General features: G+C 36.1%; 1 protein-coding gene across 2 annotated transcripts; it reads left to right on the top strand.

The window, feature by feature from the left end:
- The first annotated feature begins 8,549 nt into the window (after nt 1-8,549).
- LOC149554410 (uncharacterized) lies at nt 8,550-91,988 on the top strand. 2 transcript variants are annotated; one of them, XM_089828473.1, is made up of 6 exons: nt 8,550-8,930; nt 10,106-10,234; nt 61,323-61,444; nt 90,110-90,237; nt 90,387-91,178; nt 91,275-91,988. In XM_089828473.1, exons 2-6 carry the CDS (start codon nt 10,131-10,133, stop codon nt 91,473-91,475), a joined length of 1,347 nt encoding a protein of 448 aa, XP_089684599.1. In that variant the 5' UTR covers nt 8,550-8,930; nt 10,106-10,130; the 3' UTR covers nt 91,476-91,988. The 2 variants fall into 2 exon arrangements, with proteins under 2 accessions (XP_089684599.1, XP_089684598.1); XM_089828472.1 differs by having other exon boundaries at nt 8,554-8,930; nt 10,005-10,234.
- The last annotated feature ends 52,191 nt before the right edge of the window (nt 91,989-144,179 follow it).

A 144,179-nucleotide genomic window follows, 5' to 3' on the forward strand; every position in this document is an offset into this window, starting at 1 on the left:
ATTAAATTAATTAATAATTAATGAATATAGATAAATAAAGAGTTTTATTATTATTTATTAATTTAAATATTAATGCACTTAAATATAGTTAATTTTTAATTAATGAAATTATTGTTAATTTTATTAATTATTAATGATTGATAATTATTGAGATATTAATATAGTTATTTATGTAATTATTAATTAGTTTAATTAATTATAAATTAATTAAGTTTAATTGATAATTAAGTCATTCGATGGAGTTTTAATTTATTTAATTATTGATAATACCAATTTTAATAAAATTGTAAATTATTTTATTTGAAAATCGATATGTAATATTTAATAATTTAAATAAATAATTACCTTTGATTATTTTTTAAAAATGATTAAAAATCAAATAAGGGTGACTATGCAATCATTCAAATATAAGAATGTTAATTGTAAGGGTTAACTGTGAAACTTATTTACTTGAAACATATATTAATTTGGAAACTTAAACCTTACTTTAACTCAACTATGTGTTTTCAAACTCAAACCAAACTATAAGATTGCTTTGTTTTTTGTGTACTATCTATGTTTTGGGGTTAACCTAGCTTTGACCAGTCTTAGGTTGTTACCAGAGGTTCAGGGTGTTATGTGTTTGTAATGTCATGCTGATGTTTTAATCTTGATCTTTTTAACCCAACCATGGTAATGTGTTTGGTATGCTCTATGATGTGTGTTGATCTATTGATTGTTATTGCTTTGCAGTGTTCTTGTGTGACGCTGAGGTGAATGTATGACCTTCTTGACTTAACCATCTTTAGTCTTTGATCAGTTATATTTGGATTGCTTTCCAGTCAGTTTTATATGTAATGATCCCATCTTTTAGCTTTCACGTTCTCCAAAGTCTGAGTGGAGGATAAGAAGAAATTAAATTAATTTCTTATAAAGCCATTCAATTAAAGATTAAAAGGTGACTTTGTATTTAATTAATTTAATTATTTACAAGGGAGTAGCTTCTAGGGTATGTATTAATTATTGGAAGGACGGAAGCCTCTTGTGATTTAATTAATTATTGCCAAGCAGGAATTTCTAGAGAATGCATTAATTATTGGAAGGAGGAAGCTTCTAGCTGTTGCAATTAATTAATGTTTTAGTTCCTTCCAGAAGGATGAAGAAAAGGATAAATAGGGCTGAAAGTCTCATTGTTGATCATGGGATGATTATGACTTGCATTTGATAAGAGCTTGGATGTGTGAATCACACTCCCTTCTTTTGGAAATAGAGGACGTTCATTCTCTGTTGTAACATTCTAGATGTCATTCCCTTAGGTTTTGGCCTTTGGAATACATTTATTTGTAATTGATTGCAGCATTCTTAGTATTAATATAATTTCAGCCTTGGTTAAGCTTTTGGGCATTCCTGGGTGTCCATTACAATGGTATCAGAGCTACTAGTCCTGCCATCCTGTGGAGTTCTTATAGAGAATTTGGAACAGTGAGATAAAGGGAAAAGAGTTTGACAAAATGTATACCAGTCCAGATCAAGAAACTGTAATGTTCAGGATACTAAATATATTACAAGAGGGGCAGCGGATGCAACAGAAGCATAACAGGCGAATGGATAGACAAATGGATATGATGTTGCAGCTTATGGCTAGACAGATGGGCATCAATATCGACAATTTGTATGTTGCTCTAGTGCAGAAAGAAGTTGTTTCCTCAGGTGGGATCGAGACACATATAGAGCCACCTAGCTATGATGCTGGTGATATGGAGTCCATCGATGTGGGATTAGAAGAATGCAAAGATATTATCATATTAGCAGCCACTTCTATGTTAGTTGAACCATCCAATGAGGAGTTTGACATTATACATGTGGGTGTAGATGTGTGCTCTGATGATAGTACACTTGTTATTGCTAATGAGGTGAGCAATATAGTGATAGAGTCTTATTATACTATCGATCAACAAAGTGTTAATGTTCACTCTTGGGATAGTACTATGTTCAACATGGATGCAACATTGTCTTATGACAATATGATGTTTGAGGCTGATGTTGATCATTCACCTGAGTGGAGTTGGGCTCAGTTTTCACCATCTACAAAGATTCAGTTTTATGTTGCAGTAGTTGGGAGGAAGAGGTTTCATAGATCTTCTATGGAACCATCTTCTGGTGACATCCAGACTTATACTTCATCAACACAAGTTTTGGGAGCTAACTTGCAAGACATGTGGTTGGTCTTAATGCTGTTCATTTGCAGTTTGTTTAATGTCCATATGGATATCACATATTACTTCAATTGGGATCCAGGTGGAGGTTGAAGTGATTATGTTACTTAATTGCTTAAGGACAAGCAATTTCAAAGAGGGCAGATTTGTAATGTTCTCATCTTTTAGCTTTCACGTTCTCCAAAGTCTAAGTGGAGGATAATAAGAAATTAAATTAATTTCTTATAAAGTCATTCAATTAAAGATTAAAAGGTGACTTTGTATTTAATTAATTTAATTATTTACAAGGGAGTAGCTTCTAGGGTATGTATTAATTATTGGAAGGATGGAAGCCTCTCGTGATTTAATTAATTATTGCCAGGGAGGAATTTCTAGAGAACACATTAATTATTGAAAGGAGGAAGCTTCTAGCTCTTGCAATTAATTAATGTTTTAGTTCCTTCCAGAAGGATGAAGAAAAGGATAAATAGGGCTGAAAGTCTCATTGTTGATCATGGCATGATTATGACTTGCATTTGATAAGAGCTTGGATGTGTGAATCACACTCCCTTCTTTTGGTAATAGAGGACGTCCACATCTCTTTGTAATTGATTGCAGCATTCTCAGCATTAATATAATTTTAGCCTTGGTTCAGCTTTTGGGCATTCTTGGGTGTCCATTACATTATAGGACTGAGGTGTTTGTATGATTTGTTTTGGTGATGTCATGCTATGACATATTTGACTTAACCATTTTGAGTCTTCGATCAATATTTTTTGGATGCTTTCTAGTTGCTCGTAGAGAATTGATGTGTTATTGTGATTTATCTTTTGATGCTTTCTAGTCACTTGTACAGGAGTCAGGTGATTTTATATGATTATTTGATTTATATTTGTGCTTTTATGAGCCTAGGGTAGGTAATCTATATATAATGTCGGGAAGTGGCTTGCAATGGGGGTTGGGGCCCTAAGTGGTTTCCAGGGAAACCCATTGTAAGTTGTTTAATAAGTGAAAACACTACACTAAATGAGAATAAAATGAACCTAATAGGAGTCTCTCTATGTTCTCACCCATGCCTAGAGTGCTAGTATAGACTAGGATGGGAGTAGAGAGAACACTTGGTTGCGACCTTGCATTTGTAGTATGCCTTGTTAGTATGAGAAGATACTAGTGGTTGAATAGGGATCACTAGGGGGTCAGGAACGTGAGAGATTGCTAGGGTAACTCTAGCGTGATTCATGCAATGACACTTGCCTGCTTACATAGTAGGTTTCATACATGTCTTGGTGTGCCTCTGGGAATTGGATGTCGATCTATCTTAGAACCTTTGAGTTAGATTGCTTTTAGGATTTCCTAGACTTAGAGAGTTTTTTTTTATATTGGTTTGATATCTTGTTTGGGACTTGAGACTATCTTCTTAGCATAGTGGGAGTGGGCCATTTAGGTTCCACACGGTCAGGTGGTAGTGCTTTTTACTCTTACCATTGAGATTTGTCTATAGTCACCGTGGTTGGAGCATTCTTTGTCTGCATTTCCTTTCATTCTATCTATGTATCATTATGATGGATGGTTATAACTTATGATGAATATTTATATCTTTATGGTGGATGCTTTCATTTATTTTATTGTACTTGTATCATGGATTTGAGGAGGATGATGTATTTCTAGTTTTACACATGTATATTCTTTTAGCCTTTCATACCTTGTGACATGTACAGTGGATGATTGAGCATTTCAAATTTCATTTGCCAAGAGGCATTCAGAACAAACATATATTATTTACATGGACTTTGGACATTTTAATTATTCTTTCATATGGATGTGGTATTTGATGGACTTAGTATTTGATTAAATTTAAATGTGACCCAACGTCTTGGGATCCTTAAGGAATGTAACCTATTATATATGCTTATGGATGATTGTATATTATTGTTTCTGCTACTTTATGTTTGATGTGTATGTTATTCTTTCTTGTTAAAAAAAAAAGTTTGGCAAACTTAGTAAACTTTAGGTTAATTCTTTTGGATCCCTTGGTGGGGCGTTACACTATGCAATGTATTTCACCTAGTGCCCAAAGTTTCAATAGACTATCATTTTCATATCCAATCCTCGAGCTTTCTTAAAACATTTCCCCCCATTTCTATGGATATTCCTTAGCAACCCAAACAACTTTCTAGATATTCTAACTAACCTTTGTCTATCATACATCTTCTTTTCCACTCATCAATATACAATACCCTTGCTTTGCTAGACACTAGGGGTAATTCTTGCTTTGTAAGTACCACAAAGACCTTAAAAAAATATTCCAAAAAATCAAATATGATGCTAAAAAATTCAAAAAATCAAATATGGTCTTGAAAAATCCAAACAAATAAAATACAATCCTGAAAAATACCTAAATAATCGAACACAATCTTTGAAAAATCAAAAAAAAAAGAAGAAATACAAATATGAAAAAATCCCTAAAAATCATAAAAAGTCCTGAAAAAATACTAAAAATCAAATACAAACATGAAAATAACACTAAAAATCAGAAAATGTCCCATCTTTTATTGATTTATTTTGCTTTTGTCCCATGCTTGTGGAGTGTTTTTCAAAATATTTTGGGGCACGCATGCCATTAGCTTCAAAATGGATGAAATCGTTCCATGTTGGCAACGTGTTTGTTTTATGCAAAAGGCTTGCATTTTTGCTCTAGCTCTATATGCCACGATGCATTACATTCCATTTTTCATAACAAAATAAGGCTCTTATGATATGAGATGCATCTTTGAAAGAAAGATTCCTCATTTACTAACTCTTCTTAGTCTCATTTCCTTCTTCTACTGATATTTTCTTACATAAATCTTTCTCATCATTTTTGCTCTTTTCAAAAAATTATCCTCAAGTCAATTTCTTGTCCATTTTTTTGATGGGGTATCCTACCTCCTCCTTTCAATTTCACTGAGGCATGGCCTTTTACTATTATTCTTTGACATAATGCTCAGAATTGCATTGAATCAAAGAGGGGCAATATGTAGACACTCAAAAATGGTTTGCGCCTACTCTTTCATCACCTTTAAATCCTAACCTGTCTTGTTTTCTTAATTCACCAACTTTGATCTTTTGGCCAACTTTCATTCATACTTGTTTCACAATGTTCTATGAATACTTTTTGGCATTTTTCATCATCTGTAACCATTTTTAGTTAATTCTAGATCATCTTTGAATCAATTCATATCTAATCTAGAGCTTTTAAAACCTTTCAAACCATTTCAATGTCATCAAAATCACTTGAAATCAAACCTAATAAATTGTCATCATTGATCCTTTAGGCATTGTTACATCCTTTAGTGCCAACAATCACTAATTCATGTCATGTGTCCTTGACATGTCATCATTTTATCAATTTGATCTTTGGCATTATCATGTCCCTCATTGCCTTGTCATTATTTGTCATCAATTTGATCACTTACATTGTTAAGTCCTTCAATGTCTGATCATGTCCTTATTTAATCAATTTAATAATGTTGATTAAATCTATCAATGTTAGTATGATCAATCCTATTAATCAATTTTAATCAAGCTATGGTATTTACAATGTTCATTAAATGTCATATTTTGTCAATCCTTGTCATCTGTCCTTGACAGATCATCATTTTGTGTCAATTAATCTAGCATAATTTATTTTATTAATTCGATCAAGTCCTTGATCCTTTCCAATGTCATTGCATTTATCGACATTTTCATTACAATCCTTCAATAGGGTTATCTTGCATTTATTTCATCATTTTGGCCAATCAATTTATTAATTTTCTCCATAGGAGTGAATAAACTATTGTTTACTCCTATGCCTTGATCATTTAATATAATCTCCTCTTAATAATTATTCTTCTTTACCAATCTTTCACAATTAACTAATCTTTATTAATTCATTATTCTCATTTCTATAAGATAATGAGATTATTTCCTTAATTCATTTTTTCTATTTTCCATGAATTTTGGGAATTCATTGAATTTTTTCTAATTCCTAATTCCTAATTCCTAATTCCCATTTGAGGGGGAATTAGGAGTTTTTAAATTAAAAAATCCTAACTCTTAGACATGCCCACTAATTGTGCTCCCACTTCTCTATTTTCTAGCTTCCACTCTTACACCTTCTTTTTCAAACTCTTATACCTCTTGAAAAGGAGTACAAGGTAGTCCCATATGCTATCACCATATGTCAACCCAAAAACTATGACTGGTATGGAGGACTATAAAAGACACTTTACTTTTTACATTTCCATTCCTTTTCTTACACCTTCCTTTTTATTTTCCACTTCTTCTACCAAATGTTTTTCTATATTTTCTACCCATATCTCTTACAATTTGTCATAATGTGACATTTTATACCAAAATTTCTTATTTAAACCTTTTAATCATGGAAATTTTCCAATTTGCACAACTTAACTATGACAAATTTCTAATTGCACAATTTGCTTTCTAATTTTGCATTTTGGCTCTCAAATCCTATAAATTGAGCCTCTTTTTACTTTGTTTTTGTTAACCACATTCTTCTAATATTCTAGCTATCTTGTCAATTTGTAATCATCATATCATTACCATTTGCTTTCAAATTGTAGGTATATCTTGCCAAGATCAAGAGCTACATCAACATCAACACTATTATGAAAAAGAAAGGAGAGCATAGGAGCTAAACTTGAAGGGGTTTTAATTGTTTAGTTCTCTTTTCCTATAAGTTGTTTTTATGTTTAGACTATAATTGTTGTTTACATAAGTTTTATGAGATTTGTGATCCTCTAATTTATACATTCTTACTCTTTTTCTAATCCCACAATATTATATTACATATGACCAAAATCTTAGGGTCTGTTTGGCTGCAGGGATATAAATATGGGAATATGAATACTTATTCTCAAATAGAAAATAGGGTTACATATTCCTATTCTTGTTTGGTTCACCTAAAATTTGATGCGAAATTCACAAACTCAAAAATTTATGTTTTCTAAAATAAAAAAAATTGGAATAGGAATACGTATTGCTATTCCACCTATTTAGGTAGAATAACAAATCCTCATTTTTAGGTCAAAATTGAAATACGTATTCCAATTTTATTCCTATTTCAATTCCAATTTGGTGCATCCAAACAGAGAATTCAAAATTTTAAGAATATACATATGTCTATTCCACTTGTATTCCATTGCCAAACACACCCTTATAATATTGTATAAAAGAAGACAACCAAGAACGAGGAGCACATCAAATTTAGGCATTTCTGCCAATAGTAGTATGATCAGCCAGCGAAATTTAAGAAATACCACAACATCATCGAGACGAATTTATATCCAAATCTTGATATCCAGTCATGGATCTTAGGCCCCGTTTGGTTGCTGGCATAGGAATAGAAAATTAGAATAGAAAAATGGAATGGGAATGGAAATGAGGAATGGGAATAGAAATAGGCAATTCCAATCATGTTTGGTGCACTTGGAATTCAACTTGGAATATGCTAATCTATTGTTTGGTTGTACAAAAATAGAATAGTAATAAGGTTAAGTTTTGTATTTTTAAAAACATTTTTCCTAAATTTTTTTTTAATTTATTATTTTTTTAGTTAATTCATTTTCATTTTCATTTTTTTAAAACAAATAGATATAATTTAAAAAATGTTATTAAAAAAAATTTAACAAAAAAAATTCAAAAAGTAAAAGTAAAAAAAAAAATTCAAAAAAAAAAAAAATTAGAAAAAAAAAATAATCGAAAAAAAAAAATTAAAAAAAAAAAATTAATTAATTTTTTTTTTAATGAAAAATCGGAATGGGAATGGAAATGGCCTATTCCAATAACAGATATTTTTTGGCATAGACATATGCTCATTTTAGGGGCAAAATTGGAATGTCTTCCTATTCCCAATTTGGATTGAGCTTTACCAAACAGCGAATATAAAACACATTCTAATTCGTTTTCCTATTGGTTGGCCTAGTGGTGGAGAACTTGTACTCTTGAAAGAGAGGTCGCAAGTTCAAATCCCGCTGGGGGGTAGGGTTATGTACGCCTCGTTTGTAGCACCAAGTGTCTCTCGAAAAAGAGTATGAGATAGTCCCATATCACTGTCACCATATGTAAACCCAAAAACTATGGCATAGTGTCGTGCACTATAAAACCCACTTACTTACTTACTTCCACTCATATTCCAGCAACCCAACGAGGCCTTAAAGCCAAAAAGCTATCCTCCGTGTGAACGAGACCACTTCCACTTATGAAAGCATTTCACGCTCCGAAAGTAATTACTGCATCTTTCATGGATAAAATATTTAAGAATAGAGGTAGTGCAAGTAAAGGAAAACAGTACCAAGCTCAATATTGGTATACAACCGTTCTACTTATCAATACAACCGTTCTATTAAATTAAATCAAAATTTTAACTAAGGAGGGCAAGACCTTAATTTTAAATTAATTAACATCCAGATTCATAGCCCGTGCGCTCCACGAGACCTCTGCGAAATAAAAAGAAAACTCCTCGTGTCCAACGTTGGATGCGCGTGCTTTCAGCCTTCCGAGTAGCATATTCGTCAAATATTTTCGAGAATTTACGTGCACCTGTCATTGTCGGAGTCACTTTTAATAGGAAAAATCCGAAAAAAAAAAATTTCTTCCGTAAATTTGAGCAGAGATCAGCAAATCTGAAACGGTCGTCGATTCAGCTTTCGATTGAGCTATTCAGCCTTCGGATCGGATAATAGAGGCTTAAATTCGTCTTCTTTGCATAGCCAGGTATGTCAGAACGTGCGCAAGTTTCAATTCTATTAAAAATTAGCAGATGGTGTATAAGACTTTTTAAAAATGGAATTTTTGACCCCAGAAAACACCAAGAATCGATAAATAGCTGAAGAAGAATATATTACAGGCCAATCTAGCAAGAAATTTTATTCAATTATGTAAATTTTGAGTTAGAAATACATGAATAGGCGAGGAAGTTGTAAAGCTGCGGTAAATATTGAGAAGAGATGGAGCTTTTTAGCTAAGAAACAATTTGGGGTTTAAAAAACAGTAAGAGCCGTGTGCTTTTTTAAGAAATTGCTTGGCATTTAATAAAAAAATGGAGACTTCACAAAACGAATAACAGCTTAGGGTTTGAAGAAAGTGAAGGTTATAATTAATGAGACGAGTATAGCAAAGGCGCTGCAAATGTTAATGAAAAATTAGATATTTTAGTTAAGAAACGATAGAGTAAGCGTAGAAAAGGGTAAACTTTGTGCTTATTTGTGAACAAAGGGTGATGTAGACACAAACGTTTCAGACAAACGTTTCAGAAAGTGGAGTTATAGTGGAGAAACAGAGCAGGGGAAATAAACGGTGAAGTGTATGTGTGTTTACTAGAAAGAAATATGTTTGCAGCTTCATAGAAAAAGTGTACATTTTGGCCAACGAACAACAGATTAGGGGATAAAAAAAAGGAAAATTTATTCTTAGGAAGAAATATTTTTTAAATAATGGCGAAGTGAAGTAAAAATGGAGATTTTAGGGATGGAACGATATGTATGGGTTACGAAAAGTAAATGCTGTGTTTTCAGCGTTCCACAATAGATAATAAAATGAATACAACAGGAGAAGAGCAAAACAAGTACTAATCCAGGTTTCTGTATCAAATATCAGGATTAAACGCTGTATTTCAATTTGCACTTATGGGATATAGTACTAATTTCTAGAAGTCTCTCTATTAACGATTAGGATTAAACCTATGATTTTACCTCGTAGCCATGTGGCACAGTGTTTGTTTCTTGGTGAAATTTCTGTAATTGGGTTCTTTCTTGGCACGGTCTTATAATTTGACTGTTCTTTTGGCAGAAAATTGAAAAACTAGCAATGCTAGAATGAGCAGAAGTTTTTAAGAATGACCCTTTTGCTGCTATTCCAGTTTTAATTGCTCTAAAATTTGGCTTCAACAGCTGAGCAATGGGACTGTAGAACTGTATGCGAGTCAAATTCAATAAAAATATGCTACCAGGGTTCCACCAGTCCGAACTTTGTCAGTCTTCAGGCGAGTTGCATCAATTGCAGGGCCAGCCAGAGGCAAGGTGAGTTATTTGTTAATGAAGATCTAAATTCCGTGTCAATATTATTGTTCAGAATGCTTGACTTGAATTCGGGTTTATTCCACAGCAGAGATTTTTTTCTATACTCTGAGTATACTCTGAATTGTATTTTAACCAAGGGTTAGGGCTTCTGTTTTGCTGAATTTTTTTCTACATATGGCTTCTCTAAAGTTTGCTCCCTCTTCTTAGGTCCTTTTGGTTCCCAATTGTTATGTTTGATTGGTGAACTTTTGCTTGGCTGGAGAGGAACAAAGTCATAAATGCTTCCTGAATTACCTCTAGATCATAGCTCAGCCAGTGCCTGCTTATTTTAGGTTTTGGTATATTATTTTTAGTTGATTTTTTTATCAGTTGTGAATTGCTACTGTAACTCTCTGTACTTGTTAAGTTCCATTGACCTACTTTTTATCTTTGTGAGCAATAATTTAATCTCATCTCTGCATTCTTGTACTGTTCAAGACAAAAACTCAACTCTACTTTCTTTAAGTAACTACTATTGTGTCTTGCAACATAATTCTAGTGTGTTAGAGTAGTGGGATGAGTATGAGATAAATCAAGTACTATACGATCCCTTTCATATTCCATGTATAGATTTCTGAATCTCTGTAACTTTTTTCTTCTCCTTCTTTCTCCTTTATCATTCACAATCTGTCTGAGTCTGTTTGTCACTAATTTCAACTTTTTGGATACTGTAATGTCCCTATTTGGGATATTACTAAATTTTACCCTAGAGCCAAAATTCCAATTAGAAATAAGAAATGTAGTACATTTAAGAATATAATTTAACCAATTCAAATGCCTTGTATAAGAAAAATCCTGGTCTTGCGCACAATATTAGAAGAAAAATCCTGGTCTTGCACACAATATTAGTCACTGGAAATTGACATTACTACTCATTAGAAAACATAATGACAGCCATAAAGGCCTTTGTCAAAGTAGATTCCTATAAAAGTCTTTAGCGTCTTCCTCCTTTCACAACCTACAATGTCATAACTTATCATATTTGGCCACCCAAACATTTGTGTTTCATTTTTTCCTCATTCTTCATTTATAAAATGCTCCATAACTGTTGTACCAACTTCTTGTAATGCTGGTCAAGACTTCCAATATGACCCCATGTTACATGCCTTTTGTGTCATAGAATTTGTCATATGTAACCTTTGAGATTACCTTCCAGTTACACATACTACAAGATTCTGACTCACAGACAAACCATGCCATTTAAAATTAGGATGCTTACATCCTCATGAAAAGAAGATGAAACTCACTAAAAAGATTAAGTGTACTAAGCCTCCAGTTGGGACGCCAGGTCTCCACAAAAAGACGAAACTACAAGAAGATGAAACAGAAAGTGCATACAAAATGTATTAGAATGAACATGAGGAATGCAAGGTCAAGACACCTTTTCTCATCATTCTCCCTTTTATTGCAAACATTGCATGAGCAAAAGGGAAGCTTAACAAACTTGAAATTTACCTGCTAGGGGCTGAGAGGCCTGTAGATTCACTGCATCAGTTGAGCTTCTTTCTAATTACAAGATCTTGTTAAAGAATCTGCAACATTCATCAATTTTTTAACCTTCTCCAACATCACCCTCCCATTTTCTACCATGTTACAAACAAAATGGTACTTGACATCAATATGCCTTGTCCATACGTGTAAAGTTGGGTTCTTTGCCTAACATATGACACTCTTAACCATCACAAAGAATTGCAACAGTCCTTGTATCTAGCTGAATATCATGAAGTTATAAACACAATATCTTAAGCCAAATAGCTTATTTTCAAGCAGCACTGTACAATACAAGGTTTTAACTGCCATATTTTTGTACCTGCATATTGCATGAAGAACTTGAGAGTGGATTTGTTGAGTGTTGGTGGTGTTTTATGTGTAAAAAGAAAGATTTGCCATGAAAATGGTGGTTGTGAGTTGTTACTCCTTTTGAGCATCTGTGTTATTTGTTGCAAAGTGTTTGGATGCCATGGAGTGGCACAATTGTGAAGAATATGTTGAAGGTTTTGGTTTCTTAGCCTATGATTATTATTGAGCATTGACATTTTGAGCAGCAAAGAGCAAGTGAGATGGACTATTAAGGTCTTTTGAAGGCCACATGTGAAAAAGAGGTGTCTTCACTTTGAGGATGTGAAATATGTTGTCATAGAGTTCTTTTATTGTGGTTTAGTGAGAGCTTTGTGTAGGAACATGGTTGTGACAAGTTATGTTTAGTTTGAAGATGGTGATCACGATTCCATGAGATGCTAGCTCCTAAATGTGTGGTTGGATTTTTGGCATAACATGGATGTGCTTGTGAATTTGTTATGGAGATGTTGGTGTTTTTACCATCAAAAGCTTTTGGTAAGTTGTAAGTTCTAGTTTTATTTGAGACTTGGTCATGTGGGATCTTTGGTTTTGAGGATGTTTATTACGATGCCATGGGAAGATCTAATCACATTCAATAGGATTTTTGACATTAATGTGGATTTGTCTATTTGACATGCGATCTCGTGGTATAATGGTTGTTTACTGTTCTTAACGCGCCTTGGATCTTCCATGGATGTCTCGGCATAATTTAGTTGCTTTTGTGCAAATTTGTTAATCACAGATAGGTGATCCTTTATTATGAAGATGCTAGTCGTGGAGCCAAAAGGGAGTTCTTGGGGTTGCATTTGATCATGTACCAGAGGCATTGGTTATGATTTGGAGTTAATCTTTTAGTCTTGAACACAATGATTATTTACTTTGTGGAGTGGTGTTCTTTAATAATCTGATGTTGTAGTTGGTGTTTGACTGGCTTTAGAAAATTGATTCAGTACTGGTTTTTATCAGACATGTTAAGGTGAGGTTGGGGATCTACTCGCTATTTGAGATAGATTAATGGAATGGGATGGACCACTGTCACGTGCCTTGATTGATTAGCACCCCAAGCTATAAATGCTAGTTGGTGAGCTTCTAATGTAACTTAGTCTATATTGATGAACAATGTTAAGAAATTTGTGATATTACTATCATGATTCAATTGTGTAGTTGAGTAGTGGTTCACATAACCCATCTCTCATGAGAATGAATGGAACACTTAACACACATTGGATCTAGGCGATGCTGACGGAGGCAAAGCACAGAGACTTCTTGGGAGGTCACCCCTCCTAGTACTACTCCAGCTCAAGCACGCTTAACTACGAAGTTTCCTCCATAATTAAATGCACTTTGCTTGCAACCTCATTTGCAAAACCTTCACCGAGTGTTGTGCCTTAGGAGCTGTTCATTAAAAAGCCCCTTAAGCTCATCAATTGATAAGTAGGAGATATTTTTTACAGCAAGTCAAATTGTGATATTACTATTAGGATTCAACTGTGTAGTTTTTTGAGTCAAACTCATTGACCCTAGGCTGCTGTTAGGAGCTTGCAGATGCCTAGCATGAGCCCTTGATTCTATAAATTAGAACCTCTTGCTATGGCCGTGATTAAAGAAGATTGGAACAACATGCTGTTGCTAGAAGAATATAACATAGGCATGGAAATAATAATAGAGAGTTGGATTGGTTGGCTGTTGCTCAAGAAATAAATCATAGGTATAGAACAAATTACAGAGATGGAAGCAAATCACAGTTATAGCTAGCTTATTGCAAAGTATAGAGAATGGTTTGTTGTCTCTAATGCATGCATGATTTACAAGATATAATCTACGGGAAGGAGTTACAAGAAAGATAATTGAAAAGGTGGCGAAACATAAATTACATTCTTGGTTTGAATATTCAAGGGTCACAAATAAAAGGTCGATAATAACAAAGGCCAATGGGTGCAAAACAAATGGAGATAATAAATTGCTTCTAATGCTCTAGTATAATGACACAATCTGTATTTACAATGTATGTACACATATACATATGTATACATAGTACTCTAAATATATATGTTTCTGTGCATTCGTCATATTTTAAGTAAACGTATACATTCATGTACTTACATTTGAATATATGCATATACACGTATATATGTATGTACATGTACAAGTACATGTAAGTACCATGGTATCATTATACTAGAACATGTTTGACATAACATGGAAGTCTTGAAGTCGACTCAAAATCATAAAGGTACCAATTGTTCTTAATTCATTTATTTTATTATCTTATTAAGTATGTTGACCTAGTTAGCTCATGGTGATCACTGCGTATACTCTTGTTTGCCTAGTCCGTTTTCCCTTTAGGACTCATACATGTTAGCTCAATGGTAGGTTGGTGCCCTCATGCCCAATTCCCTCTCTGGCAATGCTTCTCCCCTTCATCACATTCTTGCAAAATGAAATTTACCATGGTAATAACATATTCCAAACCATTTAATCAAAATCAAATAATTATTTAGCTAAATCATTTTCCATTCATATAACATCATAACAAAAACCAGTATTTTCAATTCACATGAATTGTAACGAATAACCAACACTTCAATCTCACATGAAACCATAATGAATAACCTAAACTTCACCTCCACATGAAACCCAAATGAATAACAAATTTAACCAACTCAATTTCGCTTGAAGTCTTGACGGCTATATATAATTATTTATAGTTAGGCAAAATAGGGGTTGTAACATACACTCCTTGTGTTGCATCGTCCTCAATGAACTTTGCAATTTGAAAAAAAATACTTGAAATACAAGATATATAGCAGCATGAAATCATCACATTTCAATTTGAATAACAATTTATTCATTTTAATCCATAGTTCAAGTTAGGAAAAAGATGTGGAAATTTTTGGAAGATTTCATCATAATCTTCCCAAGTGGCATTCTCTTCAGCATATTGGTCCCACTAGAGCTTGCATTGAGTGATATGTTGATGTCATAAGTGGAGCTTATGCACCTCGAGTATTCTGAGTGGTTCTATTTCCACCACCCCTAGATTTCGCACTTGCAAAAGATTCCAATCAATAACATGTTCACAACTATCTATATTTTTCTTAAGATAAGATATGTGAAACACATTATGCATTCTGGAAAGGGTTGGAGGTAGGTCAATTCTGTAAGCCACAAGATTTATGACTTCCCAACACCTTAAAGGGTCCCACATATCTCGGGGCTAACTTGTCATTTCTACCAAACTTGATGGTACTTTTATGGGGTTTAACTTTTAGGAGAACCTTTTTAACCCACTGAAAATTCTCTAGGAGCCCACTGAAAATTCTCTAGGAGCCCTTGCATCTACATAACTTTTTTGCTGGTTATTTGCCTTCTTCAACCTCTAACGGATTAGAACTACTTGTTCCTCCATCTCTAGAAGCATCTCAGGTCCAACAATAATTCGATCCTCAATCTTGTTCCAACTTATAGGGGTTTTGAACTTGCGCTTGTACAGAGCTTCGAAAGGTGCCATCTTAATAACAGACTCATACGAGTTGTTGCAAGAAAATTCAACTAGGGGAAGATATATTTTGCATTGATATTGCTGATCCATGCAATACACTCTTAAGAGATCTAAGTTTACACTTTCTGTCTGGTCGTCGGTTTCTAGGTGGTAGGTTGAATTGAGATTCAATTTCGTCCCCAAGGTAGAAAATAGAGTGCACCAAAATCTAGATGTTATCCTAGCATCTTTGTCTGATATGATCTTTTCTAAAACTTTACGAAGTTTGAAAATCTCTTTTACGAACTTATGGGCAATCTCTAGCGCCCCATCGGTTAAGTTCCCTGGAATAAAATGTGCTACCTTTGGGTATTGTTCCACTACTACAAAGACGGTATTATGCTTGTTTCTGGTCATAGGTAACCCTTGGATAAAATCCATAGTGGTTATTTTCCATTTCTATTTTGGAATTTCATTTGGGTGTAATAGCTCAGCTGGGTATCGGTGTTCAACCTTGACCCTTCGACACTCGAGACAACCTGCCACATACTTAGTTGTTTCCTTCTTCATGCCTTTCCAAAAATACAATGGTTTGATGCCAGCCAACATTTTAGTTCCTCCAGGGTGCCTTGAGTAAGGAGCGGCATGGATTTCACCCAAAATCACTTTCTGAATTTCTGAGTCCTTAGGTATGTACATCTTGCCTTTATACCTTAGAAGTCCATCCATTTCAAATTGATATACTTCGTATCTAATATCTTGAGGATCCCTCTGGAGTGCTTGACGTATGATGTAGGAGCATTGTGGGTCAATGAGCAATCTTGCATCACCCAAAAATATTTCTAGTTTTCTGTACTTGTTCACTATTTGCGGTGTAGCCATTGCTACCTTGAGTTTTGTGCTGTGCGTAGTTGACATCTTGTTGAGGATCTATTTTCAGTCCTTGCCGTAAGAGCACAAATGTTGTGTCATATTTCGCGAGTTTTGTGCCGTTCTTTCCAATCTTTGCTTCTTGTTGTTTTCATTTAGCGAGGTGTGTTATTTCTTTTGGCGCGGTTTCCTATGATGACATGGCATCTTGTGCAGTTGGGAGCTGACTCCTAGATTGTGTTTGGACCTACTTTCAATTGATGCCCATTACCTGGGTTATGGTTTGCATCTCAAAGACGACCTATAATTATAGTTAAATGCATGATTGGCCGATTTGTGTTCTAGTTGGCTATATAAGAACTTGGATTTGATGTAGGAGAGTAGCATAAGGAGTAGGAGGTAGTATGATTAGTAGAAGATAGATAAAGATTGCGAGCTAGGAATCTAATATTATAATTCTTTGTATAAGGCCACAACCCGGAAGGCCTCACAATTGGGCATGTTGGTCACTATTTATCATGTGTAATTGATCAGTAAATCCATGAATTTTATGGTCTCTTTGCTGCAATTTTGTGTTTGGCTTTCGTGTGTACTCTTGGCAGGTTGTTAGTAGGTTTAAGTTGAGTTTATTCCACTTACTCCTCTTACCATCCCTTGCGTTAGGTGTTATCAGAGTTTGAGGTTCTTTCTTGTGAGTTGGATCCTGGAGAGCCTTAATTGGATTGGTTGTAGGGTGGTAGATCTAAAATCTGAACTATAACTTGTAGAAGGTTACAATCTTGCATGAACTATTGTCAAAATGGCTCTGTTGGTCCCCAAAACTGTAGATTAGAATCCTACGAGCCTTGCTTGCTCCATGCTGGGATATCTAATCGGTTGTGGCCAACTTGACAGGATCAATCAATTTGATTTAGATCCTTTGTGCTTTTGGCTTTGCAAAACCAAGGTCGGTGCATCTAAACCTGGTTAACAAACTTGGATCCAAGATGTTTATAGTAGATAGATTCAATGCAAAAATAGTTTCCCAAAATGGCAAGAGGTTAAGGAAACTTTTAGATTGCTAATAGTGAGTATTAATCTCCGAAAATATGATTACTTTAATAAATTTGTGGATGCTGAAAGAAGATTAAAAGTGAATTATTAAAACAAATAGATATCAAACCATTAAAAGAAAAAGGTTAGAATGTTGCCAGCATATAGATTGAAAATTATAAGTGAGTTAATGATCAGTGCTGAAATTCAAAAGGGTGATAGAGTCAAAACTATATGTTTTCACATACAACTCTATGATATTATGTATATTAAATCTATAAACAATTTAGTTATCAGGATGCGTCAAATTATTTTGTATTTATGCATATTTAAACTAGTCTATGATGTTTTAACCCTTAAAGGGACAAAATAGATACAAATAAGGAAACAATTACAATGTTTCACAATATTTGTATTTGTTAGGTTTAAATAACAACGAACAATTTGATTCACTTATCCTAATAACAAATTATTAATAGAAAATAAAAATGATTACAAAGGAAGAACTATATAGTGATTTAACTCTAAAGCAAATAAAAAATCTTACTGATTATATTGTAGAGAAATTCGTATTGAAGACACTCAAATGTTGATGCTCCACTCAACACAATTTTATCTCATACAATGTCAAAATATATGCCCAATAGATCGCTATCGAAGAGCTTAGTTCAACTTCAATCTTTTCAAGGAAGGAATTTAAATATCATATAAGTTTTAGGAAATTGCAGAGAGTTTTTTAAGAGATAATGAATGGTGGTCTTTGTTCGATTTTTCATTACACATTTATAGAGGATCAAAAGGTATCGGTTACCTTTCCAAACCTTGCACCTCTTCATTAAAACTAACCAGTTTTTAAATATGATTTTAATTATATCGAATCATAACCAGCGGTTTAAGTACTACTTCGATATATTTCTTCATCGACATGTATCTATAATATATATCCTGTGCGTCCACCGTTTGAATACTTATTTATCAATTCATGATGTGTGTGTTCGGTTTGCCATGGTGCTTTGCAGAATCGAATGCGATCCTCTAGACAAATAAGAACTCCATTCTCACGCATATTCCCTCCAGACTGGCATCTGAGATTTGTTTTCTCTATTGCTTTTCCCATCACGCCCGCTGGCTTTTGTATTTCATGGGTTGAGCATCATCCGGGAGAATGTCCTCGCCGCACATAATGAAGTATTCAGGATAAGTGAAAGTCTTAATCCTCCACGTACATAGTCCAGACCTGCAGAACACATGATGCATCGTTAGATGTATATCATCAAACAATTACTAATGGCTTTGTGAAAGATGGGTGCTGAATTCTCCATGATCGAGAATATTGTATCAGGATCTCCCAGATTTCACTCTCTCTTCACTCGGATACTTCCCTGTGTCAGATTGGACTAATATGTTATCGCTGTAGATGCTTGTTTGGATTATGCTCTTATTAACATGAGCGAAAGTCAAACAAATGTTGCTCCATATCCTTTCTTGATTTTGCGGGCTACCTCCTGTATGCTTTCAAAATCTGATTATCCATTCTCAGCTATCTATTAGATATCTGTGTGAAAGCTTGAACATTCTTGTCGGTATCCATCTGCCTCAGTCTAATACACATGTGCGTATGTAAAAACATCTACTCTGTTTTGAGTCCAATCCCCTCACTCTATGCTTTAGATGATACCCACATTTCAGTTTTAAAATTGTTATCTTGATGCTGGCAGAATAGAACTCAGTTTCATCTTTGTTACTTTACAACATTCTAATTGCAGATATTTCCATCATACACAAATATTGACTAGAATGCTGGGTAATCACATAGAATTCTGGAGCTTTCAGTATGCTTGTTACTCCTTTATCAGATATGATCATCATAAGAATCTTCTACAGGTAGTTGCTTAATATCAGATATGTACAGGATGGTGTTGTATGATGCTTTGACTTATTCATAGTTACAACGTAACATTTTCTACTGTGACAGATCTGGAAAACATAATTTTCTACATCCTTATAAATACGAATGATGAAATACTGAGGTATATACATGCTGCCCAAGTGTTTGCCTCTGGGGATATCACTAAATGTTATATTTCAACTCTTCTCCATCTTATCATAAAAGGATGTGATAGAGATATTTGGTGTTCTTTGTGTGCTTATTCTGTTCATCAAACTTCTGTATATCTGCATAGGATGACTCACAGTAGTCACTTAGTTATATTTGACAGCAGCATGTGTATTGCAGATAGGAGTGCATAATTTCCATTGTTTTTGGTATATTGGATTTCGAACATGGCCAATAGCATCGTGGTACACTACTTTTTGAAAAATACTAGAATTTTGGGCTCCATCAGGTTCGAGGCAGAGGAAATGCAGACAATGCTATAATGGACATGTTGAGGCAGATTGCAACGAGACTTGAAGCTGTTGACACAACCTAGAGAAGAGGTGTAAATCTGGAGGATGTTAGTGATGATGAAGAAGTAACACCTAATCCTAACCTTGAACTTGAGGTGGAACAAGATAAGGAAAGACCTCTTAGAGTTTTGGCTAGAGCCAACTCTAGCCCTGCTGTTGAAGTTGCTTGCTATGATGGAATACTTGAGACTAATGCTGTATTGGATTGGATCTCCGAGATGGATAAGTACTTTGAGTATGAAAGTACTCTTGATAACAAAAAGGCAAAGATAGCAGTCACAAAGTTGAAGGGTCATGCTTCACTTTGGTAGGGTCACTTGCAGATTGAAAGACATAAAAGAGGAAAAGAAAAGATCAAGACTTTGGGCAAAGATGATTTTCAAAATGAAGATGAAGTTTCTTCTTGCAGATTACCAAGTTAACCTGTTGAGAAGAATGCAGAATCTAAGACAAAAAGACAGGAGTGTGAAGGAATAATTAGAGGAATTTTACAAGTTGGATATCAGACTTGGACATGTGAATGATGAAGATGAAAAGGTAGCTAGATACGTGAATAGTTTGAGAACATCAATTCAAGATGAGATCCATTATGTCAAGATGGATAATGTGGAAGAAATATATCAATATGCCTTGAAAGCTGAAGAAAGGTTGGCGAAGAAACATTATCAAAGACAAAAAGGTAGAGATGGTAGTTTTCAAAGAGGCAAAGACAGAACCTATGGGGAAGGTAGCAGATCTGACAATGCAATGTAAGATAAAGGAAAGACAGAATGAAAAGAACCTGCTGGGAAAAGAGGTAATTACACTAGAGGTAGCTATACTAGTTACTCTAGGAATAATAATGGTGGTAAGAGAGAAGATTGATCTTTGTTTAAAGGCACTTGTTTCAAGTGTGGAGAGGAAGGACATAGAGCTTTTGGATGCAATAATTCTGGTAAAAAGATTTGAGGAAGCAATAGAAATACTTTGGCTTGTGAAGAAGTTGTTGAAACACCTAATGAACTTGGGCATCTTAAGAACCTAATGATAAGAAGAGTTTTGTGGAATGAGGAAGTTGATGAAGAACCTATTTTTAGAAGTTTGTTCAAGTTTACGTGTAAGATCGCTTGAAAATGATGCAAGGTAATTATTGATAGTGGAAGTTCTGATAATTTGGCATTTGAGGAACTGGTTAACAAGTTGTAGTTGCAAAGGTTGAGACATCCTAAGCCTTATCATGGTGCTTGGATCGAGAAGGAGCATAAATTACTTGTAAGTGAATAATGCCTTGTTAAGTTGAAAATTGGGAATTATCATGAAGAAGTCTTGTGTTATATTATGCTTATGGATTGTTGTCATATTCTTTTGAGTAGACCTTGGCAGTATGATAGACAAGCTTTGCATGATGGTATATTGAATTAGTATACTATTTGGGTTGATGGGAAGAAGCAAATTTTGTTACCTTCGGTAGAAAAGCCTGATGAGAATCAGCGTACCACAGAGAGTATGTTTGGTTGAAGGAAATTAGTTTGTTAAAGATGTAAAGGAGTAGAATGTTTGTTTTGCTTTGATTTCTTGAAAGAGTAAGAAACAAAATGAACTTGAGCATGCACTAGAGGTTGAATCTTTGTTGGCGAAGTTTCAAGACGTTATTTCTGATAATGTACTTGATGGTTTATCTCCTGTAAGAAGTTAGTCGTTGTATAGATTTGATACCTGGAGCTAGTTTGCCTAATAAATCACTACATAGATTGACACTTGCTGAAAAGGTCGAATTGAATAGACAAGTACACGAATTGCTTGAAAAAGGTCTGATTAGAGAAAGTTTAAGTCCTTGTGCTGTACCTGTTGTATTAACACCTAAGAAGAATGAAGAATGAAGAATGTGCACTGATTCTAGAGCTATTAATAAGATCATAGTGAAGTATAGGTTTCCTTTGCCTAGGATAGATGACATAATGGATTATTTGAGTGGAGCAAAGAATTTTACAATGATTGATTTAAAAAGTGGCTATCATTAGATTAGAATTAGAGAAGGGGATGAATGGAAAACTGCTTTTAAGATTAATGAAGGTTTGTATGAATGGTTAGTTATGCCTTTTGATTTAACTAATGTACCTAGTACTTTCATGAGGTTGATGAATGAAGTTTTGAAGAAATTTGTGGGTAAATTTGTGATTGTATATCTTGATGACATTCTGATATTCAGTAAGACTAAAGAAGAACACCTTGAGCATATCAGAGAAGTATTGTAGAGATTGAAGGAAGAGAAGTGCTGATTAACTTGAAGAAATGCTCTTTCATGAAGTAGGAAATTGTGTATCTTGGTTTTGTAATTGCAGTTGATGGTTTGAAGATCGATCCTGAAAAGGTAAAAGTTATTCTTGACTGGCTTACACTTGAGAATGTTGAAGATCGATCATTTTAAGGGTTGACGAGTTTTTATAGAAAGTTTATAAGGAATTTCTGATTTTCAGTTCAATATGCAATGCTATGAGAGGTGACAAAAAGGATTTAAGTGGGCACATGGAGCGCATAAGAGTTTTGAAACATTGAATCAAAGAGTAGTAGAATTGCCTACACTTGCTTTGCCTGATTTCAACAAAGTTTTTCAAGTTGATTGTGATGCTAGTGGAAGTGTCATTGGAGCTGTTTTGAGTTAAGAAGGAAGAGCTGTAGTGTTCTATAGTGAGAAGTTGAATAATGCTAAGAAAAGATATTCAGTTTATGATTAGGAATTCTATGCTATTGTTCAAGCTTTGAAGAAGTGGCTACATTATTTGATGCCTAAAGATTTTGTGCTGTACATTGACTATAAAGCTTTACAATATTAAGGAAGTTAGAACAAGTTAAATCAAAGACATATGAAGTGGGTTGAGTACTTGTAGAATTTTTCCTTTGTATTGAAACATAAAAGTGGACAATCAAATAAGGTTGTTGATGCTTTGAGTAGAAGAAAGATTTTGCTAACAAAAATGAGAGTTAATGTACTTGGTTTTGATGATTTGAAGCATTTTTATGAAACTGATCCTGATTTTGTAGAACCTTGGAGGGCTTGTAAGAACTAGTTGATGAGTGAGCAGAATAAGTGGATTGATAATTTCATTCAGGAAGACAAGTTGTTTAAAGGAACTCAATTATGCATACCTAGAGGGTCTATGAGAGATACTATCATGAAGGAGAAACATTGTGGAGGACTTGCTGAACATTTTGGAATTGACAAAATAGTGAAGTGTATTTTTGATAGGTACTTTTGGCCTCAAAGTTATAAGGATGTATACAAGATGGTTAGAAGTTGAAGAATTTTTCAAACAACAAAGGGAGTTAGTTAGAATTTGGGATTTTATTCACCATTGCCTCTACCTAATTAACCTTGGGAAGATATCACTATGGACTTTGTTCTTGGTTCGCTTAGAACTTAGAGAGGCAATGATTCTATTCTGGTAGTTGTTGACAAATTTTAAAAAATGGCTCATTTTATACCTTGTAAGAAGACATCTAATGCAATACATGTGGCTGAACTATTCATCAAGGAGATAGTGAGATTGCATGGGTTACCTAGAACTATTGTTTTAGATAGAGACACCAAGTTTACTGGTCATTTTGGAGAAGACTTTGGAGGAAGATGGATACTGAATTGAAGTTTAGTTCTACATTTCATCCGCAGACTGATGGACAAATTGAGGTTGTGAATACAAGTTTGGGTAACTTGTTGGGATGTTTGGTTGGGAATAAGCTTGATAATTGGGATTTGATTTTGGCATAAACAAAGTTCGCATATAACAATTCTATGAATAGAAGCTCTAAGAAGACACCTTTTGAGATCGTTAATGGATTGAACCCTAAAAGAACTACTGAACTAAGGGATTTGACTACTGGGATAAAGAGAAGTGTTGAAGGAGAGGAATTTGCAGATTTCATGAAGACTTTTCATGAGGAAGTGAGAGAGAATCTAGAGGATAGTAACGTTGGATATAAACAAAGAGCAAATAAAGGGAGAAGACAAATATTTTGAGGGTGGAGATAAAGTGATGGTTCATTTGAAGAAGAACAAATTTCCAGCCGGTAGCTATAGTAAGCTAAAGAGGGAGAAATTTGGTCCTTGTAAAATCTCAAGGAAGTTTGATAGTGGTAATGCTTTTGAAGTTGAATTACCCGGAGACATGGACATTTCACCAATATTCAATATTTCAGACATCTTTCAATACTTTGAAGTAGATAGGGAATTAAAAGATAACCTAGATTATCCTAAGAAGAAGGCTGAAATCAGTGAGAAGGTTTTGGATAGCAGAATAAGCAAGAGTACTAGAGGAAAAGACTACATGGAATACCTTGTTCAGTGGAAAGATAAACTAGATGAAGATAGTTCATGGATAACACAAGCTGAGTTAGATCTTTATGATTTAGGTCAAAGTATCGGAGTTGTTTGATGTGTACATCAGTTCTTTACTTACCGCATGTGTCTGATGCAAGAGCATCTTGGGTCAATGAGCAATTTTGCATGATCTTAAAATATTTCTTGTTTTTTTGTACTTGTTTGCTGTTTGTAGTGTAGCCATTGCTACCTTGAGTTTTTTGCTGTGCATAGTTGACATCTTGTTGAGGACCTATTTTCGGTCATCACCCTAAGAGCGCAAATGTTGATGTGTCATATTTTGCGAGTTCTGTGTTCTTAAAGTTTTTGCTTCCTGCCGTTCTCACCCAGCAAGATGTGTTATTTCTTTTGGTACAGTTTCCTATGATGATGTGGCGTCATGCATAGTTGGGAGCCGACTCCTATATTGTGTTTAGACCTACCTTCAAGAGCGTGTGAACAATTGATGCCCATTACTTGGGTTTTGGTTTACATCTCCAAGACTAGATCTATATTTGTAACTAAATGCCCGACTGGATGACTTGTGGTCTAGCTAGCTATATAAGAACTTGGATTTGATGCAGGAGAGTAGCCTAAGGAGTAGGAGGTGGTATGATTAGTAGAAGGAAGCAAATTTTCATTTTCAAAGATCTCTTAGCAAGAGATGGCCTCAACACATGGGGTAATTTGCAAATAGATACACTGAGGGCGGCCATTCCAAGGTAGAAAATTAAATGACTCTTTCTTTGTGCAAGCCCCCAAGGTAATCACCCGCTGCCCCTGAATTGTGCTCCTCACATAGAAGTAATCACCAGGAAGAGAGTCTACATTGCTTTGTCTTCCATTGCAAAACATAGAAACATTTACTCGTTCACTTAACGAGTGAATAGTTGATTAGGATAGATAATGATTGCGAGCTTAGAATCTAATGTTATAATTCTTTGTGTAAGGCTACAACCTGGAAGGCCTCACAGCTGGGCATGTTGGTCGTTGTTTGTCATGTGTAATCAATCAATAAATTAGTGAATTCTATGGTCTTTTTGTTGCAATTCTGTTTTTGGCTTCTGTGTGTACTCTTGGTAGGGTGTTAGTAGGTTTAAGTTGAGTTTATTTCGCTTACACCTCCTACCATCCCTTGTGTAAACGTACTTCATTATAGAACCCATCTCTTGTTATACATTGAAGAATTTGCTCTCCGAGTCCACTATTTATTGCTATAATAGCCGAAATATGTCTTTGCCTACTCTAGGTGTTAGCTACCTTGTTTTCCTTACCCTTGATATAATGATCTCAACATCATAATCTGCTAAGAACTCTAACCATCTCCTTTGGTGAGCGTTAAGATTAGGTTGAGTGAATGTGTACTTCAAGCCATGATGGCCAGATTTGAGTTTAAACGGTTCCCAATAAGGTAGTGTCAACACATTAGTAGGGCATGAGCGATAACTGCTAATTCCGAGTCATGTGGTGCATAATTTTGTTCATAGTTCTTCAACTTCCTAGATTTGTATGCAATGACTTAATCTTCTTGCATCAAAACACCCCCCAGTCCTCTTGACGCATTTGTAATGACCACAAAGTGACCCTTAGGGTCTGGTACTCTAAGTATTGGTGCGGTAGTCAACTTCTGTTATAAATACTCAAATGGTGTTTGACATTTTCTAGACCAAATAAACTTCTTCCCCTTCGTTTGCAACTTAGTGATGGGATGTGCTATCCGGGAGAAGTCTAATGAATTTTCTGTAAAAACTGGCTAAACCCATGAAGCTTATGACCTCTAACACATTCCTAGGTATCAACCATTCTTTGATTGCCTTGATCTTGGTGGGGTTTATTGCAATTCTTTTTGCTGAGATAATATGTCCTAGATACTAGATTTACTTTTGATAAAAAGAGCACTTAGATAACTTTCCATACAACTTATGCTCACACAGTCTCTGTAAAACTATCTCGAGGCATTTTTGGTGCTCATTTTGAGAGTAGATAAGAATATCATCAATGAAAACCAACACAAACTCGTCTAAATTATCGTGGAATATGCTATTCATGAGACTCATAAAAACTACAGGGGCGTTCGTCAGTGTGAAAGGTAGAATTGTGAATTCATAATGTCCATAATGGGTTCTAAAGGCAGTTTTATGAATATCTTCCTCTTTAATTTGAAGTTGATGGTAACCTGATCTAAGATCAATCTTTGAAAACACTGTTGCTCCTCTCATTTGATCAAACATATCATCTATTTGAGGAAGTGGATATCTAGTTTAAATTGTGACCTTGTTAAACATTTTATAGTCTATGCACAACCTCACAGTACCATCCTTTTCCTTAACAAAAAGAACAGGGGCTCCCCAAGGTGAAACACTAGTTCGGATGAGCTTCTTATCCAATAACTCATGTAACTATTCTTGCAATTCCATGAGTTCGGTAGTGATCATTCTATATGGCACTCTTGATATAGGTTTTGCTCCAAGTACCAAGTCTATGGTAAAATCAAATACTCTAGATGGGGGTAAGCTAGACAATTCTTCTGGAAATACATCCCGATAGTTCCTAAGATAAGGGTATCTTTCTTGAAAGGATTCTTTCACTCTTTCCTTAATCTCCCTATTAATAATGTAAACATTTTGATACATGTCTTCTTATAGTTCCCTCAGATCTTCAAAATTTTATAGCAAAGATTTCACATCCCTTTCTTCTACATCTTGTAAGTTGCGTAGCTAACATCTGACGTGGTTTTACTTCATGCAATATTCCTTGAATGTTCATAGGGTTTCCTTGGTCATCCAGGCATTCTACTATCTTTGCAAGACAATCTACCTTTGCTTTATGCACTATCAATAGATAATTCCTGCTCAGTTCTACGAGGGGGTGAGGAGTGGGTGTCCTCCTATCCTTGCCCAAGTTGGGCTGCTAAATCATTTACCCTTTTCTCTATGTTTCCATTTTGGTTTGAGTGTCTCATAAGACTTGGACAAGCAGGTCCATGGAGTTTTGAGAGTTAGCCTCAATGGATACCTTATTTTCTATGTGGTCATTGTCTCCATTGCTTGACATAGTGTATTTTTTGTTTTTCCTGAAATATACAGTTGGCTCATTTATCAATATTATGTTTACATACATTATTTCAAAGAAAGAAGATACAATAGTAATTGTTTGCCAAAAAAGAGAAAATGGATTTAGTACAAAATTGCCATTGTTTTCAATATGCAAGATAGAAATGCTTTTGCTTGTTGCAATTTCAACAATACTTATTTACAAAATTCTCCCTCTTTTGAGTGTACAAATAGATAATTCAACATAAATACTTTAAGGAAATTGGACACCCTATTCCAAGGTATCCTGTCTGTTTCCTTCCTTGGGCTTATCTTGCCCTTTACAAGGTACATGATAAATCATAAGGGAATTAGTCTGTTTGGAATTCCAAGTTTGAATAAGTTGTGTTCTCATAGTTGCCTTCCTAGAAGGAGTCCATTTGACTCTTTCCTTCTTGGTCCGGAGCAAGGCATGGGCTAGAGTCTCATCACCCTTAAGTACGGAATAATAGGAGTAATCAAATTTTGACATGTTCTTTATCGAAAAGAAGAATACATGATGGCAAGGTTCCTTTTGAGGAGTAATTCGGGTTTTCATGCTTTCCTATTTTAACATTACATTTTCAGTCTCTGTGAAAACAATGATGTGCCCAAGGTTCAGTGTTGAACTCAGAGCTTTGATACCATATGTGACAAGTTATTTTTCCTACCTTAAATAACAATTAATAAATTATTGATTATGCTACTTTCGATATTCACATGCATGAGAGACAGTTATACTAGCTATTTTGCATATTCATATGAAAGAGATTAACGGTTATAACAAGTTATTATTTTCTTTTATCAATAGAATGAAGGAAAATATAATTTAATCTACTTAATTAATTGTTTGAAACATGAGAAAGATTGTAGCATTACTAACTAACTAAACATAATTTCAACTGAACTTGATAATCATAAAAAAGTTAAATACCCAATATACAAAGGAAACATGGGTGTAGATCTGTTCTATGTTGAGAAAGTCATGGCATTAGGTGGAGAGCAGAAGCATTGTTAGAGACTTAACCTCCTAACCATTGACCCAAAGTATCCCCACACAATCTCAATTGAGAAAGGCCCTCCGTGCACGGGATTAGGCATGGGACACCCTTTTCCTGCCATTGAGCATCTTGGTGAGTGTCAACTTCATAGTTGCCTAGGCAATGATCTTCTTTCAACAACCTATCCATCCGATTGCAAGCTATCCTAGCCTCTAGTAACCATAGCAACATTATAAGCCATTAAACCTACCTTGGCCAAAGATTTACATGGACACTATGTGCCTAATCACCCACTGGTCGACTTAACAACAGGACTTACACCTTTTGTCCACCACGAGTTAACTCAATTTAATATTTTTGCTTACATTCATTTACCATTTAATTTGTAATTGATTTTCCATCTTTTGACTTGCAAGTTATACCCATAATTCATCTATTATCTGCCTACATCTCAACCTTGCTAGTCATCCTTGATGAAACCCGGTGTGGCTGTAAATGATTCTTGATTAAACTTTGTTTTACTACAAACAAGATATCTCTACCCAAACATTTCATAATCAATATCATTAATTCTCTGATAGTGCCTTTTCTTATCTCAGAGGCATAATTGGTATTCCTTTCCAATTGTTTTAAGTTATGAGAAAAAAGAATATCATGATAGTGTACATTAGATAAACTGATTGATTGCATGTTCAAAGCAATTATACCGGTTAACTTTTAACCATAGTTACACTGTTGTGGGGGACAGGGGGTGGAATAGGGAGACAAGTTTTTGGGATGGTGGGACAGAGGGGCCTTAATTTAAGGACAACAAGGGGTCGATGACAAGGGGTAGGGGGTTGTATATTATATACATATGGTACTCGAAATGATAGTTATGAAAAGATGTATTTCAATATAAGATATAAATATGTAAAAGAGTAAATAATTGAACATTGCATTGAAATGGAACATCAAACATTGAACATAAATAGTCAAATCAGCAAATAGTCAACATCAGGACGTCCCCCATCCTCAGTGGAGGTGGCAAAATCTGGTGGTGTCGCTAGGGCATGTGGGGCAAAAAGAGGGGGGGGAGGGAATGCGTCTCCGTGTTACAATGCTTTTAAAGCAAACAAATCAATCAACCATGGATTCTAGTTTGTTTGGCTTTTCCTCAGTATAAAAATTCAATCATGCTACATGCCTAATATTACAAACTTTTCAATCGTATTAAAATGAGAAAAGAGGAGTGCAAATAGATGCATGACCTGGCTTATAAAGCAAATGGATGTCACCCCAGGCTACTTTTAGGAGCTCGTAGACGTCTGGGACTGCTCCTTGATTGTAAAAAATGAAAAATTTGTATACATTTGTATCTATATTTACATATATTTGTATATGTATGTACAGATATATACGTATACATAGTATTTTAAATATACATATTTTTGCATATACATAATATATTAAGTAAATGTATACATTAATGTACTCATATTTGAATATACACATATACATATATATGTATGTACAATTACAAGTACGTGTAAGTACCATAGCATCATTATGCTAGAACATGTCTGACATAACACGGAAGTCTTGAAGTCGACTAAAAATCATAAAGGTAACAATTGTTCTTAATTTGTTTATTTTATTATCTTACTAAGTATGTTGACCTAGTTAGCTCATGGTGATCATTGGGTATACTCATGTTTGCCTAGTCCATTTTCCCTTGGCGATGGTGGTTTAGGATGCATTTCTACTAGCTCAATAGTAGGTTGGTGCCCTCATGCCCAATTCCATCTCCGACAACGCTTCCCCCGTTCGTCACGTTCTTGCAAAAAGGAATTTACCATGGTAATAACATATTCCAAATCAAAATCAAATAATTATTTAGCTAAACCATTTTCCATTCATATAACATCATAACGATAACCAATATTTCTAATTTTCATGAATCATAACGAATAACCAACACTTCAATCTCACATGAAACCATAACAAACAACGAACACTTCATCTTCACATGAAACCCAAAATGAATAACAAATTTAACCAGCCAACTCAATTTCGCTTGAAGTCTTAACGACTATATAGAATTGTTTATAATTAAGCAAAATAGGGGATGTAATGTAGATTCTCATTAAAACATGTTATGTCAACATAACAGTATTCACTATAGTGCATAAAATTAAAGTCATACAATCATACACATGACTTCCACCATGCCTACTCACAAAGGGTGGTCCACCATACTTGCTCGTAGATTGTGAAATGAGGGCTTTCACCTTAGACTTCTCCTAGTGAAGAATGCATTTCCACCATGTCTACTTGTAGAGGGTGTATCTACCATACCTACTTAAACTTCTCTCGCAGAGAAGAACTCATTAACAAGGGATTTCACCTCAAACTTCTTTCACAAAAAAACTCATTAATAAGGGATTTTACCTCGAACTTCTCTCGCAAAAACTCATTAACAGGGGATTTCACCTCAAACTTCTCCTTCACAGAGAGCTCATTACCAACATGTATAAGAGTGCCGAGATTCTCTATCAACAGGGACAACTTTGATCACCACAATAAGATAGCTGATTCCAGTTTGACCAAAGAGGTAGCTTTAATAGTGACACTATCACATAAGCTCGGAAAGAATTAGACATCTCTCTCTATCACATAACGTCCCTATGAAGCTGAATAGTCTTCCTCTTAATATCATTTCTAGTATAAAATCTTCCTTTTTTAATGAAGATACATATCATCGGTCCTATGACTGCAACAAACATTCACATGTTCATTTTCACAGTTTGCATGACTTCACACGTAATCTCTCATCACCCCATTGCTTCTCAATAGAATCAACCTATTATAAAGAGAAAAATAGAGATCAATGCTAAAATCATACATTATTCTCAGTAATATAGCAAAAATTAATGATCTATAAGGTTTTTTAAATAATTAGTATTTATATAATGATCATAGCATTGCCTCAAATCTGCAATGTACAACTCACTATTGAAAATTGTTTGCATAAATACATCATTTTTTTGAATCGAAATGCCTCCAACTTTTGCTTCCTTCACCTACCTCTTGTTATGGTAAATTGATGTTGTCGTAGTTGTATTAAACAAAGGAGATGAAAGCTCCTTATATAGATTTAGAAAAAACGATGTTTCTAAAAGAAAGAATCGCGAGCTAAAGGCATAAATAGAAACTACTAAATAAACTGAAGACTAACTAAGATGATCATTATAGAAACATTACAAAATTTTAATACCCTCCCTTAATGGTTATTGTCTAACTGTTGTCGTTTGGTCACAAAAACATTTTGCTGCTGTTGAGACCTTCCTTGGATCTGCAAAATGGTAATGACCAAGAAGCCAAAATTTGCCCATAAAAGAATAGAGAAGGGTGCCCCATTCTTCAGAATGCTTTGCAACAAGAGAGAAGAGCCTGCCATTAATCCTCCTAGAATCAACAAAATATTTGAGTAGAAATCATCACAAAATATCCAACCTGATGTTGGATAACGAAGCTGCTCTTCTCTGGAGACAGAGACAAACACTGAAAACAACTAGCACAATGTTGAGGAAAAAATGGCAAACCCTCCAAACTTTGCAGATGAGTATGATGCCCTAAAACAAACTACAAAAGCCATGATTTTTGAGGAGAAAAATCAACGAAAACCCAAAACATTTTTTGAGGTGAAAAATTGATCAAAACCCAACATGATTTTTGAGGTGAAAAATCAGTCAAACCTAGACAATACGAAGCTTTGTTTTTGAGGAAAAATGGTAAAGCCCAATAGATAATTTTTGAGGAACAAATTATAAACCCACCAAGGAATCCCACTCAACTTTGTGAATTACAAAATTAGAAATTTTAAAGGGAAAAATTATAGAAACCCATCAGAATTTTTTACCTTTGTGAATTACAGAATCATAAATTTTAAAGGGAAAAATTATAGAAACCCATCATAATTTTTTAAGGTAAAAAATTCTGAAAACCCATCATAATTTTTTAAGGGCGGCAAAACACGAGATTTTGTAGGGTAAACCAGCACATGCAAGTACATGCAACTCTTAAAAATTAGAGACTTTTGCTGCAACCAAGAAATCGCAGGATCAAAACCCTTAATCAAGCTGCGATATTCAGCAAAAATCCTTGAAGACGAACCACAAAAGTTTCATAAAATACCTCTACCGATTTTTATTTCTAAAAATTGAAAAGAAAATTTCTAGAAAAAAACCTAGATCAAAAGAGGCTCAGATTTTTCTTAAAAAATCCGCTAAATCTTATGAAATCCCATCTACCTGCTCTTATACCATGTTATGATAAATCAATGTTGTAGTTGTATTAAACAAAGGAGAAGAAAGTTCCTTATATAGATTTACAAAGACGATGTTTCTAAAAGAAACAATTGTGAATTAAAGACAAAAATAGAAACTACTAAATAAACTGAAGGCTAAGATGACCATTAAAGAAACATCAGACTATTTTAATACCTCCTCTATTAAATTTTGAACTAGATGAAATATAAATGTATTGAACTGACACACAAGGCACAAAATAACAAAAAACAACGACAACTTAACCTAAAAAAAACTCCACTCGATGCTGAAAAACCCAGCCTGAAAAGTTGAATCCTTTATTGACTTCTGCAACAAAAATAAACTTCTTGCTGTGATTGAATTCTCTGATCTTTCAATCAACCAGCATTTAATCCCATGAATACAAGATAAAGAAAAATAATTGTATCTCCCAGATACAAATGCAACAACAGGATTTGAAAAGTTATAGATCAAATACAACCATTATGCAAAAAATGTTCTTTCAGATAACAATCTCAGAGCCTTGTTTCACTAAAAAAAGTAGACCAACAAAAAAGCCAAAATTGAATATTATTACACAGGACTTTTAGAAAACATGGCTTTAAAAAAATTTCGTTACATAACATAATGACCAATATTGCGTGTCTATGATTGACACTACAGGAATTCGAAGAGTCTCCACTTTGGGCAATGAAGAGACAATGGTTAAAGAAGTAAATGATGACGTCAGTGCTCTTATGAAAGAAACCATGTCAAATATCAAACATGAGCCATATCATCGCATATTTGGCGCTATGTCACATTAGCTAGACAGTGAGCAAGGAAAAGATAAAGTATAAAAAATAAGCAGCTCTCCAATATGGTATAGATGAATGCTGTAATCACCCAAAAAATATGGAAGGAGCGTGATGAAGTTGCAGCTTGAACATGACACAAAAGACACAACACTAGCACGAACCTAGAGACAAATGATAGCAACAGAAACATAAATAGAAGAATGCAGAACTTCTCTCAATCAGAATCAGAAACAATAACATCTCCACAGCCATTGTGCAAAACAGAGAAAACATAATACATCAAGAATGAAGGAGCTCAATTGCAACTCTCTCAACTTTAACACTTGTGCAATCTGCGTCAGATATACGAACTAGAGAGAGGAAAAAACATTCTTAAATGCTGTTATCAAATCTGGCTCAAGTACCATGTTAATGTTTTGTCCAGAAATAATGATAAGCAACAATAAAGAAAAAGGGGAATAAAATAGGCACAAAAGACACAACAACTTATCTTGGGAAAACCCTTCAACTCGAAGGGAAAACCTAGCCTGTAATGTCCCTTCTCCTGGTTTGAGTGTTTGATGCTTAAACTTGTAACAATTGTTAATATATGGAAAAGATAGCATAAACATATATGAGTACAAAAAAATTATTGACAATTAACAAGTTAAACAAGGGACGCAATGCGTCACAGTTCCTGCCATATGCTACAAAGGAGCTTGGAGGAGATTGTAACACAAAAAAAAAAATGTGAATGTGTGCTACTTATCTAGTGATTAGAACACTTGCAGCAGCGAAATTGGATAGGGCGAAGCTTTTTATAAAACATATCAGAACAATAGCAATATAAAGAGGTTGAAAAATATGAATTCTATCATATTCAATGATTTTCTTTGCAATTTGATTTGACAAAACTCCAAACTATCAATCACATGTCAATAACAAAATGCCTGCATTGCTTATGTAGGTATGAAATCTATGACAGAAGGAGAGAAGAAAAGGGAAAAGGAAAAAGTAATTGAAAACACACAGAAATGAAAAATTACAAATTACATTATATACACTGTTTTCTTATGCAAACCACATATTTTAGCATTGATTACAATTTCTGGGACATTCGTGTAAGATTTTTAATGTGGATCTTCAGCAGAAGAGTTTGTATGATATGATCTCATGAATAGTTCAGTGATTCTAATTGATACTAGATCTCATGAATAGTTTGGTGATACTGTTGGCAAAAGATTTTTCTGCTGTGTTCAATGGGCTGAAATAACGAAATGTAACCAGTAAACCGAAGTCAGAAACTTAGAACTCTCTAGTGAACAAATAAAAAATGAGTTGAGCTGGTTTCTTGCATCTTACCATGGCTAAATTGAACCTAGTAGATTTTGATTATAGTTCAAATTTCAGAAACTACTTGATCTCAATCTGTTGTCAGTGGGAGCCAGCTCTTGAGGAGTTGTCCAGGCATTTGGCAGTTATGTACTAAATAATCATGTTCTAGCGTTTTGTTGTTTACATTTAGCGTGACAGTCTTGTTGAAGTTGTCCGGTGGTGATTTGTCTAGGCCCTATACATTACAGGGCAGTTTGCTGCAATTTAAGAGTAAACAACTTATTTTCATCAGTCATTTCAGCTGGAATCACTTTAATTGGTTGCATACTGTATGTAGGGGTTAGGGAAAATGAAATCTACCGTCAGATACCAAATCCAATAAAGCACAAATATCTGCTCATTGCTTTCAATTCATATCATTTTAATTTTTAACTGACCTGTACAGATGCAGGATAATATCTCTGGAGAAATTCTGAACATCTGTATATTGGATGTCCTAATCTTTTTATGCCATAAATGGATTTATGTTCTTAAAATTCTGTATGCATAAATTCTTTAAGGTATATATAGTTTTTGGCCTTAAATTGAATAAAGACTATCGACTGGCTTATGATATGTCCGCTAATAAGAAAGTCCACAGACTGCCGTATCAAAATTAAGTTCAATGTATTAGGCTAAGCCTGTATACTTGCCCACAGAAAATTTTTGCTAGCCTATTTCGCTAGAAATATTGATATCGAGCTCCGAATTATTCATTACTTATAACTTCTATGGTTGTTATTTGGGGTACGCTACAATTGATTAGGGGTTTTCCACCACTACGCCAGTTTCGATTCAGGTTAAGGGATTCCCCGTATAACACCCCGGCCAACAAAAACAGGTTTAACTAACCTCTTTTTCAGAATTTATTTAAAAAAAATTATAATAGCATATCTGTAAAACACGATTCAATTTCAAAGGTTTGCCAACATTTAAAGCCAGCCCACTGCAGCAATTAAACAACGATTCACAGGGCAAACATACATTATGCTTAAAAATGAGAAACGAATGATAGCTCTCAAGTCGTCTTTGATAGATCATAATGATAAACTCGAAAATTACATATGAACCAAAAGATTTTAAAGTAGAATTCGCCACATAACTTCACTACTAACAAGAAGAAGAAATCATCCATACATATTGTCAAATTTTATCCATGCATATCATCAAAAACTTTACCTATTTCTGTAGCCGCTCGCACAGAAGCCAGGCTTCTTCTGGTAGAAACACTGAACTGACTTCTCACCGGGTTTGCAGTGATACGTACATTTTTCCAGTCCCTTTCCTTGCGGTGTCGAGTGCAGAGAAATAACTGAACACAAATGCAGTGAATCAACTAAGCACAAAAACAGAGATCTTTGGAATGTAAAAGCTTGAGATAAATGCCTAGTGTGTCGGTGAAAGAGGAAGATAAAGGCAAGCATTTATGAGCATATAATTAATTCTGGACAGCTAAGATAAATGCAGAGATCAAAGTGGGACAGATAAGCACTGGATATGGTCGGGTATGGTCGGCGGCAATTTATTGCAACAATTTTCATCCGATTTTGGTTTGGAAAAACAAATTTTCTCCTTGCCTAAATTGAGTGCAGCCAATGAAATGTGAGATAAATGCTATTAATAAATATTTGGAAAATGGTTATTGAAAATAAACATTAAAATAGGCTTAAGAAATGAAAAAATACATTGATGCCATTGGTCAAATTAATAAAACTAATCGCACCTACATGAATGCATTAGTATTCCTGCCTATGGGCAGGAACTAATAATTATTAAATCATCTAAATACTAATTCCCATACTAAACCCACCTAATCTTTAGAAGGAGTCTATACTCAGATTTACCCAACCCTTTGATGAGAATAACACTCAGGTAACCATCATGTTAAGATAACCTTCTAAGGCCTTTGGGATATCTATTAATGAGTGAACTCATCAACAACACTTACTTGGTAGAGATCCCACCTCTAACCAATTCTCGTCTCTAACATATCCGTATGATTAACTACTACAATCAATATATATATATATAGTTTCTAAGAGTCTCTCTACAAATTTCTTTGGGTTCCAATTTGGAATCCTAACATTTAATCAAGAATGCCCTCTAATCTCTGAGCTCTCTTAGGGGAAACTTGACATTTTAACGAATTCCCTCTATGAAGTACTTACTTGGTCTCTATGAGATCTGCATAGTTCTCATCTCATATATGGTTATCAGTCCTGGATTGATAATTTCCTCTATTGCATAATTACATTTATCGCTGAAATATGAATAAATAAAGTACACCTCTAGTTCTTTGATCTGGAATTGTATTCTCTGAATAATATTACTCTGTTTATTGCCTTCACTTATTAAGAATTTTTTGAAAGTCTGCACTATATCTCTGTGACAATTATAAAATTTTCACTGATTTATTCCTTTTTGTATTTGGTATCTTCACTGTCTTAATACTCAGTGGCTAGGATGTAATATTTTAATCTGCATGTGTTCAATGTTTAATATCTTTATTGATCTTTATTATGATTCTCATCCTCTTATTTATTTATGCACTCTCTGCTTTCGCTGCATCTTCTATACAAGAGTGAATTGTCACCTTAGAGATCACTGTTATTATAAGCTTAGACCTCTTATACTGCCATGTAACTTGTTATTATCTCCAGTCCCAATCGTTCCTTGATCTCCGTTGGCTTATATTTCTTGTTTGTGTCTTATTTGCTGTCTCTTAGTTGTTTCCTTCCATTAAATATAATTAATTTTTTTGGATATCAATTACTGTGAACATGCCTTAGTGGAGCCCCTTCTTTTTATTTGTTGTCCAATGGGGATATATTTTTTCGATCCACGAGGCCCTCCTTGCTTCCCATACACTATACTTCAAATCAAACTTATATATTTATATCTCCTAAAGTCCCCTCCCTTATATGAGGAGTTATCATATTTAAAGTGGAGCATACTAGTTGGCTACAAATAACTACTTTAATAAAGAATAACCAAACTAATAATTCTTGTTTATGGACTATTGGTTAGCGTAATCTTATAGTTGATATTAATTATTGTTTTTCCTGATAAGAACTGTATTCTTTCTTAAATAACTACTTTAATAAAGAATAACCAAACTAATAGTTCTTGTTTATGGACTATTGGTTAGCATAATCTTATAGTTGATATTAATCATTGTTTTTCGTGATAAGAATTGTATTCTTTCTTACTACATTGTCAACCACCACAGTTTTTTTGACTTGTTGTTCGCATTACAGATTTTAGCTTTGATAATTTCTTATTGTGGTTGCTAGGTATGCGGCATTCTTTCATGTCTGTCAATGTTCCTTATCAATTCCAAGATTCTATATATATCAAGCATCATTATTATTTGAGGACTGTGCAGTGACAATATTGTGTATACCCAATTCTCTTGACTCTGAATACGAGTAACAACTAATAATTCTCAAGGACATTTCTCCATATCCTTTTCTCATCCACAGTTAATGATTGGTCACCTAGAATAGTCAGTTCTTTGTTTAGTTATCGATCCAAACTCCCTTGACCATCATTGATATCTTTAGGGCTCACTAATAACCTAATTATCATAGTATTATCTCCTTGTTTATCGGCAAGATATTTTGTAAGTTGATATCTTGTAATTAATCGACTCTTGGGAGGTTGAAAATTGTAGTGTTTTTGACCATGTAATTTCTTCCATTTAATACTCCATGTAAATTGATACTATCTCTATGCCCATAACAAGTGTTAAGAGTAGACATGCTGCCTGTAATGGTATTAGCGATGTAGAAATAAGTCATTATCGTACTCAATGTTGATCATGCTACATTATATAATTGTTGGTCATGAGATAGTTGATAATTACATTCGGTCTTTTTATATGAGAATGACTGGGGTAGCTGTATGTGAATGGTCTTTCATTTTCTTTAAAGTGAGGGCTATTTATCTATTATTAGTCCCCGCCTATATATAATAGGCAGGGAACTAATGTTTTCATTATCCCCTTCAATTAATTTTACACTGAACAAAGATTTTCAAAGTCTAATGTTTGGCTGGATTTATTTATAAAATCAATTTATAAAGAATAATTACTAATTTTTTATTGGCTAGAGTCAATTTTGGTGGGGTTTAATTTCATTTTTCAATATGAAAAAAACAAAAAAAAAAACATTTAAGTAAAGAATGGAGATAACCATGAATTTATTACGTTGTCAGTCCTTATGTCAGCAATAGGCAGAGTCATGCGTTCTTAATTGCGTGGGCCCAAAAATAACCTTTTGTGTACAACAGGAAACTTGAGTGCATACTTCCTTATGAGACTAGTCACCCAATCGATGAGGTGAAAATATAAAAATTTTATAGACAAAAATATTAAAGTTCATTATTATTTTTTTTTAAAGAATTTTTTAAATAAAATTACATATAATTTCTTATATACATAAAATTAAAAATAATAATTATAAATTATATTCAATAAATTTTTAGTAGTTTTTTTTGTTAGTAAGTATGGTGTAAAATTCTAATTAAATAATTTAAATGCAATTCTTAAAATATGAATATAATATATATTTCTAAATTTTATAATATATTTAAACAATTTTTTTATATATATATTATATATAACTTAATTTTTTTCGAGCAATATCTATATATATGCAATCATTAAAATATTCATTGTTGTAGGCAAGAGCCTACAACACAACGGTAACTTGTGAGCCTCTCATGTGGGAGATCTTGGGTTTGAATTCACTTAACACTTAAAAATAATTAATTATAACAAATAATAGTAATTAATCTAGGCTTCGACCGTTTACGGATCCAAAAATAAGTAAAATTATTCATTGTTGTACTATTTACTATGTCATTATTTACCTATACGCTTTGTAAAAAATTAATATGATCGAATCTATGAAAATAGTTACCAATTTATATAAATCTTTTCATGAGATCTATCTTACATTTTAGATAAAAGGCAGGGACTTTAGCTCTGCCAGAGCTCTTCTTATTATTGTGATATGTTATATTTATCTTGTACTTATCCCCTAATAATATTGAATTTCATATTATTTATCGATTAAATCCTTTTTGGTGTTATTAGTATTTATTATTCAATCTTAATTATTACAAAATCTTATTTTGGGATAGGGGATATTACACAGCCATACCAGAAAAATATCTCTTTTATTAATAATGTTTAAGTACAATGCTTTCCACTTGGTATGGTGCATAATCACACAAAACACTCATGTACTTATATTTTGAGAGACCCTTCATATCACAACCAAAGGTCTCTTCAATTTTCAAATACAAGTCTTCATATTTCCAAACGCACGACTATTTGCATGACATGTGTCTTCATATAATATTATCTCAATATCAACATAAATATCTTCTCCAGCTGTTGACACAAGACAGAGGTATTATCTCAATAGCAAAATCAGAGATAAAGATCTCTATTGCAGCTACAATCTTTAACAACTTTAATACCCTCCCTTAATTATCATTCAATAAAGTACCCTGTAGAATACTTGACATAATCTGTAGGTCATCTGGCCACAAAAGGATAGAAGACTTACTTCTTTTTAGAATGCTCTGCAACATGAGCCTGCTGTTGAGACTCTCAGTGGTTGGATATCTGATCAAACAATTGCTTTCTACAAAACCTCCTCATATGAGCAAGAACAAGAATGCCGAGTGCCTTCCAACATTATGTTATCCCTCTGGTTATCCAAAGACAGGTAAACTGAGATTTAAAAAAGCTTCAAAAAAGATCAATATTTGCTGATAAAAGATCATTAGAAAATATTTGAAACCATCAAAAGCAGCTGTTACAAAATAGCACCAGTGGTCAAGATGTCAAAACCAAGAGTTGAAATCAGACATTTCTGTGAAAAAATTGTCAAAAGCTCTCCATTGCTTTGGGAAAAACAACATTACTGTTACACAAACACATCAGTATTCTTGCAGGAATGTTGTTCAACCAAAAAATCTTAGGTGTGGCCCAAAACATATTTCAAGAAGCCACACTTTTTAATTAGAAAACTGGCCAAACATTTTGTTGCAGACAGAAAGCCACAATTTTATGAAAAAATCGTTAAAAACCTGTTTCGTGGAAAACAGTAAAAACCAACAATTTTGTTGTAAATTGTCAAAATAAAAAAAGAGAGCAAATTCTGGGCAATAAACATCACAATTTTTTGTAAAAACTGTCAAAACCCTAGTCATTTAGAGAATCCTTTCAGACCTAAAAGGAAATCTGCAGAAACCATAATTTTTGTTCAAAAATTTGCAAAAAACTTGAAATATTCAAGTCCCATGATTTTTTTGCCAAAAAACATTTGTTTGTAAACCTTTGCTCTTAAAAAAAATGAATTTTATAGGAGAAGAAAACCGATTCAAAAACCTCCTATTAAAGAATCCCCAATTTTTGTTGAAGCAAGAAGTGGATAAAAAAATATTTGAAAATCTTCTAAAAATTTCATCATAAAAAGTTTAAAAAAACCCCCAAATTTTATTCTATAAAAAAAATCTGCCCAAAGACTCCATGATTTTCATTTTAAAAACAATTGAGCAAAAAATAAGATAAATTTATTAACATCCAACAAGAGACCACAAGCAGGTGTAAAGGACTGAAAGGCGTACAACAAGGCCGCAACCAGCAGCAGGACCACAAAACGATATCTGCGGCAAGAACAAAGACAAGAAAGCTAAAGAAAGAGAAAGAGAACACTAAGAACTTTTCACAGACGAGAAGTAACCCAGAATAAAAGGGTATGATCTGGGGCAAGGGTGAGCCCTGGGCATCTCAAGACAAAAAACTTCTAGAAATTTCACTGAATTTTTTTGGTAAATGGACCATGTTTTAAATTAAAACTTGCTAAAAGGGAGCCTATGCTTTGATACCATGAAATGATTATCAATTATTAGAAAACAAAGTAGAGGAAGATTCCTTATATAAGTAATTGCAGAGGATCTTTCCATAACAGAAACGTTTGAGAATTAAAGACAAAAATGGAAATTACTAAAACTGATAGTGTGACGCACAGAATAGAAAGATACTAAGTAAAAATGACTTAAATGACGATTATAAGCTAAATGGTACATGATTACTTTAATACGCACATTAGGTCACTACTAGATTTGTAAGGTGCTTGGTGTCTCTCCTATTTGTAATTAAATGGCATGCTTCATCAACATTCACAACTTATGATTGACCATAAACATGACCAAATTATGAGCTTTATGATAATAGAGGGGATCAAATAACAAGACATTCTAAGGTGTAGTTTCATCGGGAAGAGCATGGAATCTATGTATATTGTTCTTTACACCAATAATTTGAGTTTCTTAAAATATCCTTTTGTTATGATTCACCTATTGGCACTTTTGCACCTTCAAAATAATTAAAATAATATTGTAATATTTAGTATAATGGTCACATAAGTAACTTCCTTTTAAGTCAGTTTTAACTTTCTCTTCTTTAAGTTGTTTAGTTAGTTTAGTGACTTTCTGTTACGTTTTTAGTTCTTGATCATTTCCATTATGGAAAGATTATCTTTTAATTGCTTATTAAGGAGTATTCTCTCCTTTGTTTAATATTGAGTATTGTTGGTAAACACATTGTCCTTTTGATTTAGCTCTTAAATGCCCAAATTTAGCAACATCTGGTTACAACAGTTGGAAAGTTGTTCAGAAATAACTAACTTCCCTCTGAATTCCTAGGTACAGCTTCCTATTGTATTGTGATTTGCAATGAATTATGTTTGTTTCTAAATCTAAAACGGGGTGTGTTCTTAACCCGAGAATAGGAGAGGTAAACCAAGCTAGGCCTGGACAAGAACTAACTTAGGCAAGAGTTGGTATTCTAAGATTAATTAAGTCTATGAATTCACACATCTCATGAACCCACAAGGCTTAACAATTCGATAATGCATGCGAACTGAAACTAAACTGATATCAGCAGGAAACTAACTACAGAGACTGAAAGACTAATCTGAAAGAAAAGACAAAAGTGATTTCTCTTGAACCTCTGATAACAATACTATTATCTTCAGTATGCTGCATCAAAACAAGGGAGTGAAATTTTGTTCATTCCTTGATTAAATTCAGACAGAAGAGAAAACATGAAACTAACATAAAACAGAATGGAACGGAAAATAATTGACACAAAATACCATTCAGTTGTCTTTGCAACATCAAGTATTTCACACCAAAAATTAGCCAACCCTTTATTAATCTTTCAATTCAGTACATATAGTATTCCTAGATGACCGTTACAAAGGAATTTAAATCGGTTCATCTTCTTAAAAATGACAAATGGCAAGGAGCCAATTTGTCCATTGCGATCATTACATCAAAAAAATTGAAAAGGGTGGAATATGAATCACTTCGCCTTCTTTCCCTTCTCTGACTTTGCCTTATAGGCCTTGGCGGCGACAATGATTGGAATTAATTGCTTATGCCTATGAACATGTACATTGGTGTATCTTAAGAGCCATTTAAAATGCTCCCTGGCTAAATCTTTGACAACATTTAATCGATCTTGTATCTCCTCCATGGCCACGTGTACACACCCACCAAGTTTTTGGAGCTCAGAAACTTTGTTTTGATGGTCAGAAGATATTCCTGTCAAACTATCTATGTAATTGGAGAAGTTTGTTTGCATGACAGCTACTCCAATGATTCCCTTTCTTTGTCCACTAGTCTGGGAATCCATATGTAGACCTCTTAGGAGTTCAAAGTCTCTATCTTGATCCTTTTTCACTTTAGCTTTTATTTTCTCAAGTCCCTTCTCTGCCGCCATGATCATCTCAGTCTTGAATTGCATGCTTTGGAACCACTCAACTAAAGGTTCATCTCCTTTAGGCAAGATCTTTGCTTCCATAGCCTCCTTAACTTTCATATGGATAATCATTTTTAATAAAGAGACACAATCTTCACTCTTAACTTTCTCTGCTGCTAGGGTAGCTCTATTTGCTGAAATGTTATCCTTCTCTGTTTCAAGCCTCAATATCGCATTGCCAATCTGTTCTATAATGGCGAGTCCCTCTAACTTGATTTTCCCGATCCACTCTCTACCAATTTGCCCGAAATGTTTATCTTCTTGGAGCTGAGAGATGAGTGCTTGGACATTGGTAGCAGTAGGATCACTAGTGATTGACATTCTAGAGATGCTTGCCAAAGGGGTGACCAACTGGCTGATGAAGCCATTAAGTTCATGGATTTCCGCCTTCATTCTGACTTTTGATAACTTAAGACTTTCAAGCTATCCCTCTATTACTTCATTTGTTCACTTTCATAAGCCAAGTCATGTCTGACCTCATCGAGATCCACAAAGTATAGGGCAAAATCATCTGCAGACATATCTTCGATTCTTCCTTCTTTAGTGGGCTTTGCAATTTCCATTGTCAAGTGCCCCGTTTTAGGATCTTGTCTAAGAATGGACAAGGCCTTTTGCTTTTTAACTTTGCTCAGTGCTGATCCAGATCGAATAGCCAGAGATAAGGTATCTTTGTTAGGAGCTTCTTCATCTCTCCTCTTCCTTTTTCTGTCCAAAGTGTCCTCCAGCCATGAATCTGTGTTGATCATCTTGGAAGCAGTCTCAAGAGCATCTATACTAAACATCTTTCTCTTGATCAGAGTGAGTGTTTTTGGGGCCGAAGAGAAAGGATTCTTAGGGGCCTGTGAGATGAGCTTTGAAGTATCCAGACCTTTCTTTGCTTCTGAAGTTTTCTTTGCCACCTCATCAGATTCAGTTGACTCACTCTCACTGCTTCCACCATCTCCTAAGTCCACTACTTGCACTTGGGGACTACTCGGAAGGAGAAGTGCAACACTTACAAATGGAATTGGACTGCTATGAGGCGAGAGATGAGTGATTGCACCATCCTTTAATTCCTCCACCTTCTTCTTAGCCTCTGTTGGAGTTCCGATCACTGGAAGGGAGCCGTCTTTACAAGTTTTAGCTAGGGGAATGCTTTTGTCAGGAGGTTGATTGCCTTCGTCTCATGGTTGAGCTGATCTTTGGGTAATGGCCAAGGTTGCACCTGATGTGCCACCTTGAGAGGAAGAAGCCACTGTAGCCTTTCGGGAGGGTTGAGCAGATGTGCTTTTACTTCGACTCTTTTTGGCTATGGTCCATTCGACCCGTTATCCGGTCCTTTTGTAGATTTGGGCCATCATTATATCTAGCTCTTCCCTAGAATCTTCATAAGGCTTTGAGCTTATTGGAGTGCCTCTCAGCTTAGGTAAGTATTGCTATACATGTTCTGACCATCATCCTCCACTTCTTCACATCAATATTGACTTTGCACATCTTCACCTGATCAACTGTTAGTTTGGAATAAGCGCAATCATGACTCTCGAACTCATCTTTGCAATCGGCTCAGTAGTCCTCAATGGTGGTAATGTGCTTGATTACATTTTCGATTTGCAAAACATCCCTTGCGTACCCATTCGGATCGAACATAGGTCTCAAGACTTTGTACATATCCAATTTATACTTCATTTCAAACACCCTCAACATGTTCTTGGCATCCGAACGAGTGTCACCACTGAAAGCTCCCGCCTTCATGGGAAATTCATACCCTTTCTTCTTCAGACTCTTGCTCAACACGTTCACTTGAATAGCTTGTTGCACGATCTTGATCAACACGATCATGTCACTGGGGTATCTTGGTAGTTTCAAGGGGAAACCATTGAAAGCTGCAAGACGCAAATAAGAAAAGGATGAGAGTTGGATGAAATAACTCCCAAATTGGCTGATGGCTGCCATGGCTTCGAGGTTGAATCTCCTCCCTAGACATCCTTGTATCTCCATGCAAATCCTTATAGTGAATGCATCATTAACTTTTACATGTTTTGCATAGCTATTTTCCAACTGTAAGCATGGATAAAACTTGTAAGATTTTACATCATCAGGAAAATTGTCCACTTTTGGGAGGCCTGGCCATAGTTGTAATGAGGCCAACATATAGATGAGGAAAGAGGACATATAGAATGTATTGTAGAACTTTGTGGCAAGGAGAGCATTGGACAGAATTTCGCTTACCTCATGAGCCCAATCAATATATTGGGAGTAAGAGCAAATGACTTGCACTAAAAAGAAATATTGCTCAACGAAATTCAAAGCTTCTACCTCACCTTTCAATCTATGTAGAAGGACCAAGATATCAATGATCTTTGGTTTGAGGTTGGCTCTAAACAAGGTCTTAGGAACCTTACACTTGGCACTCTGTGGTTTTTGGAACCATGTCTGCATGATTTCTTTCGTCCAAATCATCTTCTTTGCAAAGAACTTGGAAACGACTCCTCTGAAGGTCAAGTCTGAGAATTCCTCTCGTTCTGGTACTCGCAAGCAATTCACCATAGTTTGCTTGTCAATTGAAATCAACACTGTGTTATCTGGTAGTACAATTTGCCTTGACTCTGGGTTGTAATGGTGTATGCATTTGTAGATCAACTTAGGGGCCTAGATTGCAACCGGAAAACCAGTTGCCTCGACCAACCCACATCCTTGGAGCTTTTTAGTGATGGGATAAATCCGCTCAAACTAAACTCTCTTTTGAAAATCCTCCATGTCGTAGAAACGAAGAGAGGTATCTATGAAATTCTGCAATTGGGATCTGATTCCATTCAACCCGTTGAAACCCGCGAATCTAGTTGCCATTGTTTTGAGAATGAGAATTGAATGAAGAAAGTGAGGAACGGCTAATGCAACAGATATTGGCCTTTTGAAAAAGTTATGCACATTAATAGAATAGCAGTTGGAAGAAAGAGCGGTAGGTATTCGACTGCTTATGTTCCCATATATATAGGAACCTTGATTCATCCATTGATCTTTAGAATTCATGCTACATGAATGAATTGAAGAAGAGATCTGTTGAAGTAGTAAATGCAAGGGTTTAACAGATATCTAGGGGTCTTTTCACTATTCCGTTTGCTCAACGGTAACTTACTTTCCCCCCATAACTTACTTTCCTGTTTTCCTTTAAGTTTCAGAAAGTTTCCAATAGAGTACTCTGTGGGAAGATATCCGCCGAGTTGAATTCTGATCATTAACTCTTTTCCATAAGGATTAGATTCTTTCTATTATCATCTTGAGACATTTTATGCACAAATTGCGGACCCAACCTAATTGCCAGCTCAATTTTCTTTGGAATTCGGGAAGTTATCTTCATGGGTTGAAAACTTGCCGAGAAGAGGACGATTCCCATTTGTTCGCCAATGCTACCTTTCTTAATTGAACTTTTAGACCATTGTCCTTTTTGAGATTGGAAATGTCTAAGTGAGGTGCGAAGATGCTATAGGAGCCCACTTAAAGTTTCTTTTCACTTTAAACTACCTTTTCGGAAAACCAATTTCATGGGTTGAAAACCCTCCGAGGAGAAGTTCGTTCTATGTTTTCCGCCAGAGATGATTATGAGAGCTATGATGAATCTTAAAATTTTCTGAAGTCATAATCGCAAAGTAAGCATTGATTCACCACAGATATCTTGCCATTTTCATGTTTTAGACCTGTGTGTCATTTAGGGCCTTTGTGGGAAATAATCTTCATGGGTTGGAAACCCACCGAGAAGACAATTTCCGAATTTCCGCAAGCTTTTGTTTCTTTTAAAAAGTGGTAGGCCGAAAGCAGACATAACTTGCAATTGATCACTGCATGAGTAACACGAATCTCCATCGGACCAGGTACTAACCTACCTGTAAGATCACTTCGACAAAATGAAAAACCACCCGGCTAAGAAATGGGAAGAAGGGGAAAAGGAGAAATTCGATGGAGATTCATTCCACCTAAGAGGGATTAGACCTAGACTCAACCACAACTAAGAACTCACTTATCTCACTATAACACAAATATCCACTTTTGCTACTCGGTCAGAGGATGAATGTGGCGCAACAAGTATCACTCGATTTTCATTTTCTGGTATCAGATCTGGTTCAGGTTTTTTGGCAGATTTAAAAAAAATAAAAATTTGTGTTCATCCTGAATTTATTTCAGAAGTTTTTCAGCTGGTTTTTTTAATTAAAAAAATTGTGGAAAAAAAGTTTGAAGGTGAAGAAAAATTGAAATTCATTTTCAAATTTGTAGAATTGTAGAAGGGTTTTTGAAAATCGTGTCTAGCTTAGGGAGCAAAATCATGGATTTTTCCAAATCATTTTTGTGGGGGTTTGTGTTCAAGTTCTGCTGTTTTTTTAGGGTTTCTTAGCCGTTCAATTTTCTTCAAGCCTGTGTTTTTCATTTTGGGTGTCGCTGTTTTGTGGACCATGTGGAGCCTGCGATGTCTTGTTCTCTCTTGGACCTGCATTTAAATTTTATTCTTTTGCAAATCTAGCATTTTTTACCCCCCTTTCTCAAATGACTCCTCTCAAGACAACAAGAAAAAGTATCCACATGTAGGGTGCTGCATTTGTTGCATCTAAAGGTAAAAGTTCAAATAATTTTTTTTTTGAAGGATAATAGATTTCATTTTCTTTTGAGTCTTCCTATTATCAATAAAAGTAACTTAAGATTAAACACAGAAAATGAGAGGATTACGTCATAATTTCGTGTGGTCTGTTTATGATACGTTTCTTTGTGCACACAGCTCTATTTATTTGAAGCTCTTTTTCTCTTACGTCATCCAATGGTGGATGTTCTTCACTGTCCTCATGGATGGTTTTCAGTGGATCAGGTTTGTGGTTTTGGGTATTCTGTAAATAATTGAATTAGTTATGATAAAATATTAGTATTTTGGAATGACCTTTAAAGGAAATATGAAATGAAAAATAAATGAAAGCATCTATAAAGAAGCTATAGTTAAAAAATCTAATTTCTACTTTTTTGCTAGTTAAATTGAGGGCTAAGAGTCATCACTTGTTATTTGAAGAAACAAATTCCAAAAGACTGGTTTCCATTTATATGGAAGACTGCATAAAACTCCCAAATTTAAATCTTGTGAGATAAATGAAATACCAAAAATTGTGTTGTGACTTTTTCACACATCGCCTCATTGCAAATGTGGACCTGTCTTTTGCTTGGTGGTTTTGTTGTTTAGGGTTAGCTTTAGTTTTAATCATAATTGTTTTGGCTTTTAAGTTCTCCTTGTAGGAAGTGAGCAATTCTTCTTTGCAAAATTGAAAGTTGCCAAGCAAGTTGCTAGGGAAATTGTCAAAGTGGCGATGAAATGTTAAGGGAGAAAGTTTTTTCTGCCAATGAGGAATGTCTCTTTGGTTTTGAAAATCAACATGAAGAAGTTGTGAAGGTGGAAGGGAGCAAGCAAGATGAAGCATTTTGGGAATATGAATCATCACAATTCGTTCAAACTAGAAACGTTAAAGTGGAATTTGAGAGCCAATTGGCTAAGGCAAGGTAAGGGGGAAATCCTTAAATCGTTAGTGAGAAATGAAAAAGAGTTTGGATCTCATTTTTGCTCATTCCAGCTAAAATTGCAAAACCCACTGGCCTTTCATCAGCATTTCGGTCTAAAATGTGGAAATCTGGCTTACTAAAGATACCATTTCCAGCTAAAATTGTGAGATCTGCGCGGCCTTTGGGATAAATTCTCCAGCTAAAAATGCAATTTCCTCTCTCCCTTGATGCCCATTTTTCACTCTAGAGGTAAAATTCCGACCTTGAGCGTTATGATTTCCACCTAAAACCAGAATTTCCGTCCTAGAGGTATGGATCAAATTTCAAGTTTGAAGCATGCTAAAGGAGGTTTCAAAGTAAGTGATGAAAGGTTAGTGAAAATCTAAGGAAACAAATATTCAATCCAAAATACAAAAAATTGAAATCAAGATGGCAATTTTGAAGCCATAATATGATTTCCACTTAAATTTGCAATTTCCGACCTTCCATTTCCAAGTAGAATGTGAATTTCTGATCTAAGAGTAATCCCATTTCCAGCTAAAAACGCGATCTCCACCATTGGGGTAAGTTTGAAATTCAAGGTTTTAAAAATGCAAGGGTGAAGAAAATAAGGTTCAAGTGATGAAAATGAATAAAAATCAAGGAGATTCAATCAAAGAAATCAGGGAAATGCAACATTTTGAAGTTCAGAGGTGAAATTTTTAAGTGTTAAGGCTTATTTCCACTGGAACACGTAAGTTCTGACCTAGCAAGAGATCACTTCCTGCTGAATTTTTAAATTTCACTCAGCCTACAATTCATTTTCTAGCTAAAATCATAAAATCCTACTTGCCCTTAAGGAGACTTTCATCTAAAATCACAAAGTCTGCCGAGCATTACATTGAGAAATTTCCACCTAAATGGAGATTTTCTGCCCAAGGGGTAAACACAAGACGAGTTACAAGTTGCATCAATAAGGTTGGCTATGAGCAGATGGAGTGAGGATTAAGTTTCAAGCATAAACAAGGTAAAGGTTGGCGTTGCACTCCAAGACCCTCAGTGGAGTGGCATAAATGAAAGGATTACAATCAAAATTCCACACAATTCAAAGCAAATCAAAAGCAGAATGGAATTAAGTGTGAGCAAGATCAGATCAAGACAGCCTGGAAAAATCCAGATTTGAGAGTGGAGAGTTAAAACAGGAAGTGCAAAAATGTTCAAGGATAGGGTGCAAATTTGAGGCAAGACTTGAACAAACTTATCCCCACCAAGGCGAAGTTAAGGAAAATTGGAAGTGAAGTCAATCATAATCAATGTGAATTTCCAGTAAGGATGAAGCACTCAGATTTAATTGTCAAGAAGATGAATCAAGGAGTAGATCTAAGATGTCAATTTGCAAAGTGAATTTTCCAGTTAAATCAAAGGTGATTGCATTTCAAGTCAATGATTTTAATTAGAATTATATCTTCAAGGGAGATTTTTTTAACTGAAACTCAAGTTGCATTCAGGTTTTAAAATGCAAATTTCAGAAGTCGGGTCAGAAATTTCCTAAGACTAATCGTTGCAAGAAATGCATGAAGTGATAGCAAAATGCGGAGATATCTACAACATTTTGTTTCCTTTCATAATCTCAATTGAAAGGTAGAAGCATGTTTTCACGATCATTTTCTTATAAAACATTTTTTATTTGAATTCAAATGTCTTCTCTTTCTTTGCAATGTACACTAAGATGATGATCAAGGAAGGAGGGAGAGATTTCACAAATCTTATACAAGGAGGAGAGGACATCAATATGTTCGAGAAAATCATCTCAAGGATCAAGCTAGAAACAAAAGATGGCAAGGAGCCAAAATACTTCACATGTGGAAGACGCTACATAATCCTTGGACAAGAATCAACATGAAGATGATTGCAACATTCAAATGAACATGGAGGCAATTACAACATGAAGGATTCAATAGGACATTTCAAGACAAAGGAGAACTTCAAACGACTTATCAAATAAGCAAAGAAGATCAAGGCTAAGGTCAAAAGTGGAAATAGAGATGCAAGTCCAATGGTCCATCACAACAACCACATGATGAAAATCAAAGATAAAGATGTTCAAGATGAAGAATATGATGAAGACAATTTCAAGTTCAAAGAAAGTCAAGGGAAGAGATCATTTAGAGGCTAGAATCATCATCAAAATCAAATGTACAAGGGATTTCAAGACATATAGTTTCAAAAGAGCTAATCAAGTTTGGAAATGTTGAGTATCAAGAGATACTACTTAGAAGGCAAAGGAAGATTTCAAGATAAGCAGATGGTGTGGCATCCACCCATTTTTGATCAATCAAAGGAAACCACATCACCATCATTTCTAGATGCATCAAATTTGCCATCAAGCATAAGGGATACATGCTTCTAGAAGCAAGATTTTTATAATACTATGTGGTATGGAATTTTCCTATTTTCTCATGAAGGATGCCTTAGTTTTCATTGGCCAACATTAAATTTTAATGATTGTAGGTGGCAGTTATAGTAAACCCTAATTAGGATCACTCTGAATTTTCTTGGGTGTTAATCTCGACAATATGAGCCATTGGTTGTACTTGAGATCCCAATATAAACGCTTACACGTTTCTCTTGGAGAAACTTTTGTGAAATTGTTGCTGAAATTTTGCCAAAACAATTGCAAATTCATTGAATTTTGGTGAAGACTTGTGTTATTTTGGGTGCAAGCATAGTTTCCTATTTCTCACTTAAAATTTGTTTGTGCGGAGTAGTGAAATGAATGATATTGTTGTTGGTTGATGGTGAAGCCTCTTATGTTTATACCAGTTGTAATTTTTCAATCGCATGTTGCAACAAATGGTTAGTTTGAACTTATTTCAAAGTTTAACTTCAATTAATTCATACTTATTGATTCGCATGTCTTATGGCGTCGATAAGTGATTTGAAACTCATTCACATATCTTTAGAAGATTTTCATCAAATTTGCATAGTTCTACTTGGCGAAATAAATTTTGGTTTGGGTTTCACTTAATAGTGTCTTGCATAGGTACAAGTAGATTAAATTCCTAATCTCCTTTTGCATTTTATTTCAAAATCATTGTGAGGAGTTGAAAAGCTCACATTGCATAATCATTCGTCATTAACTGAGTTGTATCCAACATAAAGTTGTTGATGCACATTATAAACCTTGTGGTTGCCATGTTCAATCACACATTTGTTACATTGTTTAGCATTTGAAATTTCCTTGTTCAAGAGAGGATATGATAGCTAGAATTTTATTTTGCATGTTGGAGTGGTCACAAAACTCACATCAACAAATAGGGTAGCCATTTTTAACATTAGGATGAAGAAACATCTAGTATCTTCTTTTCAGAAACTTTTAATGCTTTCGGCCATGGGTGTGTTCTTCTCTATTTGCATTATGATACAAGCATCACAAGCTTTTATAGAACAATTATAAAGAGAAGGAAGCACCAAATTTTTGGCATTTGGTTGGCTTGAAGATATATCTAATATATATGGGCACTACTCTCCAGCGGGGTAGCTCATATCAACCTTTAACTGAAGGAGAAGGTTCCTACAAAAAATTTGATGGAAGGAGAAATGTTTTGAATGATTTTGTGACATGGAGCGATGAACCTGAAAAAGGATGTATAGAATCAGGACTTGTAGAATCCAAAGATCCCCTCGAAAGATTGTTTTCATTATTGTCTGATACATCAATTGGTGTTGTAGTTCAAACCCTTCCCATCAAGCAGTGTGCTTTGGAGGGGTTCTTTGAGATGCTGAACGAGAGGTTTTTGGACAATTTGCAGTAAAATTTCTTCAAATTCTACTAGGAATCAGATTGAGATAATACCTTCTTTAAATGCTTGTTGTTGATGATCTTCTATAACCAGACTTGAATGACGTGATACCAATAATATAAATATTATTTTGGAATTGTTTTATATTTGCAAGTATTCATCTAGGTCAGTATTGTTAAAGGAGCAGACTATGTTATCTTGTGTGTCCTTTATCTACAACCACACTCTATATAAATATACAACCAAAGGGCATGTCCCTAAAAGAGACATGTCCCTATCTAGGTCGGCCTTGAATAGTTTCCTTGAAATCAGTGTCCAAAGGAGAAAACCTTTAGTTAGTGTTTAACTTAACTAATTTGACTAAGTTTAGACTTATCAAAATTATCTAAAGGAGACGCTGATTTCAACAAAGACAAGACAAACATTTATATAGCCCATCATTAGTAGGGCAATGAATTCATATTCAAATTTGTATGATCTGTACCATTAGACCAGCATGATTATGAAGTTACAAAACTAACACTCCGTCTTAACTTGATAATCATACTGAGAGATAACATATCTAGCATCATCAATTAAGATGAGTAAACATAGACTGATACTCTATATCTATCTGAATCTTCTAAGCATGTGGTGTCATGAACACATGATACTATGTCATATTACTATAGCTGTGATATGACTTATCGCTCATACTAGTGATAATGATATTGCGTGGAATGCAATATATAGGATAAAATCTGAAAAATTCTTCCTTTATCCGAGTTGTGACTTATAGGTACTGGCAGGCCTATATCACAATATGATCTTGAGTTAAGATCTACCAGTGCATAGGATAAAGTCCAAAGAATGATTAAATTCTTCCTTTATCCAAGTTGTGACTTATAGGCATAGAAATGTCTATATCACAATGTGATCTTGAACTCCTCTAGATCTGACAATAGTTCTCTACTGTTCATCACATTATCTAAGAGATCGTCATCTCTCATAATGTCTTTTATACAAGTGTTCATTATCTTAGAGATTGTCACCTCTTAAATAATGAATACAAATGGTGAAACCTATATCAGTCAGACAATAAAAATTGTTTTATTAATAATTTAAAGAATACAAATGTTTTATAATTCAACCATACCAAGTCTTTTCATGAAGTGATCTATCTTCACTCAAGAGAGAGGTTTGATAAGAGTATCTGCTATCTGATCTGTAGTGCAAATGTACTCTAATTTTATAGTGTTTCTATCTACGATATCTCTTACATAATGGTAAGGAATTTCAATATGCCTTGACCTGTCATGAAAAATTGGATTCACACAAAGCTTGATGGAACTCTGATTATCACAATGAATAATAGTAGGATTCATGGGTCGACCAAATAATCCCACAAGTAACTTTCTGAGCCAAATTGCTTCTCGAGAGGCCATTGCTGTGGCAATGTATTCAGCTTATGTGGAACTTTGTGCTATTGATGCCTGCTTTCTGCATATCCAAGATATCATCGCTGAGCCTAAACTGAAGTGCTTTCAGTAACACTTCTAGCCTAATCTGAGTCTCTGTACCCATGTAAGTCCAAGTGAACTTTCTCATACTTGAGCCCAAGATTAAGAGTGCCTTGTAGGTATCTCATGATGTGTTTAACTACAACTAGGTGAATCTCTTTTGGCTCACACATAAACTGACTTAAGCCATTAACAACATAGCAAATATCAGTTTTTGTATTTACCAAGTACATAAGAGACCCAATCATCTGTCTGTAAAGAGTAGAATCTATGGAGGATGATTTTACAACTGCTTCCTTAAGTTTGTGTAGATTAGTTTCCATTGAGAAGACATAGGTCTGCAGTTCCACATTCTAAAGCTCTTCAAGATGTCTAATGTATACTCACCTTGATTAAGTATAATGTTGTTAGAATTCTGCCATACTTCCAATCTTAGGAAGTAATGAAGGAGTTCTAAATCTTTCATCTCAAATTCTCTGATTAGATCTTTCTTGCATTCATCTATAAGATGATCGTCACTTGTTATTAATAAATCATCAACATACAGTATCAAAATTACCATATCATCCTTATCCCTTTTATAAAATAGGTTTGGATCAGCTTCATTCTTGGAGAATCCTAAGCTGGTGAGATGCTTATCAATTCTTTCATAACATGCCCGTGTAGCCTGTTTAAGCCCATAGAGAGCTTTCTTGAGCCTGCAAACAAAAACTTTCGGGTTCTGAGTTTCATATCCTTCAGGTTGCTCCAAATATACCTCTTCTATAATCTTTCCATTCAGAAATGTTGTTTTTACATCCATTTGATGTACTTTTCATCCCTTCGATGCTGCAATAGCTAGTACTGCTCTTATAGAGGTGTATTTGGCAACAGGAGCAAAGGTTTATTCGTAATCAATTCCCTCTTTTTGAGAGAATCACCTGGCTACGAAGAAACAACGGATTTTCCTTCAAGTCTTGAAACAATTTTCCAAACATCATTCTTAATAATGGATTGGTATTCTTCCGTCATGGCATCCTTCTAAGCTGAATGTTTAATAGCATCTGAAACATTGGTTGGTTTTGATTTAGATAAATCACTGATGTTTGTTGCATAACTAGAAAATCTTTTGGGTCTTTTGCTTTCTCTGAAGGTTCCATATGGTGCAACGAAGTTTTGTGCTTCCTCTACTATCTTAATGGCCCAAAGTGGTTATCTCTTTGGATTTTAATTTTCCTCAAGATTTAGATTTTGAATTTCATCATCAATTTTTTCAATGTTCTCCCTTTGAAACTTAGATTCGGTATTTTCTTTAGAACTAGGTAAGGGAGAGGGTTCTCTAGAACTTAGGGCTCTTTTGAATGCTAAATCTTCTTCAAATATTACATCCCTACTAAGTTCAATGTTTTTTTGACCAAGTATGAAAATCCTAAATGCTTTAGATGTTTCACTATACCTAACAAAAATACCTTTCCTCCTGGAGGTTTCTAACTTAGTTCTCTTTTCTTTTGGAACATTTATATATACTGGGCACCCAAATATCCAAAGATGGCTTATATTAGGTTTAACCTTAGTAAAGACTTCTTCAGGAGTTTTATCTCTAAGGTAGGAGTGAGGACTTCTATTTTGTATATATACAACAGTACAAGAGGTTTCTGCCCAAAGATAATAGTCTAAATTTTGATCAAATATCATAGTGCTTGTTGCTTCTATAATTGTTCTATTCTTCCTTTCTGCTACCCCATTTTGTTGCGGGTTATAAGGAACAATATATTCCCTCTTAATTCCTACTTTACAAATCTCTTTAAACAAATATGAAATATATTCCCCTCCACTATTAGTCCTAGGAGTTCTAATTTTATGTCTTGATAAGTTTTCAGTTAAGGTTTTGAATTCTTTAATTCTCTTAAGGATTTTTTTTGATTGTTTACACTTTAAGAAGTAAATCGAAGTTTTCCTAGAGAAGTCATCTATAAAAAGTATATAGTACCAGAATCTTACAAGAGAAGGAACAAACATAGGTCCACATTAATCTGAGTGGATTAATTCCAAAACATTGTTAGTTTTCCTTGTGCTATCATGAAATGGACTTTTTGTGTTCTTACCTAGAGCGCATCCTTTGCATATGCTTGAGTGATCTTTATTCAACTTAGGTAAACCAGTTACCATCTTCTCCATAGTTGATAAGGTTTTGAAATTTAGATGTCCTAGCCTTGTATGCCATATTTTGTTTATATTAGTAGCTTCATGAATTAAGGCTTGAATAGGTTGACAAGGTTCTGTATTTAATTTATACAAGTATCCCTTTCTTTGACCAATCAACTTTGATTTCTTAAATGAAGAGTTCTTAGGCCAGATCATTACTTTCCCATCAATGAATGCAACATTATGTGCATCATCTTTAAGTGCTGTAATCGAGATTAGATTCCTTTTTATTCTTGGTATATAGAGTACTCCTCTGAGATGGAGAGAACTCAGATTAATTCCAAAACATTGTTAGTTTTCCTAGTGCTATCATGAAATGGACTTTTTGTGTTCTTACCTAGAGCGCATCCTTTGCATATGCTTGAGTGATCTTTATTCAACTTAGGTAAACCAGTTACCATCTTCTCCATAGTTGATAAGGTTTTGAAATTTAGATGTCCTAGCCTTCTGTGCCATATTTTGTTTATAGCAGTAGCTTCATGAATTAAGGCTTGAATAGGTTGACAAGGTTTTGTATTTAATTTATACAAGTATCCCTTTCTTTGACCAATCAACTTTGATTTCTTAAATGAAGAGTTCTTAGGCCAGATCATTACTTTACCATCAATGAATGCAACATTATGTGCATCATTTTCAAGTGCTGTAACCGAGATTAGATTCCTTTTTATTCTTGGTATATAGAGTACTCCTCTGAGATGTAGAGAACTTAGATTAATTCCAAAACATTGTTAGTTTTCCTAGTGCTGTCATGAAATGGACTTTTTGTGTTCTTACCCAAAGCGCATCCTTTGCATATGCTTGAGTGATCTTTATTCAACTTAGGTAAACCATTTACCATCTTCTCCATAGTTGATAAGGTTTTCAAATTTAGATGTCCTAACCTTCTGAGCCATATTTTGTTTATATCAGTAGCTTCATGAATTAAGGCTTGAATAGGTTGATAAGGTTATGTATTTAATTTATACAAGTATCCCTTTCTTTGACCAATCAACTTTGATTTCTTAAATGAAGAGTTCTTAGGCCAGATCATTACTTTACCGTCAGTGAATGCAACATTATGTCCATCATCTTCAAGTGCTGTAACTGAGATTAGATTCCTTTTTATTCTTGGTATATAGAGTACTCCTCTGAGATGTAGAGAACTACCCGACTTCAGTTTCAAGGTGCAATTCCCAATTCCTTTGACTGAATGAGTGGAATTATCACCTACGATAACTTTGCCATCAACTTCTTTAGATATAGAGTCCAGTTCTTTTTTGTATCCTATAATGTGTCGAGATGATCTGCTATCAATTACCCATGCTTTGCTTGATACTTCATTTGATAGTGCAAAATACAATACACAATTCTTAGGATCATAGTTATCTTCTTTCCTCGTAATGTTTGTACAATTTACTTGCTGCTTCATATTCTCAAGGCAATTAGATCTATAGTGTCCAAACTTTTTGCATTTCAAGCATTTTATTTTGGATATACCTTTCTTAGGTTTGTCATTTCTTTGATTACCCTTTTCCTTCTTGAAGTGCTTCTTCTTACCTTTAGAGGAATTTGTATTGAAAACATGAAGTTCTTCATCTTCAATTTTCAATCTTCCTCTTTTCTTAAGTTTCATAGATTCTTCTTGCAGGCAATCTCCTTTAAGTCTATTGAAGTCTGGAAGATTGTCTCTAGCACTTACTCCTTGTGAGAAAGTTTCCCCTGAATCGGGTAATGCATCTATAGCCATAAGTGTTAGTTCCTTGTCTTCAATTATGGTTCTTATACTTGCAAGTTCGTCTCTTAGACTAGCCACCCTTAGAAAGTAAGAGTTCATAGATTCTTTTTTTTTTAATTTGTATATGATTTAGTTGCCTTTTTAGTGCAAGGATTTTAGTCACATTGTTAACCTCATATGCATTTAATAATGCATCCATCATATGAAATGCTGTTTGATGTTTCATTAGCATAGGTGCTATTTCATTCTTTACTCCATCTAATATGATTTGCATGGCTTTCTTGTTTCTTTTACTCCAGATAATTTTATTAAGTTTAACAACAGGTTGCTTGGATGCTGAATCAACAAACTGTTTCACATCATTGCCTTCAAGAATTATCATCATTCTGAAATTCCAAGCAACGAAGTGTTCTTTCCCATCAAACCTGTCCTCGTGTCTGATTGTGCTTGCCATTGAGGATAGAAGGATGTTGCTAGAGTTGCAGAGCCTAGGTTTGACTACCAGAGCTTTGATACCATGTAACATTTCTGCAAATTATACTAGGAATCAGATTGAGATAATACCTTTTTTAAATGCTTGATGTTGATGATCTTCTATAACCAGACTTGAATGAAGTGATACCAATAATATAAATATTATTTTGGAATTGTTTTATACCTGCAAGTATTCGTCTAGGGCAGTATTGTTAAAGGAGCAGACTATGTTATCTTGTGTTTCCTTTATCTACAACCACACCCTATATAAATATGCAACCAAAGGGCATGTCCCTAAAAGAGACATGTCCCTATCTAGGTCGGCCCTGAATAGTTTCCTTGAAATTGGTGTCCAAAAGAGAAGACCTTTAGTTAGTGTTTAACTTAACTAATTTGACCAAGGTTAGATTTATCAAAATTATCCAAGGGAGATGCCGATTTCAACTAAGACAAGACAAATATTTATATAGCCTATCATTAGCAGGGCAATGAATTCATACTCAGATCTGTACGATCTGTACCATCAGACCAGCATGATTATGAAGTTACAGAATTAACATTTGCTACAAGGTGGTCTGTTGCATAGCATGATCTGCATCTGAAGGCTATTCCTTTGTATTCCAGTTGATTCCAAACACTATAGCCATCTTTTGAACAGATATCTTTCAACAATTTCTTGGATAATCAAAATCAACACCAGCAAGAATTCTAGCAACGTTCGAGTGCCTTACCATTTGATTCAGATCAAGAACTGGAATTAGATTACTCAAATATTTTTCAATAGCGAAGAGGCAAAGAATTTCCAATAGTGGAGAGGCATTGGAAGGCCAAATCTGGTGATGAAGATTCAGGAGCCTTACCTTAATTGAAGAGAGGAAAGTTTTCATAAGAGGGTTAAAATCAAGAAGCCAAGGTTTCAAACCCAAGAAAGATTTATCCCAATACCCCAGGCCTCTCTTGAGCATGGCTTACCTATTGGAACTCATGCTTGCATCCTACCAGAAACCGACCTTTAGCACATGGGCAAATAATAAAACTTTCTTCTCAGAAGACTTCTAATGAATTGTCTACCATTCATTGTACCTAGCCAAACTAAGCCAATAATTTTGGAATTTTCAGAGTGTTGCATCCTTTAACCATTCTTCCTCCTCAAACATCTTGTCCCTAAAAACCACTATCTCAACATGCTCTGCAGAGAACTCTTTTTCTGCTGCAGGTGCGAATTTTAATTCAAGCTTTACCTGTACAAGATTCATGAAAGTGCTAGGAGAAGAGCTGCCTATACCACCAGGAATCTGAACCAATGGATCTGTTAGTGCTTGTGGTTGAGACTGTAAGGGATCAAGCTCAATCCTTATATCAAAGAAAGGATCCTGAAGAGGCCAGTGAGTAAGAGAAGCAGAGATAGCCACTGGAAAATTCCAAAACCCTAACATTGAGTACTGTGTGAACCAGAAAAGACCTTATCTTTGATGCCAAAAGATTTGGAAGCAGATGACGGGTTGGCAGCCGCACAAGAACAAGAGAGTGGAGGACAGGGGTGCTATGAGAAGCTGGTGATTCTTCGTTTCATTTGAAAAAATGGAAAAAAATATTTTTTTAGGATATTATTATTTTCGTTACATTTATGTTTTCCAATTCTATTTTCTAGTGTAGCACTGATCTAGCATGCAAACTAACAATATTCAAGAGTCTAAAGGTCTATTATAGATTCAAATTTAAGGATAAGACTCATGCCAGTTCTCAAATTATGAATATTCTGCATATTTATTCTTGGCAAATGTGATCACAAGGTTTAAACAGATGACTTCATCTACAACCTGTCATACTAAATGTAATGTTCTTCGGTATTCCTACTCTCATTAGATTGTAATGTGCTTCATAATTACAAGGATAAGTATCATTATGAAAATGAATTAGCCTTTTGTCCAGGCCAGAAGCCTCCCAAGTTATCATCTATTGCGTTCCATTCCCCTCAAGTGGAAGAGTTATATTTAAAAGCTATTCCTCACCAACAATTGCTGAATATGGATAAGATGAAAATTGGTCCACTGTGACACTGACTTATCCTTTTTAGTATTTTACTGATTGTGCTCTACTTTAGGAGCATTTGGAGTCAAAAGTTTGAAGTGTCAAAAGGACTGAAAAGCACAATAATAGATCACAGAAAAATCTACAAATAAACCGTGTCCTCAAACTGTTGATATTGTTTCCTTGAGTAATTTGCTTTAGATTTTTTACTTATTTATTAACTCCTGATTGACTAATGTTACTCATTTTTTGGGACTTTCCTCACAGGTTTGCTCAAGCAATTTGTTTTCTTGTTCAAATATCTTCCTTCGATTCTACTACATTTATGCTATGTTCATTGTTTATTTAAACTGCAGTATTTCTGCCATAGTTTCAATTTTGAAAATTTGGATAAGAATATAACAAGACCAAAATGAGGCTGAATGTTCTCAGCTTAATGAAGTCTGTATGCACATGCAAAAATTGACAATGTGTCTGTTGAATTATAATGATTTTTAATGTCTTTTTTTGGGATTCCAGGAATAAAAGATTGGGGAATGCAAAGGATCCAATCGCCGCAAGGAAAGTCCAGAAGGCAGATCGAGAGAAATTAAGAAGAGACCGCCTAAATGAGCAGTTTGCAGAGTTGGGAACTGCACTTGGTAAGACGATATGTGCTTTCTTCATAGTCATATGCTATCTGTTTGAGAGGGTTGTCAAGATGCAAAAACACAATGGCTAATGGAAAAAATGCCCTATCTATTTGACCATTATCTAAGTTACACTAAAGAAATAGACGATAGAACCTAGCAAATGAAGGCTGCACCCAGTTTTTGAAATTTTGAAACTATTAATAAGAAAGGTGCATATCTTACTGCAACCTAATCTCAGATTAGTTTTTCCTTTCACTTGGGGTCTGTTTTATCTTGAACTAGAATTTGTATGCAATTAAAATGTGTACCACATTTATTGCATTTGTTTTACTATCTATTGATTGTTTTGCTCGGTAAACCCCCAAAGAGGAAAATTACATTAATAAAAGAGCATAATTACATAGCTTTAATTACATCAGAACAGCATAGCTTTAGTTACATCAGAACAGTATATGTCATTCTTCAGTGAAAGAAAGAAGAGAAAAAACCACTAAAACATCTGCATTACAGAGCCCCCAAAACCTGGTAAGTACTGAAGTTGTTTTCCCTTTTCGAAATACCCTCTGCAAAACCCTTGGAACAGGGACGAAGCATTTAAAACAACCAAAAAATGACTATGTTTGTTAAATCACCCGCAAACCATGAGTAGCCAACATCAAACACCTTCAAAGAAGTCACCATCCAGCACGATGTTGGCAAAGCAGAATAACCAGTCCAGATCTTAAATCTTGCCAGTGGTTTTAATTCTCCCGAGAACATCACAACCCACCCTGGTCCATTTTACCATCTATTGTGGTCTTTACTCTTTATGAAAACTAATATACAGCTTATCTGTGTCCAGGAAAATGTTCATAACCTGAAATATTTAAAAATGAAATGAAAGATAAATCAAATCAAGGTTCTTTAATGATGAAAATGGAAACCTCAAGTTAAACTAAAAATAGTGACATTCATTATAAGTGTAGATAAGAAATACATGAATGCAATAATAAAAAAATAAAAAAAGTGAAAAATCATATAGATTAGATAAGATAAGATAATAATATTAATGTCCAACGAAAAACCACAAGGGTTTTTGGGACTGAGCATACAAACAAAAGAGCCGGCAACCACTGGAGCACCAAACGGTGACTGAAAAGAAACAAAAACAAGACACAAGACCAAGAAAAACAAGGTAAGGACTAAGAATATGCCAGAATCCTATGAATAATAAGATTATTAAAGTTCCTGCTGTTGTTGGTCCTAAGAATGTGCTTTCTTCTCATTCAAGGTAACAAATATCTGGTAATGGGCATTGTAGCTTGTCAACATGCTTCTAAGGCCTCAGACAATATGCACCATTTTGTGGCTGAGGAAACAGTGTAGCAAGCCTTAGGTAAATCCAAAATAGCACACCTTTTATTTTGTTCTACATGAGTGTTGAACAACCCCCAAAGCACACTTCTACAGGTTGTAAATAGGAAGTGCATATTGTTTAGATTAGGTTAGTTTTTGTTTGTATGGAGCTTTGCCTTCCAATTTAATGAGTGGTTCTACAACACCTCTTTCATTTTGTGTTGATATGAAAGGTGCAAATTAAGATGTTAAACAAATGTGTGTGAAGCTTATCACTTATGTAGTTTATTTGTAGCCCTCACAGTTATACTTTATGCATTTCTTTATAAAAACAATCCATTTTCTTGTCTCTTTTGTGGAGACTAGAAGAATTGGCCGAAATTTCCATGGGAGTGTTGGATATGTGCTCACTTCTACTTAGGTTCATTTTCTACGTTATGGTTTTATATGTCTTGTTTATACACTTACTGCATCTTAAGTTACTAAGGGTGGCTAGGTGGTTTCTTGTTGGTTGCACCACCTTGTGCTATGAATTTTTGGGGAGTAAAATTTTATTGAGGGAATGTGATGAGATGGCTTTCTACCCATGTTTTCATCTTATTTAATTTCTTCTTAATTTTTGCTTCTACTTCTGTTGATTTTGTGCATGCTCTTTTTATAAGTGGAATCAGAGCAGGAAAATAGAGGGAGATGGAGTTTGTGTCCGCTAAAACATTTTCAGTGTAGAAGGTCTGAATCTGTTGGTTCACAAATTGCTAATCTGTCTAGTCTGCAAACTTGCTATTGAGTTGGGTTCAAGCCAGTTTGCCATTTGGAGGAGTTGGTCGTACATGTCCATAGCCTACACATCGGCACAAGTTGTTTTGTATGTTTTCTTCATGTGCATTAAGTAGCACATTCCTTCCCACATTGCTACAATCGCTCTTGGAGGTGTCAATTGACTACATTTTATAGGAGTAATTTTTTTTTTTTGGTTGCTTGTGTAACATCAGAAAAACAAAACATTGCAGATCTTGTACACCTATTTGCCATCTACCTTTTTTAAAGCCCCTGATTGACAGCTTACAAGTAATATTTTTAATGTAGTTGTTTTGGAGTAAAATCATGTGGAGATCTTTGCTAAGTTAGCAATGGAACAAGGTCAGCTTGCCACTATCACCATTGAATGGTCATTGTTTCCAAACAATTGTTTATTGTCATTTGAAATTTAATCATTATTGGTGATGGAAGAGACAAGTTCAACTGATTATTTTTTCTCTATTTAGTTCTGTTGCTTTATATTGTTGAATGCAGTGGATTGAGTTGGCATGCTCAATGATAACAGGTTGAAACATTTTTCATTTCTTTTTTCAAGTTAAGACAGTGTGGCATAGTTTGTTGCTTGAAGATTGTAACAAAGGGAGGCAAGTTTGTTTACTTGCTATTCTACTTTGCAAGAATGTTAGAGTAAACAGAAATGTAGATTTAGAAAACATAAGCATATGATTCACATATTCAGAAGATGTATCTTTATTTCCAAATAATAATTTTGCAATCAGTACATAATATCAGAGAGCTGTCTCGACTATAAACTGTTAAGTGAAAGGATCTTTACAAATGTAATAACACTCAAGAATATTTTTGTGTGGTCCAAGTGCAGATCCAAATGCATATATATAGGAGTAGAAGAGACATGTCTTTATGTTAATCAATATTGGTTATGGTAAGTTAATTTCCATTAGACATTATATAATTGATGATTAATCAAATGCAATAATGCTTAACCAATAACCATTGGGGATTAACTTTGGATCAATTCAATTTGACTGAAGCTACAACATTAACACTCCCTCTTAGCCAGGGAGGATTGTTATAGAACACATGGCTCTCTAGCATATAAAGAGATATCATCTCAATATGATGATACTTTTGGAATGACATATCTAAGAATATCAACATATACCCATCAAATCAGACATAATCCAACTGATGGTATTTCATCAACACTCCCTCTTAGCAAGGGAGGATTTAAACAACACAAACATCTCACACAATGGTGACGTGATTTTGAACAATTGTATCAATCTCACATTCTTGAGATAGGAGCACTAGCATCAACACTAGGATGCCTATCGACAAGAATATTATATCTTAGAAAGATATGAGTTATTTGATATCTAACACACTCTGTAGTCTATTAGATAACAACCTTGATCTCACAGACATCAAAGTAGTCTCCATTATGACAAGTGTCACGATCTCCCACACACTCCGGGACATCAACTTAATGTAGTCTACTGTGATACGTTAGTTATCATGATCTTCGACACATTCTGGGACAAGTAGTTAATGAAGTCTATCATGATAATAGATCAAGAACTCAAGAGCAACAAATGGAGTATCATGATTTCTGACACATTCTGAGACAACTTAATAGAGTCTATCATGATACGTTTGTTATCATGATCTCTGACATATTTTGGGTCAACAACTTAATGTAGTATATCATGATAGTAGGTCAAGCCAGTGTTAAATCCTCACCTTACAATAGTGACCTTACAAATACATCAATGAAAGATTTTTACCTTTCATGAAAAAATCTACATATGCAAATGGTATCTCTCATGATATCCACCATGAACCATATCAGGTGGAACAAGTGCTTTCACCTAAAATTCTCTCTCACAGAGAAGAATGCATTACAAGGAATTTCACTTCGAACTTTTATTTGGATTCCCTCTGAATTTGATATCAATCTTCCAACTTCCTCATGATGTACTAGGGGTAGACCCATCAAAATCATGCAGTCACACACATGCATTTTTAGACTCCCTCTAAATATCAATCTTTTGAGCTCCTATGTTTCCTTTGAAGAAGGATCAAACTCCCTCTTAATGGAAGAGCCCCTTGTTTGGACTTTATTTCAATGCCTTAATATAAGCATTTGGTAAACAATGGGAATGGAATCTGTGAGTCTTATTTGTTGATTTTATATCTTGTTTACTTCTTGCTAAGTGTATACATTGTAGTTGTTGATGATAACAATTTATTTTGCTAATTGAATTAACTATATGGTTGTAAACTTTAAATATTGAGTACCCTTTTCTTCGCTGTTTATTCAAATCCTTCGTAATTAGATCGTCACTCGTCACAATGGATCAGTCCCCATAGCCACCTCACAAATTATTGAAAAATTCCAATTATAAGCCTCATTAGTCAATACAACTTGCAATGGGTGTGGCCCAATTATGTTCACAAGCCATTCATAGGTAGCGTCATCGGATGTGGACTTCCACAGTTCCATAATGGTTCTATGCCTCAATTGCTAAGAATGGGAGTGGCCCATGTATATTATTCTCTGTTGCGAGTGAGACCTTGTCGCAGGGGGATTAGAGTTGTAACCACTTATTGAACCTCTATTGTTTTAACATATTTATGGAGTGATTTGCTTTCTAGAGTAATACATGTTGCCATTGTTTGGTCGTGTTTTGCATTCTAGTGCTTTAATTGATTATTAAATGATTATTGTCCTCCTAATGTCTTACCGTGTTGACCACTGTCATCTATGTCTTGTCATATAGCACGTAATTATGTTTCGATTTTCTTAGATTCACTAATATATTCTCGTCGTCCATCTTCTCCATCACATATAGATATGTTCCTCAATTTAACCCCTTTATTTCTTTGTGAGGATACTTCATAAGTACCATAATATATAATGGGCCGATTAGATATGATGGTTGTATCTGGAAGAGACGTGCTTGTCCATTCATCGAAATCTTCAGTACCGATCATTGATGAAATCAGATATAATACAAAATGCTAGACTATTAGTTGATTGCCCACATCATTAGCAGCTCTTCAAAGTAATAGCCTTGATTATAGTATGGTTGATTAGCATTGAAATTTATTATCCAAACTCAACCTTATCATCTTCTTTCCGCATATCTTATTTATTGTCTCTTTAAGGATATCAATTGTAATCACCAAATCTAATTCACCTAGTGCATGTACGTTGGGAGCTCGACTATCTATACTTTCCAAGCGTTTCCCATGTTTCCCAAAACGACAGTATTCTTTACAACCATTTTGTTTGCATTTTTCCACCTATTCTTCCAAGGAATATTAGGATCATTTGAAAATTTGCATATACTGATCGGTTCATATGGTTGATAGTAGGAAATAAAACATTGATTTCTTCAAAATCTGTTGCATGACCGATATCAAATAAGAGTTTCACCGACTGAGTTTCATATGAGCTCGTGGCTACTTTCACTGACTTGGCTTCTCCGTCAATGCATTTAGAGGAACATTCACGGCATTGATCCTCTCTCGTCGAGTCCCATCATCATTCTGAGACAACCATAGACCCTGATTCAGGTCGGGGTTCCTTCCGATCTGACATTGGCATTGTCAGATCTGAGACCTGCAGATCGACAGTAGTTCAGGTTCACGCCTGCAAACATTGCTTTCAATTCAATCACCGACAACATTGGAATGGAGCTCAAGATCCGCCTCAGGCACATACTGCCTGAGCTCAACATGTAACCATGCAAGGCCCGATCCAATGGACTCCATTGTGGACAGGCAGAGAAATTTGATTGAAGACACACTGTCTTCATTTTCACAACACGAAGCCCATAGCGGTTTACTTTGAGACTTGCACGACGGATCTTGCCAATGTACGCAGACATCCTATTAGGGTGAGCATTCTTCCAGCTTGAGGGCCCTCAAGGAGAGCTTTCCCTGAGCAGAGTAATTCAGCATTGTTATTCCCGATTCATTCCAAGTTCACAGACTCAAAACTCCATTATACCTAGCATATTTAGACTGTGGAAGTATGGACATGGTCCATGCATGCGCTTGTTTGTTTCACAAGAGCATCGTATGTCATCAGGGTGTCTCATTCAGAAGCGCTCAAATGGGCATAAACAATGTAGATGCTGGCAAATGTTGTTGTCTTGGCCTTGGAGCCGCCAATTGCATTTGGATAAAAGTTTACAAGCTTTTAAACATGTCCATGGCTGCAGACATGAGACAGCATATCTTTGTGCCGTTCTGTTAAAATTATTATGTACGAATTGCGTCAAAAACTATTGACAGACATTATTCCATGACTCCACAGCCTGCACACTTCAATCATCATATTATGTGTGATGACGTTTGACTGAAGCAATTCTTCGAATCAATTTATACATTTCTTCTGTGATTCACATTTTCCACAGATATTTGTCTCCACATTAATTCATTCTTATTTATATAAACTATTGAGATCAGTTTCTGGAGAATCTCAAACTTCTTTACTTCTGCAGTTTGGCTCTGATAACATGTTAAGTGAAAGGATCTCTGCAAATGTATTAACACTCATGAATATTTCTGTGTGGTCCAAGTGCAGATCCAAATGCATATATATAGGAGTAGAAGAGACATGTCTCTATGTTAATCAATATTGGTTATGGTAAGTTAATTTCCATTAGACATTATTAACAACAATATCTATATATATCTCTAATTGATGATTAATCAAATGCAATAATGTTTAAACACTAACCACTAGGGATTAACTCTAGATCAATTCAATCTGACTGAAGCTACAACATTAACATAAACAACTACATGTAAATAATGTACTAAGTTGACTAAGGTTACCAACCATAGGTAACTACAAACTGCCAATTCACAATCAGTTGAGAACTAATTACTGGAAGTGCAAAACATAACAAGTAATTACATAGCCAACCATATCAATGTACTTTTGCCAACAAAGTTTAAAAGTTATAAGATTTTATAAGTTAACGGTTGAATGATTTTTTTGTAAAAGATACTGTAGCATGTTTAAATATAATGTGTTATTTGAGAAATGTTATTGAGAGTGTCACTTGAAGCTTCTTGATGTCTACAGTGTATCTAACACCCTATTTCTTGGAATTTTATCTACTAGTAAGAAAATAAATTTGTTTTCTTGTAAGAAGCTGAAATGTCTCTGAAAATAAATTGACAATGTGTATTGAAATTGTCACATGGAGAATAAAGGTTCTGTTGTGAACTTGTAAGTTGAAGTAAGATTTTTGTTAAGATTCATAATGGTCAATTGTGTTCTCGGTGCAAAAGTATTTTTTTCATTAAACTTTATTTTTTGTTTGTTCATGGTCCAAGGTCAAGACCCAGAAAACTTTCATTTGTATTCTGAACATTCTCAGTGGTACTTGAACTCATATGTGTGTTCTTGCCCATACTGAATCTGTAGACTAATTGTACTTTAAGTCAACCTAAGCAATCAACTTGAGGCAAAATTTAGCATATAGTACTTGACAGTAGCATGCAATCGTGTAATTATTACATGTTACTAAAAGATATTAGTAGGTTATAGGATTAGATGCCATGCTAACCAACAATCCAACTATTGGCAACATGAATGTTATTCAATCACTTCAGCACAAACAAAATTTGAATTGCCTAGCTTGTCCATGGATTGACCTAAGCTATGTTTTCATTGTGGCCATCACAGACATGAGTCTGTTCATTGACTTTTTACGGTTTGTGGTCAATATAAACATGCTTCTTCCCATTGTTTGTAAAGAATATGTGAAGATCCATGTTATGACTCACCAATCCTTGTTTGTGTTTGTTTTTGAGGATGCTTCAGACATGCTTCTTGTGCCTGATTTTCTTGATTTTCACGCAAATGATCTTCTTGCGTTTCACGAATGAGTCCAAAAATTAATGCATGTGTAGAAATCCACTATGCTAGATGCCTACTTTATCTTGATGTAGCCCACACTGTGTTAGATCGCTACTTGGTCTTGATCTCGTTTGATGTTGTGAATTGGTAGGTACAAGATGCAACACCTGCATTGATGTTTGGGATCATATAATAGAGTGTGGGATCAGATTCTAGAGTATTGATGTGTTCATGCATTGTTAAATTGCTAAGTTGAAAGAGCAACTTAACTAACAATTTGTCTTAAATGCCAAATCCAGAAGGTGGCAGACTTGTGATGGAAATCCAAAAAGAAGGGAGACATGTGATTTAAGGCCAAAAGGGTGTCATTAAGTTAGTGCCTTTGCGATCACTGTTCTTTTAGTATTATATATTTGGGTACTTATTATTCAAAGAGTTATATGCTATCTACTCTTTCTTCTTCGGGGAATTTTATTGGTCATTGTCCTCTCATTTGCTAGTGGGAACCTTGGGTGATTTAGACTCGAGTGGAGGCATCAGGGCTAGATTAGAATGGAGAATTCATAGTAGTGATATGGTGGAGAGTTGATGCTACTGAGTCGTGATGTTCTCTTCGCAGATGTATGTAGCTCTAGATGCTACTTGTGTGCATTGTGATGTAGAGTTGCCTCAGTTGTAGATCAAATGATGTTTTATTTGGTTGATGATGCCTTGTTACATGTTGATTGATGACTTGCTGTAGCTAGTAGGACCATAATTGATTGGGTACATAAGTTGTATCCTTTGTACAGTGATAGCAGCTGATGGATAAGGTGGTGACACCTTTGTGATTGGTATCTTACAGAATAGGATCAATCGAGCATCTTGATGATCAGACACCATTTGAGTATCTCGATCTAGACATTGATTGTGTTTGAGTGAAGATTGTCAGTGATAGTACCTGATAGGCTTACAACATGTTTTTAGAGTGAATGCCAGCGATGAGAGTGACTCACCAATGGTTAACCTTTGAGTTGATATCTTTGATGAGAAAGTAATTCACTGATAATTGGAGTGATGATTCACTGATTTTAGTGATGTCTCTACATAGCAGGTCATGGCATTGGAGAGAATGCAAAAAATCATGTATATTAATGGTTTTATTTGATTGATGAATACAATGATTTGTTTGGTCAATTGATGGCCATGCTAGGAGTTGAGGATCAACACTTCTCTGCTAGAGTTGTAAACTTTGACAAGTCTACAGTGTATTAGTGTACAATTGTGCACAACATTCATTTTTTGCATTTGGGCTTTACCATCTGATTTATCCAGATTGTTTGGTCAATTAGGCACATAGACCCATCCTTTGTGACCTGATTTGAGACTGAATTATAGGGGTGGGGGATAGTTGTTGGTATGCTTAGCCTTAAATATCCCATAACTAATTCTCAATCTACTTTAACTTGGATTGGGGGTGCTTGTTGGATGTACGCTCACCTCTACACTTTTCTTTATTTCCTACCTATGGTTTTGTGCATCTCTTGACTATACACCAATCACATTCTAACTAATTAATGGTGGTTTGATGGTTATTTGGTGGTTGCACTGTCTTTTACTATATATATACACATCTTATTTATGAATACAAATTGCATTGAAGGAATGTGAGAAAATAGATATTCACTTATGTTTTGATCTCTTGTATCCTCTTCTTTTTCCACCTATCTTATGCATATAGGAGGCTTGCAGTAGCCCCCAATCCAACTAGACCACAAACAGTTATTTTTAAAAAATTGTTAAATTTCTTAACACTTAACTAGTCTTTTCTACCCTTTTTTTGTAAATTTAAGGTTTAGCATTTAACATTAAACATACCTTATTTCTAGGTTGTAATTTGGTAATTTCCTCTCATTTGCCATATTAACCATTATAAATTTAATAGAAATGAATATTTTTAGTAACAAATTCCTTAATTGTAATAATAATACAAGAGCTCAAGATTGAAAGAGGAAAACGGGCTATCACTGTATGATTACAATGCCACTTCATCAAAAACAATTATGCCTAAAAGTAAAAGGGAAGCAATAGAATTGAAACACGAGCACAAAAAAGCATAAGCAAACAGTATAAACAGGAGCACAGTGCAATGCACAATCTCAAAAAATGTTAAACTAATAACCACAATTCATGATATGTTTTATACAACAAAAACAAAGAATGATTAGTTCCTGACCATACAAGCCTCAAGGAGCCTTGCATGCACCTTGGCAGCATTTTTCTTTGATGCATGGATCAGCAGCACTGTCAGCTTGTGTGTAAGTTTTGGAAACTTCCCTGTGTCACCATGTACAGGTCACTGCATAATTGTGCACCACTGTGCATGAAATGGTACACCTAGTGGATCTTGTATTCTTAAACATGTTGCATTTGTGTAAGGTTTGTTCTTCAACCATGAGATTGGAAGCCCAGTTGCCATGGAACATAATTGCTAAGTAGTTGAAAGGGCAAGCAGCTTGGGATGTGAACTTTAACATCTCAGCATGTTTTGTAGCTCAATTGTTCATATGGACATTTAATCCTTCATGAGGAAGGTGGATGACTGAATAGTCAAGGCAAACAAGTTTGATGTTTTCACCCCTTTTTGTTTGTGGAGATTCTTGATTCTAGCTTTACAATCTGTAAATTTCAATTATACCTCTATTCATTTTTGTTTCAATAGAAGTCACATATTTGCTAAAGTTTTCTACTATCTTTTTGATTGTGTGTTGAATTACTTGGGTTTATTGTACCTTGGTGCATAAGCTATAAACTTGTCCTTCACTAGGATTGGTTTATTCTCTAAGCCATTTGAGATCCAAATCATTGGTATTAGAGACAGTCTTTAGCACATGCTTGTACAAATGCATGCACCCCGACAGAATGAAGGTTGCCACCTGATTCAACTTCTGAGCATCTAGACAAATGTTGCAGTGTCTTTAGATGTTTAGAAGTTGATGCCCTTGTGACAGTGTGCCAAGAGCTCTTTGGATAGTTCTGCAAACTCATGCAAACTTGATTTATTGATGTAGCATTTTGTAGACATGCATTTTCCTTCTCAATATCAAAACCCTTCAAGAGTGCAAGTCACATGTACATCCCAATGTTTGAAAGTAAAACTAATGCTGCAACATTGGATAACTAGGTGCAGCAATTGGAGGCATATCTCTATATTGATCAATTTTGCCAATGCAAAAAAAATTCCTTTGCGATGTCGAAGATGTCTATTTTAATGGTTCACTAGTGGGGAAACATTCAATTTATAGCATGTAATGGGCTACAATCATATTTGAACCTTGAATTCCTTTGTCAACACTTTGTAGGAAGAATATCACCCTGTCAAGCACTCTGAAAATTAGTACATGAAGTTCTAGCAGTTGGCCAATCATGTAAGGTGCAAACCATGGAGGACTACACCGAAACATTCTATGACTACTCAATGCACTTCTATGAGAACACACATGAGAAACCCAAAGTGCTCAAATAATAAGTGGCTTATCAACCTACATTCACACAGATATGCAGTTGCCAACTTAAAGGACATTGAAGCAAGCATTCTACAACACTTTAAAAATTGAAGCGAAGGTCAAGTTCACATAGAACTTTCCTTACACAAGAATAAGTTAGCAAAGAGTTCAACACCTAGGTTCTTTGTGAGAAGCAAAGTCCCCCCATGTAGAAACAATATAATTCAAAATTATTTATGGAAAATACTAATGCACCCATATCATCTACATCGAGGGCAAAGGGTAAAATAAGTAGCAATTTGATAAATGATACCATTGTCATTGCACCAATTCCCATAGTGACATTGAATGCCTTGTGCAACAATCTCTAGTTGCTGTCACATTTGATCCCACACAATTTGAGGAGATTGATTTGGAGGCAAATTGTCTCAACATTCGTCATTTTGTTATTTTAGAGGATCAAGTCTCTTCCACACCAATTACTGGGTCAATAGACATTGACACCATGTCATCATCAATTGTATAGATTAGAACATCTCACATGACATAGTCATGTGCTCAGATTTTCCCATCGACATATATCCAAATCCATAGTTTTTGGCATAGTGGCATTCTCATCTTTAATAAGACATGGGAGGAATATGAGTAGCAAAGCTTGTGCCTCTTGGACACTGTGCTAATGCAAGTTGTAGGCCAACTTTGGTAATCATACCTTTGGCAAAACTAAAATCCAGTATTTGGGCTATATCCTTGATAATGTAGACATCCATGTGTGGGGAAGAAAATAATGTACCTACTGAGAGGCCAATTAAAACCTCAAGGGATGCACGCTTTCCTTGTACCACCTCATGTTGCTTGCCAAGAGTGCTAGGGAGACTCGACACAATGATGGAGAGAGCTACTTGGTTGTTTGATGAGATGTGAATACGATAGTGTGTGATTCTCTAAGTGCGTGAGTATAAATGAAGTGTTTATATGTGAATGCATTAAATGTGAATTAAATATTTATATGCAAATAACTAAGACAGGTAGGTAGATTAAAATATTTCGTTGACAAGAATTGAAAGGACAATTTGCAATAATCAAACATGGACTAACTCCAATAATCAAACCTCAAGGTCCATGAGCTCATTGTCTCAGACAGCACGGTTCAAATACTCAGGGTGACTGTTAGACACCAGGACGCCACAGTGGTGTCTTGTACTGAAAGAGCACAAGCGAGATAGAATAAGATAAAAAGACAAATGACAGAATATGATACTATGTAAATACAATTAAGTAAAAAGGAAGATGTAGATAACATAATAGAACTAGCCTAAGTACACAAAACAAAGGAAATATGATAGAATAATAGAATATGATATGAAATGAAGATTATTTAACTAGATTATGTATTTTATGGCTAATAAGATGAAAGTGAGAAAGTGGAAAGGTAGAACCTGGTTGCATGGTCGATAATGCGATCCAAGCCAGAGCTCTTGAACACATGATGAAAACCTGACACACAAGTAAAGAGAAGAAACGGTTGTGGCCGTAAAGAGGCTTGCCTCAGTCAACCCCTTGCTTTGGTGTTTCCACTTCCATGGACAACCCTTAGACACAATGAAATTGGTGATAGATAACATTTTAGAAAAGATGATCAACAATAATGTAAAATAGAAACAAGATAAGAATGATAATATACTCAAAGACACAAAAGGAGATAAACTGGACTCCCTTATGAAAGTAGAGAGCTTGAATGTGTGAGATGGTAGAGCTTGAGCTCTTCAACAATGGAGAAATCTGCAAGAAAACAAACATGTAATGCCAAACAATTTTGCAGAATGGTGGTATGGAGCTGTGACTGAGAACCAAGATGTTGCAAAATGCATGTGAGAGGCTATAGACTGTGATTAAGAGATTGCAAGAATGCCCAAGGAGACTGAATGAGGGTTGCAAAATGGTTTTATAATGGACTCAGAAGGAATCCTGTAGACAAGCCATCATTTTGGGGTGTTATGAATGCAGGCTGCCAATTTGTAACGCTCCAACAAAAATTGGCACGTCAATAGATTCAAGGATGAGAGCATGTTGTGCTGGCGTCTTTGTGGCACACAGTTACCTAAAATCTTCAGGGCTCAAGAATCTTGAGTCGGATGATGAATTGGCTAATGAAAGGGATGATAAGATATTTGAGTCTAAGGCTAAAGTGGGAGAATGCAAAAATAGCATTTTACATGGGGGTGTAAAGTTTAAGCCACCACACATGTAGATTTGGAGAAAATCGAGGCATATTGAAATCAGCCAACCTTGTAGAACATCATTGAACTGTGTAGCTTTGTTGGTTTCAGACTTTTGCCATAAGTTTGTTACCAAATTTTTGCACATCTCGTAGCTATTCAACCAAATCATTCATGCCAAAGCATGCATTTGTGTAAACACTTGCACAACAACGTGCCTTTGAGGAGGTCAAACAATATGCCTTTACCCAATATTTATTTTTTAAATACCTTACATTGCACACCTTCTAAGCATTATCCATTGTTATCACTGTCCTTAGAGATCAGATTGAGTTAGCTTAGATTCTCCAAACCTTTAACCTTTATTTTTTATTTGGAATCCAAGTTAGTTTAGCATTCAAGTTTGAGCCACTTTGAAGGGAAAAGAAAGTTGATAAATCTGGAAAGAATAGTACAAGTCCCATTGTGTGTCAACAGCAATATCACATCAATTCATTGAGTTATATCCAACACAAAGTGGCTAGTTCATAATGTTAACCTTGGGGTTGCCTTAGTTGATCACACATTGTGTCATTGTTTAGCATTTAAGATTTCCTTGCTCAAGAGAGGATAGAAGACTTAGTATTTAATTATGGGTTGGTGAATGTCATTAAAACACACATCAGTAGTATTCACATAGCATGAGAATTTGATTGCCCATCAGAAACATCTAGCAAAACTGTTCAAGGCAACTCTATCTATGACGAAGAATTGTATGCCATTGTGTAAGTTGTCAAGCAGTGGCTTTACCAGATTTTGGGTAAGGAGAGTCATTCATTTTAATCAAAAACCACTTCAGTTTCTGCATACATAGAGTGTGCTGAATAACATGTGGCACATGAAGTGGATGACGTTCCTGCAATAGTTCCACTGAGAAAAAGAAGGGGAAAGACAATAAGACAATAGATTGTCTCACTTGCCTGTTGATTCATGTGCTTATTTTAGGATTGGGTTCATACTACCACACCTTTTGGGAGAGCTTTTATACCACAGAATTGGACTTGCATAGATCTAGAGTGTTCCTCCTTTTTGGTGCAATGGTCTACATTGCTCCTGAGCTAGGTAAATAAGTTGGAATTTCTGTTTAACAATATTCTGTTCTAATGGGACATCTTTATGTTCTTGGACGTGTCAAAGACTCATTTATGATGCATGTACTACCAAAATCACTGGACACTTTGATGTGACCAAGACATTGGCTGCAGTGCAACATTTCAAATGGCCTCACATGCCTGCAGACATTGATTATCATATAAAGTCCATTCCTTGTTACAACTCCAAGCCCATGAATAGGATTCTATTAGAATGGATTTAATGGCTAGAATACTGGCAAGTAAGTATTAGAATGAATGTGTTTATTGTTGTAGATAGATTTTTAAAAATGGTTACCATGATTTCTTGCAAGTAAAACATCATGTCGTAAGAAAGGTTTTTTTCTTTCATAGTTTGGTACCTTTTTGAGGGCATGTTGGCAATCCTTGTGAGAGTGACTATATACACAATTGGATAAGCTCCAACTCTTTATCTGTAGACAGATACCAAACAGAAGTGGCCAATTGCACATTGTTGCATCTACAAATTTAGGCATCCATGCACTTGGGATGACAACTTGCTCTTCTATCAACATGCTTACAACAAATCTTTGCATAGTTCTCAGGGGCATAGTTCTTTCCAAACATGCTTTTGGCTGTACCCTGCAAATACTGTTGGACGTATCCTATTGTGTACCACCTCATGTGGAGTCTAGCACACATAAGTGGACAGAATAAAGCATTGAACTTTCTATGTACATTTAGTGTTTTCACCAATAGGTACCACAGATTCTCTTGTGCCGGTAACAAAAATACAAAGAGCACCATGATGTGCACCACACCTCATTCAGAGTTGGTGGCAGTCTGGTTGCATCTTCAACATGATTGCTTCAAGCATCTACACGAGAAGATGCCGTCTTTGTCCTTTGGTCCATACACCACTGTGCACATAGTTAACGAGAATGCCTCTATTCTCAATCTCTCCAATAAATGGGTCTTTATTTCGTATGTAATGTGAAACTTCTCAAGCTATACTTTCCTTATCCTCTTGAGTTAGCATCAACTCAACATACTTTAGATTTGGATCTTGAGCAGTTTGTGCATAATTGCTGAAGATAAAACCATATAAACAACTGCCAAAAACGCCTGCAAAGGTTCACATCATCTGTTTAGAGTGGCTAAGGTTGGACAAGTTAAAGCAAAGTGGTACAATCGTTAGTAGTTCCAGGTTTAGTTTCTGCCAAAAATGTGATGGGGGCCATTGCTTCCCACAGAAAAATGAGTGACCAGTGTACAAGCCTCAGGGAAGCATGTGCGTGCCTTGGCATTATTTGGCATCAATGCACAGGACTTAGTAGCGTGATGCACTAGCATGCAAACTTTGAGGATGTCATATGCAACCACACACAATTTACTGTGTCATCGTGGTACCATTGTGCAGAACTTGTTGCACATTTGTGTATCACCTGGCATATCTTGTATCATCAATGGTCCTTTAGTTGTGGCATCTGTGTTAACGTTTCTCCTTACACCATGGGATTGGAAGGCCAACTGTTTGGAAAAGTCACTGCTAAGCAGTTCGAGAGTCATGTTGTTTGAGACATGAACTATTTTATCATCTCAGCATGTTTTGCAACATATTGTACATATGAACATTTGATCTTCTATGAAGAGGTAAATAACTGAATAATCTAGGAAAACCAGTTTGATGTGATCATCCCTTTCTGGGCAAAGAAATTCTCATTCTGAGCTTTAATATACCTAAATTCCAATTGTACCTCTACTTGCTTCAGTCCAAATTTTGCTCTCTTTTTTATTGTGTTGGATTAGTTGTGTTTTGTGTACACAAATTATGTATTTTCATAGGATTAGTTCATCAAAATATGAACCCAATTATAGAAAATACAACAATTTAGATCAAGTGAATTGAAATAAGGACAATAAGCATCCTATGGATCCCTATCTAGAAAGCTAAAGTAATGTTCTCAGATTATAGCATTCATTAGTGACAATCCTAAAATGAGAAAATAAGCTTTGTGATGCAATTATCCCTAATCTAGCTCAATTGTGCAAGAAATCAATCCTACAAGATCCCGTTATGATCAGATTACTCAAATCACTCAAAGTACTATGAAGGCCTAGTTCCAATTTACTAGAGTAATGATGCACAAAGATAATGGATGATTTGTTGTAAAATGACTAACTATATATAGAATTTTCCAATAGGTGGGGGGCTAGAGTGAAGTAACCCAAGGTTAAATGAGCCATTCAAATGGTTTCAAATAGTGAGACCAAGAGACGAGCTATGTTTCAAAAGTTTGTGCAACATGATAAGATGAATGGTCAAGATTTATAAGGCTAATTGAACAGTTGAGATTGAAAAGCGTTAGTGATCCATGTGACCACCTTTCTCAATTCCTATTGGTAAAATTCAATTCTTCCCATGTGGTTGGTGAGAGAAATTAGGAATTAATAAATGAATTATTTGATTTATTTTAGCCTAAGTGTACACCTTTGAATGTGTTTGAATTTATATTAAACATTTTGATGAAATATACAATTAATTAAAATCAATTGCATAATTATTTAATCCTTTGATTTATTTAATCAAATTTAGCTTTAATATCAATAAATTTGGTTTTTCTCACAATTGCTTGATCATTTCGATTTATGATTGACAGATTTAAGGTGTCTACATTTCTCATTATCTGTAGACCTGTTTTTTCTATTAGAATAATCTTCAATGCTCACTACTGTAGCTTATTGTAAATATTAGAATGTTTCTAATATTTAGGTGTAGTCTAGAATAGAATGTTTCTATTCTATTCGAATCTCCTTTTGTATATATTGATTGTTTTGATCTCTGTTTAATCAATCAAGTATTTTTCCATTTACATTTGTAACATGGTATCAGAGCAAATCTTGGTCTCTTTGAAAAATCTTTAATGTCTCTTTGAAATTACTGGTTCAAGATTTTCGAATGATTTGCCCAGTGTGTTCAAATTTGCATTTTTTCTCTAAATCCGTCTAGGGTTTCTGGCATATTTTCTCCTGCAAATCGCGACCTTTTTCATGGTGACTTCTGCAATGCGGGTCTGTTTTTCAGCTGTGGAAACCCATGGTTATTGACACGGGTCTATATTCTCCAACGCTGGAAACCCGTGGTTTCTTTCTACTCGCGTTTTCTGCTCCATGCTCACGATTTCTTGCATCTACAGTGCCGTTTTTTTTTGTAGACTTCACTTATAAATCCGCATGACATTGGGAGACTTAACACCATTTTTTTGGTGTTTGTTCTTGTCCACAGTGACAAATGACTGTCTCAATGGTGGTACAGCTGCCATCAACTGTCATTTTTTGAAGAAAATTGTCATTTTTTGCATTTTTCTTCATTAATGGCTATCGACTAGGGTTTTGTTCAAAAACCCTAGTTTTTGAACTCGAAAAAACTTCTGATCACATATTCTTGGTAGGCTTTTTGTGATCTCAAATAGGTCTTCATCAGTTTTTTGTGGGTGCCTTGTTTTCTGTGTCTCAATTTTCGAGCCAGCGGATCCGGATTTTGACAACATTATTTTTGGGTTTTTCGAGCTCTTCTTTGGGTACTCCATTTTTTCTGGGTATTTCATTTTCTCACCTCGAAGTTTGTGCCATTTGAGATATTCACATATTATGCGCATTTGTATCAGCAGCATCGGAAGTTAGACTCAATTCAACAGCAAGCCAATGCTGCCCAACACTCAGAGCAGAAAGAATCTATCTATCATGCCTTTATGGCCAGCATACCTGCAAATCATGTGAAATCTTCTACCTAGTACATCGATTTTGGTGCCTCCCGACATTTCACTCATAGGCGTGATTGGTTTGTTGAATTCACTCCCTATTCTGATTCAGTAATCTTTGGAGGCGGCGAAGAATACAATATTGTCAGCAAGGGCAATGTTCAGATTCAGTCTGGAGGAAGAAAACTCATGTTTCTCAATGTATGTTATGTTCGTGGCATGAAACATAATCTTCTATCTGTTAGTCAATTGGATGTCATTTTTAGTGGAAATAAGTGTTCGATTATTGATCGTGCTTCTTGCACTACCCTTTTTGTCGGTCTTGAGGATCATGGTATTTATAGGCTTGTAGATTCAGGAGATTCCCTTGAGCATGCCTTCATCGCCGAATTATCTGCTCTCAGTAGCCTCTGGCATCAGCGATACGGTCATCTGAACATTCAATATCTAGCACAACTTGCTCGGGATAATTTAGTCCATGGCCTACCTAATATCTAGACCCAGAACCATAGCGTTTGCGGAGCTTGCCAAGCAGGGAAGCAACATAGGACACCATTGAAGAATGGCGAATCATGGCGAGCATCTAGAGTGCTCCAGCTAGACCACGCTGATGTATGTGGTCCTATGAATACTCCTTCTGTTACTGGGAATAGGTACTTCCTACTCTTTGTGGATGATTTCAGTTGCAAAATGTGGGTATTATTTCTTAAGCAAAAATAAGATGCATTTCCTGTATTTCAGCAGTTCAAAGCTCTAGTAGAAAAAGATCTCTCCATCCGTACTCTTAGGACCGATAATGGGGGGGAATTCTGTTCTTCTGCTTTCTCTGCTTTCTGTACTACTCATGGCATTAGACGTCAGTTCACCACACCTCACACCCCTCAACAAAACGGTGTTGTAGAGCGTTGAAACCGTACCATCACAGAAATGGCTAGGGCTATGCTAGAACATAGAAATGTTCCTAGAAAATATTGGGTAGAAGCAGTATCCACATCTATCTACCTTCTTATTCGGTCACCCACCCTTGCAATTAATCATAAGACTCCTGAGGAAGCCTGCTCTGGTCGCAAACCTAGGATCAACCATTTGAAAGTTTTTGGCTCTCCAGCATATGTATGGATTCCTGATGTCAAACACACTAAGTTGGATTCTGTTGATGCGAGTTTTGTATCACTTACATAACATATTAGCAATTGAACATTTGATACGGAGTATCAAACATACAATTCCTCTCTTGAAAAGTTATTACTCATGAAGACATAAGCAATAGCTCCAATGTTCCTTACACTATTGGATACTCGCTCAGTTTTATCGATGTGATTTGCTGATAATCATGTAGGTGGCCTTACGCTATTCATTCGAGGATGACTTGGACTTTGGTGGAATGATGGAGATGATGATGGGTTTGTGAAATATGCAAGTGGCAGATAATGTTGATGGTGGTGGTGATGAAGCATGTGTCTGCCAGGGATGATGTTGATGGGAAAGCGATGGTTATGGGAGGTGAATGGATGTGCTCTAATGCTTAAGTTACTCCTCTAACTTGTTTCTCTAAGCTTCGACTACCCAACTACTTACTATTCTACTCCTACTCCTATGAATGGAAGGTTAGCAAATGGATGGGGATCGAACCTAATGTGAGCTGACCAACGGCTTGACTTCCACAGGTGCAATGATTCAAAGGAATAATAAACTAGCTTACCACACAAAGCTTCCCAACCAGCTGCTAGGATGCTAGTGGTCTAGCATTGATCCCTATCAAACATTTACCAATGCTACCATACAACTATCCATCTACTTCACTCCTACTTAGCAACTTGAAATGAAACCAACTTTAACAACTTGAAAGGAAATCTAACTAAGTGGAAGTAGAAAACATGCAATAATACCCAATGTTCTTAATCAACATGCAAATCACAACAATGAAAAAGAGAGCAATTTTGGTATTATCTTCACAACAATTTTTTCGACCCCTTTACAAATGAGAGCAAATGGTCTTTTATAGGGCCTAGAAATACAACGGACGGTGGAGATCAAAACAAGATCAACGATCCAGATTGGATCCTCAAAACCCTAATTAGGATTGCCACCCCATTGGCCAATGAGAAGCTGCCACCTCATCAATGGACCAATGAAAAAAGTGCAAAAAGTGGCAACCAATGAGAAGGCACCAAAATGGTGGCCAATCAGAAATAGACATATGTCGTATTCTAGAAGAAAGGGGAAATTTGTCACTTGGGCTTACATCAAATGATCTTCTAATATAAATTTTCCCTTTTCTTTCATTTTCTTAGCTAAGGCAATGAACTTAGCTAGCCTTTCATTAACTTCTTTCATAAGAGGACATGGTGTGTTCTTCGCCTTGAGTTCCGCTGACTTCGCCACGCCGTTCGCTGCTTGTAGTATCTTTTCGTGATCCTTCTCATATTCCTTTGCAAATCAAATAAATGTGCTGAGAGAGGAAAGGGTGCCCAAATGTTTTTTCTTAATAGTAGCCTTTCCTAACTCATCTAGTCTTGATCCAAAATCTGTCTCATTGATATCTTCTTCTCTAGTATCCTCAAAATCAAGTGCCACCCCAACGTCGCTCATTATGGTTGAAATAGAAGTGTCGACGCTTGGACTGTGTCGTGCAATCTCATTATGTATCTCTTCAAGTGTTCTAAATTTGGTAGTCAATGCAACAAACCAAGATTCAACTATACTCGATCCTCTCTCATCAACCAATCTGGCCCTTTGCAGATATGCCTTTGGTAGCCCAATGAACGCTTGTAGCCTAGGAATAACCAAATCTCTGATGGGAAGGAAACCTTTCCACTCTTCTTCGAATAACCTGAACTTGTCTCTAATGGCCACTAATGACTGGACTGTCGAGATGAAGGAAGGCAAGAAATTTCGCCCATCTTGGATTGTATCATGGATCCAATCCCTGACTTCATGTAGTTGAGCTGATATCTCTCCTGAATTGCTCCCGCTGTCTTGAGGAAGGGTTGCTTGGTGCAGCTGTTGGATGGGTTGGCTCTCTCTCCAATATTTGTTCTCGGCCTCCAACTTTACTATCCTTTCATTTTCCTTCCTCAACCTTTCTCTGATTGATGCTATACCTTCCTGGACCTCGTCACACTCCATATCATCTGTATTCCTTCCCAAGTTATGTTCCACTATCTCATATTCTTGGGCCACAATCTCATTCACTGCCTTGTTGACTTTTGGAATAGCAATCTGAACCTTTCGGTGATCATTATTGTCACTCCTGATTACCCTTGCCACTGTTCTTGCCATTTGTCTTTGGTTCTCACTACCACCCTTTTCCATTAACCCTTGGATGTCCTCAGTTGTATGGGCCGTTACCACCTCGCCTCTTGGCATAAGCATTTGTCTTAACCATAGTGGTGCAGTGCATCTCCCCAAATCTGGATTTGGTTTGACTAACAAAGCATCACCAACGGCCTCGGGTTCCTGACTTATTGCCTCGATGTCGATTGGTCCATCTTCTTCTCTACTAGTTTCTTCCATATCATTTCCTCGTTGGTTCTCCGAGAGGGGAGTATTCGGTGCTTTCACTATAGCCACTTGATTCCGAATCAGAGCTCACCTCCACCGCGGCCCCTTTATCATATGAATTGACTTCTTGGCTTCTAGCCTCAACTATACTCTCTCTTGATGGCGCTGCATGTTGTGCCTTGGCTGGAGGCTCTGGATGTTTTTTGCTCTTCTCTACCTCCAAAACTTTCTTCTTGCCATTTTTAATCATTTCCTGTTGCCGGCCATTTCCTTCATTCCTTTGTCCGACTGATTCTGCTCATCTCTCTTTTGGTTGCATCATCTCATAGGTAAGGGGAATCCTTTCTCTTTGTAGCTTCCTTAGTCCTTCATTATACCACGACTCGGTATGTAAATCCACTACCCTTGTGATTACTTCCAAGGAAGGATCCTGATGGTCATCCCAATCCATTGGATTCAATTTTGTTCCTTCTACTATATCATAGTCTTCTCTCAACACATTTCCATCATCCTCCAGTTGATCCGGAATATCAAGGCCTCTCCATCTAATAGCCTTCATCATGTTCATCGTCAGCCTTTAGAAAGCTAGCTTTCTCACATGAAAGTCATCTTTGGTGTTGGCCCAAAAGTCTTCTATGGTGGGAACATGCTCAAATTCGTTTCCATGAGATGCCTTGATAAGACCATTAGGGTCAAATCCTTGCCTTGCTCCGTACCATCCTAGATGATACCATTCCAATTCCTTTTCTGCGGCTTCAAAGGAGGCCCGATTTGGGCAACTATCATTGCCAATTATGATTGAGAATGAAATGCCTGTTTTCTCTTCGTTTCTCATTATTCTATCATAGTGCTCAAGTTGCCTAGCCAATTCTAACAAAACTACCTTGTCGGGTGGGTACCTTGGAAGCCTCTTGGGACAAACTGTACTTCCTACCACTCTAATGTATGTAAACTGTGGAAATTGGATGAACCAACTCCCAAACTTCTTAATTCTTGTTTCTGCTTCCGATGAAAGTCTCTTAGCAAGTGTCCCTTGTAATACCCTTATTGTCTTCATGGCGAAGGCGTCGCAAAATATCTTGTAATCTTTGTTATTGTGCAAATGGAGCTGTGGATAGCATTCATGTACCAAATATTGTCCCGGTCCGCTACCAACTTCTCCTAAGGCCTTAAGTCCCAGACTCTTGTACAATCTAGCAATTAGTTAGAACAGATAGGAGCCCATGTAGAACTGCCTTTGGTTTTGCACTGTTCTGAGTTGCAATTCTAAGTTCTCGTTTATGATCTTGGCTCAATCAAACCTTCTTTTCCCTCTCTCAATCTCATCCATGAAGAAGTACATCCAGTTTTCAAATCTCATCCCTTGAGCTAGGCCCATGATCCGACTGATTAGAACAACGAGATCACCATATTTTGGTTTGAAATCTGCCATTGTGAGCCTCGATGATCTGTTAACTCCTTTCCTTGTCTCGTATCCACTTCTGCTTTAGATGCGTGTAATAGGCCTCTTGGTTATCTTGAAATGATTTAGTTGCTTGGTCCATCATCACAATCGTCATGCCCTTGTACTGGGGAATGTTGAATGTTTCTTCGATTGCTTGTTCGCCAATGTTGACCAACACTCTCTTCCCTTCATCAAAAATGATGGAATTACTGTTTAGATAAAATTTGGATGCACATTCCATAATCAATTCTGGACAGGGCAATGTGGGAGGAAAAGCCGCTGCGTGTACAATTCCGCTCTTGTAAATCCTTTTTGCCAAGGGGGATTGTCCTTCCTTCAGTCTGTCCCTCATCCGTATCATGTCCACTGTACCGATATTGGTGTTGGTTATTCTCTTCATTTTCAAGAAGAAGGAAGTTTTGGGCGTCATATCCTCTTTGTCTTTCTTAGTGTTCGCCCGCTTGGGATTCTTACTTGCACAATCATCCTCCATGCTCGTCGCCCTATTATGGGATGGTAGAGTGGTGGACCAAAAGGCAAGAAGAACCAAGCGGAGCAATCCTTAGACTAGAACGAAAGATGGATGTTAGCTTAAGCACTCCTTGCAACTCTAGATGATGAAAATTCACCTTAACCAATAATCTTACAGTGATTTTTAGGAACCTAGGATATGCCTTTCAAGAAGTTCAAATCCTTTTGCAAAATAGAAATTTGCACTTCTAAAACTATCCAACACTTGCCTTCTATGCAAAAAAATCAAACCTTCATATGTATCTCTTCTCCCAACAAAATTACCAAAATCTGTTATAAAAATGCAGTCCTAAATAAGAAAAAAAATCAGACCTTCACCATGAATTGCCCAAAAATCAGAATCAGATCTGTCTCAATAAAATGCCAAGAATGGAAAATTTTGCCTTTGTCTCAAATTCGCCCAAGCATGAAGTCTGAAATCTGGCCAAAATGCCACCTAGGGCACAAATCGCAGCCCACAAATGGAGGAGAAAACCACCAAAATCTGCAAAAGGTCTGCCCCTTGAGAAATCGCCAAGCATGAAAATGGAGAAATGCAAGCAAAAATCGCCCAAGCATGCAAAAAACTGCCTTCCGCAAAGTCGCCTAAGTCTGGAAAAATCTGCCTTAAAGGAAATTCACCCAACATGGAGAGGAGAAAAATGATTTGTGAAAATGAAATGGGGAGGAGACTCCCTTTATAGCCAATTCCCTTCTCCTCTAAGCTGGCCGACCTGGTCTAGGAGAAAACAAAAAACAAAAATTAAATCCAAGTTAAGGCCCTCAATTAAATACTTAGCTCAAAAAAATTAATTTTGCCAAAAGAAAATTGCACTTTTAAATTTGCCAATTAGCTCCAAATTGCAAAACGAAATTAAATAGCCTTGAAGGTGTTAAATATTTCCATTTAATGAGGGTTTAGTAATTAATACATCATTAAATTTGGATTTTGGCTAGCCAAAAGCCATTTTTTCAATATTAAATTACTAAATTTATTAAGAACTAAAAGTTTTCAAGGAAAATTAATCCAATTAAAGCCAATTTTTTTGCAATTTTCTACCAAATCGATTTTGCCAAGCTAAATAAAAAATAAAAATAAAATTGCATTTAGAACCAAAAATCAATTTTTTGCAATTTAATCTCATTTCGACAAAATTAAAATTTGCACCAGAGAAAAATTTGAGATTTTCCAAAACTTAAGTCTAATAAGTTTTCTTTTTGAAAGATTTTTTAAATTTATGCATTTATATCCAGATTTTCAAGAGAAAACATCTAAGTGCAAAATTCACAATTTTATCCTGCCAAGTTGAAATTAAATTAGAAAATTATTCGGCTTGGGGATAAAATTGATAGCTCTGGAGAATCAAGTTGAAATCGGGTGAAAGTAAGCTAAGCCTTTCTATATTTTTCCTGAAGGTGCCAAGGCGTGAAATTTTCAAAACTTAAAAATTTTGGGCAGTCCAAAAATTTGCCGAGGTGATTAAAAAGAGGGAGGTCCCCAAGATTTGGGGCGATGTGTGAAAACCTCACAACAGATTCAAAAAGCCAAAAACTTATGTTTACAGGATACAGTCACACACATAAGGCTTACAGACTGATTGATGTAAATACTAATCATTTAATCTTCAGTTGTGATGTTGTGTTTGATGAGGAACTCGGACCATTTCTGCTCTTTGACTCCCCACCGCATTCCAAGATTCAGTCTTCAGCAATCTCTGACTTGGGTTCTTCTATTTTACGAGTCATCTGATGCTACTGATACACCACCTCAGCCACTTCCTGATAATACAGCTCCTGCTCTTGCTCCTCATCCAGCTATTCCAACGGCATTTGATATTGGCTCCTCGACTCTTCGGCCAAAATGGTGGGCTCAAACGATTAGTGATCTTCGTCCTGATGAATTCATTGAGGGTAAAACTTCCAGAAATAAGAGCATTCAACACAACACAGTTAATATAGCTCTTATGGCCAACATCCATAGTATCCCTGAGCCCTAAACATATGCAGAGGCCAAAGGAATTCCAGAATGGAACAGGCAATGGATGTTGAGCTTCAGAGTCTTCAAAAGAACCACACCTGGGTTCTTTCAGATCTCCCTCTTGGGAAGAAACCCATTAGCTGTAAATGGGTCTATAAGGTCAAGTACCATGCAGACGGTACTTTGGACAAATACAAAGCCAGACTTGTTACTCGAGGATTCATCCAGCGCGAAGGCATTGACTATGAGGCGACATTTGCTCCGACAGCCAAGATGAGCACTATTCGCATTCTTCTTGCCATTGCAGCTCAGTATGGTTGGAAAGTTCATCAGATGGATGTGAAGAGTGCTTTTCTCAATGGTGAATTATAGGAAGAAGTCTACATGACACAGCCCCCTGGTTTTAAGGTTGCCGGTTCAGAACCAAAAGTATGTAGACTCCAGAAGGCCATCTATGGTCTTAAACAGGCTCCTAGGGCTTGGTACATAAAGATTGATTAGTACTTGGTTAATTAGGGATTTCAGCGTAGCCCGTCAGATAGTAATCTGTATATTAAACACTCTGGTAATGATATTCTTTTTCTTCTTGTCTATGTGGATGATCTGATCATTACTGGGAGTCCATAACATTTGATTTCAGATATTATATAGGATCTATGTAGAACTTTTGATATGACCGATCTTGGATTGCTTCATTATTGTTTAGGTATTGAGGTTTGGCAGACTGACAACGGTATTTTTTTGTCTCAGTCCAAGTATGCCAGAAATTTGCTTGATAGGTTTCGAATGCAGGATTGCAAACCTGCCTCCACTCCTATGGAGACTGGTCTGAAATTGTCCGCACAATCTGATTCTCCTCTTGTAGATGAAACACTCTTCAGGTAGCTAGTAGGTAGTCTCATCTACCTTACTACTACTAATCTCAGTTTTGTAGTTAGCTACTTCTCACGGTTCATGACAAACCCCAAGACTGATCATTGAATTGCAGCGAAACATGTGTTACGCTATGTACATGGTACTTCAGATTATGGTCTTCTTTACACAAGGAGTACTACTCCTCAGCTCAGAGGATTCACCGATTCCGATTGGGCCAGCTCAGTTGATGACAGGAAATCTACTTCTGGTTATGTGTTCAGTATCGATTTGCAGCAGTTACCTGGACCAGTAAGAAGCAACAGGCACATGCACTCTCCTCTATAGAAGCAAAATATAGAGGAGCTGTCAAGGCAGCTTGTGAAGCAGTTTGGCTCCGTCAGATGCTTGCAGATATGCATATTTCTCAAGCAGGTCCAACTACTTTTTTTTTCAGACAATCAGGTAGTACTCAAATTTGCCAAAAACCCAGTGTTTCATGAACGAACCAAGCACATAGAGCTTCATTGCCATTATATCCGACAATTAGTAGAAGATGGATCTATTCAGTTACTCTATGTCCCTACCTCAGAGCAACCAGCAGATATTTTCACAAAACCCCTTGGTTCTGACAAGTTTGTTAAATTCAGGGGATCTATTGGTGTAGTAAATAGATTGAGCATTAAGGGGGGGTATTAGAATAATCTTCAATGCTCACTGCTGTAGCTTATTGTAAATATTAGAATGTTTCTAATATTTAGGTGTAGTCTAGAATAAAATGTTTCTATTCTGTTTGAATCTCCTTTTGTATATATTGATCGTTTTGATCTCTGTTTAATCAATCAAGTATTCTGCCATTTACATTTGTAACATTTTCACTGAGATTAGTTTGCCCGTCATATCAACTAGGATCTGGGTCAATGAAGTTATCAATCCAATTAAGCAAACTGCATATGTAAGCCGCAGCCTTTGACCGTTATGATTAAACTAAGTAAAACCAGAAATTGATCATCATTAAGGATAATAAACTACGATAAAAACCAAGCAAATACATTGAGGATTAACAAAGCTTAATGTAGAAATTAAGCAGGACAAACAGAGCTGAAAAGGCTAACTGATACACACGGATACAAATTGAACAAGTGTAAACTGTGACTGCTTTAATAGGCGTGAAAGAAAATATAAGGCTGGATTTTAATCAGAATTATAATTGAATCTTTGAAGTGTACACTGTAAAGAGCTGACCCATATCTTTATCAATGTTTGTTTTCAACCACTTTTCATTCTACTTTGTTCTTTTAGATTCCAGATTTTTGCATAAATATTTAACTTTTGATCGCAATGATCAACGTATCAATTAAGTGCCCATGCAGTTACCATTTTTTGTAATGCCTTGTGCTAAATTAATGCTGAAACTTAATAGCCATTAATGTATTTAACCAAATTGTTACATAAGTCAAAATTGGTTTCTGTCAACTTTATACAGAACTGATCATAGAATATTTGTGCTTTCCCAAGGACAGTTTTGCTTTCCAGAAGATTTCTGTTAAGAGTTTTAATAGAAATAGTAAAATCACATGATGAGGTTTCTATTGAGTGAGAGCTCATGATGTGTTTGGGCAATTGTCAACAAGATGTCAAGTTCCCTTAACATAAATCATCCATCCTACTCTTGAAGAAAATGTACATGAATTGGCTTTAGTCTATCTCATCATAAATCTTTCACCCTACTCTTGTAGGAAATGCATTCGACTTTTCTTATATGTATGTACCTTCGTTCAATTGAATTGTCGAATCCTATTTGGTCTTTATTCTGAATGTACTCAATGTGCAGATCCTGACCGGCCTAAGAATGATAAAGCGACTGTACTTGGAGATACCATACAGATGCTAAAAGATTTGACTGCTGAAGTAAAACGCCTGAAATGTGAAGAAAAATCGCTGGCGGAAGAATCTCGTGATGTAATCATCACCTTCTATGTGCTACATAGCTTATCTGATCTTATGGATTATTTTTTAAAAATTGTGGAGTATATTATGCCAGATTAGCTTCTTTTATTTATGTGTGGTGTTAGTATCTTTGACACTTATTTGTTTGGTCTTATGAGCAGCTTACACAGGAGAAAAATGAACTAAGAGATGAAAAAACAGTATTGAAGGCAGAAATTGATCAGCTGCGGAGTCAGTTTGAACAACGTGTACAAACAATGTTCTCATGGTCAGCTATGGATCCAACATTGATGGTAGGTGCACCTCCTTTCCCATATCCTTTGCCAATGCCACATCCTGGATCAACTACAGTCAGTGATTCAAACTCCGCGCCACTGCAAGGTCATGCACAGGCTCCTCTCATGCCTGCTCCTTTTGTGCCTGTACCTGTTCCTCCAGGAACCATTCCTGTGCACTCACCTTTTCAATATCCATTCTTTGGACCAAGAAACAGTGAAGGAACCAATCCATATATAGCATTTCCGCCACACTCTTCCCCAGTGAATACACACACTCATGTGGAAAGGCCCTCAGCACAGTATCCTTCTCCTATTCAACCTCTACCAGGCTATCTTGTACAACTACAACTATCTCAGGGGAATCGACCTGGCTTTGTTCAACCTCAGAGTACAAGTGGTGTATCTCAATCTATTGATGCACCAGTGTCTGCTCAAGCTTCTGATGGAACTTCAGAATATAATCAACGTGACAAGTCAGCTTCAAGGAATAAGCCCATTAATCATGCGAACAAAAATGGACAAAAGCCATCTCCAAGTCACTCTGATAGCAGAAGTGATCACATGGATTCTGGGCATTTAGATTTACAGCTAAAAATTCAAGGTTCTGTTCCAACTGATTCTCACCTTGAATCTAATCACTCAAGTCATGATTCATTAGAACATGAGCACATACAGGTGAGATGACCAGATTGATGTGTATTGATTGAATTTCAATCAAGTGAAAATTTGATTTTGAAACTGTCTTCTAATATAATTATTTACAATCTGCAGGAGACATCTTCTGAGGTCAAGAAAGGTAAGAATTCCTCACGTGATAGAAGGTCTGTTCTCCTAGGTCTTCAACTTGTAGAGAAGTCTTGTTCTGGGCGTTCATCTCCCTGTAAGTGTCTTGGCGATGCCTCGTCTGGCAGCTATGGAAGTGAATATTCAATTAAAAGCAATAAAAGCCAGTCACCGACAAGGGAAAAGTAGCTTGCTACATGCCAGTTGATAATTGAATGCAGCTAAGGTGCATGATGTATGATATACAAGATTTCACTAGTTTTGCACCTCGAAGAACCATGGTCTATTTAATTGAGAATCATTCTTGACCTTATATTCAAATAAATTCTTCATTGTCAGTCGAATTCTGACAGTTCATGATTGTTAAACGACATACATGCCTGTGTAACATCAAATTTGAAATTATCAGAGAAGGTGGTTTTGTAAATAACGGAACAGGTGATGTAGCAGGCCAGTTGTCTTGTAAAGAAAATTATGGTGAAATGCAAGAAGACGCGCTGCATTTTTCCCATAATACGGTAGTGTAGACGGTAAAATTATTCATAAGTTGGGCATAAATTCTAGTATCGCCAGAAACTAACCTTTGCTGGTAAGCTTTTTCCATATAGCGAACGGAATGAGCTTATCTGAATCAAAAGTTTGCACAAATGATATACACAAATGTCAATGGGACTTCGGTCGGAAGGTATTTCATGTGTTTAACCGTGTCGATTTTACAGTATCTCTCAAGCACGTCAGGTTGTCAATGTGTTTAGGCATATCAGAGCAGGAAATTAAGTCCCTTTTACCGATTCATTTTACTTGTTGCAGCGAAATAATAGTGCCATTGATGGAGGGCTTCAGCTTATTTAGTTTCGGATTGAGACTGCATGCCATTATTTTGTTAGGCTCTCTTCTGTTTTTCATTTTCAATCTTGGTATTAAATGAGGTCCCTCTATTGTAAGAACTAGGGTCTCTTCAACAGAGTGCATAAATTACGTCTTGTCTGAGAGTCCTAGTCTATGCTTATAGCTTCTTGTTTAAATTGTTGAAGTTGAGGAAATTACATTCACAGGTAAATAAACGCCACGGTTAATAAATGGGAAAACAACTAACCCACTTTTTACTCGCCCTTTTTTCGAGTGAATTCTTCCATTCTGTGGGAAAACACAACCTTCCATAAATTACCACAAGCGAATTGATTCAATGGCAACGTTAACAAATATAATGTAGGCTTTTGTATATATATATTGGAGAAAAGTGTTTACACCATGTCATTATGTTAGATTGATCTTTGACCTAATCTTAAATAACTGAAATAAATGTTATAAATGTAGAATTTTGAATAATTGAAATCTAATATTTAGTTAGCTTTGGATACACTCCTAAAAACATAAAACAATTAATTTACCAAATGATTCTCATAAAATTAGTAAAGTGATTGTGCATTTATTTAGCTAAGTTTCTCCTTTAGACTAAGCTTTTAAAATTGAATTAACACGTGATTTGAACTTGTTCTAGCAAAATGTTGAATGTTGAAATTTACTTGATCTTCCAATATATATGAATTTGTTCAAGGATTGACATTGTGTAGGAATACCATAAGGAATTTATTGATTTTGATAGTAATTTTTCAATCATAGCCTTGAAGGACCAATGGTGTAGGAGCAACAGTGATGTTGGCCACTATTTCCTTCAATTTTGGCGTGTTAATCATCTTAGGATGTCATTTCATGTTTCAAATGTACTTGAGATGGTAAATTTTTGGATGGAAGTCATTTGGATATGTTTGCGTCACATTAAGGCTATGTTAGTCACTTGGTCAAATTGGGTCAACCCTAGTCAAAGGTCAAATCTTTGTCATATTTGGTTGTGTTTAAATATTATGTTGGTATGTCATTGTGACCCTTTTGTCATGCTTGTATGCGTCCCAATTGGATTGGATTAGAAAATCCAAAAAATATGCAAAATTGCGAGAGTTCAAAATTGCAAAATTGTAACTTTTGCATGTTCTTGTCAGCATGTAAAGGTGAATGGTCACCTTTTGTTTTCCCTACAGAGGTACCTTCATGGATGGTGAGAGGACATTTGCCACGCTAGAAAATGTATGGGAGAAGACAATTTGGAAAGTTAATAAAGAGTGGGATTGAGATTTGGAGTAGAATTTTGTATTGTAAAAACGAACGAGTGTCTATTTTGTTTTGCATGGTGCTCATAGTTACTTGTTTATTAATGCAAAATATACAAGGATGTTTGCATTTTATTTAGCATATATTGAGAACATTGGTTAATAGTTTTTGTTGATTCCAATAGTCTTTACCAAAACTTAGTGCTCTATGTTTCATGGGTTTCAACCCAAAATGGGCTATCTCTCACTTTTGAATAGTTGAAAATGGAGTTCTTCAGTAGAAAGGGAGGCGGTCCAATGTACTAGAAGATTCTACACTCAATAGTTTTGCCACACATCATGTTCAAGCCAAACCCCATTTATTAGGTTAGGCATTTACATGCGACTTACCTACAACAAGGGTATCAATACGTTACATTGCAGATGGATTGGGCGTTGATTTAGTGGAAGTTGTGTGTTGATGCGAGTTTTGTGTCACTACATAACATATTAGTAATTGGATGCTTGATACAGAATATCAAATGCACAATTCCTCTCTTGAAAAGTTATCTCTCATGGGACATGAGTATAACTCCAATGTTCCTTACACCGTTGGATACTCGCTCAGTTGTATCAATGTGATTTGCTGGTAATCACGTAGGCGGCCTTACGTTTTCTTGTTTGAGAAAAATTTGGATCTTGGTGAGAAAATGGAGATGGTGGTTCGGTGTGAATGCTAGATGATGTTGATGGCGCGATGATGGCAATGTAGGGTGAACGGCGATGGAAGGTGAGAATGCCGATGTTTTGGTTTACTTCTCTAACTAACCTCTTCTAAGCATGAAATTTGGCTACTCAACTACTCCTACTCCTAAGAATGGAAGGTTAGCAGATGGACGGGGATCGAATCTAATGAAGGCTAACCAGCGGCCTTACCTCCATAGATGCAACGCTTCAAAGGAAAGTAAACTAGATCACCACACAAAGCCTCCCAACCAGCCGCTAGGATGCTAGTGGCCTAGTGTTGACCCCTATCAAACATCTACCAAAGCTACCATGCAACTATCCATTTTATTTTACTCTTACTCTAACAACTTGAAATGAAATTGCTTCAACTTGAAAAGAAAATTTAACTATGTGGAAGTAGAAAACATGCAATAACACCCAATGTTCTTAGTCAACATGCAATGAAAAAGAGAGCACTTTGGTATTATTTTCGCAACAATTTTTCCAACCCCCCTCTTTACAAATGAGAGCCAATGGCCTTATATAGAGGTCCAAAATACAATGGACGGTAGAGATCAAAACAAGATCGACGATCCAGATTGGATCCAAAAACCCTAATTAGGGTTGCCACCCCATCGGCCAATGAGAAGATGCCACCTCATCAATGGACCAATGAAAAAAATGCAAAAGTGGCAACCAATGAGAAGGCACCAAAATGGTGGCCAATCAGAAACAAACACTTGTCCTATTCTAGAAGAAAGAGAAAGTTGCTACTTGGGCTTACATAAGATGATCTTCTAATATAATTCTTCCTTTTTCTTTTGTTTTTTTAGCTAATGCAATGAACTTAGCTAGCCTTTCGTTAACTTCTTCCATAAGAGGACAAGGTGTGTGCTTCGCTCGGAGTTCTGCTGACTTTGCCACGCTGTTTGCTGCTTGTAGTATCCTTTTGTGATCCTTCTCATATTCCTTTGCAAACCTAATAAAAGCATTGAGTGAGGAAAGGGTGTTCAGATGTTTCCTTTTGATGGCAGCCTTTCCTAACTCATCCAATCTCGATCCAAATCCTGTCTCACTGACATCCTCCTCTCTAATACCCTCAAAATCAAGCACCACCCCAACGTCGCTCATCATGGTCGAAATGGAAGTGTCGACGCTTGGGTCGTGTTGTGCAATCTCATCATGAATTTCTTCAAGTGTTCTGAATCTGGTAGTCAATGCGACATACCAAGATTCAACTATGCTCAATCCTCTCTCATCAACCAATCGGGCTCTTTCCAAATATGCCTCCGGTAGCCTAATGAACGCCTGCAGCCTAGGAATAACCAAATCCTTGATGGGAAGAAAATTCTTCCATTCCTCTTCAAATAATCTGAATTTGTTTCTAACAGTCACCAATGACTGGAATGTTGAGATGAAGGAGGGCAAGAAATTTCGCCCATCTTGGATTGTATCATAGATCCAACCCCTTACTTCATGTAACTGAGCTGATACCTCTTTTGAATTGCTCCCGCTGTCTTGAGGAAGGGCTGCCTGATGCAGCTGTTGGATTGGCTGGCAATCTCTCCAATATTTGTTTTCGGCCTCCAACTTTACTATCTTTTCGTTTGCCTTCCTTAATCTCTCTCTGATTGATGCTATGCCTTCCTGAACCTCCTCACATTCCATATCATCTGTATTTCTTCCCAAATTATGTTCTACTATTTCGTACTCCTGGGCTGCAATCTCATCCGCTGCCTTATTGACTGTTGGTATAGCAATCTGAACCCTTCGGTGACCATCACTGTCGCTTCTGATTACCCTTGCCACCGTATTTGCCATCTGTTTTTGGTTCTCGCTATCATCCTTTTCTATTAGTCCTTGGATATCATCAACTGCGTGAGCCATTACCACCTCGCCTCTCGGCATAAGCATTTGCCTTAACCATAGTGGTGCAGTGCATCTCCCCAAATCCGGATTCGGTTCGACCAACAAAGCATCACCAACGGCCTTAGACGCCTGACTTATCTCTTCAATATCAATCGGCCCATCTTCTCTACTAGTTTTTGCCATATTTCCTTGCTGGTTCTCCGAGAGAGGGGAGTACTCCGTACTTTCACTGTAGCCACTTGATTCCGACTCAGAGCTCACCTCCACTGCGGCCCCTTTATCACTCGAATTGACCTCTTGGCTTCTAGCCTTAGTTATACTCTCCCTTGACGGCGCTGCCCGCTGTCTCTTGGCTGGAGGTTCTGAACGTTCTTGGCTTTTCTCTACCTCCAAAGCCCTCTTCTTGCTATTTCTAACTGTCTCCGATTGCCGGCCACTTCCTTCACCCTTCTGTCCGATTGATTCTACTAGACCTTCCTTCGGTTTTATCATCTCATAAGTAAGGAGAACCTTTTGTCTTTGTAGTTTTCTCATCTTGGCATTATACCACGACTCGGTATGCAAATCTACTGTCCTTGTGACTGCCTCCAAGGAAGGATCCTGATGATCGTCCCAATCCACTGGATTCAACTCTGTTCCAACTACTGTCTCATAGTCTTCTCTCAACACACTACGATCATCCTCCAATTGATCGGGAATATCAAGGCCTCTCCATCTGATATCTCTCATCATGTTCACCGACAATCTCGAGAAAGCTAGCTTTCTCACGTGAAAATCATCCTTTGCATTGGCCCAAAAGTCCTCTATAGTGGGAACATGCTTAAATTCGCTTCCATGAGATGCCTTGATAAGACCAACAGGGTCGAATCCTTGCCTTGCTCTGTACCATCCTAGATGATACCACTCGAATTCCTTTTCCGCAGCCTCAAAGGTGGCCCGATTTGGGCAACTATCATTGCCAATTATAATTGAGAAGGAAACGCCTGTTTTCCCCTCATTCCTCATTACTCTATCATAGTGCTCAAGCTGCCTAGCCAATTCCATCAAAACTACCTTGTCGGGCGGGTATCTTGGAAGCCTCTTGGGACAAACTGTACTTCCTGCCACTCTAATGTATGTGAATTGCGGGAATTGGATGAACCAACTCCCAAACTTCTTAATCTTTGCTTCTGCTTCTGATGAAAGTCTCTTAGCAGGCGCCCCTTGTAATACCCTTACTGTCTTCATGGCGAATGCATCGCAAAACATCTTGTAATCCTTGTTATTGTGCAAATGAAGCTGCGGATAGCATTCATGCACCAAATATTTCCCTGGCCCATTACCAATCTCTCCTAAGGCCCTAAGTCCCGGACTCTCATACAATCTAGCAATTAAGTAAAACAGATAGGATCCCATGTAGAATTGCCTTTGGTTTTGAACTGTTCTAAGTTGCAACTCTAAATTTTCACTTATGATCCTAGCCCAATCAAATTTTCCTTTTCCCTTTTCAATTTCATCAATGAAGAAGTACATCCAGTTTTCGAATTGCATAGCTTGAGCTAGGCCCATGATCCGGCTGAGAAGAACAATGAGATCGCCATATTTCGGCTTGAAATCTGCCACTGTAAGCCTTGTTGATTTGTTAACTCCTTTCCTTCCTTCGTGTATCCAATTCCGCTTTAGATGTGAGAAGTAGGCCTCTTGGTTACCTTGAAATGATTTGGCCGCCTGATCCACCATTACAACTGTCATGCCCTTGCTCTGGGGAATATTAAATGTCTCTTCAATTGCTTGTTCGCCAATGTTGGCCAACACTCTCTTCCCTTCGCCAAAAATGATGGATTTACTGTCTAGATCAAATCTGGATGCACACTCCATAATCAATTCCGGACAAGGCAAAGTAGGAGGAAAAGCTACTGCATGTACAATTTCACTCTTGTATATCCTCTTTGCCAAGGGGGATTGTCCTTCCTTTAGTCTGTCCCTCATCCGTATCATGTCCACTATAGCGATATTAGTATCGGTTATTTTTTTCATTTTCGAGAAGAAGAAAGTTTTGAGCGTCATATCCTCTTTGTCTTTCTTAGCGTTTGCCCGCTTGGGATTCTTACTTGCACTATCATCCTCCATGCTCGTCGCCCTATTACGGGATGGTAGAGTGGTGGACCAAAAGGCAAGAAGAACCAAGTAGTGCAATTCTTAGAAAAGAGTGAAAGAATGGATGTCAGCTTAAGCACTCCTTGCAACTCTAGATGATGACTTTCACCTTAACTAATAATCTTACAACAACTTTTCGGAACCCGGGATATGACATCAAAGAATTACAAATCCCTTTGCAAATTAGAAAACAAAGCCTCTAAGCTTATCCAACACTTGCCTTCTATGCAAAAATCAAACTTTCATATGTATCTCTTCTCCCAACAAAATTGCCCAAATCTGATATAAAAATTGCAGCCCCTCTAGAAAACCAGAATTTTGTCTTCCACAAATTTCGGCCCCCACAAAATTCGGCTCCCACAAAATTCGGCTAAGCATGAAAAAAAAATCTGCCCTTCCACAAAATTCGCCCAAGCAAAGAAGGAGCAAAATCTGTAAAATCTGCCACCTAGGGCACAAATCGCAGCCCACAAAGTGGAGCAAAAATCCCCAAAAACGCAAAAAATTTGGCCCTTAGACAAATCGCCCAACAATGGCAATGAAGAAATTGCCCAAAAATCGCCAAAAAACTGCCTTCCACCAATTTCGCCCAAGTCTGGAAATCTGCCCTTGCTTCAAATTCGCCCAAGCATGAGGAGCAAATGAATTGATGAAAATGAAATGGGAGGGGAGTCCCTTTATAGCAGCTTTCACCTTCCTCCCAGGGTGGCCGACTTGGTCTTATAGAGGAAAAAAAACCAAAATTAAAGCTAAGTTAGTGGCCCACTTTAAATACTTTGCCAAAAATTTAATTTTCTAAAATGAAAACTGCACTTTTAATTTACTAATTAACCACAAATTGCAAAACAAAATTGAATGGTGCCTTGGGGATGCTAAAAATTTCTATTTAATGAGGGTTTGCTAATTAATACATCCTTGAAGTTGAATTTTGGCTAACCAAAAGCCATTTCTTAATATTAATTTACCAATTTCATTAAATACCAAAAGCTTTCAAGGCAAATTTAATCTATTAAAGCCAATTTTTGCAATTTTCTTCTAAATCGATTTTGCTAAATAATTAAAATTTTATGACAAAAAATAAAATTGCCTCTAGAGTAAAAATCGATTTTGCAATTTAACTTCATCTTACAAAATTAAATTCTATTTCACCAAAAAAAAAAAGATTTTCCAAGAACCTAAGTCTAACAAAAAATTTCCTTATTTGAAAATCATTCAAATTTACAATTAAATCCAAATTTTCAAAAGAAATCGTCTAAGTACAAAATTCACAATCTTATCCTGCCAAGTTGAAATCAATTTTGAACTTATTCGGCTTAAGGATAGAACTGATAGCTCTGGAAAATCAAGTTGAAACCGGGTGAAAAATACATCTAACCTTCTCCACTGGCCCTAAAGGCGATTAAAAAGGGGGTCCCCAAGATTTTGGGGCGATGTGTGAAAACCTCACAACATCTGGCGACTCCACGGGTGAAATGTTCTTGAACATTTCGAGAAACAAGTAACTTAGAACAAAATCTCAGGATGGCCTATCCGCAAATCACTTAAGGACGAGCACTCAACAAGGGAAAGGACTCTCAAGTTGAACCTAAGCACTTTGACCATAAGTTACTCACGTGTGTGCAAATGATTTATTCCCCGCTCTACAAGAAGTTGATAGTCTCTCAGATCCATTAAACTTAGCTATTATAAATATCCTTACTTCAAAAGCAACCCGGATAGAGCTCCGCTGCCAGTCAGGCGTCTATAGCCCCGACGGAGTTATCGCTGTGGCACCACAATCACGGTTCTGCCTTTAGTGATTATCTTTATAGCATTGACAGAGATGACTGCACACCCTTTAACCAAATTTTATCTTTATTTTCACTTTAATATTGCCTTTCCTCTTTTCTCCTGATATTTTCTCTTTTTCTTCTCTCTTTTCAATCTTTTGTTTGGTTTGCAGGCAATGAAGCTTGCGGAGGGTTTGGAAGACCACAGTGGCACTGAAGCAGGTGTATGATTTTTACTAAGTCCAACTTCACTTTAAAACACCAAGAACTCAGAGCAATTAAGTGTGAGTAGAATGTTGTAACCATGTCAAAAGATAACTTAAGAACCTCTATAGAGTCTAACCCAAATTTAGTACAAGTCCTACCATAGATCAACGACTAAACACATCCTTTAATCTCTGAACCTTGTTAAATGCATTCGAGAAATGAACAAGACAGACTCCGTTTTGTCCCAATATAATATAAAATCTACACACCTCGCCCATGAGTGATAACATGGAACCCTCCTTTGCACTTGCAAAGGTCCAAAACCAAAACTACTCTCCGACTGAGGGAAGCAAAAAGATCTCAAGTCAAATGACTTGATGCAAATCAAATTCAAGCTCCCTCAAAACACCTAAACTAAGCAACTAAAAGAAAACTACTCTAAACAATTGAAAGGGAAACTACTCTAACCCTTGGGCCAAATGGTCCAAGATAAACTCTATTCTAAAGAACTGAAAGCAAACCTAAACTAACAACTGAAAGCAAACCTAAACTAACTATGTACAAAGGGCTCCGGACAGAGTCCTAGGCTTGGAAATAATGCTTGAGGAATTGCCCATTGACGGGCAATGGGACATCTCCTCCAGTGAGTGTCTTGAGTCTAAATGCATTATCTCCGATGATCTCAGCAATCTGGAAAGGACCTTTCCAAAGTTTGTTGAATTTATTATGTTGTCCTTTCTTTTCATGGGCTTTGTCCCAATATAAGACCAAGTCAGAAATCCTGAAGGCCTTGTTTTGTGCTTTTCTGTCAAACCAACGTTTTACTACCCCTTGATGTTTTGCAAATTTTTCCAGGGCTTTGTCTCTTTTCTCATCTAACTGCATCAGTTGAGTCAACCTGACTTGGACTCTGTCTTCGTTCTCATCATAGTATTCCTGTATGAACCTTAAAGTTGGAATTTTCAATTGAATTGGGAATACAGGGTCTTGTCCATAAACCATATGAAAAGGAGTGATCCCTATGAACTCTTTAACTCTTGTTCTATCTGCCCACAAGGCGTATCTCAGTTGTGTGTGCCAATCTTTTGGGTTCCTGTCTAAAAGTTTTCCAATCACAGTCAAAAGGTTCTTGTTTGTGGATTCTGCTAGGCCATTTCCCTGGGGATAGTAACCTGATGAAAATTTTAAAATAATCCCGTGATCAAATGCCCATGTATGAAATTTCAAAGAAGTGAAAGCAGAACCATTATCACAAACAAAAGCAGAAGGACACCCAAACCTGGTAGTGATTCTTTCCTCTAAAAATTTGATAACAATCTCAGTAGTGCAATTCTTGAAAGCTTGGGCTTCTGACCACCGAGTACAGTAGTCAGTTGCGGTTAGAATATACCTGTGTTGTGCTGAGGAAGGTAGATTGATAGGACCGATGAAGTCAAGTCCCCACATCGCGAAAGGTCTCACCTCGATGATTGGCCGTAGAGGCATTGCCGGATTCCTTTGTCGTTTTGCCGAAGTTTGGCAAACATGAAAAATCTTTACGTGCTCGTGAGTACCCTTGAACAAAGTTGGCCAATAATATCCTGCTCTTAGTATCCAATGTGCTGTGGCCAAGTCTGATCCGTGTCCTGTTCCCCATTTATCATGAAAATGTTCCAAAATATTTCTGGCTTCTTCCTTTCCGACACATCTCAAATATATCCCTTCATGATTTTGCTTGTATAATACTGCTCCTTGTAACATATATCTTCTGCTCTTGAATCTCAATGCTCGCTTCTGTACTGGATTCAAATGTGAAGGGCACCGATGATTTAACAAATAGTTGGTTATGTCCCGGTACCATTCATCGGGATGTACATCCTCCAATTCATAAACTTGTTGCACAAGTCCAGGCCCCTCTGATGCCATGGTCTGTGCCAATTGTTGTCCTCTAACCAATTTCATTGGTAGGATTTCTATGTCATATTCTTGGATAGTGGCGAACCACTTGCCTCTTCTTTCTCCAAGCTCACTCTGCATCAGTAGCGTCTTCACTGCTATATCAGGTACAATTGCACGTACTTTACTTCTCAAGATGTAGTGCCTGAATTTCTTCATTGCCTTCACCAAGGCATAAGCTTGCTTCTCCACATTTGGATAATTCAATTCAGCTTCTCTGAAAGGTGCACTCATGAAGGCTATCGGGTGCTCTTCATCTTCTTCATTCTTCTGTGTTAAAATAGCCGCGCATGCATGATCAGAGGCGAAAGAATATATATTGAATGGCCTCTCATAATCTGGACTCACTAGAACTGGTGCATTGATGATAGCATGTTTTATCTCTTCAAATGCCTTCTTAGCTACTGGAGTCCAATCCACTTTTGCATCCTTTTTCAACATGTCATTCATTGGCTTCACGATCTCAACAAATGCAAATATGAACTTTCTCACAAAGTTGATCTTTCCAAAGAATGATTTGAGCTCCTTCTTACTTCCTGGCATGCCAATTTTGGAAATTGCTTCCACCCTCTCTGGATCTATCATGATACCTCTTTCTGAAATTATATGTCCTAGCAATTTACCCTCGGTGACTCCAAACATACATTTCTTCGGGTTCAGAGAAATTCCATACCTACTACATTTCCTGAAAACTTTCCTCAAATCCAGAATGTGATCTTCTCTGTTCTTTGAAAATACGGTTATGTCATCCATGTAGATTAGAATGCACTTGTCTTTTAAGTCCTTGAAAGCATAATCCATGGCTCTTTGAAATGTTGCGCATGCATTGATCAAACCAAAAGGCATCCTTCTGTATGCAAATGTTCCCCACTTCGTGGTGAAAGCCGTTTTTAACCTATCTTCTTCTTTGACTATCACTTGATTGTATCCCGAGTATCCATCCATAAATGACATCATTTGGGCTCCATTTACAATTTGCAAAACCTCGTCTAGTGATGGAAATGGATAATTGTCTTTTTCTGAGGCTCTGTTCAAATTTCTGAAATCTACACATAGTCTTATCTCTCCGTTCTTCTTCCTTACTGGGACAAGATTGGCGACCCACGTTGAATGTCTCACTGGGAAAATGATCCGCGCATCTAGCAACTTCTTTACTTCTTGATATATCAATGGTTCTAACAAAGGATTGACTGGCCTCTGCCGCTGCCTGAATGGCTTACTCCCTTCCTTCAGTGGAATTGTATGTGTGATGATAGAAGGATCATATGTTTTCAAATCTCCATATCCCCAAGCAATTACATTTAGGAATTCCTTTATCAAACTCAATATATCTGCCTTCTCCTTAGGTGTGCAAACTTTCCCAATGTGAACTATTTTGGGACAATCTTTTGTCCCCAAATTAACCTTTTCACACTCATCGCCCCCTGTGGGTTGATACTGCATTTTGTGGAATTGGTCCATGTCAAATATCCTTTCTAACTCAATAATCCCCTTTGGAATAGTATTTTCTTTTAAGCTCATAATTCCTTCTGCATCAATCTCTGCTTCTTCATCCACTTCACCATCTATGATTTGCGCTGTGAAAACATCTGAATTGGTCAAGAATTTGAGGATATGTCTATCATCTTCAAACACTTGGAAATTCTTGACATTGTCTGGTACTGATGGAACCGATGCCAACTCAACTCTGAATTTCTTCAAACCATCCAACTTAATTGGTGCCAGCGAGCTTGCAGTCTGTGCGAGGGCATTTGCCACCTGATTGTTCACTCTATAGCTAAACTTGATATTGAAGGCATCGAAGTCCTCTATCAAATCCCAAACCTTGTTTCTATATCTCTTCAATCTCTTGTCATAGCAGGCGAACTTCTGTTTTATCTGCTCAATTATCAAATATGAGTCCCCAAGAACATGTAGTATTTTGGCACCTTTCTTGATAGCGCATAACAATCCTAAAATCAAAGCTTCATATTCTGCCACATTGTTAGTGCATGAGAATTGCAATCTATGTGCCTCTAAATATGTTGTCCCTGTTGGGCTGACTAACTCAAATCCGGCTCCAGCTCCTTGTTTGGTTCTGGAACCATCGAATCTTAGAGTCCATACTCCATTTCTTTCTAGATGCTTCTCCTTTTGGAGACTCTCCGACTCGTCTATTTCATCATCTTCTTTTATTTCCGCACTGGGTGGTGTAATTTGGTTCTTTGTTTCACCCACCATGTTGCTTTCTGCTTCATCAACTTGTTGAATCTCAACCTTCTCAACTTGTTGAATCTCAACCTTCTGTTTACCATGTTGATCTTCTCGTTTTAGAGCCCCTGGTATTCTCTTTTCCACTTGTTCTAAGGCTACTGTACACAGAGAGCAAGATAACTCCGAGTGGAATGTATTGTGAATTCTGCACCAATTGGGTAATAATAAGTCTCTTACTGGTGTTCGGTTACCCAACTCCATTCCTTGTTGCACGGTCCTAGTCACGAAATTCTTGAAATTTTCAAACATGCCTTCACCCTCATTGGACGAAGCATCTGGATCTGAGTCAATCAGGATCTTAGTGGAATCCCTTCCTTTGCTTATGATATTCATTGTCAATACTTCTACTTTCTTTGGTCTGTAGGTGCTCATATTTGTCTCCACAAACAATATTTCGTTTGACTCCCCATTTTCGGTCACTGTCAATCTCAACCTTGGGGTGCTATCAATTCTAATTTGATTTGCCAAACCTTTCCATGGGAGCCACATGTGGGAGAAGTCAGTAGCCATATATCCATTCAATTTTCTAGCCCAATCTCTCCCTAGGATCAATCCGTAGGTATCGGCTACATCCACTACTGAAATGTCTACCATGTGTTCCATCCTCGGATCAGATGCCAACTGCATATGTATATTGTGTAATTCTCCTACCACTGGCACTTCCGTTTTATCTAATTGAGTAACTCTTCTGTTGGAGTCCAAAGGCGTGATTCCTAACCTTCTGCAAATGTTCAAAGGCATGACGTTGCTTGATGCTCCTGAATCTATCAAACAATTGTGAAGCAACTTCCCGAACATCCTTACTGACAACAAGAATGGGGCTGGTTCCTCTTTCCCTTGATAATATACCACAAGTGTCTTATGTGCTTGCTTTGGCTTCACTCCGAAATCTATTGTTTGAGTAATCTCTTCCTTCTTCACCTTTTCCTTATTGTTCACCGGATTTTGACTCTTTTGAGTTTGTTGTTCTATAGGCGTCGATCCTTGAGCCACATAAATTGGTTGAGGCCCTAACTGGCCATTGAAACTGCTAATGTCGCCATATGCAACCTCTTGTGTAGGGTTCTCCCCCTCACCATACAAAATTTCTTGAGATGAATTTGTCATATTCGCTCCTAGAGCGTCTTGGATTACATGCATCGAATTAGGAGGAGACCTCCCTTGAGTATGTGTTACTGTACTTTGAGTTTGAGATCCTTGTGGTTTGCTATCCTTCAAATTGTTAAGGAACGTATCCCTAACCTCTGCTATCTTCAGTAATTCGAACAAAGGGAGACTGATCTTGATCTTCCTCATCTCCTCTGTCACACTTTGTCCCAACTTCTTCAATTCTTCGTTATTGATAGTGTTGTTTCCCGTTCTTCCTCTATTTGTTTCTTGTGTCGACTGGACATTTTGTGATCTTTGAACATCTTGATTGTTCTTTTGTGTACCCTGTTGAAAATTCTGTTGTCCATTCCCATTGCTATGGTTACTCTGTCTGTATTCAGGGGCATCCCTTGAAGCATTTGGTACATTGCTCGCATTGAGGTGTGGAGGTGTATTGAAATTATTCGGGGGAATGGAGGATGTGAAGGGTCCGTCATTCCTCCTGTTGTTTCTCTGATAAAATCTTGCGTTGCTAGCCGGTTGTTGAAATGTTTGATTCCCACCTGTTCCTTGAACTAGAATAGTATCCTCCAAAGGTGGGAAAGAAAAATCCGACTCATTGTTATATTCATTTTGATTTTTCACCTCGCTAACTGGCCCATTGGCTGATTCGGGTGGAAATCTTCCTTGGTGCTCTTTATATGCTTCAAATTCTGGCGAGAATGAAAACTCCTCAAAAGTCAAACACTGATCATATCCCGGGGATGGAACAATCTCATACCCCGTGACCTTCACATCTTCCTGACTATTTAACTCATCTATTATGTTTTGAAACAGGTTAGATGCCCTCTTGAACTCAGCACATCCTAACTCCGAATGTAAATCAGTCTCATGAAATCTGCAATATTTGGACATAGCGGACTCAGCTAGAAATATTCTATCTACCGATCTACTGTCCGCTGAGGCCTGATTATCAAGTGGCGACACCACATTTCCATTGTTTGGGCCTGTGTTCCAAGTCTTCCTTTGGTTAGACTGATTGCTATATCCTTGGTCTTGTGACTGATTGTTACCTTGATAGTTGTTGTTTTGATAGTTCCTTTGATAACCACCACCTTGATTGTTTCTTTGGTAGTCTCTATCCTGATAATTTCTTTGGTATCCCCCTTCTTGATGGTTTCTTTGATACCCTCCTTGATAACTTCCACCTTGATTCTGGTAATTATTCCCTTGGTTCTGATAATTGCTTCCTTGGTTGTTTCTATGGGAACTTTGGAGTTGATTGTTCTGATTTCTCAAATAGGTGACTTCCGTGGATAGCTTCTTGACTTGGTCAATCAACTCTTTCATCTCATCCTTCTCTTCTTGTGTCCTCGTGGAGCAACGTGCACCTTGTAGATAAACTGGTACTGAGGGTGGTGCTTGAGATAATGGAGGTCCCGGGTGTACCACCAATTGATTTGTAGGAGCTTGGTAAGCAAATTGTGGAACTGGATTGTTCAGATACCTTACACCTTGAGGTTCTATTCCTTGTTGGCCTAATTGCCTCCCAATCTTAATTGCTTTAGTGTAAGCCTCAGTTAGCGTTGTAGGAGCAGGATTCGCCATCCTTGTGAACATAGCCGTTTGGCTGTCTAAGGCACTGTAGTATGCTTCCAATGCACCCGCCTCTGCTATTGTGTAAGGAGCTTGCAATCTCGTGTAAGCTTTATGGAAATGATCATTGAAGGAACTTATTGACTCTTTATCACGTCTCCTGATGTCCACAAACATTCTATGTAACTCCAGTGGTGTGGTGGGCATACCAAACTTTGCAATAAAGGCTTCCCTGAGTTGAACCCATCCCGTTATTGATGATGCTGGCAAATTGACAAACCAGTAATATGGTTCCTCACTCAATGAATAGGGGAAAAGCCTACATGCAACATCTTCTTCTTGAATTCTTCTGTTGCATAATGCCTCTTGAAACACTTTGATATGCTCTTCTGCTGTGCGGTTAGGGTTATTGACAAAAAACTTGGAGCAAAAAACCTCAGGATTCTTAGGTAGATCATGGTACTGTTGGAATGAAATGGGTGAAGCATTGTTTTGAATCCATGGTGGTTGAGCCATTGTTGGTTGATTGGCTTGAACTTGAACTTGAACTTGAACTGGCGAATTAACCAAAGCTTGGATTGTTTGACCACTTGAGGAGCTAGCTAAGTTTGAGATATCAGCTACCTGACGATTCCTTGACCTTTTGGGAGATTCTAACACAAGTAAGTCTTCTTCTTGGTGTGGTGTATTTCTCAATATCCTCTGTCTCTTATCCGATATCAATCTCTCAAATCTTTCAGGGGAAAAAGATCCAATCTTTCTATCCAGCTTGAATATAGTTCAGACCCGACTCAAGTGATTCTCTAATTTGAGTTTTCTTTGATAATAGCTTGAGCTTGTCTTTGCACCTTTCTTTCTCTCTCAAGATTCCTTTCCAATTCTCTTTGGCGTTCCAACTTCCTTTGAATTCTCCTTTCAATAGCTCTTGCTTTCCTTTCTTCTTGATTCAATACTTCAATGGTGTCCAAATACTCTCTGGTGTTTTCACTTTCCTCCCAAGCAATTGAGCCCAAACTGGCTACAAGGTGATCCTGAAGTGTTCTCCAAGTTGCTCTAGGTTGATTTGATCTAGGAAGCACCATTCTTCTTCATACTTATCTTGAAAGTTTCTCAAAAGGGAAAATTTCTTGCCCTCCTTCTAGCGCCGGAGAATGTTGATGCGAGTTTTGTGTCACTACATAACATATTAGTAATTGGATGCTTGATACAGAATATCAAATGCACAATTCCTCTCTTGAAAAGTTATCTCTCATGGGACATGAGTATAACTCCAATGTTCCTTACACCGTTGGATACTCGCTCAGTTGTATCAATGTGATTTGCTGGTAATCACGTAGGCGGCCTTACGTTTTCTTGTTTGAGAAAAATTTGGATCTTGGTGAGAAAACGGAGATGGTGTTTCGGTGTGAATGCTAGATGATGTTGATGGCACGATGATGGCAATGTAGGGTGAATGGCGATGGAAGGTGAGAATGCCGATGTTTTGGTTTACTTCTCTAACTAACCTCTTCTAAGCATGAAATTTGGCTACTCAACTACTCCTACTCCTAAGAATGGAAGGTTAGTAGATGGACGGAGATCGAATCTAATGAAGGCTAACTAGTGGCCCTACCTCCATAGATGCAACGCTTCAAAGGAAAGTAAACTAGATCACCACACAAAGCCTCCCAACCAGCCACTAGGATGCTAGTGGCCTAGTGTTGATCCCTATCAAACATCTACCAAAGCTACCATGCAACTATCCATTTTATTTTACTCTTACTCTAACAACTTGAAATGAAATTGCTTCAACTTGAAAAGAAAATTTAACTATGTGGAAGTAGAAAACATGCAATAACACCCAATGTTCTTAGTCAACATGCAATGAAAAAGAGAGCACTTTGGTATTATTTTCGCAACAATTTCTCCAACCCCCCTCTTTACAAATGAGAGCCAATGGTCTTATATAGAGGTCCAAAATACAATGGACGGTAGAGATCAAAACAAGATCAATGATCCAGATTGGATCCAAAAACCCTAATTAGGGTTGCAACCCCATCGGCCAATGAGAAGATGCCACCTCATCAATGGACCAATGAAAAAAGTGCAAAAGTGGCAACCAATGAGAAGGCACCAAAATGGTGGCCAATCAGAAACAAACACTTGTCCTATTCTAGAAGAAAGAGAAAGTTGCCACTTGGGCTTACATAAGATGATCTTCTAATATAATTCTTCCTTTTTCTTTTGTTCTTTTAGCTAAGGCAATGAACTTAGCTAGCCTTTCGTTAACTTCTTCCATAAGAGGACAAGGTGTGTGCTTCGCTCAGAGTTCTGTTGACTTTGCCACGCTGTTTGCTGCTTGTAGTATCCTTTCGTGATCCTTCTCATATTCCTTTGCAAACCCAATAAAGCATTGAGTGAGGAAAGGGTGTTCAGATGTTTCCTTTTGATGGCAGAATTTCCTAACTCATCCAATCTCGATCCAAATCCTGTCTCACTGACATCCTCCTCTCTAATACCCTCAAAATCAAGCGCCACCCCAACGTCGCTCATCATGGTCGAAATGGAAGTGTCGACGCTTGGGTCGTGTTGTGCAATCTCATCATGAATTTCTTCAAGTGTTCTGAATCTGGTAGTCAATGCGACATACCAAGATTCAACTATGCTCAATCCTCTCTCATCAATCAACCGGGCTCTTTCCAAATATGCCTCCGGTAGCCTAATGAACGCCTGCAGCCTAGGAATAACCAAATCCTTGATGGGAAGAAAATTCTTCCATTCCTCTTCAAATAATCTGAATTTGTTTCTAACAGTCACCAATGACTGGAATGTTGAGATGAAGGAGGGCAAGAAATTTTGCCCATCTTGGATTGTATCATAGATCCAACCCCTTACTTCATGTAACTGAGATGATACCTCTTCTGAATTGCTCCCGCTGTCTTGAGGAAGGGCTGCCTGATGCAGCTGTTGGATTGGCTGGCAATCTCTCCAATATTTGTTTTCGGCCTCCAACTTTACTATCTTTTCGTTTGCCTTCCTCAATCTCTCTCTGATTGATGCTATGCCTTCCTGAACCTCCTCACATTCCATATCATTTGTATTTCTTCCCAAATTATGTTCTACTATTTCGTACTCCTGGGCTGCAATCTCATCCGCTGCCTTATTGACTGTTGGTATAGCAATCTGAACCCTTCGGTGACCATCACTATCGCTTCTGATTACCCTTGCCACCGTATTTGCCATCTGTTTTTGGTTCTCGCTATCATCCTTTTCTATTAGTCCTTGGATATCATCAACTGCGTGAGCCATTACCACCTCGCCTCTCGGCATAAGCATTTGCCTTAACCATAGTGGTGCAGTGCATCTCCCCAAATCCGGATTCGATTCGACCAACAAAGCATCACCAACGGCCTTAGACGCCTGACTTATCTCTTCAATATCAATCGGCCCATCTTCTCTACTAGTTTTTGCCATATTTCCTTGCTGGTTCTCCGAGAGAGGGGAGTACTCCGTACTTTCACTGTAGCCACTTGATTCCGACTCAGAGCTCACCTCCACTGCGGCCCCTTTATCACTCGAATTGACCTCTTGGCTTCTAGCCTTAGTTATACTCTCCCTTGACGGCGCTGCCCGCTGTCTCTTGGCTGGAGGTTCCGAACGTTCTTGGCTTTTCTCTACCTCCAAAGCCCTCTTCTTGCTATTTCTAACTGTCTCCGATTGCCGGCCACTTCCTTCACCCTTCTGTCCGATTGATTCTACTAGACCTTCCTTCGGTTTTATCATCTCATAAGTAAGGAGAACCTTTTGTCTTTGTAGTTTTCTCATCTTGGCATTATACCACGACTCGGTATGCAAATCTACTGTCCTTGTGACTGCCTCCAAGGAAGGATCCTGATGATCGTCCCAATCCACTGGATTCAACTCTGTTCCAACTACTGTCTCATAGTCTTCTCTCAACACACTACGATCATCCTCCAATTGATCGGGAATATCAAGGCCTCTCCATCTGATATCTCTCATCATGTTCACTGACAATCTCGAGAAAGCTAGCTTTCTCACGTGAAAATCATCCTTTGCATTGGCCCAAAAGTCCTCTATAGTGGGAACATGCTTAAATTCGCTTCCATGAGATGCCTTGATAAGACCAACAGGGTCGAATCCTTGCCTTGCTCTGTACCATCCTAGATGATACCACTCCAATTCCTTTTCCACAGCCTCAAAGGTGGCCCGATTTGGGCAACTATCATTGCCAATTATAATTGAGAAGGAAACGCCTATTTTCCCCTCATTCCTCATTACTCTATCATAGTGCTCAAGCTGCCTAGCCAATTCCATCAAAACTACCTTGTCGGGTGGGTATCTTGGAAGCCTCTTGGGACAAACTGTACTTCCTGCCACTCTAATGTATGTGAATTGCGGGAATTGGATGAACCAACTCCCAAACTTCTTAATCTTTGCTTCTGCTTCTGATGAAAGTCTCTTAGCAGGCGCCCCTTGTAATACCCTTACTGTCTTCATGGCGAATGCATCGCAAAACATCTTGTAATCCTTGTTATTGTGCAAATGAAGCTGCGGATAGCATTCATGCACCAAATATTGCCCTGGCCCATTACCAATCTCTCCTAAGGCCCTAAGTCCCGAACTCTCATACAATCTAGCAATTAAGTAAAATAGATAGGATCCCATGTAGAATTGCCTTTGGTTTTGAACTGTTCTAAGTTGCAACTCTAAATTTTCACTTATGATCCTAGCCCAATCAAATTTTCCTTTTCCCTTTTCAATTTCATCAATGAAGAAGTACATCCAGTTTTCGAATTGCATAGCTTGAGCTAGGCCCATGATCCGGCTGAGAAGAACAATGAGATCGCCATATTTCGGCTTGAAATCTGCCACTGTAAGCCTTGTTGATTTGTTAACTCCTTTCCTTCCTTCGTGTATCCAATTCCGCTTTAGATGTGAGAAGTAGGCCTCTTGGTTACCTTGAAATGATTTGGCCACCTGATCCACCATTACAACTGTCATGCCCTTGCTCTGGGGAATATTAAATGTCTCTTCAATTGCTTGTTCGCCAATGTTGGCCAACACTCTCTTCCCTTCGCCAAAAATGATGGATTTACTGTCTAGATCAAATCTGGATGCACACTCCATAATCAATTTCGGACAAGGCAAAGTAGGAGGAAAAGCTGCTGCATGTACAATTCCGCTCTTGTATATCCTCTTTGCCAAGGGGGATTGTCCTTCCTTTAGTCTGTCCCTCATCCGTATCATGTCCACTGTAGCGATATTAGTATCGGTTATTTTCTTCATTTTCGAGAAGAAGGAAGTTTTGAGCGTCATATCCTCTTTGTCTTTCTTAGCGTTTGCCCGCTTGGGATTCTTACTTGCACTATCATCCTCCATGCTCGTCGCCCTATTACGGGATGGTAGAGTGGTGGACCAAAAGGCAAGAAGAACCAAGTAGTGCAATTCTTAGAAAAGAGCGAAAGAATGGATGTCAGCTTAAGCACTCCTTGCAACTCTAGATGATGACTTTCACCTTAACTAATAATCTTACAGCAACTTTTCAGAACCCGGGATATGACATCAAAGAATTACAAATCCCTTTGCAAATTAGAAAACAAAGCCTCTAAGCTTATCCAACACTTGCCTTCTATGCAAAAATCAAACTTTCATATGTATCTCTTCTCCCAACAAAATTGCCCAAATCTGATATAAAAATTGTAGCCCCTCTAGAAAACCAGAATTTTGTCTTCCACAAATTTCAGCCCCCACAAAATTTGGCTCCCACAAAATTCGGCTAAGCATGAAAAAAAAATCTGCCCTTCCACAAAATTCGTCCAAGCAAAGAAGGAGCAAAATCTGTAAAATCTGCCACCTAGGGCACAAATCGCAGCCCACAAAGTGGAGCAAAAATCTCCAAAAACGCAAAAAATTTGGCCCTTAGACAAATCGCCCAACAATGGCAATGGAGAAATTGCCCAAAAATCGCCAAAAAACTGCCTTCCACCAATTTCGCCCAAGTCTGGAAATCTACCCTTGCTTCAAATTCGCCCAAGCATGAGGAGCAAATGAATTGATGAAAATGAAATGGGAGGGGAGTCCCTTTATAGCAGCTTTCACCTTCCTCCCAGGCTGGCCGAGTTGGTCCTATAGAGGAAAAAAAACCAAAATTAAAGCTAAGTTAGTGGCCCACTTTAAATACTTTGCCAAAAATTTAATTTTCTAAAATGAAAACTGCACTTTTAATTTACTAATTAACCACAAATTGCAAAACGAAATTGAATGGTGCCTTGGGGATGCTAAAAATTTCTATTTAATGAGGGTTTGCTAATTAATACATCCTTGAAGTTGAATTTTGGCTAACCAAAAGCCATTTCTTAATATTAATTTACCAATTTCATTAAATACCAAAAGCTTTCAAGGCAAATTTAATCTATTAAAGCCAATTTTTGCAATTTTCCTCTAAATCGATTTTGCTAAATAATTAAAATTTTATGATAAAAAATAAAATTGCCTCTAGAGTAAAAATCGATTTTGCAATTTAACTTCATCTTACAAAATTAAATTCTATTTCACCAAAAAAAAAAAGATTTTCCAAGAACCTAAGTCTAACGAAAAATTTCCTTATTTGAAAATCATTCAAATTTACAATTAAATCCAAATTTTCAAAAGAAATCGTCTAAGTACAAAATTCACAATCTTATCCTGCCAAGTTGAAATCAATTTTGAACTTATTCGGCCTAAGGATAGAACTGATAGCTCTGGAAAATCAAGTTGAAACGGGTGAAAAATACATCTAACCTTCTCCACTGGCCCTAAAGGCGATTAAAAAGGGGGTCCCCAAGATTTTGGGGCGATGTGTGAAAACCTCACAACATTGTGTATTGTGGTGTATGTGAAGTGTTCATATCATAGACTTCGAGATTTAGCAAGTGGGTATTGTCTTAAGACCCTAGAACATCATATTGTAAAGAAACTTGTAACAAAAATTATAACCATTTCCACATTACCCACAATAGATATGAATCAAATAAACACTTGGAATCCACACACGAGAATAAACAACGTATCCACAAAAATGTGACACAAGATATACCTTGAGAAACTCTCATTGAGGACAAAATTGAGCCTCCAAAAGCATCCATTTGTTAGTTTGCGGTGACTAATCAAAGAAGTACTATATTGTGCATTTTTTGAGCCAACATGTTGTAACTAATTTAACCCAAAACCAACAAAAATACTTGTATAAAATACTTAGGGTTAGGGATTTCATAATGTGTGATGCAATAATGGTTCTTATGATGATATTGAGCTGTAAGGGATTATAGATTGTAATCACTGAATAATAATAATATTGGACTCGTTGTTTGGTGGACATAGGCCAGGGATTGGGTGAACCAAGTTAAATCTTGATGTTTTGTGTTCTCTTTAATGCGATTTATTATTTTCTGACATTGGTTATATTTGCATGTTATTGTTATTTCTATCTGTGGTTAATCCTAACACCATCACCATGTATTATTCAACAAAACACCATTGCAATACAACTATGAAAGTCTTCAAAGTCATAGACGCAACCAAGCAATCCATGTGAACAAGCATGAATCTACACATCACATGCCATGCTTCCAACCTCCACAAGTGCTCCTTTGGCTAACCTATCTCTTTTTGTCTTACTTTGTCTTACTTGTCAACAACTACCCTTGTGGTTATTTTTATAGTAGCAAGCTCCTACAAAACTAACAAATGGTATTAGAGAAACCATGTGCTATCTAACCCATTGACCCATATTTAATATTGGGCATTTAATGATTTTTTCCAATATTAAATAATCACATCAAATATTATCACAAGATGTCAATACAACTTGTCAAGTAAATTCGATGAGAATCTCTCAATGTTGCACATCCATCTAGGTGCACTTTGGTGCAACCTTTTATACTAAAATAAAATAATACAATATAAATAATATTATGCAATGTGTGCAACACATATAATCTCAACAATCTCCCACTTGTATACATTGCATAGGGTCAAACTATAGCCACACAAATGAACATGGGAACAATCCTTCCTAGCACATCCATCATCATGAACCAAAGTACACCATGTGCTCCATCTAGGTACCTATAAAAAAATTAAAGTATCCACCATCTCAAATGCTAATGATTCCACCTCCTATTATGCCATTGCCACTGGACATACATAAAAGCCATCCAATCTGTGACATAAGAATCGTAAAATCCTGTACCAAATGAAATGCCAAGTACAAAAACCTAATCCAAAGGTAGTCACATGTATCTATAGTTGAAATACCAACCACAACAAGTGCTAACCCCTCCAACTATCCATACTTCCAAAAGGTATACTGAGTGAATCTCACAACATCAACATATCCAATTTGCAATGTGTAATTACAAGTCTCAAGAGCAATACCTACCACATTATACTAAGAAGTTCCCACTACAAAAGATAATGTCAAATCTATAACAAATACACTCACAACATTTCATAGACATGAATCCATGTTGTATCAACGACATCCACAACACATAAACCAATAACTTGCTAGAACAAGTCCAATAACAAGTCTCCAACACTCTTCCATGTTCTCCACAACTAACAAAGTAAACATATAAAAAATATTCATGTAATATCTCACATGACATACATGAACACAAACCAATGATCACAATCTCCAACCAATCTCATATTCAATGTAAGTCAACCAGACATCTAGGAAGATAACCAAGATCAAATAGAAACCATGCAAATCATAGCTTGTATCCTATCCTTCTACATACACCTCTAGATGTAAACTATGCCAAGTAAGTTCTCCATAAAACCCCAACCGAGAAGTCATAACAACACCGAAACCATAGCATATAACTAGTCATGGATATAAGCCTCTCACAAGAAGATCAAACTCATAAACCATTCTTAACTTGAGGAATAACCATCCTAATCCAATAAATATGCACAATATAAAATCCATCTCCCAAAATCAACTAGCATAATAACATATACACAAGGAGATAACTAATGCTACACCATCGCTCAAATGAACCCTCCAGAACAAACTCATATACCATAGCTCAAGATCTATAGCAATGCAAGATAAACATAAACACAATGCACCTAAGAGAAACACTGGGCTATACCTCTCAAGTAGTAAATTGTGAAGTAGACCAAGAGTGGGGAATGGGAATGCTCATTAAGTTATCTAAGTCTCCAACCAAGACTCATCCAAGAACAATCCTCTCTCAAGTCATATCAGGTGAATGCCCTTGGACTTCCTGCCAAAATTATTAATCATACCAAAAAATACATCTCTAATTCAAGAGAAATCAACATCACCATTGTCTCTAAGTATCCATGAACACTTGTAACTAATCAATCCATGCTAGCTCTAATGCAACATAGAAATATCATAAGTATCCAAAAAATGATTAATGTGTTCAATACCAAGAAACTAAACTAAGATCATCACCAAGGTTCCAACCATGGTCTCGAGAACATAAACATGGCAACACGATCTAAACCATCTCAATAAAAAGAGACAACATGCTCCATATAAATATACCATAACATGTCAAAACTCTAAAAATGTATCAAGAGTATACTATGAAATAATAATAAAACCATCCTAATACCAAGGATAACATGTCAAATGAAAGCATAAACCACAGCTCTACTAAAAACCCAATGAGTCATCAAGATGCAATCATCTCCACACATCATAAGATAACCACGACTAATAAGTGCACCATACAAAGGTCAAAGATGTTTATGTAGCCACAGGATCTAAGACATCTTAAAACATCTGCAAACATTTAATAAATATATCAATGCCAACAACTTCCACTTAACTGTAGTAAACCCATGACATCATAACATCCATCTCCTACATGAAGATCCTCTAGGTCTACACACACAACCAAAGTGTCAATACCAAGTGAAACCAAAATCTCCAAATCAAGAAGATATAAACCAAACCAAAAACCCAACTTGCATGACTACATCATCACTATCACAAACTCCCACTAAATCATATATCCAAGATATCCACGACATAATGTTATAAAACCATCCTCTAACCATGAGAATCAACCAAGGCATGAAACCATTGAGGAACTCAAAGAGTACATTATGAGCTCCTCAAAAGAAAATTAAATAACCATGATCCTCAACCAAGAAGATCTATACCCCTTACTAATTTGGGAATCCAAAGCGATAAACATTAACAAAACACTTGTATATCCAATCATGTCATGCCAGAATCCATGGCATCATGATCACATCCATGAATTGAGCAACTAACTCTCAAAGTGTCCAACCTATCAACATAAAATAGTCAACCATAATCCTCCACAATGAGTGTGCCTAATAACATCGTATCCCCTCTACATGACAACAAATCAAAAAATCATGTGACTTAGGGCATAAACAATTCAAATTGTAGCCACCATAATGAATATGCACCAATAATGAGAGATCAATAGAAAAAGACAACCCATATCCAAGCCATAAATGCAACTTGTAAATATGGACCACTTACAATACTGAACATCTTGTAGACCCAACAAGTGATCATACAAATCCAGATCAAATACTGATAACTATGTCAACAAGAGACCAACATGATATACTGATCTAAACTGTTTATGGTTTATATTGACTATGGTAACATTGTGTGTTTATGAAATTGTGTATTTTGGAGATTTGGAGTTTTATGTTATTGTATAATCAACTTATATGTGGTGGCCCATAAATCATAGGTTCGAGGATCAAAGCCTAGCTCTGATACCACTTGAAAAGAAACTTGCAACCAAATTCTATCACCAAATAAACCATGCCAAACCTACACAAAATTTAAACTAATGTGTAGAGCTCTCCATGAGCTTTTTATTGACAATTTGAAATCCAAAATTCGAGTCCATATGTCCAAGTTATACCCAAATATGTGCTATAAATAAATAATATTTGACTTTTGAACTCATTAAATATGACAAAATGTCACAATCACATAATCAAACCTATACCAAGTTGTAATGCTCTGAATTAGCTTTGTAGCAACTATAAGAAGTTTGAATTCCAACATCTTGAGTGAAAATTATGGTCATTTTAGCAAGACAACTTATTTTCTCATATAAACCATTTTTCTTGTGACAAAAATTTTGACACGATTAAATTTGATTGTTGTCATAGGCAACAATTAAAAATGTCTATTTCTCTCAACATAGCCAAACCAGGGCATATTGTATATCAAAATTAATGGAAAGACCAACCCAAAACCAATTGTGAGGTCTATTTTTGTATAAGAGGTAATTAGTGCAAGCTCCTTCCTAAAACCTGCCCCATTTAAAGGAACATGTAAAAAACCCTTTTTATCAATAATTTTACATGCCCAAAATATGCCAACAACCCATCATAAAAACAAATCCAAAATGCTTCGATAAACAATAAATAACCTACAAAACTCATATATCTTGCATTTTCTTTTATTCTTTCATGTATTCTCATGAATTCAATCAAGGGATACAACAATGAAACCATAGCCTTGATACCACTTCAAGGAAACTTGCAACTAAAAATATCACCATTTTTAAATAACCTATAATAGATTTGAATCATATAAACACTTGGAATCCACATGCAAGAAAATTGACAACATACCCCAAAAAATGTGACCCAAGATATATCCTGGAAAACTCTCATTGAGAAAAAACCAAGCCTCCAAAAGCATCCATCACAATGCATTATTTAACAAAACACCATTACAATACAACCATGTAAGCCTTAAAATCCATAACCACAACGAAGCAATCCATGTGAAAAAGCATGGATATGCACATCCCATGCCATTCTTACAACCTCCACAAATGTTCCCTTAGATAACACGTCTCTTCTTGTCTTACTTTGTCTTGCTCATCAACACATACCCTTGTAATTGATTTTATAGTAGCAAAATCCTCATGACTCGGTTTATCCCCAACTAAGCATCTCAGTAAATTACTCAAGTTTCTATTCACAACCTCTGTTTGCCCATCAGTCTGTGGATGGAATGTAGAACTAAAATTTAACTTAGTATCCATTTTCTTCCACAAAGTCTTCCATAAATATAAACTTATTGTCTTTGTTAGAGATAATGCTTCTTAGCAATCCAGGTAATCTAACAACCTCTTTGAAGAAAAGCTCCGCAACATGTACTGCATTAGATTTCTTCTTATATAGTATGAAATGTGCCATCTTAGAAAGTCTACCCACAAAAAAAAAATGGAATCATACCCTCTGGTTGTCTTAGGTAAATCCATACTAATGTCACTCCAAGGTTTCTCAGGAATATAAATAGGTGTATACAATTGACTATTCTGACTTACTCCTTTTGCAACTTGAAAAATTTGACAAACCTTTACAAATTTTTGAGTATCCTTATACATATGTGAAAAATAATATTTTTCTTTAAGAAAACTCAATGCCTTATCAATAGCAAAGTGTACAGCCAATCCACCACAATGCTTTTTCTTAATCAAATTAACTCTCATAGAACTTCTTGGTATACACAATTTAATCCCTTTGAACAACATACCTTCTTGAATAAAATACACATCATACTTACTCAGTTTATTTCATAGATTCAGTTCTCTGCTTTCTCTCCATGCCTTAGAAAAATCAGGATTGGTATCTTCCATCTTTTTCATCTCATCAAAGCCAATAAATTCTACCTTCATCTTGGTCAACAAAGAATGTCTTCTACTCAATGCATCTGCAACATGGTTAGTGACTTCACTTTTATGCTTTATCAAAAATGTGAAACTTTACAAGTACTCAATCCACTTCATATGTCTCTGATTTAATGTGTATTGACTTCCCAAGTACGGTAAAGCCTTATGATTAGTGCACAACACAAATTCTTTAGGAAGAAAATAATGTCTCCACATTTTCAAAGCTTAAACAGTAGCATATAAATCTTGATCATACACAAAATATTTTCTCTTAGCATCATTCAAATTTTCACTAAAGAAAGCAACATGTTTACCTTCTTGACTCAACACAACTCTGATTGCATTACCACTTGCATCATACTCAACTTGAAATACCTTATTGAAATCAAGTAAAGCCAATATAGGTAACTCAACAACCTTTTGTTTCAAAGTTTCTAAACTCTTAGCAACTCCATGTGTCCACTTGAAATCCTTTTTATCTCCTCTCATTTTTAAAGTCATAGCATTACAAATAAAACATAAATTCCTTATAAAAATTTCTATAGCAACTAGCCAAACCATGAAATGATCTTACCTTACTCACATTCTCAGGTGTAGGCCATTCAAGAATTACTTTAACCTTCTCCAGATCCATCTTTAAACCAACAACTGAAATCACAAATCATAAATAAATAATCTCCTCTTGCATGAATGCACACTTTTTCAAATTAATCAATAATTTGTCCTCCTTCAACCTCTATAACACTTGTCTAATGTGATCAAGATGTTCTTGTTTAGTATTACTGAATATCAGAATCTCATCCAAATAAATAATCACAAACTTGCCAAAGAATCTCTTTAGAACCTCATTCATCAACCTCATGAAAGTACTCAGTGCATTAGTCAAACCAAAAGGCATAACCAATGATTCATACAAATCGTGTTTTGTTTTGAAAGTAGTCTTCCAGTCATCCTCTTTGATTCTAATATGATTATACCTACTCTTCAAACCAATATTGTTAAAGTATTTTTCTTCACTTAAACAATCCATTATGTCATCCATCCTCAACATAGGAAACCTATATTTCACTATTATCTTGTTAATAGCTCTAGAATCAGTACACATTCTCTATTCTCCATTCTTCTTAGGTTTCAATACAATAGGTCTAATACATGGACTCAAGATTTCTCTGATCAAACCTTTTTGCAACAACTCTTGCACTTTCTTGTTAAGTTCTCCATTCTTGGTAGGTGTCAATATGTATGGTGATTTGTTTGACAAACTTTCTCTAGGAATTAGATCCATACAATGACTTATACTTCTTATTGGTGGTAAATGATCATGTATATCTTCTGCATCAATCTCCTTGTATTCATTAAGAAATTTATCAATTTATGTTGGCACTCAGCTTATACTATCATCTTTTCCTATCACTCAGCCAAAAATTTCTTTTTTTGGTCAAAAAATACTATCTTCTATCACTTGGCCATTTCTATCACAACTTAGTCCTCTAGGAATCACAACAAAGCAATCTTTGTTCTTCTTCATGTCTTTTTCAAATTGTTTCCCATTAACCATACAAACTCTAATGGTAGTAAAATTTACATCATCCGAAACTTCAATCAAAGGAAATAATTTTTTCTTTCTTCCATTCACCCCAAGAGTATATTTATTCAATCTACCATCATGTACAACATGTCTATCATATTGCCAAGGTCTACCCAACAAAATATGTCCACAATCCATAGGCATAATATCACACAGAATTTCATCAATGTAATTTCCAATCTTGAATTTCACAACACATTTCTCACTCACCAGTAACTTATGCTAATCTTTGATCCATGAAACATAATAGGGTTTAGAGTGTCTTAACTTATGTAACTGCAAATTTGTTAGCAACTCCTTGGATGCCAAATTTTTTGAACTACCTCTTTCAACGATCACTTTGCAACACTTCCCAACCATCTTACATCTAGTTTTGAAAAGAACTCTTCTTAGGATAGGTTCCTCATCAACTTGCTCACTACACAAAGGTCTTCTTACCATCAAGTTTTATCCACCCTTAGGTCCACTTAGTGAACCCTCAAGATCTACTTAAACCGTAACATTTCAGTTATTATTGCCTTCATTCTTTGTTCGAAATTTTTTACATTCATAGGCTCTATGTCCTTCTCACCACATTTAAAATAGTTACCACTAAATCCTACTCTTCCATAACTACCTCAATAAGAACTACCTCTTCCTCAATAAGAACTACCATCCTTCCACTCAACCTTGTATTTGTCTTCATTTTTCACTCAAATTTTCCCTTATCTTGCACAAAATTGTCAGATCTACTACTTTCTCTTAAAGATCTACATTTGCCTCTATTAAATCTACCACCTCTACCTCTTTTTCTTTTCTCATGCTTTTCTGTCAAGATCTCCTTGGCTTTCAAGACATATTGATATGCTTCTTCCACACTATCCAGTTTGACAAAATTGATCTCATCTTGAATTCCTGAGATCAAACTATTTAGGTACCTTGCATCTTTCTCAATCTCATCATCAAATTGTCTAGATTTGATGTCCAATCTATACAACTCCTTAGTTTTGTCCTTCACAATCATGTTCTTTTGTCTCAAATTTTGCATCTTCCTCAAGAAGTTCACTTGATAATCAATAGGGAGGAAGTTTAATTTATTCATCATCTTCAGCTAGGTTCATATATTTGCCTTGCCCTTTCTTGGTGTATCAATTTGAAAATGTTCCCACCAAAGTGAGGCATGAACTTTCAACTTTGTAATAACTATTTTCACCTTCCTATTATCAAGAGTGCCTTAAAATTTAAAGATCCAATCTAACAAAGCACTGGTGTCCAATCTTCCATCATAATTTGTCACTTCAACAACATGATTTGAATTTTCCCTATACAAGACTCAGAATAATATTTTCTCATTAGATTCCACCTCAAGTTCAAGATTAGGGTTTGGTGCTCCAGGTACTCCTTTGTCATCACTAACATTCAATATGTACTACTCTCCTCTGGGCTATCTCACAATATCTAATCTAGATCAAATTTGTCTCAACATGTCCTTAATAGTATTATCAAGATTTCCTCTACCTCAAACCATTTTGAATAGGCTTGTGCAAGATCATAACCCTTTTCAAGTTATAGCTCAAACTCAAATCTGCCACCCTACAACAATGATCAACTAGGGTTCTACACGATCTGATCTCCACAAGGATGAAATTCACTCTGATATCATCTAATGAAATGTATGTTAGGTAATTAGGGCTCGCGGAACACAAAACTATCAAGACACCTTACTAAGTAATATAATGAAAGAAAAACATAAAGAATAACATCAAAGAGAGAGAGAGAAACAACAATATCTTATTGTTGCTAGGTGACTAAGAGGGGGGGGGGGGGGGGAGGGGGGGTGAATTAGGAACCAATTAAAAATTATTTATCTTTATCAACTTTATTATATTGTCTAATCTACTTGCATGCATGGAACGTAAAGAAATAAAGTAACAACACCATAACACAATATTTGTTAACCTAGAAACCCTCCAAGTAGAAGGTAAAAATGGGGTGGGTATGACACCCACAATGCTTCACTTCAACAATAATAAAGTTAGCCTATTAGGGCTTACAATTGATCACCTCCGGTGATCTACTCAATTAAGAGTAAGTAGGACTACTAGCTCTACCTTGTGAAATAATTTATACAATACAATTAAGTATGTACTCTATTAGGAGTTTTTGTAAGGACTGTTAGGTCCACGTTGTTAAAGGATTTGACTGATGCACCTATTAAGATGAATCAATAGTATGATCTCTAATATGCAACTTCATTTGTTGATGAAGATCCGTTGATGTGAATTGATCACATGACTATGATAGATGAGTCTCCACCTTTCCTTTATGCTTCTTGTAGCCTTCTAAATACTACGCTCTTTCATATTCACTTGTATGCAATGTTCTTCAATTCATAGTTCGTTATTTATATAACCAAAGTAAATTATATTTATATCCATCCATATAATTGAATTAGTAAGTTGGTTACAACTTCAATAGTTTCAAAAACAATTACCAAGTCAACTCTATGCTAATACTCAGGTCCAATAGCTTACTCGGGTGATACTACAGACACTCGGGCAACACTATCACCTTGGCTAATTCTAGCACTTGGTTGATACTCGATGCTCAATTCATACTAATCACTTGGAAAACTTAACTGACTTGATTCACACTACTCTACCTACTTGGTTATCATTCTAAAACAAGAATGCTAAACTGATTTGGTTTACACTAGAGCTTGGTAGATATTGTCAACTTGGTTGACACTACAACACAATAGATACTGTCAATTCAGTTGACACTGCTCACTACTTTCTTGGTTAACACTGTTGACTTGTTTCATACATGAGCTCGGTTAACACTTCTATCTGGTACCTCGGTCATTATTGACTTCTCATAATGACTAAGTGTTTTGGCACTAATTGACAATATGTCTTTCCATAAGGTTAAAAAATCTCCCCCTTTGGAATTAGTGACAAATTTTTTTATCATGCACAAAATCTAAAATCTAAATTCTTTAGTCAAACTCCCCCTTTGAGTGTGCCGTGTTCTACAACTCAGTTTGAATTGAAATCTCTACACTCAGTTTGAATTGAAAGCTCTATTTTTAAGTTTTCAAAATTGTTTTTATTTATCCACTTTTACATATCTTTATAAAATTCCTATTTTTGTATATATTTCCTCCATTCTATACATATCTAGCCTTTATATGTATAATAGACACTTTCCTTTTTTATATATTCCCCCCCTTGTTTTTGTTACATATGCCAAAAATTTACAAGGTTATACCAAATGAGAGAGGAAATCATGATGTACCTTCAAAATCAAAGACATAATCCTATCCCAGTTATCTTGGAATACCTTTAATACGTGCAAATCAATCTAAAGCTTTGCTAATAACTCTAACATGTGCTTTGCCATTGAAAAAATTATCTCCTTAACCAGTGTCTTTCCATGATCCATTCTCTTCTATATAATATCAATATGGGGAAGAATCATACTTTGAATGTTCACGAAGGTTGCCCTTATTCTGGACTCTTCTCTTAATAGTTCTACTTGAAGATGTATAAAAAATCTAACTTTTGCAAAATGATTTGAACTGGAACTTGGGTTGCGTACCAACTAACTAATACTAGCCTTCAAGTCCATATCAATCTTAGAAAATTTATCCTTGATTTCCTTGGTAAAATTTGTTGTATCAATCAACTTGACAAATAGAGATACAATATTATTCACAACATTTTATAAAGTAGAAATTAAAGTAGACAATTCTACCTAATCAATAGCTATTTTATGTGCTACATTTTCTTGCACTTTATTTTCAAACTCCCTTTCAGCCTTCTGAAGAAGTTTGTCCTACCCATTTGTATCTTCATTAAACTTATGTACAATTTCAACTAATTATTTAATAATAGGTTCCTTTTCATTTACCTCCATAGATAGTGCATCCACAAATATTTCTTTGATATCCTCAAGGACTTTGCTTCTGTCCCTTGATGCCCTTAACATCAACTACTTGGCTCTTTTCTTCCATAATTCTTCTAGTATGTCCATTTTCTCAATAGATAGATTAGATTGGTCCCAATTTGGAATCACTATCAATTCATCTAGATCAATATCATCAACAATTTTTTTTGAGCTTGGGTGCAAATGAGGGTATGATTTTCTTTCCTTTGTCAACCGAATCCTTCTTTAGTTGATGCTCGGTTGATACCTTGGGAGCTTATTTCTTGGTTACCACTAGAAGGGAACTCGGTGAAGATGTAATAATCTTCACTTCAATGCTGGATTGAACTAGGTTCAACTTGGTAGACTACAACTCTGGTGTAGGCTTAGGAGGAGTTGATGAGAGTGATGGTATGACCTCTGTTGCAATCTTCTTAGGATCAAAATCTTCAATAGTCCAAACCTCTGATAGGTCTCCCTCTTCTCTAATAGCAAAAATGCTTTTCCATGTCCAAACCTTTGATATTGAAAAATGCTTTTTCAATAGTCCAAAAATTCTTTTCTATACAACATCCTCTATTTTATTTGATAAAATTTGAAAATTTTTAAATCTAGGAGTCTGTCTGCTTTCATGTTTGGACATGACCTCCTTTATTTCTTTCTTAGAGAGATTTGACATTATTTTCCTTAGAGTCTACTCTTTTATGTCTTTCTCTACCTTGATTGCATTAGCCCAATGATGGGAGACAAACTTTAGTAGAGTATAAGGAGCTTTCCCTTTAAGTTCAATGGGGTTGTACTTCCACTTTTCCATCTTCTCAACCATTGCATCTTCAATTTGCTTCTACTCATCCTTGCTTTTGGTTTCATATTTCAGATCTCTGAAATTTGCCATCCCACTACCTTACCTTAGTGCTTTTAGTATTTGTTCAAAGGTAGGTAGTGCCTTCTATAGAGATATTATTGGATTTTTATCTTCATCATCATCATTATCCTCATCTTCAAGCCTCAATTTCTTTCTTGGCTTCCTAGGCTTGGTGGTAGTGATTATAGGGGTAGAAGATCTTGTTGATTTCTTTGATGGTGTCTTTGCCTTCTTATTTGGAGGTTCCTCTTACTCTTATTCTTCTTGACCACCTTCCTCTTCTTCTTCCTCTTCTACATCATCACCTTTACCTTCGATAAAAATGATAGGGGAATCTGATTTTGTAAGATTCTTCTCACCATTTTCTAACCTTTTCTTTCCTCTCTTCAAGATTTGAGGATTCTGAATCTCAAGTGAGATTCTGGTCTTAGCTTCCTCAAAAGTTCCAAAATAGGTAGCTTTATAATCTATAGGCTCATTTATGAGATCCTCAATGATATCTTGGGTTTTATCAATGTTCACCTCATATGGCTAAGGTTTCACCTATGCAATCCTAGGTTTGACTGTCTGGATATGCACTTTATTACAGTCAACTAGGAAGCATATGTCTTGCTCATAATCATCAACCAATTGTTTAGGGATCCTAAACCTGCTATGCATCCTTTCCTTAAAATTCTCAAAATATGCATTCATGATGCCTTAAAAATCCTCACCCATTTCATCTATGAAATCATTGATCTAATATAACATAGGGGTGCTCTTCTTCCATACAATAGTTCCTTTTGATGAAAATAATTTTTTCACATAAAATATTAAATAGACCAAGTGTGAACCAAAATTACATGAATTGTTCTACAAGGCTCAGATGCTCTCCATGTTCTTGCTCAATTGAATGTGCTAAATCTTGGTGAGGTCAAAAGACAAGTTCTTCTTTATGATTTTATATCCCAAGTCAACTACTTCACAAGGCACACTATTTGGTCAGTTTGAACTATAAATCTTGTGAGCTATGACATGAATGTTGAGCTTGATTTCCATGTCAGTCACATTGTTCAACTTCATGCCTTTGTCATCCCATTCAGCTAGGTTTAGCTTAGCTAATTTTGCACATCCTAGTGTTTTGGTTGCCTTGGACTTCTCCAACATTGGGTGGCTAGTTATCCGATGGATTGTCTTCTTGGTGATTGGAAAAGGTTGCTCAAGCCAAAAGGTCATGTCATGGAATTGGCTCAATAAACACCTAATCCACTTATTTAAAAGCTCCTCAGTATATGAATGATGTGGGTCAAACCCTTAACTTCCAGATGCTTGTGTTCTAGTTTTAACACTTCATTCTCACACAATGCACTATATGCTTGATGCTACTCGAAATTACCCAATTCTTGAATTGAAAAATGATAAACTGACTTTACATCATGAATGAGGAGTACCTTGGGAGGAATAGTTGAGTGCGTTCTTTGTGGATCCTTTTCTTCAAAAATTACAAGATAAAGATTAAACTTAGGTGGAATGCAGTTTGCATTTTTTATCAACATTTCAGAGCCTATTTTAGCCTTTATGCTTAAAGAGTCTTCCATATGGCTTAGTTCATAAAGAACTATAGATGATAACTTCAACTAAAAATTTTTTCAATAAATTTTTTTCTTTGAATCGCTTGGGGGATCGAAGAATATTATACTCTATTAGATCTCTAAATTTGAGGTGAAGAAATGAATCTTAAATTTCTCCTTTTATCAAATTTTTAATTTTAGGGCCTCATTAATTCTTTATTCTTAGGTAGGTGAAGGAGGCTTGGTTAAGTCTTCAAACCTTGATTGCACCATGAAGCTTGGTTAAGACTAGCTAATTTCACTTGGTTGATTCAATGACATAGTTGAGTGTGGCCTTGCTCATTTAAACTTGAAGAGTAGCTTGGAAAGCTTGGTTATAATTGAGACTTAACATGATTCCTCCACTTGTCCTAATGGATCTGTTATGCTGATTTGAACTTCTTGTTTGTATGAATGGAACTAATATTGAATATGATTTTGTTCACATCTCTAGTGATATCCTCATATGCTTTATACAAAGATGATTGAATCACCCAACTCATTACCTTGGGTGTCAATAAATTTATTGATTTGGCTTGAGTTCTCTAGAGATTTCCTCACTCATTGCTACTTCATTTGAGTCTTGATCTTATCAGCTTTTGTTTTCTTTTTATCTTCAACTATAGCTCAATTCATGCAATTCTTTGCTAGATGACCAAGTTCTTTGCATACATAACATCTTTTGGTAGGATTTATTTTTTTTGAAGCGAATCTTCATCCAATTAGCTCCAATGTGTCCATATTCTCCACATAGATAACATTTTTATCCCAACCAAAGATTGCTTTAGCGAGCTCTTTAGTAGGATTCCATTCTTAGTTCTGCACTCTGAGGATTTATGACCTTTCTTGTCACATGAGAAGTATTTTCCTTGAAACTTAGTTTTCTCTATGCATTCACTTTCTCTATGTCCATGTTTGTTACAATTGTAACATTTTCCATTAAACTTTGACTTTCCATGGCTCCAACATTTGTTTGATGTATGCCCTGTCTTTCCACAATGGTTGCATGTAGGATTTTTGTTGTTTTGAGCTCCTTGTTATGATGATTCTCCTTGTTTAGTGTAGCCCAATTCTACTTTACCTTTGTGTCTTTTCTAAGATAGCTCAGCCAAATGATCCATGCTTTCTTGAGATCTAATCATTCTTTCATTGGTTTCTTTTTCTACTCTAAGGTCACTCATGAGTCTATCATTTTCTTTCCTTAAATTGATGACTTCTTGATTTTCACTATTTAACTGATTTATCATATTTGTCTAATGTAGTGAGAGCTGATGGATTCATTGTCCTTTTCTTCTAGTCTAGTGATAAGTAATATTTTATCTTCATCTGTCATTTCTTTGTCATTTTCATCTTTGTTCTTGTGATGTCCTATTTCCCTATGTTCCCTCCATGTGAGGATTTGACCAATTCACAACTTAGATTTTAGATTGAGGGAAACAAAAATTGAAATAGCTGTACAATGTAAGAAGGTCCATACATGTGCCACACCAAGTTGGGAGGGGAGAGACAAAGGCCATATGGTGTATGGGAAGTCTGTATGCTGAGCTCTAGATGTCATATGAAATGCAGTTGGGTGATAGTTGTATGGTGAGTGCCAAGGGAGTGTGAGCCCTACAGTAGAGGGGTATGGAGCTAGACTTACTATATGCGGCCATAGGGTTGGAAGGAGTGGGTTGTACGGTGGCTAGAGAGGATCATACAGTTTTTAGAGAGGGTTGTACAGTTGATAGAGAGGGTCATATAGTTGTTGGGAGTGAGAAGAATGACTACTGTATGGTGGAGACAAGGAGATGGTCATATGGTAGGCCCAAATGACCATAGAAAATGACGATGGGAAGATGTACGATGATTTGTGCTAAGCCACAGTGATAGATGGTGTTCGGATTGAAGGGAAAACTAAGTCTTGTAACCAAAAACTTATAGATCTGAATTCATGAAATAAATTAAAAGAAGAATGGAGATTTGAACACAAACAACCTTCAATTAATATATGCTGAAAGATGATGCTCTGATTTGCCAGATTCGAGTGAAGTGTTATAGGTGATGGAAGAGGGTGAGGGTTAGATCCCACTGAAATTGGATAAACCAAATAGGGAAGGTCTTTCACTTTTAAAATGGCGAACAATAGATAACTCCAACAGGAATTTGCAACATAGAGAAAATAATCTAAATTGCATGCCTAATGACTACCTACAAGTCGTGCTTAAATACCCATTGGGGAAAGCTTTCTAAGGGTGTATAAAGATAGCTGACGAAAACACAAACTACAGAAACACAATAAAAATGGGTTTGAGATATATTAAATCAATCAACCCAATTACAATAGTTTAATTAAAATTTATTTTCTTGTCCTCAAGAAAATGTAATGCTGGATGCTGTAGAATGTGCTCGCCCTCCCACGTTGCATCATCAAATAGAAAGTGTTTCCAATGTACTAAATATTCCTTCACAGTGCGGTTTCGTAGGGTCTTGTCACATACTTTGATTATCTAAGCTAGTTCCAATATGAGCTTTCCTTCCTCATTGAGTGGTGGAAGGTCTACCGCTACCATGATGTTCTGTCCCACAAATTTCTTAAGGTAGGAGATGTGAAAAATGTTATGAATGCCACTCCCCTTTGGAAGTTCCAACTCATAGGTAGCTTCACCAATTCGACAAACTACTCGATAAGGACCATAAAATTGTGGCTTCAATTTTTATTTCCCGTTTTGGTGAATGAGAATATTTGGTATGGTTGAAGTTTGAGATAGACCAAATCTCCCACTTCAAAAGTTCTCTTAATTCAATGTCTATCAGTGTAGATTTTTTGTTGATTCTATGCACATTGCAATTTTTCCTTCAAGCATCTCAGTATGTCCTATCCCTCACTCTTGGTGTGTGACTATCACCCAAAAATGTGTCAATAAAGGAGAAGGGTTAATACCCGTATAGAGCTTTGAATGATACCATGTGATACATGGTATTGCAACAATATTTCCCTAGGTATATCCATTTGACTCATGCCTATTGCTATGTTGAAATGTAGTTCCGAAGGTAACCTTTGAGCCACTTCTTCACAATCTCCATTTGTTTGTCTGTCTAAGGGTGGTAACTCATACTTGGTGACAATTTTGTCCTTGCCAACCAAAATAGTTTCATTTAGAAGATACTGATGAATTGCCCATCCTAATCACTAACAATGTTTTAGGGTAACCCATGTAGATGAAAGAGTTCTCTAACAAATAGATCAACAACTTGTGCGACCTAAAAATCTAAGGGGATGGTGAAGAGATGTGCATACTTTGTCAATCTATTAACTACTATGAAGATACAATCCTTTCTGTTCAACTTGGGAAGTCCAGTTATGAAATCCATCAAGATACTCTCCCACTTATGTTTTGGAATTGGTAGAGGTTGCAATAACCTGATAGACAGAGTATGTTTAGATTTATTCTACTAGAAAATTACACACTCTCTTACATATTGCAATATGTCTCCTTTGAGTCCTTTCTATGAAAAAATCTCTCTAAAAAGTTTTTACATTTTTGAGGAAACTCAAGCATCTTGCCAAGGGTGAGTCGTATACCTCCTTCAATAATTTCTGCTTCAATTTAGACTCTAGCACTAAAAATATCTGATTCTTATAGTAAATTATGCCATCTACCACTTTGTACCAATCATCTTAGGTGTTTCCATCAATTATCTCATAGGAAAATTTGTTTTTGGAATATTCTACCAACACATGTGCTTCCCAGTTAGCTAAAATTTGGGTTAGTAAGCAGATGGCAGTTTCCTAGACAGAGCATCTAAAACCACATTGTTCTTTCCTTTCACATATTCAATGTCAAAATCAAAAGCCTAAACCTTGCTCACCCATTTTTTTGCCTCTCATTCAATTCCTATTGCTCCAAAAAAAACTTAGACTATTGTGATCTATATGAACAACAAACTTTGCACCCACCAGATATTGCCAGAACTTGGTTATGCATGTACGATGGCCAACATCTCTTTTTCATAAATGGAATATAAGAATTCTATTTGCATAAGCTTCCTTCTCTCATAGGCTATGGGGTGTCTATCTTGTATCAGTACTAAACGAATGCCTTGTTCGAATGTGCTGCACTCCAGAATGAAAGGTCAAGCAAAATTAGATAATGCAATTATGGGATAAGTACACATTGCTTCTTTCAGCTTATCAAAAGTGAGTTGTGCTTTTTCATTCCACTAGAAGGAACCCTTTATTGTTAGATCTATTAATGGGGCACTGAGTTGAGAGAATCCTTTTACAAACCTCTAGTAATAACAACATAGTCCAAAAAATCTTCACAACTCCATGAGTGATTTCAGGGGAGGCCAATCAAGGATAGCTTGAATCTTTTGCTGATGAACTTGAACTCCATATTTATTGAAAACATGACCCAGGTACAATATTCTGTCATGCCAAATCCACACTTAGATTGCTTGGCAAACAAGGATTGATCCGTTATGAGTTGTAGGACTTCATCTAGATGCTTTAGGTGCTCTTCCATGTCTTTCTATAAATAAGAATATCATCAAAAAATACTAGTAAGTACTTATGTAATTGTTTGTTGAAGATGTGATTCATGCATGTTTGGAATGTAGCAGGTGCATTTGTTAATCCAAACGACATGACTAGGAACTCATAATATCCGTAGTGGCAACAAAAAGTTATCTTTTCTATGTCTTCTACCCTCATGCAGATTTGGTGGTATCCATATCAAAGATCTATTTTCAAAAAATAGACTGTACCATGTAATTCATCCAATAACTCATCTATCCTTGGAATGGGATATCATTTTTTTTTTGTTTTTTTTTTTCAATGCATGATAGTCCACACACATGCACATCATTTCACCCTTTTTGCCCAATACCAAAAATGATGCAAAAGGGCTAGAATTGGAACACATCCATTCTTTCTCTGGAAGTTCTTGAATCATCCTTTCTATTTCATCTTTGAAATTCTTGGGATGGTGGTAGGGTTTGGCTATGATTGGCTTGGCTCCTACTTCCAACTCAATAGTGTGTTCAAACCCTCGATAAGGCAGTATGCTAGCAGGAATGTCTATAAAAACTCTATCATGATTACTCAAAATATTCTAGAGATCAACATCCTAGGGAGGTCTCCATTGCCCTTTTATAGGTTCTGTCAAGACAATACAGTGTGCAACCCAAGCAACATCATAACATTGAAAAATTGCCTCCATCCGATGTGCAAAAACTTCCTTTGGACCTTCATTTTCCATTTCATGGAGAACAACCTTCTTTCCATCTACAAAAAAAGTGAATTCCATCCATTTGAAGCTCTAAGTATATTCATCAAGTGTCTCCATCCATTGTATGCCTAGAATAACTTCCATGTCATCAAGGTCCACTATGAAGAAATCCTTGGTCATCATGTGATTTGACATCGTGATACTTAGCTAAGGAACAAGGTGTGTGTAGGGTAGAAGAGTCCCTCTGAAAACCTTAACTTGGAATCCTGCATGTGTCTCCATAAATAGACCTCTCCACTTTACTAGAGATGAGTTTATGAAGTTTAGGATGGCTCTAGTATCAAACATCACCATAACCCTTTGTCCTTGAAGGGTTCCTTGTATATGAAAAATTGTGCACCTTGGGCTACCAACTAGGACAATAGTTCCTCCTCACTATTCCAATGCTAAGATTCTTTTCATATGGTTCAATCTAACCATTTTGGTGTCCTCATGGGATTGGTTGTCTTTAAAGGGTATATCTTCATGTTCATCCTCATGACCAAACATGACCTCAATATAGTTGATTTTTCCTTTCCTGAAGCATCTATGCCCAGCTTCCCATAGTCCTTTGCAGTTGAAACATAGTTTCTTCCTTTAGAGCTCCTATTTGGTAGCTTTGTCTGACGATAATTTTTTTTGTGGAGGTTTGTTACCTTTAACCCTTGGGAACATCAATAGTTTGGAATGTGAGTAACTTTAGGAGGATGACATTGTTAATGATGCCATACTCCTTACCTTCTTAATGGCCTCTGACAGGGTGGTAGGATTAAAACTTTTTACCCAACCTTTTAGTGGTTTTGTCAGTCCATCCATGAAGAGCAATATCCATCTTTTTTCAACAATTTCCATGACCAAAATAGAAATTTTCTGGAATCCCACAATTTACTAGTCAACCAATCTAGTTTTCCTTAGTTGTACCAAATCTTTGAAATTGAGTTCTAGATCTTTACCATCAAATCAATCTATCAATCTCTTAGTGAATTCCACATAGGTGCTTATTTGGTCATGCCCTAGTCTGATGGTGCCATAATGCCACCATTCATGTGTGACTCCCTCCAAGTCTAAGACCACATATTTAATTTCTTTTTTTGCTGGCATGTGATTAAGCTAGAAGTATATATCTACCTTCATTACCCATGCTTGCACAGATATGGTTCCAGATCTGTCAAATGGTGATGGATTTACTTTACTCAACTTCCTCCTGAGATCATCATTAAAGTACCCCCTATTTCCACCTCCCAAATATCTCATTCTTAGATCTATATAATCTTTGTAGGATATATCTTCCTCCAAATTTTCATTTTTCCAATATTCTCTTAGCTATTCTTGCACTTCTTCAAAGGTCAATTGCTTCTCTTTGGGAGGTACATCTATCTACTTGGGAAAAGATGACATGGAAGGTTAAGATCATGTTGGATGAGGAATTTTTTTTACCTGACACCGAGTCCATGCTATGACCATTTTGTTCTTTGAATATTTTATTGTCTACCAACTTCTTAAGAGTCTCTTCCATGAGTCACTGGGTATCATTGATCTATTCTTGATTTCTTTCAAGCTATCTTAATAGTGCCACGAGTTTGATAGCTATGGGTTCTGGTTTGACAATCATTCTATCAACAAAATGGTTTCTTCTTCTATAAATTCTCATTCACTGACCATAAGCTGGGAGGGTCAAAGCTCTAATACCATTGTAATGTACCATTCTCCTATGTTCCCTCTACGTGAGGATTTGACCAATTCACAACTCATATTTTAGACTAAGGGAAACAAAAATTGAAATGGCCATACAATGCAAGAAGGTTTGTACATGTGCTGCACCAAGTTGGGAGGGGAGAGACATAGGTTGTACAGTGTATGGGAAGTCCATACACTAAGCTCTAGATGCCATATGGAATGTAGTCAGGTGATGGTTGTAGGGTGAGTGTCAAGGGAGTGTGATCTATATAGTAGAGGGGTATGGAGCTAGACCATATGTTTGTTAGAGAGGGATGTACAGTTGCTAGAGGGGGGCATATAATTTTTAGAGAGGGTTGTACAGTTGTTAGGAGTGAGTAGAATGACTACCGTATGGTGGAGACAAGGAGATGGACATATGGTAGGCCCAAATGATCATACAAAATGTTGATGGGAAGATGTGCAACAATTTGTGCTAAGCCACAGTGATAGATGGTGTTCAAATCAGAGGGAAAAGTAAGTCCTATAACCAAAAACTTATAGATCTATTTTCATGAAATAAATCCAAACAAGAATGGAGATTTGAATGAAAATAACCTTCAATTAGTATATTCCAAAAGATGATGCTCCAATTTTCCAGATCTGAGTAAATTGTTATAGGCGACGAAATAGGGTGAGGGTTAGATCCCACTAAAATTGGATAAACCAAATAGGGAAGGTCTTTCACTTCTGAAATGGTGATAAATAGAGAACTCCAATAGGAATTTGCAGTACAAAGAAAATAATCAAAATTTCATGCCTAATGACTACCTACAAGTTGTGCTTAAATAATCCCCAAGGAAAACTTTCCAAGGGTGTACAAAGATAGCCAACGACAACACAAACTATGAAAGAAAAATAAATGTGGGTCTGAGATATATTAAATCAATCAGCCCAAATATAATAGCTTAATTAAAATTTATTTTATAATAGGAACATTATAATTCTTTTGTTCCATAACTTTAGATATCTTGACTGAATGAATCTCCTATTCTCTTTTCAATTTTATGACTTCTTGCAAAATGAGGTTCCTTCCAAGTAGATCTTTTGTAGCTTCATCTACTTCATTTGAAATTCTTTTTATGCAAATATCTTCAATTCTTTCTTCGTTGAATAGAATGCCATTCATTTTTGATGCCAATTCTTTTCTTCTTTTTAGGGATTGAGAGAGTTGATTCTTCAGCGTCTTGATTTGTTTCATGGCTAGGTGTATCTAGCTTGTCATTATCAATGGCTTTCTCTAGCTTGTATACTTCCAATTGTCTCTAATATTTTCTCTCAAGCTACTAAAATTCTAATAAGAGAACCTTTCTCTGATACCAATTGTTAGAAATGGTAAGCTACGTGACAAAGTGGGTTGGGGGGGGGGGGGGGGGGATGAATTAGGAACCACTTAAAACTTATTTCTCTTTATCCACTTTATTATATTTTCTAATCTAATTGCATGCATGGAACATAAAGTAATAAAGTAACAACACCATAACACAATATTTGGTAATCCAAAAACCCTCCAAGTAGAAGGTACAACAAGGGTGGGGATGACAGCCATGATACTTCACTACTGTAGTAATAAAGTTGGCTTGTTAGGGGTTAAAATTGATCACTTTTGATGATCTACTCGATTAAGAGTAAGTAAAACTATTAAGTCCACGTTGGGAAGGAATTTATATAATACAATTAAGTGTGTACTCTGTTAGGAGTTTCTGTAAGGATTGTTAGGTCCACCTTGTTAAAGGATTTGACTGATGCACCTGTTAAGATGAATAAACAATATGCTATCTTATGTGCAACTTCATTTTTTGATGAAGATCCTTTGATGTCAGCTGATCACTTGACTAAGATAGATGAGACTCTGCCTTTCCTTTACGGTTCTTGTAGCTTTGTAAATACTATGCTCTTTCATATTCTCTTGTATACAATGTTCTTCAATTCATAGTTCATTATTTGGATAACCAAAGTAACTTATATTTATATCTATCCAAATAATTATATTAGTAGGTCGACTACAACATTGATAGTTTCAAAAACATTTACCAAGTTGGCTTTGTGCTGATTCTTGAGTCTAATAACTTACTCGGGTAATACTATAGACACTCGAGCAACACTGTCACCTTGGATAACTCTTGCACTTAGTTGATACTGAATCTTGGTTCATATTGATCACTCAACAAACTCAGCTGACTCAATTTACACTACTCTACCTACTTGGTTATCATTTTGAAACAAGAATGTTAAACTGATTCAATTTGTATTGGAGCTTGGTAGATATTGTCAACTTGATTGACACTACAAGTTGGTACATACTATCAACTCAGTTGACATTGATCATTGCTTTCTTGGTTAACACTATTGAGTTGGTTGATACATGAGCTTAGTTAACACTTCTGTTTGGTACATCGGTTATTGCTGACTTCTCATAAACAATTTTTTTTGGCACTAATTGACAATATGTCTTGCCATAAGATTAAAAAATTCCCTTCCAAATATGCTACCTGACCAAAGCCTAGACACCTTTATTTATACTCTCCAAAATGGTTTACATGAGATTCTAGATCTTAACATTAGAGAAGGTTGACCACATAATGGTCTACACACATCCCAATGCATGATCCTTACATTAAATGCACAATTTAAAATAAATGAACACATCATCTCTCAAATGAACCAACACATAAAGAAACTTGACCAAAGAAAGACAAAGACATGATTGAGCATTAGGAAAAATAACCACTGAATAGGCTCAACCAATATAACACTCACTAAATATTGGCACTTGGTACACATTGGAACTTGACCAACACTAAATGAACTTGGTTGAAGCTACAAGTTGTCCAACATAGAAACTCAAACTTATTCAGAGCTATAACTCAACCAACACTAGAACTTGACAAAACAAAAAAGGCAAGCAAGACAACAGAGAAACCCAATTTACTCATACATCAATTACATAATAAAATAAAGTTATACAATATAAACAATATTATGCAATGTGTGCAACACACAAACTCCAATATTAAGGCATAAAACCCTTAAACCTGGGGTTTTTGTGAGTTAGTGACCTAAAAGTGGATTGGAGATTTGAATATTTGGAATACAATAGTCCTGTAAAATGTGCATCTACTATTAAATTTTTTTTGAGGTATTTTATAATTTTTTTTGAGCTATAGCCCAAAAATTCAATTTAAAGGCCTAATTATTTGAGGTTTGTTTTAGGCCTATTTTACATTTTCACTTTTTGGGTATTTGGAATGAAGTTTGCAACCTCAAAATTGGTAGATTATGAGTGGATTTAAGATACTAGAAGCCTCTAAAATGTTCTTATCTAGTTTGTAGTGAAATATCCTAGGGGAATGCTTGTGCGATAACTTTGAGCATGAAAAGTCCATTTGGGGTTTGGTGAAGTTTAAAGTGTAAGAATTTGGTATAGCTCTAATACCATGTACGAATTTGGTATAGCTATGATACCATGTAAGAATTTTCCTTAGAGAAAAATGAAATCAAGATCAAGAAGCTCAAGAAAAAAACACAATATGGAACAAATGATGTATGATCATAATAACAATATGAGAATGAATTAATGTACATGTACACTAGAAGCGACTGTATATAAAGGCCTTTAGAATAGCTAGGAGTTAGCAATGTGATAAGCCTCAAAACTAAACAAATGTCCACCAAGAGTGGATTATCCTCCATTGAGCACAAAAGTTTGTGCGATGATGAGAGGATAAGATTACATAGGTGTGTTCATGTAAAAAAATGTTGTAGACACCATGTGCTTAATTAGAGTATGAACAACTCTGTTGTCTACATGACAACTTAGTTCAATATGAAAACTCTTGTGTTGTAGGCAACATGTGCTAAACTGAGTTGCTAACTCCTTTGTTGTCAACAAGACAATTCATATGAGTATGCATACTCCTATGTGTCTACATGACAACTAATAAAATAATGCATTTAACCTAAGTAAACTTAAGTAAAATGTAAAATATAATTAATTATTTACACTAACACCCCCCCTTAAGTGCAACTTAGAGGAATGCACTTAAGCTCACAAAAGCTATGATGAAAATGCATGATGGGTCTTGACTACGAGGCCATGTTAAGTAACCATGCACAAATGAAATGCTCTACATAACATGAAATGCAATGAAATCTCTTTAAAAATGGAGAAAGAGGGAAAACCTCATGTGAAAAAACCTACCCCAAAAAGAGAGATAAGTACAATAAAGAAACATGCATGTATGGATGGAGTAATCAAGACCTCCCCATTATGACATACATCATGCATATATAATAGAGAATCCCTCCATGAAATACCCCCCTTAGTGAAGGATCTCTTGATGATGAGTGCTTGAAGAAAAAAGAGAATCTAATGCCTAAAAACAACATTTCTCCCTTTAGGAAGAAGATACACCAAGTATAGGTGTAAGTATGCTTCCCACTGTGGATAGGAAGATGGAAGAGGGATCCATATGTAGTATGATGTGGATGCTACCTCTAAAGTTTGCTCATATGTTGACAAGTCCTTGATGAATGTAGATGCCACGAACCAATCTAGTGAATGCAGAAAAGAAGGTGGCAAACAAGGTAGCATGTCCATGTATGAAAGTAAATCAACCTCCAAAGACAATGAAGCATCTTGATAGGAAGATATGGGAGGAGAATCAATGTAGCCTCCCCTTAATGATGAATTCACATCCATGAAAGAATCTCCTTGACAATTGAAAAAGCTGCACCACGAAAGCTGAATGAAGTTCCTCCTTGTAGGAAGAAATGGTGCCATATGTGTAGTGGAGAGTACTCCCCAACTAGTAGGAAGAATCCTCAGAAGATATGATGTCTGAGGAAACTAGAATAAAATCTCCAAAGACTAATATGTCTCCTCTAAAGTAAAAAATTCCTTCTCCATCTTCTATAAAGAAGTATCCACAATCATGTTAGTCTCGAAAGAAAGCTCAAGTGGTTGAGGGTTAGAGTGTTCCCTCGAAACAAGTGAAGAAGAAGTCTCCTCAACAAAGAGAAGATGGATGTCATCAATGATGTCTCCTACATCTTCAATGTAAGACTCCACAAACAACACTACAATGTTTAGAAGGAAGTCATCCCATGAAGCTAAAATTGGAAGACATGGTGTTTCTTGCTACACTAAATCAGGAGCATCTATGGTTGGAACTAGATTAGTAGAAGAAAAAAGAGCATCAAGAGGTACAATCTCAACTAGAGTTGAAGGTATCATAATTGGAGTGACTAGAGGTAGGTTCTTTGGGAATGGAGTAATTTTTGGATCTCCATATACTTTCCAAAGGGTCATCCAAAGATCATAAGGTTCACTAGCCTTTCTAAGGACATCAAAACAATTCAAACTAATATTTAAAAAAAGGTTGACATAATTATGTTAATAGGTGATCAATTAGTGTAAGAGGGCATTTTTTTGGAACATAGAAAAGGAAATACTTCCTTATGCTCTCTTAGATTATTAATCATTAAGGCACTCCATTTGTGATAGTTCCATTTTGACAACTTCAATTTAAAACCAAATTGACATTTTTGACAAGATTCCATGAGATCAATAAATATATGTGTTGGTGTTTGAAAACGCTAGAAGGTTTTCAATTATCCCCATGAGAATATGACACATCTAGGGGCAGCTAACTCCCATTTTCAACATATCATTTCAGACATAGGGCCAACTATAAGGTATGACCCTTCTTTTACTTTAGGCTCTGCTAAACCTAGGCAGGTAGGCCTGAGATTTAATTGATACCGTACCAGTGAAAAAACATATCCCTGAATCTATTAAGCAGATGAAAACCCCTTATTTCTCCTAAAGACTTATGAAATGACATGGACCTATAGTATTTAGGTGCAAATCTATGGATCTCAGAAGCTGAGTGAGGGTTAAACAATTATGCCCACTTCAAACATGAACAACTGAATTTATTTGAATAAAAGATTTGTGCAAATGGCATTCATATCAGCTTGCATATGATTTAGTAATCAATGCCTTATCCATTGAAACATAGAGTCATTACTAGCAGGATGACCTAACTAGGTTGCATTGTAATCAAGTTTGTCAACTGAAATCCCCCAATCCCATTCTTATGCAATATCCCCTTCATGGACCCAAAAACCCTATCAGAACTATGAAGCATTTATTTAACTCCTTGAGTCAAAAGAAACAAAGATCTGATACACATTTCATCCAAAATGTCTTAAACCAAATGAACATTATCCACTCAATTACAAAGTTAATGACACATGAAGTATTAGGAGACAGAATTAGGAAACTTAGACAACTCCTGTAAATCCCCTTTTGTATATTCATCCATGAAAAGACTGAATACATTAGACTGGTAAAACTAAATGAAACTATAGATACTTCACATAATCTAGCTTCAAATTCAAGTACCTCAGAATAACAATGCATAACATGAAATGATAAACTGCATAGGGTCAATGTCTGGCCTTCATTGCTAGAGCTCAACTCAAAGTCAAGAAGTAAAACCATCTGCAATCTTGGTTTCAATAGTAGAACTAGAACCCTGCTAGTATTACCCAGAGAAAATTGCCAACAACAACAAATGAGAAGAAGAATGAAAGATATAGGAAAGAAGCAATTTCTCAGATTGAATCTGAACATGACACTTGTCCACCTGAAAAACCCTCTTAGCAGGTTAAAACCATCTTTCTTATCTTTCCCTCAAATGCTAAATCAAATCTTTTATCAGTTATGGCTTCAAAAGCATCAAATATCTGAAATGTATGATTGAACAAATAACTGATTTGATTCTTGATTTTTACTCACGGTAAAATGAAAATCAGTTAAAAATTTTGACTTCTAAAAGCCAAGGAAACACTCTAAAACTGATTTTCTTCACACCCAGACTTTACCAAGCCTTCAAAACTGCCCTGCAACAAACTTTGATACCTCATGATGATTTCAAACTATTTTGCCACCAATGTCCTAGATTTTACAAATTGACCTAAAAAAGTGTGCATATGGATTCGTCATGTCCTAAAAACTGACACACTTAAAGTATTTTTGGAAGAAAATGCAGTGGTACAATCCATTTGACCTTACCAATCATAGATTAGGAGTTATAATGCCATGAATAGGGGCTTTGACAAATTTGCAAATGGTAACACTAGTAAAAGTTGTAAAATGTGTTTGGAATCATGTTTGAAAACTAATCAAACAGATTCGTCAAGAGCTAAAACTTGAAACATAACAAGTCTCTAACGTCTAAAATGTAACACAAAAGGAATTTCAGCATTTGGGTCAATTGGTCAAAATTTATAACACGTCAAACAGGGCTTCCCAAAATTATGTGCAAATTGCATCAACATGAAAACAATAAACTACCAACTTTAAGGGATTCAAAACCTAGTCAAACAGATTTGAAATGACTGAAAATTTGAAACATAGGTTCTCAGGTATGGACACTAGATACTTCCAAAGCAGCGAGTCATGACATAATTTTGGGTTAAAGATATTCAAATGCATACACAACCTCCTGTTGCTGTTTGACACTAAGGTGGAAATGCAAATTAGAAATGCACTCAAAATAGGACTTTGCAAAATGGTTCAAGACGTCAGTTTGTCATCATGGAACACTTAAATGGATTGAATGGAGGGTGTTAGAAACATTGAAAACCTCTTGGGGCCTCATAGGTACAGCCAGGTACGTAGGCATTTAAAAGCATTTATAGGCTTGATTTTCTCAAAAGTGCTCAAAATTGACCATGCAATTTTTAGTGCCAACAATATGCACCCCCAAAATGCAAAAACAATTAAAGAAACCCCCCTAATATATGATTTGGCACTTTATACTTAGTGTGATTACAATAGGCCACTTGTCAAAATGGACAAAAGTGAACTTATGATTTTTCTATTTACAACCTCATTTTGGAGTTCACATCTAGTACTTAGCATTGTAGCTTTGATGTACAATAATTTTGAAATTTGATCAAATCAATACAATGAAAAAAAGGACCTATTTCTAAAAGTGGTATTTATATCTACACAAGCCTATAATTTGATTGTAGATCTGGAAAGTAGAAAAAAATTATTCACTTTCAAAAAAAATAGAACCTAAAAATGTGTCTAGATGAGCCCGTATGGAGCATTTGAAGTTTCAAAATGCATGATTTGACAGGTATAGTCACCAAAAATTGAAATTTCTAAAAAATTTGTGCACAAAAACTAGAAAAAATTAGCACCATCGAGAATTTTAGGAAATTCTAGCCAAAAAAAAAATTGCACCTGCTTTGAAGTCTGGATGATTGAGTTATGGCCTCCCAAAGCTCGACTGTCAAATCAAAACTGCATATGGTGAGGGGTCTTCTCAGTAAACTATGAGGTTAAATTTGATGTCCAAATGGCTATTGTGATAGTGCAATTTGGCCTACTAGTGATGGTGAAAGGGCTATCAAATTTAAGATAGTGTATTGATGATGTCAGCAACAAAAGAGGCCCTGGGTGATGTGGCAGTATTGATGATGATGTCAACAGTTGTACATAAGCTAACTAGGATCACATGGAGGTGCCATATGTCAGACACATGTTTGCTAATGTATCTTGGCTAAGTTAGCTAGAGGCTTTGATGTGGGACATAGTCAGCACTGACTAGGCAACTGCTATGAAGTTGATGTGGCATCACATTGTGCTACTACAGGTACAACCAACAATGAAAAGTGGGCATCGAAGAGAGTGGATCGACTAGTAGTGGGAGGGCTAGTGTTTGTCATTGCTGAGAAGATCAAAGATTGGCAGTATCATTACTAACATGAGGATTGATGCTGGTGAGATGATTGATGGTAGGGGAGTGTGGGACTTTAGTCTCACATTCATTCCAACTGTGATTGCCAAGGAGTATATAACAAAAAGGCCGCATAGTTTTGAAATGGCTTAAAGTTGCCCATGTCTTGTGAAATATGTGTAAGCCACTGGGTTATTGTGTTAAGATGCTGCCAATGGTTTGTTGGATATGTGCCAGATTCGCTTGGAATATACTAGCAAAATGTTTCACGGGCGCTGGGATTTGACAACCCAATTTTTGTGATAAAAATGCTTCTCTACAGGCCTAATAGGCCAAATTTTTTCTAAAAGAAAAATCCAAAAATTATAGAGACAAAAATTAAAATGTATAGATTTGAAAATTAAATTCACAAATCTAAAAGATCATGCTAATTTTGCAAATTGGGCCTTTGGGTTTTGGTTTGTAAATTTTTTTGCCTCAATTTTGACTATAGCCTAGGGCATGCAAATTTATAGAAAAAATTCACTAAATTGATGCTCTAGACACAATGGTGAGGTCCACTTTGGCTCTAGACATTCCCAATGCCCGTAGAACTCTGAATCTGAATTGGTGGCCCTCCAAGAGGTGAAGCAAAAATGGTCTCCAATGGCTATGAAATGATGCTCATATGGCTCTGATACCATGTAAGAATTTGGTATAGCTCTTATACCATGTAAGAATTTGGTATAGCTCTAATACCATGTAAAAATTTGCCTTAGGGAAAAATAAAATCAAGATCAAGAAGTTCAAGACCAAAGCACAATATGGACTAAATGATGTATGATCATAATAAAAATATGGGAATGAA

Source organism: Cupressus sempervirens, chromosome 5 (genome assembly GCF_028749045.1).
Source record: "Cupressus sempervirens isolate cs-2001-9-10 chromosome 5, ASM2874904v1, whole genome shotgun sequence".
In the NCBI taxonomy this organism is placed as follows: Eukaryota; Viridiplantae; Streptophyta; class Pinopsida; order Cupressales; family Cupressaceae; genus Cupressus; species Cupressus sempervirens.

Bases quoted from the DNA above. Each gene is read 5' to 3' on its own strand.
- LOC149554410 (XM_089828473.1), top strand. From the start codon at position 10,131: ATGCGAGTCAAATTCAATAAAAATATGCTACCAGGGTTCCACCAGTCC. The intron at 90,238-90,386 runs GTAATCATCACC...TCTTATGAGCAG, and splicing joins TGGCGGAAGAATCTCGTGAT to CTTACACAGGAGAAAAATGA. The intron at 91,179-91,274 runs GTGAGATGACCA...TACAATCTGCAG, and splicing joins TAGAACATGAGCACATACAG to GAGACATCTTCTGAGGTCAA.